This window comes from Ranitomeya imitator, chromosome 1, assembly GCF_032444005.1.
Source record: "Ranitomeya imitator isolate aRanImi1 chromosome 1, aRanImi1.pri, whole genome shotgun sequence".
Taxonomy (NCBI): Eukaryota; Metazoa; Chordata; class Amphibia; order Anura; family Dendrobatidae; genus Ranitomeya; species Ranitomeya imitator.
The window spans coordinates 690,118,264-690,259,425 of record NC_091282.1 but is presented as its reverse complement, the minus strand read 5'-3'; the positions used below and the strand labels follow the sequence as shown (position 1 = coordinate 690,259,425).

Here is a 141,162-nt window from a genome sequence, read left to right as displayed (position 1 = left end):
CGCTGTGTGCGGCTCCGTCTCCCGGGTCCTCTGCCTGTGATTTTCACAGTTCAGAGGGCGCGATGACGCGCTTAATGCGCGCCGCCCTCTGACTGAACAGTCACAGCCAGAGGACCCGGAAGAAGTGGCGTGCAGCGCTGGAACAGGGGACAGGTGAATATAGCAAGTGTCAGGGGCCTGAGCTAGCGGCAATACCGGCACCTGACCCCCACAGCGCGCCGGTGTCCCCGCCTGCTAAGGCCCCCCAGCACTCGGCGCCCAGCGACGATAGGTGAGTATGTTATATATATATCTATATCTCGCAGCAGCATACGGGGCATATAATACTATGGAGCATCTTATGGGGGTCATCAACAGTTATGGAGCAGTGTACGGGGCATATACTATGGAGCATGTTATGGGGGCCATGAACCATAATGGAGCAGTGTACCGGCCATATGCATGGGAGCAGCAAATTACAGAACGGTGGCGCAGGATGGGAGCACATGACAGAACGGGGGCGCAGGATGGGAGCAGCGCATGTCAGAATGGGGCTGCAGGATGGAGCAGCACATGACAGGATGGAGACCATATACCAATATAAATGCTCGCCACCTGGGCGTAGAACGGGTTCAATAGCTAGTAGTATATAACACGGCCTCCCCCATAGAATATAATATACCTCCCATAATATATATCAAAGCCCGCATATAATATAGCACAACTTGCATAGTATATAGCACAGCCCGCATAGTAGTATACAGCACAGCCCATGTAGTAGTATACAGCACAGCGTGGGTCGTAGTATATACAGCACAGCCCGCATAGTAGTATACAGCACAGCCCGCGTAGTAGTATACAGCACAGCCCGTGTAGTAGTATACAGCACAGTCCGGGTCGTAGTATATACAGCACAGCCCGCGTAGTAGTATACACAGCACAGCCCACACAGTGGTATATACACAGCACAGCCCACACAGTGGTATATACACAGCACAGCCCACACAGTGGTATATACACAGCACAGCCCACACAGTGGTATATACACAGCACAGCCCACACAGTGGTATATACACAGCACAGCCCACACAGTGGTATATACACAGCACAGCCCACACAGTGGTATATACAGCGCAACCCACATCTCATCCCCCCGATAATGGCTCCACACTCTCCTCACCTTTCCTCTTGCCTGCGCTGCTCCTGTCTCGGCGGCTGCAGTCTGCCCGGGACACAGCAGGTGTGCGATGCGCGCACCCGCAGTGTCAGAGGCAGAGCGGGGAATGATGGGAGAGGGAGCGTCAGCGGACGCTCTCTCCTCCATCATTGCATTGAACTATACCGGCGTCATAGACGCCGGTATAGTTGAATGCGGCGGCGGCACTGGCGGAAGGAGGGGGAAAGAGTGCAGCGGCCCACTACTAGCACCGGCCCTTCTGGCATTTGCCAGAAGTGCTCGATGGCCAGTTCGGCCCTGGTCACCACCCACACACTTCCCTCCTCCTGAACTGCAGCGTTTCTCAGACCCACATCCGCAGCAAAACTGCAGATATTTTTTACATCTCAATGAAAGTCTAAGGCCGGAGTCACACTACAGCGAGATACGGCCGAGTCTCGCAGGTTAAATCCAAGCTCTGGCACCGGCACTCCAGAGCGGAGCGTGCGGCTCCATTTATTGCTGTGCGGCTGCACGTTCCGCTCCAGAGTGCCGGTGCCAGAGCTTGGTTTTAACCTGCGAGACTCGGCCATATCTCGCTGTGTGTGATCCCGGCCTAAGGGTGCAGAAACGCTGCAGTTCGGCACAAAAGAAGTGACATGCTGCGGAGAAAAAAAAAGCTGCGTTTCGGTGCGGTCTTTTCCACAGCATGTGCACAACAAGTCTGCGGCTCCCATAGACTTACATTGGTTGTGCACTACACTGCGGATTTGCTGCAATTCTGTGCGGCAAAAAACACTGCGGATCTGCAATCAAATCCGCAACGTGTGCACACAGCCTTAGCATTTAGTGAGCCTAGCAAAAAGGCAAGCAAAAAACAAGTGTGGGATTGCACTTTTTTTGCAATTTCATCGCACTTTGAATTTTTTTCACATTTTCTGTTACACGACATGGTAAAACCAATGGTGTCGTTCAAAAGTAGAACTTGTCCCGCAAAAAATAAGCCCTCACATGGCCATATTGACGGAAACATTATGGCTCTGGAAACGAGGGGAGCGATAAACGAAAAAAGCTCCAGGGGTGAAGGGGTTTAGACACATGGATATGGACATATCTATGGAAATAGATATATAGATATATAGATCTATCTGTATGTATTTATCCCAAATCTATCTAATTCTATCTATCTGTCTGTGTCTATCCATCTATCCCATATCTATCTATTATCTGTCTGTCTATTATCTATCTATCCCACATCTATCTATCTATCTATCTATCTATTATCTATCTATCCCATATCTATCTATCTATTATCTATCTATCCCATATCTCTCTCTCTCTCTCTCTATCTAATATCTATCTATCTATCCCATATCTCTCTCTCTATCTAATATCTATCTATCTATCCCATATCGGTCTCTCTCTCTATCTAATATCTATCTATCTGTAATGGAGTGTGGGTTGGACAAATGTAAAATACGAGTTGGACAGAAATGACACCACAAATCTTTTTGAAGAGAGAGGAGGGAGGGGTTTGGGTGTGTTTTTGGAGTGGGTGTGTTAGGTTCGGGCTGAGTGGCAGTGCAAAGCATCATGGAACTTGTAGTATTAGGTCACAATAAGGAAGTTGTCGATTAACCCCATGAGAGCTGAATCCAGCACTGAAGATGTGCTGCTACAGCATGATAACAGCTAATATTGCTTAAATAAACACAGTAGATGTTTTCAGTGGCACATAATAGCAAGATTTATGAAGAAAAAAAAACTTTATAGTAGTGGATAACTTCTTTAAATAGAGAAGCCAACCAAAGGATAAGCCATGTCACCTGTGTAAGGAACCTCAGAAGCAGCAGCTCCACTGACAGCCACCAGAGGGAGCCCACGGACAGAACTCACCGAAGTACCATTCACGACCACAGGAGGGAGCTTGACAACAGAATTCACAACAGAGCAAGGACAAGCTCTTTTGAAGCTGTTAACACTAGGGTGCCAGCTCTTCTGCAGCTATAGAAACCTGAACCTCTTTGTGTTACCAAGCACATGGCACAGCAAGGCTATCAGGTATTGGAAAATGACTTATAAGAACAGAATAAAATATGTCTAAGATTAACCAAGCACGGTGTTCCGTTCCCCACATGCACATATTAGTTAGCCACCTGTAGCACTCTGGATTATGGAGTTATAAAGCATAGCTAGCAATAATTACATATGGTAGTCATATTTAGTCTCTATGCGCAGATAGAATCCAGTGGCGGTACAACCAACTCATTCAGAGCTTCAGGCGCAAAGATATGGGCCAGCCACAGTTCTAGGCAGAAAATCATATTCTCAGACATGGGAGGAGAGAGGCTGCACCACCCAGGGGTGGGAGCAGATGTGTGAGGTAGCAGCCTAGGAGATATAAAGCAGCCCCTCATTTTGGACGGTGTTTTTCTGATGGCCGGAGGTTACGTTTGCTGACGCAACTCGGAAAGCCTGTAACTAAGATTTGTAAACATAAGGATGAATGACCTCTGGGAGATCAAAACATCCAACACCGTGGAGACACCATCACTTGTTTCTCAACGCAGTGATCCAGAACACTGCCCCCATCCCTTATGGGAAATATGTGGGATATACGGGACATGGACCCGTAGAAGCGCTTTTGCGCGAAACGGCCGTCGTCTGTCTCGTCACTGCACCCTCCCGCACCGCCCTCCTCTCATGCCGTAGCCTGTTGTACACCAAGTTTGGAACTGTGTGCCATGCCTATTAAAGGAGTTTTTTGCATCTGAAGAATCTGGGTGAGTGCTGCTTTCTTTATCTCTTTGCTTCGCAGTATAAACAATTCAGTTTGAGCAAGCACCTCCCCACCTTCAGTATAAGCTGAAACCCGTCTAGCCTACCACTGGGACTTCTCCCCCCGCAGCTGTGCTGTCTCACAAGTAACCCCTTCAGTGCCGATCAGCTCTATTTCTTGGAAATATGCAAATGCATGTAGAGAAGCCGCGGAGACACCATCACGTGTTTCTCAACGCAAGCAATAAATAGCCAGGTCTTTCACCGGGAAGGAACAACCACGGGATGGTTCCATGTTTTGGCATAGGTGGTTTTCCTTTTTGGATGCTACCCTTCCCGTGGTTGTTCCTTCCCGGTGAAAGACCTGGCTATTTATTGCTTGCGTTGAGAAATAAGTGATGGTGTCTCCGCGGCTTTTCTACATGTAACAGATTTGGACCTGTGATCCATCAGCGCCTCCCTGTGGTCACATGCTACATAACACGGTAATTGCAACCTATCTATACCCTATCCTTGTACTACACGCCTGACTTAATTTTTGCTCCTGTATGTATAGCTGTATTTGGCGATTAAATATAAAATTAATATTGGGCTGCTCTTTTATCTTGATCCACGAATCCCCACATCCGCACGCTCAGTTGGTCATATTATACGCTACCCCAGGGTTGGTTCCTGACCCGAGATAAGCCTGCTGTCGAAAGGGGCTTATCTTAAATGAGGAACTGGTGGCAGAATACCATACTGTTTTAGGCCAGTCTCACACATCCAGATTTTTCCGGTACGTGAAGAAACGGTCCCGGAGTTATCCGTGTCAGTGTGGGCACGTAGACCATCCGTGTGCGGTCCGTGTCTTGAAACAATTTGTTTCAATTTTAACCCTATGACTTTGAAAAGCACACAGACAGCATCCGTGTGCGGTACGTGTTTACACGCACCCATTGACTTTAATGGGCCCGTGTGATCCGTGCGCTCACGAACACCGACATGTCTCCGTGTTTTGCACACGGACTCACGGTCCGTGAAAACATGCTGACATGTGCAGAGACACATTCATTTTAATGTGTCTACGTGTGTCAGTGTCTCCGGTACGTGAGAAAAACGTTACCACACGTACCGGAGCCACTGACGTGTGAGGAGCTCTGGCAGTGACAGCCGGGAGGTATAGATATGTATCCCCAGGCTGGACTGGTGATATATATTCTCTTTCACTGGGAGCGCCTCACTAACTCGTACCTATAAAGGAAGCCTTTCCGGTGACTATTTGCCCTCGGTGCAGTTCCCCGACTGACCTGAGGCAAGTGGTGGTGCCAGAGAGTCGACCCCTGCTGGGTCCTTCTCTCCCCACCCCCAAGGTGAGCGAAGTCAATGCCCCCCTTCCCCTGTGAGATCCTTTACAACAGGGGTGGCAAACTGCATTCCTCGAGGGCTGCAAACAGGTCATGTTTTCAGGATTTCCTTGTACTGCACAGGTGATAATTTAATCACCTACACAAATAATGAGTTGGTGATTCAATTATCACCTGTGCAGTACAAGGAAATCCTCCGGATGACTCTAAACACTTCCCCAGGGTTGGTGACTCTCCCTCGCCAAAAAGTCCAAACACTTCAACAAGAAGTCCACGCTATTTGTCACCCGTCCTCTCATTCGATTTGTTTTGCTATGAGAATTCTGGGAAAGATGGTGGCAGCAATGGAAGCGGTTCCCTTTGCACAGTTGCACCTCCGCCTTTTGCAACATGTCCTTCTGGTGGCCTGGGATGGGAATCCTTTCTCCCTCGACCACCGGTTCCCTCGGCAAGTCAGACACGCTCTGACATGGTGGACCCTGAGCTCTTCCCTGAACCAGGGGAAATCCTTCCTCCCGGTCCAATGGCTACTAGTAACCACCGACGCCAGTCACCTAGGCTGGGGAGCAGTTTTTCGTCAACACACTGCAACTCAGGAAGCCAAGCTCCCGTTCAACATTCTGGAGATATGGGCGATATGTCTAGCCCTGGAGCAGTTCCACTGTCTTCTTGCGGGGCACCCCATCCGAATACAGTTAGACAACGCCAGGCTGTGGGTGTACAATCAATCATCAAGGGGGTACCCGCTGCAGGGCAGCCATGGCCGAGGTCACCCACATTCTCCGCTGGACAGAGAGGAATCACTCAGCGATTTCAGCAGTTCATATACCAGGTGTGGACATCTGGGCTGCAGACTTCCTCAGCCGTCAGGGCCTGGCCTCGGGAGAGTAGGAACTCCATCTAGAGGTTTTCCAACTGATCTGCCTTCATTGGGGGACCCTGGATGTGGACCTGATAAGATCCAGACAGAATGCCAAAGTGCCGAACTTCATAGCTCGGTCACGAGATCCAAGAGCCATCGGAGTGGATCCCCTGGTTCTTCAGTGGTCCCATTTCAGTCTTCCTTACATTTTTCCTCCGCTCCCTCTTCTTCCAAGGGTCATCCATAAGATCAAGGCAGAGGTCCAGACTGAATGCCAAAGTGCCGAATTTCATAGCTCGGTCACGAGATCCAAGAGCCATCGGAGTGGATCCCCTTGTTCTTCAGTGGTCCCATTTCAGTCATCCTTACATTTTTCTTCCGCTCCCTCTTCTTCCAAGGGTCATCCATAAGATCAAGGCAGAGAGGATTCCGGTGATCCTAATCGCTCCGGACTGGCCGCGCAGAACGTGGTTCACAGAGTTGGTAAACCTCATAGCCGGCGTAAAAATAGCATGGCACATGCATGGTCCGTGTGCCGTGCAATTTTTTTTCTTGCACCTAGTGATGAGCAAACGTACTCTGATAATCTGTTATCCAAGCATCTGGTGGGTAGTGATCATATATTAATGAGTACGTGATGAGGCCGTTTAACCACCACAAATGATGCAGCTGCAGAGATTTGAACATAATATATGAGCACGCCCAGATGCTCGGATAACACCTCAGCATACCCATATAAGACGTTATCCGATCTCATCACTACTCGCACCCATTGACTTGCATTGGCGAGAGTCTCGTCTGATATTTGCGGCCACTTGCAGCATGCTGCAATTTTTCTCAGTCCGATTCAAGTGGAAAAAAAAAAATTTACAGATGAGCGCTGAATCATTTTATAACATTAGTCAGTGCAATCTGATTTTTTTTTATTGCCTTTCACTCGTTCATTTAATATGCAGAGGAGTATGAGCCAAAATCTGTGGCTAGACCTCAAAATAGAGGATGCTAGACGATCCAGGAATCGGAAGAATTGTCCCAAGAAAGAATGGATGAAAATCCCTCAACCAAAAATTGGAAAAATCTTGTCTGGTTACAAAGAGTTTACAAGCTGTGCTACTTCGCAACCATGCATGTTCACAAGCTTTTGCATAAGACCATTTTCCTTTTTGTAATTTTTAAAATCTAAAATATTATATTTTACTAAAATACAAAGGAAATGTGTTATCTGTAACTTTAGGCCTTTTAGATATAATTTCATCTTCAACTTTTGAATATATAGGCATCAGTCACAAAAGAAGCGCTAATCAGTACCCAACTATAGTGCATAGCACAATGCTGCCGGCTCAGAAAGCAAATCATGAGTGCACCAGGCAACGCTGCCTGCACTATAAACTATATTGGGCTCTTCTTTCATGACTGACTGCTGGCCTGTACATATCCATTTTCAGACAGCGTTCTATATAGCGGTCTGGCTGAACAGTACAGGCCACAAGTCAGTCAAAGAAGAAGCATTCACTATGTCCTTAGTGATAACGCACACAGACATAGAAGTGCTGTATGCCTCCCAAATGAGTAAGGCGAGTTTCTCTTTCTGGAATGTGATCAGCGCTGCTCACAATGGCTTACGCATGTTCCTTGGTCTCTATGCACACACAACTTATTCACGAGGAAAAAAAAAAAAAAAAAAAACATCTACGCATGCTCAACCAGGGAAGGAGAACCCAGCTACTGGATGTGCCATATATAGTTAACCTTAAAGAGGAAAAATTAATTTTTTAATTTTAACTTCAAAAGTTCATTTTCCAAGCTTTTTCCACAAAATGCAGATATTTTGGGAAAACCCCTTTAATCCTGATCAAATCCCGCAAATCCATTTGCTGAAATTCCACTCCAAGCTTGCAAGGAACCTCCACCATGCTTCACCTGTTGCCTGCCAACTGTCATTTTGACTAATCAGTCCAGAGTAATTGCTTCCATTTATCTGCAGCCTAGTTGCTGTGTTCTTGGGCACAGGTTATTCGCTTGCCTTTTTCCCCATTTTGATATTATGGCTTCTGGATGTAATTCTTCCATGAAGACTTCTGACCAGACTTCTCCCAACAGTAGTTGGGTCCCACTGGTTGCTGCCAATTCTGAACTGGATTGAGTGCCAGAGTGACTACTGTCATGATTCCAATGGCAGGGAATCACAAAAGGACAAGCACCAACGAGCTCTAGGGTGATGGAACCTGAGCTGACCGCGACCCTAAACCTGAACACACAAATAACAATAGCCGGGGAACGTGCCTAGGTTGATCCTAGACGTCTCGCACCAGCCGAAGATCTAACTTCCCCTATTAGAAGAAACACAGACCTCTCTTGCCTCCAGAGAAATACCCCACAGAAATAGCAGCCCCCCACATATAATGACGGTGAAATGAGAGGAAGGCACATACACAGTATGAAATCAGATTCAGCAAAATGAGGCCCGCTAAAACTAGATAGCAGAGGATACAAAAGTAAACTGCGCGGTCAGCAAAAAACCCTTCAAAAAACCATCCTGTAATTACTTGAACTCATGTTCCAACTCATGGAACATGAGGAGCAATTACAGCCCGCTAGAGCAACCAGCAGCAAAGAAACAATTATATGCAAGCTGGACAAGACAAAAATAAATCAAAACGTGGAACAAGAAAATCAAAAACTTAGCTTGTCCTGAAGATTACTGAAGCCAGAAGCTGAGGTAATAAAACACTCTGATAACCTTGATAGCCGGCGGGGAAATGACAAGAAAGCCCGGTTAAATAGGAAACTCCCAAATCCTAATAGAACAGGTGGACACCAGAGACAGCAGAACACAAATCACCCAGTACCATCAGTAACCACCAAAGGGAGCCCAAAAACAGAACTCACAACAGTACCCCCCCCCCTTGAGGAGGGGTCACCGAACCCTCACGAGAACCACCAGGGCGACCAGGATGAGCCCTATGAAAAGCGCGGACCAAATCATCAGCATGAACATCAGAGGCAACCACCCAAGAATTATCCTCCTGACCATAACCCTTCCACTTGACCAAATATTGGAGTTTCCGTCTGGAAACACGAGAATCCAAGATCTTCTCCACAACATACTCCAATTCTCCCTCCACCAGCACCGGAGCAGGAGGCTCAGGCGAAGGAACAACAGGTACCTCATACCTCCGCAACAACGACCGATGGAACACATTATGAATAGCAAACGATGCCGGGAGATCCAAACGAAACGACACAGGGTTAAGAATTTCCAAGATCCTATAAGGACCGATGAACCGAGGCTTGAACTTAGGAGAAGAGACCTTCATAGGAACAAAACGAGAAGACAACCACACCAAGTCCCCAACACGAAGTCGAGGACCCACGCGGCGACGGCGATTAGCAAACTGCTGAGCCTTCTCCTGGGACAACTTCAAATTGTCCACCACATGACTCCAAATCTGATGCAACCTATCCACCACCATGTCCACTCCAGGACAATCAGAAGGCTCCACCTGACCAGAGGAAAAACGAGGATGAAACCCCGAATTACAAAAGAAAGGAGAAACCAAGGTAGCAGAACTAGCCCGATTATTAAGGGCAAACTCGGCCAGCGGCAAAAAGGTAACCCAGTCATCCTGATCAGCAGAAACAAAACACCTCAAATAAGTTTCCAAGGTCTGATTAGTTCGCTCCATCTGGCCATTCGTCTGAGGGTGGAATGCTGACGAAAAGGACAAATCAATGCCCATCTTAGCACAGAACGTCCGCCAAAATCTAGACACAAACTGGGATCCCCTGTCAGAAACGATGTTCTCCGGAATCCCATGCAAACGAACCACGTTCTGGAAAAACAGAGGGACCAACTCAGAGGAGGAAGGCAACTTAGGCAAGGGTACAAGATGAACCATTTTAGAAAAGCGGTCACACACAACCCAGATGACGGACATTTTTTGAGAGACAGGGAGATCCGAAATAAAGTCCATGGAAATGTGCGTCCAAGGCCTCTTCGGGATAGGCAAAGGTGACAACAATCCACTGGCTCGAGAACAGCAAGGCTTAGCCCGAGCACAAACCTCACAAGACTGCACAAAAGAATGCACATCCCTAGACAAGGAAGGCCACCAAAAAGACCTGGCCACCAAGTCTCTAGTACCAAATATTCCAGGATGACCTGCCAACGCAGAAGAATGGACCTCAGAGATGACTACTGGTCCAGCTATCCGGAACAAACAGTCTCTCAGGCGGACAACGATCAGGTTTACCCGCCTGAAACTCCTGCAAAGCACGTCGCAAGTCTGGGAATACGGCCGACAAAATCACCCCATCCCTAAGGATACCAGTGGGCTCAGAATTTCCAGGGGAGTCAGGCACAAAACTCCTAGAAAGAGCATCCGCCTTCACATTCTTTGAACCTGGCAGGTATGAAACCACAAAATTGAAACGAGAGAAAAACAGTGACCAACGAGCCTGTCTAGGATTCAGACGCCTGGCAGACTCAAGGTAAATGAGATTTTTGTGATCAGTCAAGACCACCACACGATGTCTAGCACCCTCCAGCCAATGACGCCACTCCTCAAATGCCCACTTCATGGGAAAAATTTCCCGATTACCCACATCATAATTCCGCTCAGCGGGCGAAAATTTTCTAGAAAAGAACGCACATGGCTTCATCACCGAGCAATCGGAGCTTCTCTGTGACAAAACCGCCCCCGCTCCAATCTCGGAAGCATCAACCTCAACTTGGAAAGGAAGCGAAACATCAGGCTGATGCAACACAGGAGCAGAAGAAAACCAGCGTTTAAGTTCCTGAAAGGCCTCCACAGCCGCAGGAGACCAATCAGCAACATCAGCACCCTTCTTAGTCAAATCCGTCAAAGGCTTAACAACACTAGAAAAATTAGTTATAAAACGACGATAGAAATTAGCAAAGCCCAAGAACTTCTGCAAACTCTTAAGAGATGCAGGCTGCGTCCAGTCACAAATAGCCCGAACCTTGACGGGATCCATCTCAATAGTAGAAGGGGAAAAAATATACCCCAAGAAAGAAATCTTCTGGATTCCAAAGAGACACTTTGAGCCCTTTACAAACAAGGAATTAGCCCGCAGGACCTGAAACACCTTCCTGACCTGCTGAACATGAGACTCCCAGTCATCAGAAAAAACCAAAATATCATCCAAATACACAATCATAAATTTATCCAGATATTCACGGAAAATATCGTGCATAAAGGACTGGAAGACTGAAGGAGCATTAGAAAGTCCGAAAGGCATTACCAAATACTCAAAATGGCCCTCAGGCGTATTAAATGCGGTTTTCCACTCATCACCTTGCTTTATTCGTATAAGATTATACGCACCCCGGAGATTAATCTTAGTGAACCATTTAGCCCCCTTAATGCGAGCAAACAAATCAGTCAACAAAGGCAAAGGATACTGATATTTTACGGTAATCTTATTCAAAAGATGATAATCTATACAAGGTCTCAAGGACCCATCTTTCTTGGCCACGAAAAAAAAACCTGCTCCCAAAGGGGACGAAGATGGACGGATATGTCCCTTTTCCAAGGACTCCTTAACATAATCCCTCATAGCAGTATGCTCTGGCACTGACAGATTGAACAAACGACCTTTAGGAAATTTACTACCAGGAATTAAATCTATAGCACAATCGCAATCCCTGTGAGGAGGAAGCGAACTGAGCTTAGGCTCCTCAAAAACATCCCGATAATCCGACAAAAATACAGGAACCTCAGAAGGAGTAGATGAAGCGATAAAAATCGGAGGTGCATCATCATGAACCCCCTGACATCCCCAGCTTAACACAGACATTGTTTTCCAGTAAAGGACTGGATTATGAGTTTGTAACCATGGCAGACCAAGTACTAGAACATCATGTAAATTATACAACACCAGGAAGCGAATCACCTCCTGATGAACGGGAGTCATACGCATGGTCACTTGTGTCCAGTACTGAGGTTTATTCATAGCTAAAGGTGTAGAGTCAATTCCCTTCAAAGGAATAGGGACTTCCAGAGGCTCAAGACTAAACCCACATCGCTTGGCAAATGACCAATCCATAAGACTCAGGGCAGCGCCTGAATCTACATAGGCATCGACGGAAATGGATGATAATGAGCAAATCAGAGTCACAGACAGAATGAACTTAGACTGTAACGTACTAATGGCAACAGACTTATCAACCTTTTTTGTGCGTTTAGAGCATGCTGATATAACATGAGCTGAATCACCACAATAAAAGCACAACCCATTTTTCCGCCTATAGTTTTGCCGTTCACTTCTAGACTGAACTCTATCACATTGCATTGTCTCAAGTGCCTGTTCAGAAGACACCGCCAAATGGTGCACAGGTTTGCGCTCCCGTAAACGCCGATCAATCTGAATAGCCATAGTCATAGACTCATTCAGACCCGTAGGCGCAGGGAACCCCACCATAACATCTTTAATGGCCTCAGAAAGGCCATCTCTGAACTTTGCAGCCAGGGCGCACTCATTCCACTGAGTAAGCACTGACCATTTCCGAAATTTTTGACAATATATTTCTGCTTCATCTTGCCCCTGAGAGAGAGCTAATAAAGCTTTTTCAGCCTGAATCTCTTGGTTAGGTTCCTCATAGAGCAAACCCAATGCCAGAAAAAACGCATCCACATTAAGCAACGCAGGATCCCCTGGTGCCAATGCAAACGCCCAATTTTGAGGGTCACCCCGCAGGAAAGATGTAATAATCTTAACCTGCTGAGCAGGGTCTCCAGAAGAGCGAGATTTCAAAGAAAGGAACAGCTTGCAATTGTTCCTAAAATTCAGAAAACTAGATCTATCTCCAGCAAAGAACTCTGGAATAGGAATTCTAGGTTCAGACATAGGAGCATGTACAACAAAATCTTGTATATTTTGAACCTTAGCAGCAAGATTATTCAAGCTGGAAGCTAAACTCTGGACGTCCATGATAAACAGCTAAGGTCAGAGCCATTCAAGGATTAAGAGGAGGAAAAAAAAAAAAAAAAAATCAGCCAGGCTGCAATTAGGGCTAGGCAGCAACCTCAGAGGAGAGAAAAAAAAAAAAGAAAAAACTACCTCAGACTACTTTTCCTCCTACTTCAGCCCAAACGTTTTGTGGCCGGCTATACTGTCATGATTCCAATGGCAGGGAATCACAAAAGGACAAGCACCAACGAGCTCTAGGGTGATGGAACCTGAGCTGACCGCGACCCTAAACCTGAACACACAAATAATAATAGCCGGGGAACGTGCCTACATTGATCCTAGATGTCTCGCACCAGCCGAAGATCTAACTTCCCCTATTAGAAGAAACACAGACCTCTCTTGCCTCCAGAGAAATACCCCACAGAAATAGCAGCCCCCCACATATAATGACGGTGAAATGAGAGGAAGGCACATACACAGTATGAAATCAGATTCAGCAAAATGAGGCCCGCTAAAACTAGATAGCAGAGGATACAAAAGTAAACTGCGCGGTCAGCAAAAAACCCTTCAAAAAACCATCCTGTAATTACTTGAACTCATGTTCCAACTCATGGAACATGAGGAGCAATTACAGCCCGCTAGAGCAACCAGCAGCAAAGAAACAATTATATGCAAGCTGGACAAGACAAAAATAAATCAAAACGTGGAACAAGAAAATCAAAAACTTAGCTTGTCCTGAAGATTACTGAAGCCAGAAGCTGAGGTAACAAAACACTCTGATAACCTTGATAGCCGGCGGGGAAATGACAAGAAAGCCCGGTTAAATAGGAAACTCCCAAATCCTAATAGAACAGGTGGACACCAGAGACAGCAGAACACAAATCACCCAGTACCATCAGTAACCACCAGAGGGAGCCCAAAAACAGAACTCACAACAGACTACACAATCAACACTCTGTGCTCACCTCTGAGAATGTCGGCTGCTCCTGGAAGGAATAAAGTTTATTTTCTCCCAGTAGCTGTACTTTCAGCAAGGCACCTGGACACCATTGTAACGTTATTAACCTTACATCTGCAGTGTAACAGCATTTGGGGACATGACCGGTTCCTTCTACAGCTGCACTCGCCTTCCTCTGAACACTGTACATGTCTCAGGTTCAGTAGTACTTGTTTCCACTCTGGAGAGGGTGACAGAATTCAAACAAAACTTCAAATTTCAGCAACTCCTGTATATTCATAAAAATATCCTTTAATCGAGAATCCATTCAAGGGGGGGTTGTCCACTATTCGGAAAACCCCATTCTCCATCACTATGTTTCCACCACGTAAAATAACACTTAGGGCTGTTTCAGACTGTCGGATTACAATGCACTGGCCAGACATCTGACCAAAGCGTGACAGCTTTATATGTTTTTATGAGGCGGTCACGCTTGTGTCAGAAGATGCACGGCCAGTCTGTGCTTTGTGATATCGATCAGACGCCTGAAACAGCCCTAATACTCACCTCCAGTGGCGGCTGAGTTCCAGCAGTGTCGGCACTGGTGCTCCTGTGACATTATGTGATGCGATCCCAATCAGTCTCCTTTGTACAAATCAAGACATCCTGAGTAAATCAGATCTTCGGATCTCCTCTCACCTGCTCCTGATGTCTTGATTTGTCCGAATGAGGGGACAGTGAAGAGGCCGCTGACTGTAACGCGAGACCCGGGACTGCCAGTGAAGCCAAAAGAGAGTATAGGTATTATTTGGCTTGGTGAAAATTAGATGATTGAGAAGGGGTTGTCCAAGTAATATTTTACCCCTTTAAGGGCAATTGTTATGTACATCAAAACTGCGTACGACTTCTGCGTCCTTAATTCATCATCCATGGCTGGGCAGAGTTTGATGCAAGACCTCGACTGTCCCGCACAGAGTCCAGGCTTATTTCCAGGAAACTAATTCATGATGAAGCAAAATGAAGAATGGTGGCCTGACCCTTTTCTCAAACATCAATGTCTGACCTCACAAATGCTTTTCAAGATGAATGCGCAAAAATTCCCAGACATTTCCAAAAACTTTTAATTTTAGTTGCAATGGGTGGAGGAGCTTCATATTCATGCCTATTAATTTAGAATGGAATTTTCTAAAATCTCCTGTCGGTGAGATGTTTAGGTCTCCCTATCTTCTGATCTCAGTAGCTGGCACCCACACAGGAGGTTGCCGGCTGCTTCTGGAGTCAGAGAAACTCTGTAGTCGGGTTCCCACATGCCAACTTAACTGCATTTGGTTCACATTTCATTCATAATAAGGAATAATCATAAGGGTCTGTGTTCACACAGCTAATTTGTCTAAAAATGTCTATTATTGACCCCTTTCTACATACTTGGTTATAAATACACAATTACTTGTTGCAGAAAAAGCCCCATTTCCAATTAATGAATCTTACATCTATAAGACTAAGGAGGACATGATCCTGAAACAAATTAATTATTTAATTTAACTGCCCATGAATGAAGATGAAAGTAGAACAAAGAAAAAATGACAAATACTGCAGTCCATAACATGACAATATATACAGTAATATTTGTACTGTAATTTGTAACCAGCCCAACCAAAATATGACACAGGAAACTTGTTCGTAGCAAAATAATACAGGAAAAGACAAAACAAAAAACAGAACTAACATATAAATATAATACACGGCCAATCCTTTAGATTGGTAGCTTAGTCCCATATTTGTTGGCCATCTAAACTTTGAGGTTAGATGTCAACTAGTCAAAATGTTGAGTGCAAAAGTCTTAAGCCGAGGTCACACTTGCAAGTGCAATGCGAGAAACTCACGCAAGTCTCTCGCCTCAATACCTGGCACTGCTGCCGACACTCAGCACCGGAGCGTTCAGGTGCATAGAAATACATGCAGCTGCACACTCCGGTCCCCAGTGCCGGCAGCAGTGCCAGGTATTGAGGTGAGAGACTCACGCGGGTTTCTCACAATGCACTCACAAGTGTGACCCCAGCCTTACTCTGATTTTCTGCTGTGCTGTCTACAGCTCCTTACGGAGGCTTGTGTAAATCACAGGAATCATTTCTGCATATCAGCAGAGTTCCCACCACTGTGCTGGTCCATTCTGTACTGGTCCCAGCTCCTGCATTATTCTTGATGGTGAGGACTTTTTGTCCAGGCTCAGAAAACTGATGGACAATCATTAGGACACGCCATGAATGTCCCAAACTGTGAGACCCTCACAAATCAAATATTAATGGCCTGTGCTAAAGGATAGACCTTTAATATTGTCCTCCTGGAGAATTCCTTTAAGCGAATAATGAAAAATAAAAATCACATTTCATTATACTATACAAACTGTAAAAAGTAAGTATTGTGTGCTAGTTATTTACTGATAACTAAACAACTAAGGCCCCAATTACACTTCTCTAACAACTCCGCTTAAAGGGAATCTGTCAGCAGGTTTTGCTATGTAATATGAGAGCAGCATCATGTAGGGACAGAGACCCCGGATTCCAGCGATGTATCACATAGGGTATGTGCACATGTTAAAGGGTTGGTGCTAAACACAAAGTTTAATTCTAAATGCCCATTTAATTTCATAATCTAATATATTTTGTAATATACTTTAATTAAAAATTCCATACACTTCCCTAACTATACTAACAGACTGATTTTTTTTCTACTTACTTTTTGAAGACGCATCTTTTGTGAATCCCAGTGCTGCCGTCACAACTCAGTCTCTGTCCTCTACCTGAAACGAAGCATTATCAGTTACGTCCATTTCAAGAGATGGGCTAGTCCCTGCTCTACTGAGCATGGGTTGATTGTCAATTCCGACATGTTCAATAGATTCTTGTCACTGCAATAACAGTGCACTCTCTCGTTGGCTTTGATCAGAAGTAGAAAAAAAAAAAAGTCATAGCACACTGTTAGTTTGCGTTTTAAGATTACCCAGCATGCAGACTAGTGCCGCCTCACAAGTGACATCACTTGCAGGGGCGGAGTTTGTCTCTGCACGCCTGGTAATCCCTTTACAATTCGCACTGACTGTGCTCTCTGTTGCTGGCTTGTTACATTTGATCAAAGCCATCGAGAGGGCTCGGTCATTGCACACAACACAGTGACAAGAATCTACTGAGCATCTGTTGGAATTGACAACCAAAGCATGCTCAGTAGAGCAGGGACTAGCCCAGCCCCTGATACGAAGGGCACTGATAATGCTTCGCTTGAGCATCCCAGCATGCCCTGGGAATCTCAAACAAAATGTCAAAGAGGAAGTAGATACAATAGTGAGGAAACTACAGGAATGTTTTAATTAAAGTATATAAGAAAATAGATTAGGGCATTAGATAGATAGGGATTCAGAATGAAAATTAATTTGTGTGTTGTGCCCCCTTTAAGCATTTGCTGCATTATTTACGGCACAGTTTTGTTACAAAAACTGAAGGATTTCCTAGCACCAGTAAAGTGAATGAGATTCCTAAAGTCTCCCTCACACATTGCTTATTCTTTCCTTGTAGATTTGAAAGTTTACATCTGCAGCACGTCAATTCTTTCATCCTTTCTAATATCTGGTAAAAACAAAAAAAAAGTGAACTTTTTTATGCAGCATTTTTCCTTCCAAGAGACACGTTGATATGTTTGCAACAGATACTTAACACGTGAACATATCCTTAGCTTAATGGGTGTTGTCATTGTGATATTCACAGTTTTCTCTGCTGCAGATCTAGCAGAGCTCCAATGCTGATCTGTGTATAACCCTGATTTCGCTATCTATTAAGGGCAGTCCCACACGTCCAGATACTTCCGGTACCGGAAAAAGCGGTACCGGAATTATCTGTGTCCGTGCGTTTCTGTGGCATATCAGTGTGGCACACGTGTGCCGACTGGGTACCACACGCACCGTGCAGGAGACAGCTCTAGAGATAAGTGCTGTCCCCTGCATCTGGTGCTGAAGCTGCCATTCATATCTTCTCTGCAGCAGCGTTTGCTGTAGAGAAGATATGAATAATCCTTTTTTTTGTTTGTTTCTCGTGTTTAAAATAAAGATCCATGTCCCCACTCCCTCCCACCCCCTGTGCGCCCGCTGTTATTAAAATACTCACCCGGCTCCCTCGCTGGCGCTGCTTCCTGTCCTGGCCGCACCTTCTACTGTATGAGCGGTCACGTGGGGCCGTTCATTTACAGTAATGAATATGTGGCTCCAGCGCCAGCGAGGAAGCCGGGTGAGTATTTTAATAACAGCGGGCGGGCGCACAGGGGGTGGGAGGGGGGTGGGGACATGGATCTTTATTTTAAACGCGAGAAAAAGAAAAAAAAAAGGATTATTCATATCTTCTCTACAGCAAACGCTGCTGCAGAGAAGATATGAATGGCGGCTTCAGCACCACGTGGGGGGGACAGCGCTTACTGTAGCACTGTCTCCTGCACGGCACACGGACTGCACACGGACAACATCCGTGTGCGGTACGTGTTTTACACGGACCCATTGACTTTAATGGGTCCGTGTAATCCGTGCGCTCCCACGAACACTGACATGTCTCCGTGTTTTCCAAACGGACACACGGTCCGTGAAAACACGCTGACATGTGCAGAGACACATTGATTTCAATGTGTCTACGGGAGTCAGTGTCTCCGGTACGTGAGGAAACTATCACCTCACTTACCGGAGCCACTGACGTGTGAAACCGGCCTAACAGAAAGTTGCTAATCAGTCCCGGGGTGTGGTTGGACTAAAGGTACCGTCACACTGAACGATATCGCTAGCGATCCTTGACGTTGCAGCGTCCTGGCTAGCGATATCGTTCAGTTTGACACGCAGCAGGCCCCTGCTGTGATGTCGTTGGTCGCTGCAGAAAGTCCAGAACTTTATTTCGTCGCTGGACTCCCTGCAGACATCGCTGAATCGGCGTGTGTGACGCCGATTCAGCGATGTCTTCACTGGTAACCAGGATAAACATCGGGTTACTAAGCGCAGGGACGCGCTTAGTAACCCGATGTTTACCCTGGTTACCATCGTAAAAGTATAAAAACAAACACTACATACTTACCTTCAGCTGTCTGTCCTCCGGCGCTGTGCTTCTCTGCACTGTGAGCGCCGGCCAGCCGGAAAGCAGAGCGGTGACGTCACCGCTCTGCTTTCCGGCCGCTGTGCTCACAGTCAGTGCAGGAAAGCACAGCGCCGGAGGACAGACAGCTGAAGGTAAGTATGTAGTGTTTGTTTTTTTTACTTTTACGATGGTAACCAGGGTAAACATCGGGTTACTAAGCGCGGCCCTGCGCTTAGTAACCCGATGTTTATCCTGGTTACCGGCATCGTTGGTCGCTGGAGAGCTGTCTGTGCGACAGCTCTCCAGCGACGCTGCAGCGATCGACATCGTTGAACCTTCAGACCTTTAGATACATGAGGCCAGTTGTACAGTTTTGGTAATCTCCTGCCGATAACACACTGATTTAATTGAAACTGCATAACACAGCCTAGTATATGACATCACTGGAATCAGGGTATTTTCCTTTACATCATGCTGCTCTCAGTATGCACAGCAAAAATCCACTGCAATTCCATTTAAAACAGCGCTATGACCGCTTTGCCAAACCAATTTTCAATTTTAAAAAGTATAACAGCAAACCCCTTAATGAAATCAGTTAGGATTATGCTACTTTGGTGGACGAGAAGTGTGCTGCACGCTATAATGTTTCAGATTATATGAGCTGCATCTATGAAATATTAATATGGGCAAAATTCATACGGTTAATGACAAAATAGTCGGCAATGATAGGTTTAGGTTTTGATGAAATTTTAAATTGCATTAAAAAAAAATTTAGCCTTCGTATAATAAAAGTATCTGGCACAGCATCACTTATATGAAAATAGTTGCTCATGCCCTTTTTTGAATTAGTTAAAAAATATATTCCTTTTGTTTGGGCGATTATGGTCACTAAAACATTTATCTGCGATTTCATTCTCAGTAATAAAGTATATAAAAAGAAAAATGTTTGTACAACATTAAAAAAAAAAAAAAAAAAGGCTAAGCCAAATTAATGTCCAAAAAGAGATAGAAGTACCAAAGTTCCACCAAGTATGTTAGTTGGATAGTTTACAGAGAACGTGCACTTTACCAGAGAAGCCCTTGAACCCGGACCCACACAACATTTTGTGGTCAAGTGAAAATAGGAGAAAATTGCATGTTTCCATTGCAAGAAAAAAAGTAAGTACTTCAGAGGACGTTTACCACTCTGCCATCTGAATTGGAAGTGGCGTTAAGAGCTAACAGCAGCACGATGGAAGACTGCATCCCCCACACAACACATGGACACTATTCTTTATTGAGGGCGGCCTGTATGGCCTTGTCCAGGATTGTTCTGAACTCCTCATAGCTGTGATTCCCAGGAAGCTGCATGCTGTTGTTGCTTTTGTTTGCCGTGGGAAATATATTGTCATAATGGAACAACAGTGTTGGCAGAGGGTCAAATCCAGCTGGTGGAATGGAGTCTACACCTGTTGCAAAAGTCAAAATGTCTTCCAATGAAACCGCAGTATCTCCATCTGCAGAAAACAATGCAGAAGATTAGGAAGAACAAAGAAACAGAGCACAAAGAATATTAAATAAATTAAGCTTTTCTAAATTGCTTGTTCCGAACCATCAGATTTGTGAAATTCTGCTGGAAGATTTCCGTTAATTCACTCCACTTCATAAGCTATGCCCATTTAGCCCCGCTCAGCAGATACACTGTCAGACTATGTGATATCTGTCCAGATTTGACTACAACTGGTCCTGGCTGATACACCATCGACTTGTATGGGCAGGAAAGATGACAAAAAGGTTTTTTTTTTACCAAACATTTTGGCCATGATTTCCAAAGCAAAAGTATTCTTTGGGAATAAATATTGCATAGTATATATGTTTTCTTACAGTCAACTGAATCCATCTATATTACAGAGCTGCATAGGTTAGAGCAACGCATAATGAAAGTTTCCGATTGAAGACCCAAATTGTGTGTCAAGAACAGATCAGGATTTAGTGTTATGCACTGATACACACAGCTATAAGCAAGGAATGAGAACAGATGCAATACCAATAACAGGACTTCAGAAGTCACGCAGCTAATTAAAACGGGTTTACCTTTTTTACAAAAGTGGTCTCCAAACACTAGTACTATGCAAAATAAAATCTGATACTACCCTCCCCTGGTCCAGCTCAAGCTGTCTGCCACTGTACCTGCAGTTTGGCTGCTGTCTAATCACTAAGTTCAGTAGCTTTAAACAGAACAAGCTGCGGAGCTAAGTGATTGGCAGCAGTGGGGATGTACGTTGTTGATATACGCTCCAGCCAAAACACAGGGATATGAGCAACGGCAGACAGCCGTCAATGGTCCTGGGGATTTTGTTTTTAAATGGCTACTATGGTTTGGGAACCACGTTTGTAAAAGTTGAGTAATCCTTTAATCTAACCAACTAACCTTCGGTGTCTTCTAAATACTCTTCCCAAACATTGACAGCATTACACTTCTCAATGTGACTCAGGTTCCTATGGTAGGTGATGGTGAAGAGATCTGACAGCGCTTTCGAAGTTATCTTCTCCGGCTTCATGCACAGAACACTCCAGAAGGCAGTGGGGTAAGTTCGGATATTCTCAAGTACGCCTAGTGTCTGCAATCCTTCTTTGAACCTACAACACAAACACGACCACTGAAACATGTAATATAGTAAAACCAACTAACCAATCAGTCTAATGAAAAAAAAAAAAAAAGTTAATCTCTGCATTGTCTATATAGAATACTTTAAAAACAACCCATGAATAGTGATGAGCATCGGGGTTCTTGATTGAGTATCGAGCAGTGCCGAGTACCGTGCGATGCTCGAGTCCCCGTAAGCAGCTCATTTTTATCATCTGAGCCACGCGCCGCACTGAAGCAAAGAAGAATAAAAAAAAAACGCAAAAGCAGACTTTTTTTCTTAGCTGTAGTTCTTCATGTCAGCCTTATGTGGTGTGTACACCCTCTTATAATTGGGGGCTTGGTTGTGTTCAGAAGTAGCCACTCACAGCCACCATCATTTACAGTAATTCTGATTAACACATATAGCGTTTAGCTGTTCTACTTGGATTTTCCTGACATTTCCTTAGTTGCTTTTTACAGCCAAAGCGGTGGTCCAAAATAGGGATTTTTGTGTACTCACCGTAAAATCCTTTTCTCCGAGCCATTCATTGGGGGACACAGACCATGGGTGTATGCTGCTGCCACCAGGAGGCTGACACTAAGTAATACAAAGAAAGTTAGCTCCTCCCCTGCAGTATACACCCTCCTGCTGGCCCCCAGCTAACCAGTTCGGTGCAAAAGCAGTAGGAGATCAATTAGAACATTTAAGCGTATAGCATGTCACAATATATAGGAGAGTATAACATATCAAATGATAAAAACAAGTACAAACTAAAAATAGGGAGGGAGCTGTGTCCCCCCAATGAATGGCTTGGAGAAAAAGATTTTACGGTGAGTACACAAAAATCCCTATTTCTCCTTCGCCTCACTGGGGGACACAGACCATGGGACGTCCCAAAGCAGTCCCTGGGTGGGGACAACATCAGATCAGGCCGTGTAACCGCTACTGACAAGTGCGCCACCGCGGCCTGCAAAGTCCACCTGCCCAGACACACATCTGTGGAAGTATGTGAATTATAGTGCTGCAAGAATGCCTGCGGACTGGAGGAATTCGTAAGCTTGCGGTCGTGATTCAGACGTCTGGAGCCTAGAGCCCTCAGACAGGGAGAAAGGCTGTCATCTAGCACGGAAGGACTCCTGGATGGTGAAAAGAATCCACCAGGCTAACATGGCCGATGAAACGGTTAAACACTTCCTGTGACCGTCAGGAAGCCTACTTACCATCGAGAAGCCCAAGTAAAGTGTCCAACCTTCGGAAGGACGCCGTCCTCGATACGTACCCGCTCGGAGCACTTACTTCTTCCAGATTATGAAGAACCCCTTCCGTCTTGTGGACTGAAGCCGAAGGAGATGAGAGGACGATGCTCCTGCAACAGTGGGAATACAAAACCACCTTGGCAACGAGGGAAGGGGATGGCTTGAGGGCAACCTTGCTTTGATGGTAATAAGAAAAAGAGACAAAGAAAACAGAGCGGCGAGCTCTGAAGACTCATCCGGATGACAAGAACGCAGAGAAAAAAGGGGAGTGACCTTCCCTGATAGTAAAGTCTTTCTGGATCGAAAAAGGAGTCTACTGTAAGATCCCCAGGACCATTAAGGTCCCACAGATCTAAAGGTACGCGGTAGGGAAGAACTACAGGTGAAGGCTCCCTGCGAGAAAGACCATATTTCCAGTTTTGTCGAACTAAGACGGAAAAATACTAGCACCGCAAGTGAGAAAACCTGACATGGTCAGTGCGGATCTCCCGGGATCACTGGGGCCCTTTCTGCTTCCAAAAGGACCTTAGACGTAGTGAAGAGGGGTTATGGAAATTGGTACCATGGAAGAACCGAGCATGCACTGCGATGGTCTCTGATCTCGAGGTCAACCCATGAACTGGAGTACATTGGCGTTCAGCTTGGACGCCATCCGACCTACAACTGGACTACTCCAGTGAAGGCAGATCTGAAGGAAGACTTGAGTGAAGTTCCCACTCACTTGAGGAGAAACCCTGATGGCTGAATAGGTCAGCCGCCCAGTGTTCTACTCCAGGGATATGTACTGTTGAGATCATCGAATGATAGATCTCGGCCCATCAGAGAGTGCGAGGTACCTCGGCCATGGCGCTTGACTGTGGGTACCTGCTAGATGATTGACGTATGGTACAGCCGTGGCATTATCCAATTGAAGACGGATGTTTGATCCATCTAAAGACAGTGGACCTGCTGTAGGATTAGCCGTACCGTTCGGGTGTCCAGGGAATGATTGGGAGAAGAAGACTGGCATCGGTATTCCCTAATAACCATTGGACCAGGAGAAGGCTCTGGATGAGGATGGAGCTTAGAGACTAACTTTGAAAGCCTGATTCACTTGCTGAAAACGAGAGGAGCGAAAGATACTTCTTCCATTGTCGACTTTTTCCTCAGAACCCTCCTAGCGAATTGAATGAACCGAGGGAATGAGTGATCAAGTGCACAAGCTCCCTGTTGAAGGGCCACGACCTTGACTCGAGAGAGAATCAACATCCTTCTTGTGCAGGACCATCCTCAAAGAGGATCTGCTGGGCTGGGAATGAGGAAAAAACTTGTCTAAGTTTAGCTGCTAGCCCAAGTGAGAGGGTATTGCAAGTGATCTAGACGACTCAGCGTAGTCCTTGAAGAGCGGCTAGAAAGTCGACCAAGTAGGGCAGGACGACCATGCTTCTAGGATGCAAGAAGCACATGACCACCGCTATGACTCTTGCGACCACTCTGGTGCGGTAGCCAGGCCGAAGGGCAAGATCGTGACTTGAAAATGCTGTTCGCGAATGGAAAGGCGAAGAGATTATTGTAGAGGGGAAAAAATAGGCATGTGAGGGTAAGCATCCCGAATGTCGATGGCTGAGCGGAGGAACTCCATCTGAAAAAGGAGGACCCTGTGGAAGGTTGTTAGAAGTTTGAGGTCCAGGAATGGTCTTACTTTTTGTTGCTTCCTTTTTAAAACCAAGATTCCTTAGATCTAGACTGTCCTGGACAACGCTTCCACTGCTGGATGGGTCTGTAGAAAAGACACGATCCCTTGTTAGTCTCCCGCTCAGAAGATTTGATTTGAATCGAAGTAGTTAAGGTCTCTGACCAGGAGACTATTGGTCAGGCAACTCATGTGGTGGAGAGCGCTGAACCCGAAACCACAAGACGGAACGCACCAGATTTGCTATCTGACCGCCTGTGGTATTTTAATTGATGATACATCGGGCGGAGATACTGGTAGGTATACCACAAGAAATTCTACCCGATTAGTCTGCCAAGTGGCAAAAAGCGGGGCTGCAACCAGCAGGTCTCTTGCCAACGTCGTGCAGAGTAGAAAATTAGGAACCCTCGATCCATCATCCTCTTAACAGGGACGTGGAGAGGGATCGTCCGCTTTCTTGCATCATCCGCTAAATAGTGGTGATACAAAGGGGGGTGCTCGGATGCCAAAAATATGTGCCTCTGTACATCCCCAGAGTTGAGGTCCCCGGGTGGACAGGGCTGGTTGTCTGGCGTTAGGCCTGGATGCAGAAGAGGATACATGGAGGCGACACTGCATGTGTTCGTGTGTTGAAGATGTGGGGGGGCGAATCGGTGCCTTTTAAAGGACCCGTCGCCCATAAAAAACAGACCAGGTATGGCAACCTACTTAGAGGCTTCTGTCCAGTGAATCACTCGTCAAATTGTTGATGGTATAAATAGGAGAGTCCCTCTTTTGCTGAAGCTCTGGCAATCCAAGGCAATATGCGATCCATATTCAGCGTTGTTCTCAACAAATCATAGGGGAGAGATCAGGAAGTGAAAACTTCCGTTTTCTAGACGCCTGTACGATTTCCTAGAACACTTGCGGCCCCTGCTAGCCGACGGCTCCCATGTAGGAGAGGGACCATGTATATCGGTCCTGCGAGCACTCCGAGCCACAGAGGGTTCACAGATGGATTCCATCTCTTGTCAGAGAAACCATGGGTTGCGGTTAGGGGATGAGCGGCGGAAGGCTCCAGAGCTCAGTTAGGGTGACCAGCCTAGGATTGATGATGTGCTCTTGAGACCAGTAAATACTGGTCATGCGCCTTTAAGACTAGGTAATACTGGTCGTATGCCTTTAAGACCAGGGAATACTGGTCATGTGCCTTTAAGAACCAGGGCCTACTGGTGATGTGCCTTTAAGAACCAAGACATACTTGTCATGTACCTTTAAATCGAGGACATACTGGTCATGTGCCTTTAAAACCAGGGCATACTGGTCATGTGCCTTTAAGACCAAGCCATACTGGTCATGTGCCTTTAAGAACCAGGGCCTACTGGTGATGTGCCTTTAAGAACCAAGACATACTTGTCATGTACCTTTAAATCGAGGACATACTGGTCATGTGCCTTTAAAACCAGGGCATACTGGTCATGTGCCTTTAAGACCAAGCCATACTGGTCATGTGCCTTTAAGACCAGGGCATACTGGTCATGTGCCTTTGAGACCAGGACATACTGGTCATGTGCCTTTAAGACCAGGGCCTACTGGTCACGTGCTTTTACGACCAGGGCATACTGGTCATGTGCCTTTAAGACCAGGCCATACTGGTCATGTGCTTTTACGACCAGGGCATACTGGTCATGTGCCTTTAAGACCAGGCCATACTGGTCATGTGCTTTTACGACCAGGGCATACTGGTCATGTGCCTTTGAGACCAGGACATACTGGTCATGTGCCTTTAAGACCAGGCCATACTGGTCATGTGCTTTTACGACTAGGGCATACTGGTCATGTGCCTTTGAGACCAGGACACACTGGTCATGTGCCTTTAAGACCAGGTAATACTGGACATGTGCCTTTAAGACCAGGAATACTGGTCACATGCCTTTAAGACCAGGAATACTGGTCATGTGCCTTTGAGACCAAGGAATACTGGTCATGCGCCTTTAAGACCAGGGAATACTGGTCACGTGCCTTTAAGACCAGGAATACTGGTCACATGCCTTTAAGACCAGGAATACTGGTCATGTGCCTTTAAGACCGGGGCATTTTTCAAAGATTATGCCAGAGGTGAAGCCCCTTGAGGGGAACCAGGTACTCTGGGAAGAGCCGGGATCGGCGGCGGCGGAGGGCTCCTGAGCTCATTTGAACTAAGTACTCTGTGGAAGGTGACCGGCTCCTGGCTGGTCATGACTTAAAGAGCAGAGAATGCTGGTAATGTGCCCCTTTTTAAAAACTAGGGAACCTTTAAGGCCAGGGGATGCTGGTCATGTGTTAAAGCCAGGGAAAGCTGGACATGTACCTATAAGGGGCATGTACCTATAAGGGGCATGTGTCTTCAAGGCCAGGGAATGCGGTCATGTACCCTTAAGACCTGTGCCTTTAAGACCAGAGGCTGCTGGAGAGATTGCAGGTGTTAAGTATTAAAAAAGAGGGAACGCTAGTCCCTTTATGCTGCCGGGGTGCGTGCGGGGGAGGGGTGCGGAGGGAGGATTCTCCTCAGTGAGATTCTGAGTCCCCCGTCTGGAATAGCGCTGTGTTCAGAGCCGAGTACCGCCGGTGCGATGCAGCAGCCACTTCCGGATGAGCTCGTGTCCGGAAATGGCAGGAGGATGAAGATGGCCGCCGAGAATAGAGCTCTCGTCCTGAATGAGAGGCGCCTGAATAGGGGGTGGGGTGTGGGGGGGGGGGGTGGGGGGCGGAGCCTAAAGAGTTCCGGGTTGCGGCCTACACAAACCCGAAGCCGGGGGCTAAATTTTTGAAGCCAGCCGGAGCCGAACGAGGGAATAAACCGCCAGATGCGCAGAGCCCTCCAAACCGCTCGAGTCCCAGCACTTACCCCAGTATGCAGCTTTGTTCAGCAGGTCAGAGGTTGAGAAAAGATCCTGTGCTGTTGCTGCTGTTTGGACGGTGCAGGGATAAGAAAAGTCCTCAATCCATCGTTCCTTTAGCAGGGAGGTGGAGAGGAACCGTCCGCCTCCGTGTACCATCCGCTCTTAATAGTGGGGGTGCAGTGGGGGCTGCTCGGACGCCACGCTGAAAAGTGTCTCTGTACAGCCGAGGGTAAAACCTGGTGGGCAGGGCTGCATGTCCGGCAATAGGCCTGGCTGCAGAAGAGGATACTGAAGGTGAAACTCTAGTGCTCGTCTGATAAGGGAGGGGGGAGATCGGTGCCCTAGAAGGGGCCCGTCGCCCCTAAAATCAGCTCAGGCAGTGGCTTCCCACGTCGCAGGAGAGGATACGGAGAGGTGAAACTCCCGTGCTCGCCTGTTGTTGGTTCGGGGGAGATCGGAACATGAAAGAATCCGTCGCCCCCTTCGTCCGTTGTAAAAGGTTAAAGTGAAAAGAGTTCTTTGGGTCTGAATAGCAGACCCGTCCTTGTGCCTCCTACGGACACTAAGCAAGAACTGGTTAGCTGGGGGCCAGCAGGAGGGTGTATACTGCAGGGGAGGAGCTAACTTTCTTTGTATTACTTAGTGTCAGCCTCCTGGTGGCAGCAGCATACACCCATGGTCTGTGTCCCCCAATGAGGTGAAGGAGAAAACAGCTTACAAAACAGCAAAGGGATTTAATTGTTTAAATTTATCACTTAGGAGAACGGTAAAAAAATAATAATAATTTCAAACCATTAGATATACCATGGAAAACTGTGAAGACGTCATCAAGAAGTGGCTTAATTTTGACAATAGTGGCATTACCTAAAACTGGATGTTCTTCAAAAATGTCTGAAAACCGGAATAAAATTGGTCCTGAGGCCTACAGCAACATTAAAGGATCTTCAAGAATTTTTGGCAAGTACTGGTTGTGTGCTTCATGCAGCAACAACTTTCAGTATTCTTTGTATGTCTGTCCTGTGTGGTGGGGTGTCAAGACAGAAGCATTTTCTTACAAAGAAAAACATATAAGTTAGGCTATGTTCTGTCAAAACCTACATAGTGTGCCATAGGCATGTGGGTAAATGTGTTATGGTCTGATGAGACCAAGGTTGAACTTTTTAGCCATAATTCCAAAAGGTACATTCAGTGCAAATCCAATACTTCACAGCAGCAAAATTTCAGGGTTTTTTTCTATTGAATTATACACATTCTGGGCGACATTATAGGTGGAAAAGATCTGAAATGATTCTCCTTGGTATGTTTTATTAACATGACAAAAACCTGTAATTTTAAACAGGTGGGCACACATTTTGTATCAACTATATACTTATAAACCTAAACAGATACTTCACCTGACCAGTTGTCAAAATTCACATCACAATGAGCACCATTTTTTGATATATTACCCTGCAGATTCTGGGTTAGATTATCTGCAGTCAGTCCGACCTTACACACAACGATGACGGCTTTTAAAGAGGATCTATCACCAGATTTAGCATGATTAATCAGGCCACAGCATGGAATAGAGGCTGCAGAGCTGAATAAAACGTTGTTTTTAATGTCTCCTTTGTTGCAGAAGGATCATCTTGTGAAGTTTTATGTTATAAATTATGTTAAGCTTAAAGAGTTTTTCCCATGAACAAAGTACCGTATATACTCGAGTATAAGCCGACCCGAGTATAAGCCGAGGCACCTAATTTTGCCGTGAAAAACTGGGAAAACTTATTGACTCGAGTATAAGCCAGGTATGCATTGTCCCCTCATCCTTGTCTGCATGGCTCCTCATCCCCATCCTTGTAATAGTACACAGCCCCTGCTGTGTACTGTGTAATGGCTGTTTCTGCTGGTGTAGGAACATGATCTGATCACACCACATCTCCTGAGAAGGGGGAAAATGCAATAGACCTTTCAGCACAGAATATTTTTTTAAACACATCCAGTTGTGGAACTTATTATTATTCTAAGATCTATTAACAATAATGTTGAATAAAATGAAATTTTATTGGTGGGAAAACCCCTTTAATGGGGTACTAGAGATTTTTTTCAGGCAGCATGTACTCCTGCATGAGGCTGACCGACCAATCAAAACAGGCAGCAACATACGTATTAAGAAAGAGAAAAACAAAAAATAAAACCACATGCCCCATGGTAGTTTCAAGCAGAACTTCTCCTGTATGAGACATGTAACAACAGACCGTCTGCCTGATGTGGCCAGTTTAAGGCTAGGTTCACATTTGCGGTTGAGTCCGCAGCATATCTTTCGCAACTGCAAACGCATGCAAAAATACATGCAAACACATGATAACGCAGCGTTTTTTATCCGCATCAGCTTACACATGACGGAAAAACAGGATTTTTGGTTGCTTACCGTAAAATCTGTTTCTCGGAGCCTTCATTGGGGGACACAGGAACCATGGGTGTATGCTGCTGCCACTAGGAGGCTGACACTATGCACAAAAAGTTAGCTCCTCCTCTGCAGTGTACACCCCACCGACTGGCATTTAGAAATTCAGTTAGCGAGAAAGCAGTAGGAGAAAACAATAAGGTCGAAAGAACACAACCACAGAAAACAGAACTGTAAACATGGAATGTAGAAAACAAAAACCAAAGAACACAAAGGAACTGTTCAACATGGGAGGGCGCTGTGTCCCCCCCAATGAAGGCTCAGAGAAAAAGATTTTACGGTAAGCAACCAAAAATCCTATTTTCTCTATTGCTTCATTCGGGGACACAGGAACCATGGGACGTCCCAAAGCAGTCCCCCTGGAGAGGGAAAAGCAGACTTCCGTCAGGTCGGAGAACTCAACATTGCCGCCTGCAAGATCCTTCTGCCTAAGCTGGCGTCTGCTAAAGCATAGGTATGGACCTTGTAAAATTTGGCTAACGTGTGAACAGAAGACCAGGTTGCTGCTTTGCAAAGCTGTAGGGCGGAGGCCCTGTGATGCACCACCCAGGAGGCGCCGACTGTCCGGGTAGAGTGAGCCTTAACCCCAGGATAGGGCACGCTGTTCTTGACCCAGTAAGCCTTCAAAATTGCCGTTCTGATTCAGCGAGCAATAGTCGTCTTGGAAGCCGGCAGGCCTCTATGCATGCCATCTGGAATGCCGAAAAGAGAATCCGTCTTCCGAAACGAAGCCGTTCTAGCCAGATAGACCCTCACCAACCTGACGAGGTCTAGCTTGTTCAAAGAACGCTGCAGAAGATGAGATTGAGCAGGACAAAAAGAAGGTAGAACGATGTCCTCATTGAGGTGGAAGGCGGATACCACCTTAGGAAGGAAGGCGGAGGTCTGAGGACCACCTTATCCTGGTGAATAACCAAGGAGGTCGACAAGAAAGGACCGCCAATTCCGAAACACGCCGGATGGAGGTGATGGCCACAAGAAAGGCCACCTTCCAAGAAAGAAAAGACAGGGAAACCTCCCTGAGAGGCTCAAAGTGGGAACCCTCCAGGACAAGATTGAAATCCCATGGATCCACGGGAGCCCGGTACGGAGGAGCTGCATGCGCTTCTCCCTGAAGGAAGGTCCTGACCTGCGGTCGGGATAACATCTTCTGGAAAAGGATGGAAAGCGCTGAAACCTGACCCTTTAGGGAACTAAGGGCAAGACCCGCGTTCAGTCCTGCCTGGAGAAAAGCCAAAATAGAAGGGAGAGAAAAGAATATAGGCGGGATGTGATTAGACTCACACCAGCTGAAATAGGCCCTCCAGGTTCGATAGTAGATCCTGGAGGACGACGGCTTCCTAGCCTGGATCATGGTGTGGATCTCACCCGATTCGAAAAACCAGACGCTTTCAGAACCGCGGTTTCAACAGCCACGCCGTCAAACTGAGTGACTGAGAATTTGGGTGACAGATCGGACCCTGAGACAGCAGACCGGGTCTGTCTGGAAGCCGTCAGGGAGCGTCTGCGAGAAGGTTGACAATCTCCGCGAACCAAGATCTTCTGGGCCAATCCGATGCAATCAGAATGACTGGCACCCCTTCCGCCTGGATCTTTTTCAACAGCTTGGGAAGAAGGGGAGGAAATGGATAAGGGAAACTGAACTGCAACCAAGGAATGGCCAGAGCATCGGTGCCCACTGCGAGGGGATCGCGGGACCTGGAGAGGAACCGAGGGACCTTCCTGATCAGACGGGACGCCAAGAGATCCACATCCGGAGTCCCCCATCGAAGGCAAATCTGATGGAAGACCTCCTGATGCAGGGACCATTCCCCTGCCGCGAGGCACTTGCGGCTGAGAAAATCTGCGGCCCAATTGTCCACGCCGGAGATATGCACCACAGATATCACCGGAACCGTCGCCTCTGCCCAAAGGAGGATTTTGGATACCTCGGCCAAGGAACTCAGAGTCCCCCACTGGTGGTTGACATATGCTACTGCTGTGGCATTGTCCGACTGAATTCGGATTGGCAGACCCCAGAGAATCTTTTTCCAGTGAAGAAGGGACAGAAAGATGGCCCGTATCTCGAGGACGTTGATCGGCAGGGAGGACTCCTGCACCGACCAATGACCCTGAACAGTCAGGTGACAAAACACCGCACCCCAGCCGAGCAGGCTGGCATCCGTCGTCACCACCTGCCAGTGAACTGGAAGGAAGGACCTGCCCTGGGAGATGAGGGGTGACGTCAGCCACCAATTGAGGGACCGTATGACACGGGTAGAAAGCCAAATCGGACGATACAGAGAAAAGACAGACTTGTCCCACTGTGAAAGAATTGCCTGCTGAAGAGGTCTTGAATGAAATTGGGCAAATGGAATCGCTTCCAATGTGGCAACCATCCTTCCCAGAACCTTCATGGCCGATCGGAAGGAAGGAAGCCGAGGGCCCTGGAGTAAGCGAACTTCCCGACGTAGAATAGTTCTCTTCGGGAAGGAAGACTCTTGTCTGACGGGTGTCGAAAAGCATGCCTAGAAATGCGAGGCACTGAGAAGGAACAAGGTAGGACTTCTTCCTGTTGACAAGCCACCCGAATCAGGATAGGGTGTCGAGGACCATGGTCAGACTTTCGTGAGCCTGAGAAAAGGACAGAGCCTTGATGAGAATGTCATTGAAGTACGGAAAGAGCACCAGGCCTCTGATCCTCAAAATGGCTATCAACGCTGCCATGATCTTTGTGAAAACCCTGTAAGCGGTTGCGAGACCGAACGGCAGAGCGACAAACTGGAAATGCTCCTGAAGTACTGCAAAACGCAGAAATCTGTGATGTCCTGGGAAAATAGGGACATGGAGGTAGGCGTCCTGGATGTCTATGGAGCACAGAAATTTCTGTGCCTCCATGGAAGCGATTACTGAACGAAGGGATTCCATCCTGAAATGTCTCAGACGAACCCTTTTGTTCAGTAACTTGAGGTCCAGAATGGGACGAACCTTGCCGTCTTTTTTCGGCACCACAAACAGATTTGAATAGAAACCTGTGAAGCGTTCTCTCTTTCTGGAATGGAAACGATTTCCCCTGAATTGAGGATGAAGGCGAATGATGCAAAGAAACCCGGAAAAAGAGTGGGGTCTCTTTGAGGGCGGGATTCGAAGAAACGATACCGGGGCCCAGAAATGAATTTTATTTTGTAACCTGAGGATACAACTTCCCTGACCCAGGTGTCCTCCACCGAGGTGATCCAAACATCTCTGAAGAAAAGGAGACAGCCGACCCAGCTTGGGAGAGGTGCTGGGGTCTCGTCGCGAGTCATACAGAGGTAGACCTTCCAGGTCTAGACCTGGTGGATCTACCATGGGAGTAACAGGAACACCAGGAATGAGTGGGTCTAAAGCAGCGTTTCTCAACTCCAATCCTCAAAACCCACCAACAGGTCATGTTTTCAGGATTTTTTTAGTATTGCCCAGGTGATGGAATTAACGCTTGAGCAGGTAATTAAATTATCACCTGTGCAATACTAAGGAAATCCTGAAAACATGACCTGTTGGTGGGTCTTGAGGACCAGAGTTGAGAAACACTGGTCTAAAGGATACCTTCTTCCTGTCTTGATGTGTCTGCGGCTTCTGCTGTTGGGAAAAGGAATCTGTCGCCACGAAAAGACGAAAGGGCTGAAAGGACCGAAACTGCCGCCTAGGAAGAGGCCTGGACTGGGGGAACAGGGAACTTGTGCCCCCGGTGGCGTCCTGAATAATTTGGTCCAGCTTGGAACCGAAAAGACGTAATCCCTGAAAAGGCAGGCTGGTAAGGGACTTTTCTGATGACAAGTCTGCCTGCCAGGCCTTGAGCCAAGCGGTCTGACGGATGGCAACAACATTACTGCACGCCTGAGCAGCACAAGACGCGGCATCCAAGGAAGCAGAAACCAAATATTCCCCGGCGTGAGAAATCTGGGTGGCAAACTCCGCCAGCTGTTCTGGTGGAGCCCCGATCAGAATTCCCTGACGGAGTTGTTTGGCCCATTTGGCTATAGACTTTGAAACCCAAGTGGAAGCAAAGGCCGGGCACAGAGTAGATGCGGCCGCTTCGAAGGCTGACTTCGCAAAGGATTCTATGATTCTATCATTAGAATCTTTCAGAGATGCTCCACCAGACAGCGGGAGGACCGTGTTGGTGGAGAGTCTAGAAACTGGCGGATCCACAGAGGGGGAAGAAGTCCAGTTGGCTGTGAGTACCGGAGAAAAAGGATATAACACGCCAAGGCGCTTTCCTCTTTGAAGCGTCTGGTCGGATTCTCTTTTTCTCTGGCCAGAAGTTCTTCAAATTCAGGATAAGGAGCGAAAACCTTGGAAGGTGGTTTAGACAGTCTAAACGAAACCGCCTGATCTGCGGGTTCCGAAGAGGAATCTTTGATGCCACAGGTCTGATTGATCACTCCAATGAGGCTCTGAACCATACCCCTTCATGCTAGCGATTTGGTTCGAATCCAGCTCCAAAATATCCTCCGACAATGTATCTGAGAACACCTCGCCTGACTCAAGGGAGGAAAACCGGGAAGAAACAGACCGCAGAGACGGACCGTGGCCAAGATGGAGCGGGAAGAGGACTCAGACTGGCGTTGCGGTCTGAATCTTTTGCGGCCTAGATTGGTAGGTTCGGACGGAGCATCCTGCGACCCGCTTGCTACTGCGGGAGTCTGCAGGGGCAAACTATCAAGTACGGACACCAGGGTCTGAGATAGCCTGGTGAGATCCGCCACAGATTGTGACAGAGATTAAGCCCACCCTGGGGTAGAGGCCTCACTCTCGAGCGGAGCAGTAGGGGATCCTGGGTGGTGGACGCAGCGGGATTGCTGCAGACCTGACAGAGAGGAGATGACTGACCTGAGGGAAGCCTGCAGTTACAGGACAAACACACAAAGTGTTTAATCAAGGCAGAGGAAGAAGAAGAGGAAGCAGGAGGAGTTGGCGGAGCTAACCGCACGGTCTGGGAGGACAAAGATGGCGCCGGTGGGCGGAGATCGCCGCAGTGCAGGAAGAGGTGATAGATGGGCGGGAGAAAAGCCCGCCTGAGGGAGAGAGGAAGTGTGAGGAGCCGCGGTACTTGACTAGGCCCCGGCAGGCCTTAATTAGACCGGCCGGTAAGAGAAGGAGCAGTGCGGATGCCAAAAAATACTCCCCGCTGACAGCAGTTACCCCCACCCTGAAAATAGAATTATTCTTACCGTTAATTCGGTTTCTAGGAACCTTCCACGACGGCATATGGAGGTTGTCTCTTTGCCCTAATGGGGAACAGGAAACACAGAGAGGTTAAAAGCACCTCCCATTCGCCAGTGACTTAACTGAAACCATAGCACCGGTTTACCTTCTGAATCCCAGAAACAATCCAGGAATATAGAGGGTGGGAAATTAGCGCCATCGTGGAAGGTTCCTAGAAACCGAATTAACGGTAAGAATAATTCTATTTTCTCTAGTCACCTTCCACGACGGCATATGGAGGAATACCAACTAATTGGCACTAGGGAGGGACAACGGCCTGAAGAACCTTGTGGCCGAAGACTAAATCTCTATCGGATAATACGTCCAATCTATAATGTTTGGGGAAGGTATGGAGTGAAGACCACGTAGCTGCCCTGCAGATCTGCTCCGGAGATGCACCTGCTCTTTCTGCCCAGGAGACCGACGTAGATCTAGTTGAATGGGTCTTGGTCCATACCGGAGGTAGTTTATTTTGAGCAAGGTAAGCTTCTGTTATGGCTTTTTAATCCATGTAGCAATGGTACTCTTGGCTACCTTCCTTCCCTTATTTTGTCCTGAGGAGTGGACAAAAAGGTTATGATCAACTCTAAGAGCACGGGTTTGATCCAAGTAATGTAGCAGAATACGCCGAACATCGAGAGTATTAAATTTTCTTTCTTCAGAGTTTGCAGGATTATTGCAAAAGGTTGGTAGCACTATTTCTTGAGAACGATGAAATTCAGAGACCACTTTTGGAAGGAAAGAGGGATCAAGTCGGAGTATTATTGAGTCTCCTCTAACCAGTAGATAAGGTTCTCTTATTGATAAGGCCTGTAATTCACCCACTCTTCTAGCTGAAGTTATAGCTACCAAGAAAACAGTCTTGTAAGCAAGATTTTGTGGGGAACAGGTAACATAGTAACATAGTTAGTAAGGCCGAAAAAAGACATTTGTCCATCCAGTTCAGCCTATATTCCATCATAATAAATCCCCAGATCTACGTCCTTTTACAGAACCTAATAATTGTATGATACAATGTTGTTCTGCTCCAGGAAGACATCCAGGCCTCTCTTGAACCCCTCGACTGAGTTCGCCATCACCACCTCCTCAGGCAAGCAATTCCAGATTCTCACTGCCCTAACAGTAAAGAATCCTCTTCTATGTTGGTGGAAAAACCTTCTCTCCTCCAGACAGACAGAGGTTCAAATGGTGGACCTGTAAGGCCTTGAAGCACAATATTGAGATCCCATGGAGGAACTATAACTTGCTTCCTAGTGTTTATTCTGTTTGCTGAGGTCATGAACCTTTTAATCCAACGATGTCCTGCTAGATCTTGATCAAAGATAGAACTGAGCGCAGAGACCTGGACCTTCAGAGTACTGGGTTTCAGACCAATTTCCAGGCCTCTTTGTAAAAAATCTAATATCTTAGGTATATCTGGCCTGAGAGGGTCTGGAGGGTTAGGCAGACAAAAAGATGAAAATTTTTTCCAGATTTTATTATAAATAGCGTTTGTTACCGGTTTTCTGGATTTTTGTAGAGTAGCTATAACAGGGCTTGATAACCCTTTTGCTCTCAACACATTGGCTTCAGAAATCATGCCGCTAAATTCCATTTCTGAGGGTCTGAGTGAAGAACTGGCCCCTGAGAAAGGAGATTGACTTTCATCGGTAACATTACCGGTCCGTCCACCTGTAGTTGGATAATCAGGTTGAACCAACTTCTCTTGGGCCAAAATGGAGCAACCAAAATAGTTGGGGTCTTTTCTATCCGAATTTTCCGTAGCACCCTTGCAAGAATCGGGATGGGCGGAAATGCGTAAGCCAGATGAAAGTGCCAATCTTGAACTAAGGCATCTACTGCTCTGGGATTTCCTCTTGGATCCAGGTAAAAAAATGTTTCTACTTTCGCATTTTGGTGAGAGGCAAAGAGGTCGACCTCCGGGAGACCCCATCTGTTTACCAGTAGGTTGAATGTTTGCCGATCCAGACTCCATTCGCCTGGGTGAATATCCTGTCGGCTCAGATAATCTGCCTGAAAATTGGCAGTACCTTTTAGGTGAGTTGCCGTCAGGGACAGTAAGTGTTTCTCGGCTCAGGCAAAAATTCGGGCAGAGATCTTTTTTAGACTGGTGAATTTTGTACTGCCCTGATGTCTGATATGAGCCACCGTGGTCATGTTGTCCGAGTATATCTGGACATGTTGTCCAGAGAGCTGACGATTTGCTGCTAGGAGAGCTTCTTCCACAGCTTTGAGTTCTCGGAAGTTTGATGATCTCTCTCTGATTGACTGGTCCCAAAGACCCTGATAAGGAACATGATTTATCATGGCTCCCCAGCCCCTCTTGCTGGCATCTGATTTGATCGTGGTTAACGGGAATTGAATCCAACTCACACCCCTGCGAAGGTTTTCGAATTTCATCCACCATGTTAAGGATGCTTTCACCTGACCTGGAGTGTGAATCCTTTTGTTTAAAGAGCCGGGACGACCATCCCAATTGTCTAGCACATGGGTCTGGAGAATTCTTGAGTGGGCTTGAGCCCAAGCCACCGACTGAATGCAGGCTGTCATGGAGCCTAATAGCGACATTCCTTCCCGGAGTGTAGGAGATCTCTTTGTATTTCTTGATCTTTACTACTAATGGTAGTCTGTGATCGTCTGGAAGGAAGGACATTTGTTTTTCCGAGTCCAGAATTACTCCCAAAAACTTTCTGGTTTTTGAGGGTTGAAGCTGAGATTTCTTTATGCTCGGTATCCAACCCAGAGACTTCAATATCTCTAATGTGGTTGACACATGAGATACCAGGGTCATTTTGGTGGGAGCCGCTATCAGCAGATCGTCCAGATAGGGCACTATACAAACCCCTTGTTTCCGGATGAATGACACTGCTTCCGCCATTATTTTGGAGAATACCCTCGGAGCTGATGAGATGCCGAAGGGAAGGACTCCAAACTGATAGTGCTCCACCTGATGATTCCCCTGAATCGCAAACCTGAGATATTTTTTGTGTCTCGGGTGAATAGGGATATGAAAATATGCATCCTTTAGGTCGATTGTCGCCATAAAGGATTGTTGATCTATTAAGGGAATGGCTGATTTTACAGACTCCATCTTGAATCTTCGATATTTCACATACTGATTCAGACCTTTTAGATTTATGATGATATGTACTTCCCCTGATGATTTGGGTACCAGGAATAAACGGGAATAATGTCCCAGACCCCATTCTGATTGTGGAACTGGGGAGATCACGTTTGATCTTAGAAGATCTCTGAGACCCAATGTTAACAATTTGTGATCCCTCATTGAGGGGGTAGTAATCTTTAGACCCTGAGGGGGGGGGGAGAAGTTAACTCGATCAATAGGCCCTCTTTGATAACATTGAGGACCCAGTGGGAGCTGGTGATGTTTTCCCACTGATCCACATATTTTGAGAGTCTTCCCCCCACCGGGTCGGAGTCATTGTTTATCTTGTTGGAATGACTGCTGCTGCTGTTGTTGTTGTTGAGAGACGAAGATATTTTTCCCTCTGCCTTTAGCATAGCTCCACCTGCCGATTTTGCCTTTACCCCTCGGCTGAGAGGGCTGAGACAGTGGGGCACGAAAAAACTGTTTCCTCGGTTGTTTTTGCTCCGGAAGCGCCTTTCTCTTGTCGGTAGCCTTATCCAAAATGTAGTCTAAAGCTGGACCAAACACATAGTCTCCCTTAAAGGGGATGGCGCATAACTTGGCCTTAGAAGTGATGTCACCACTCCATAGTTTAAGCCAGAGAGCTCTTCTGGCAGAGTTAGAGAGCACTAAAGATCTGGCGGCAATTCTAACGGATTCCAGAGAAGCGTCCGCCAGAAACCCAGTAGCCTTATGTAAGATAGGGAGTGAATCCAACATCTCACTTCTAGAGGTACCCTGAGAAATGTGAGATTCTAATTTCTCCAGCCAGCAGGAAAGGGTCCTCACTACACAGGTAGAAGCGATATTAGCCTTGAGGACAGAAGAAGTAGTTTCCCATGACTTCTTCAGGAGACTCTCAATCTTCCTGTCCATAGGATCTTTTAATTGCGACGCATCCTCAAAGGGGAGTGCAGTTCTTTTGGCGACTCTGGCCACCTGCACATCCACCTTGGGAATGTCAAGTTTGACAAGATCACCTTCTAGAGGAAATCTATGTTTCATCTCAGAAGACATACAAAGGCGCTTTTCAGGGAGTTCCCATTCTTGCTCAATCATACTAATAACATTAGCGTGAACAGGAAATCCTGCCTTTTTCTCCGATCTGAGCCCACCAAACATATGATCCTGTATGGACTGTGGTACAGGGTCCTCTTCAAGCCCCATAGTGTTACGAACAGCAGACACCAGGTCCTCAATATAATCCGAGGAGAAGAGGTATTTCCTGACCTCAGCCTTAGGGGATGCTGGATCTTCCCAGCCAGCAGATAAGAAAAGGAGTGGTCTGAATCCGAATCAGATTCTACGACCTGAATCTTCCTCTTCTTAGCTGGGGAATGTGGTGGCGGAGGCGGGGCTGGAGGTGTAAAAGCTGCTAAGGAAGATTGTACCTCCTGTTTAACAAGAGAGCGTATCTCATCTAGAAGGGATGGTTGCTCAGCTTTAACTATCCTGTCAGTACATGGCTGGCAGAGTTTTTTATCTCAGGTAGGAGGGAGCTTTGTAGAACAGACCGGACACTTCTTCCTAATAGTAGCTCTAGGGGCAAACTTTTCACCCTGAAACAGAAAGGGAGAGAAGAATGAGGAGCTAACCCCTAAGGAAACTACCTCCCGGATCCAGTCCCTGCATACTCACAGTAGCAGGGGCAGCGCTGGGCTCTGCAGACGCAGGGCATAAAGAACCGCCCATGCTGAAGAGATTTTAGTCTTACCTTCAGTGGTGATTCAGCAGGCTTTTATGGAGCACCGCTCCTAGCACCTGCCTCCAGCGATAGGATTCCCCCTCCTCCTCCTCCGGGATCCACGTGTGGGACGCCATTGCTCCGACAACGCCGCCGGCGAAACCCGGAAGTACCGGCTTCAGGGAGATACAAAAACCGGAAGTGAGGCGCGCGCGACCGCTGACGTCACTTCCGGAACGCCGACCGAGCAGCATGGAGGGGAGGAAGCCGGGAAGCTCAGAGAGGATCCCGGCTGGGGATCCCGGCCTGCTTTACCCTCATGGAGGCGCAGGAAGGCCGGGAAGAGTCCCGACGTACCTGACAAGCAGGACGACGGGAGCAGCTCACGGAGAGGCACGGGGCGACACCAGCTGCCCGGCTTAAAACAGGTAATAATGACTGTAGCCGGCCACTACAGCGTATGGAAACCTCTCCCTGTCCCATGGGGAACAGGAAAGACACTGACGAATGGGAGGTGGGAGGTGCTTTTAACCTCTCTGTTTCCTGTTCCCCATTAGGGCAAAGAAACAACCTCCATATGCCATCGTGGAAGGTGACTAGAGAAAAACAAACCACAGAATAAAGAATAGTGCCAGGCACGAGGGGAGAAGACCCTGGAGAGAGAAACAACCAGGCCTGGACCCGTGTCCACCTCCTTCTGACACTAAGCTAAACTGAATTTCTGAATGCCAGTCGGTGGGGTGTACACTGCAGAGGAGGAGCTAACTTTTTTGTGCATAGTGTCAGCCTCCTAGTGGCAGCAGCATACTCCCATGGTTCCTGTGTCCGACAATGAAGCGATAGAGAAAAAAACGCTGCGTTTGCGCTTTTTATGCACATGCGTTCAATATTTCCAGGAGGGCATTTCTCAATAGGCATGTCTAAATCCGTTCCTGGACATGCGCAGTCCGAAGTACGCAAGCACATCGAATGCATGCGTTCCCATAGACAGTAATGCGTTTTTAACTTATTCTGCATGCCCGTACATATTTGATGGAAATTTGCTGCCTCAAAAATTGCAACATGGTGCGTTATCCGCGTCCCACTGTGAAAAGACGCATGCGTACGCAAATGCGGGCGAACGCATGCACCTGCATCTACAATGCTAAAGATAGGAAAATCAAGACGCATGCGGATGTATGCGTCAGAAACGCTGCAGACACAACCGCAAATGTGAAACCGGCCTAACATGGTCAAGCTGGTGAGAGATCCTGTTTGAAAGGAATCTCAGTAGGATGAGCCCTCCTAAGCCGTCTATATGGGAATGTAGGCCATAGGAACTTATGTTATCTTGATATCTTTAATTCGGATGTCTTATTCCGGAAAAATCCCCATTTTTCTTAAATGTAAATGAGCTGTTAAGATTTATGGGCCGGACATAGATCTCCTGAGAAGCTGTCTCCAGAGATTGTTTTATATGAAAGGGGATGTTACCTGTGTGTTCTGTAATGGCTTTGCTCTCATAATCACACATAGTTTTGCTGTGAAATCAGAACTATCAAAGTGCCGCTACGCCAAGACACAGTGCCGCAGAAGTGAAGTTTGTATCATTACAAAAACATTTGCAGCTATAGTTCTCTCATTGCTTCAGCTTCCATCTCACAGGCAGCCAGTGTCAGAGGCAGTACAGCAGAGATGACTGCTCTTGTCCTGTATAAGCTGAGAACAAAGACTGTTTTGCACAGAATGATTACACGGATAATTTTTGGGCACATAGATGTGAATTCGGCATGTCTAGACGGGCTAGTAACCTACGGACCACAGATGCAGATACAGTTATTTTATAGATAAATGATCCTGGCCATTAAGGTGTGGGAAGATTATTTCCTTTATCGACTTGACAAAATTTTCACCTTTCAAGTGGTTCCTGCACACGGCGAATGACGTGATACGAAAGAATATTTTTGACCAAGATCTTTTTGTCACCAATACTATTTATAAGTCGCAAGGTACCAGTGTTCTGCAGGTAGTCAAAATAGTGAGCAATGACGGCATTCAGCTCACCAATCCTCTGACAAGACTGTATCTGAGAAAAACAGAAAAGAATACAAGTCACAAAACAACAAGCTGAAACATTTTTGATGATAAAACTATGAAACGTATACTACAGTAAACGGCGGGATTAGGTCTCTGAGTGTAAAGGCAAACCTACAAGTTAGTTGCATGAATATATGAACCACACTAAGGCCATGTTCACACATTCAGTATTCGGTCAGTATTTTACATCAGTATCTGTAAGACGTGTTTCTACCACACTTTTCCTCGGATTGCTCCTTTCCCGGTTTTGGCTTACAAATACTGATGTAAAATACTGACCAAATACTCAACGTGTGAACTTGGCCTTAGGGTGCAACCAGCCTCAACGTAATACAATTGCATCAATATTTCAGAATTCTGACACAATTTGTGCTTAAGAGAAAAAAAACAAAAACACAAAACATAACTGTCCTTAATGACTTGCACCATATGTATCATGTATTTTATACGCTTTCTGTGCCTTGTCGGACACTGACATTTCTTGCACAAAATAAGTCAACTAAACGGTGGTGTAAACTAAGATTAGACAGTCTAAAGACATGCCAGAGTCATGGAACAGTGTAAATCACCGAAAGAACTGGGCTTCTTTACCCTCTCCAAGTTCAGTGCAGGGTTTGTTTTGCTGCAACGGAGACATATCAACATTGCTGTGACCACTCAGCTTAGCAATTGACAACAGCGCTGTGGATGTGACGTCACTGCTGCAGCCCAAACATAATCTGGCCCATCGATGAGAGACAGCGCTGGTATCACTAATCTAAGTAACCTGACCCTAGCATTATACTCACCATCATCTTTAGCTATTCCCGGCGCCGCTCCGGTCTCTCGTCATCTTATGACCAACTTCTGAATGACCGGTAGTCAGAGGTAATAGTCACACGCTCTCAATGTAAGTCTATAAGACCCTCGTTCTGGCTGTCATAGACTTACATTGAGCTATGACTTCCAGCATTGTAGTAATCAAGCAGGTCACAACTGGCAAAAGACCGATCGAAGCGGTGCTGAGAACACAGATGATGACGGGCGGCCAGTTAAGTACGAAACTAGGGGCAGGGAACTTAGATTAGTGGCACCACTCCAGCTGAAAAATAAAAAACCACTGGAGTGGTGCTGCAAGGTTGTCCAATACTTACTTTTCCCATTTCCGGCATGGGACTTTCCATCTAATGATGCATCACATAAGTTAATTAAATAGAATTTCTGTAAGTAAAAATGGTAAATCTGTTCTGCAAAAGTTTATCAGCAGTGAGACTGCTGATAAATAAGTTCTCTTCTATTTAGTTATAAATCTAAAGAAAGAAAGAAAAAAATCACATTACTTAAAGCACCACTCCATTGTTTTTTTCTTATTACACCAGTGGAGAAATGCCTTAAATGTATTTCCTCTGGCCCCAACCCTTATACTCATCTGCCGTCACCTTTATCGTTTTCCAACGTTGTTCCGGTCGCTCCCCAGCGAAAAGGGACCTGCCAGCAGCTCTATTGTTTCATGGAGCACGCCGGTGGTTACTTTTCAGTACAAGTCTATGCGAGCCTTGTCGACTTGCATTGAAAGCTTGTGACGTAGCTTCTGACTTCCAGCCAGTCAAAAGTTACAAGAACAAGATGGCACCGCAGGACCGGTGCAGCCTCAAAAATGGTGAAGATACTGGAGAGAGAGAGTATATGACTGGGGGGAAGGAGATTTACATTTAAAGCTTCACTCCAGCACTGAAAAACAAAATGCTGGAGTGGTGTTTTAAGGGGACCATAATCCATGATATCAGGAAAACAAAACTTGTAGATTTTGTATTATTTACCTTCGATATTGCCTGCAAGACACTGGGATCTGCTACATCCTCTAACAATGGTTGCACGTGGTGGGGATCATAAATAAGGCAGTAGAAGAGAGTCGGTGAAAAAAAGCCCGGTGCTGGTCCCCCATGAACCAACGCAATTGCCACCATTCTGCCAGCTTGATAGTACAGGTCATCGGCTAGTGCTGTGGAATGAGAAAACACTGAACATTATCTGGTGAATGAATTAGCATAGTAGTAGATGGATATCTAAGTTATATCATAATTGTATCCAGTAAGAAGTTACTGCTAACATAAAAATGGACTGGGACTGTCTGAGGACAACCACTGATGATGTGCGCTATCGGGGCATACAGATCGCATAAAAGGCTGTGTACGGAGAGATTCTTTTATGCAAGCGGTTTTTATACTAGTGCCCTCATGAACGTCCATTCATCTGAAACGCCACCATGTAGGGGTCTTCTCTCTACAGTGTGACGGGTGCAGTTCTTCATTTTCTTCTTAGGGTACCGTCACACTATACGATTTACCAACGATCACGACCAGCGAAACGACCTGGCCGTGATCGTTGGCAAGTCGTAGTGTGGTCGCTGGAGAGCTGTCACAAAGACAGCTCTCCAGCGACCAACGATGCCGAGGTCCCCGGGTAACCAGGGTAAACATCGGGTTACTAAGCGCAGGGCCGCGCTTAGTAACCCGATGTTTATCCTGGTTACCAGCGTAAATGTAAAAAAAAAAAAACAGTACATACTTACATTCCGGTGGCTGTCCCTTGCCGTCTGCTTCCCGCACTCACTGACTCAGGTCACCGCTGTGCTCTGCTTTCACTTTACGGCCGGCAGTCAGTGAGTGCGGGAAGCAGACGGCAAGGGACCTGACGGACACCGGAATGTAAGTATGTACTGTTTTTTTTTTTTTTACATTCACGCTGGTAACCAGGATAAACATCGGGTTACTAAGCGCGGCCCTGCGCTTAGTAACCCGATGTTTACCCTGGTTACAAGCGAACGATCTAGCGATGACAGCGGGAGATCCAGCGACGAAAGAATGTTCCAAACGATCTGCTACGACATACGATTCTCAGCAGGATCCCTGATCGCTGCTGCGTGTCAGACACAGCGATATCGTATGGATATCGCCGGAACGTCACGAATCGTACCGTCGTAGCAACAAAAGTGCCACTGTGTGACGGTACCCTTAGGGGAAGCTCTTTATCTTTTGGATTGCAAAGTGTTTTTCCTGACAAGAGACAAGTTTTTATTGTAGATGTCTGCTGCAAATACTTAACACGTGCACAAACCTTTAGTGCGCAGTCTGACAGATGTACAACGCAGACAACGATCGCATCCCCATGACCCAAGAAATGCATGCTGTCACGCTCGGGTCAGGAGCGGTGCCGGCCAGTATGAGTAGCGCGATGCGATAGTCGTCCGTTACATGGCCGTCTGACTGTGCCCTTACACTGTAGAAAAATCTGGTAATATAGGATGCAGACCGTATACCCAACACTAGCTGTATACACAGGCACCCATCGCTGAATCACGCTGGAAATATTATACTCACCATTTATATTTAAAGAAAGATTTTTATGCTCAGGTCCTTCAAACAAATTGGAATTCTGGATGGCATCAAGTAGCAGATGAAAGTAAGAGGTCAAAGACATTTCTTCTAATCTGCCTTTATTACCGAACTTGATCTGTAGAGTGTTGTAAGGAGAAAAACATTTCCTGCGGAAACAACTGAGGGAACTGTTCCAGAGGGATTTGCTTTCCACTTTTATAGTGAATGTGGAGCTTTTTATCTGAGACTTCAGCTCATTCATTATACCAGAAATGTATCTCGGAGCCTGCCTGGTAAAAAACAAAAAACAAAAACAAAAACGAACAAGCTGGGTAATCATACAAGGCACAAAAATGCGTGTAATTCAATAATAATGAAAACTGCTGTATTACATGCTGCAGAAACTGAGGCCGCAAACTACACCTGGGGATGTGTCCTGGAATTTACCTTAAAAGAGAACCTGTCAGGAGGATTTTGTAATGTAAAGTTAAGACCTGGCTGTAATGGCGTTGTAATACTGATTACATTTGATACCTTTGGTGAAGAATTCCACTTTGTGGTTCTCCTTTAATCAGCATTTGACGTTTTCTGTTAATTAGATTTCGGGGCACAGGGGCCGGACTGTTCACAGGTTCATCTTCTCCCTGTGATACCCCGCAAAGCTCCACCCACCCTGTGCCTGCGATTCTCCGGCTCCTCCCGTCTGCGATTTCCCGTCTTCCCGGCCCCCTTCCATCTGTGATTTCCCGGCTCCTTCCGTCTGCGAATCCCTGGCCCCTTCGCCTGCCTCCCGTCTGGCTATTCCCCGGCTCCTCCGCCTGCATCCTGTCTGGCTATTCCCTGGCCCTTCGACCTGCCTCCAGTCTAGTTATTCCCCAGCCCATCGACCTGCCTTCCTCTAGTTATTCCCCAGCCCCTCGGCCTGCCTTCCGTCTAGTTATTCCCCGGCTCCTCCGCCTGCATCCCGTCTAGTTATTCTCCGGCTCCTCCGCCTGCCTCCCGCCTAGTTATTCCTTGGCTCCTCCGCATGCCTCCCGTCTAGTTATTCCCCGGCCCCTCGACCTGCCTTCCGTCTAGTTATTCTCCGGCTCCTCCGCCTGCCTCCCGCCTAGTTATTCCTTGGCTCCTCCGCCTGCATCCCGTCTAGTTATTCTCCGGCTCCTCCGCATGCCTCCCGCCTAGTTATTCCTTGGCTCCTCCGCATGCCTCCCGTCTAGTTATTCCCCGGCCCCTCGACCTGCCTTCCGTCTAGTTATTCCCCGGCCCCTCGACCTGCCTTCGTCTAGTTATTCCCCGGCCCCTCGACATGCCTTCCGTCTAGTTATTCCCCGGCCCCTCGACCTGCCTTCGTCTAGTTATTCCCCGGCCCCTCGACCTGCCTTCGTCTAGTTATTCCCCGGCCCCTTGACCTGCCTTCCGTCTAGTTATTCCCCGGCCCCTCCGCATGCCTCCCGTCTAGTTATTCCCCGGCCCCTCGACCTGCCTTCGTCTAGTTATTCCCCGGCCCCTCGACCTGCCTTCGTCTAGTTATTCCCCGGCCCCTCAACCTGCCTCCCGTCTATTAATTCCCCAGCCCCGCCGCCTGCCTCCCGTCTAGTTATTTCCTGACCCCGCAGCCTTTACTGGGTCTTTGACTGACAGACCACTGCGTTTCAGTGATCTGCCTCCTCCTTTTGAAATCTGGTGGCGGTGTGTGCATCAACTAAGTTTCTGGCTGGTCTTCAATAAAATGGCAGTTTCATGGCCTTGGGAGGCGCATGCACAGATTGCATTCTCAGCTCAAAGACGTCTTTCAGATACTACTGCATTTGGCCAGCCCACAGCAATGACAGTGCCATTTTACTAAGGACCAGCCATGAACTCAGTCTGCATATGAGCCACCCACAGCAATGCAGATGCGAGATTTCAAACAGAGGATGCAGGTCACTGAAAAAGAAGTGATCCGTCATTGAAAGACTAGAGGTAGGCAGAGGGGGCGGGTAATCACACACCAGAGGTAGGCGGAGGGGGCGGGTAGTCACACCAGAGGTAGGCGGAGGGGGCGGGTAATCACACCAGAGGTAGGCGGAGGGGGCGGGTAATCACACACCAGAGGTAGGCGGAGGGGGCGGGTAGTCACACCAGAGGTAGGCGGAGGGGGCGGGTAGTCACACCAGAGGTAGGCGGAGGGGGCGGGTAGTCACACCAGAGGTAGGCGGAGGGGGCGGGGTAATCACACACCAGAGGTAGGCGGAGGGGGCGGGTAATCACACACCAGAGGTAGGCGGAGGGGGCGGGTAATCACACACCAGAGGTAGGCGGAGGGGGCGGGGTAATCACACCAAAAGTATGCGGAAATGACGATGAATCACAGACAGGGAGAAGAAGACCCCATGAACAGTACAACTGTGCACCGAAATCTAATTATCAGAAAACATAAAATGCTGATTACAGAAGAATCACAAAGCAGATTTCTTAACCAAAGGTATCAATGTAATCTGAATTACAGCACCATTACAGCCAGGTCTTTATTTAACATTACAAAATTCTGCTGACAGGTTCTCTTTTTTTAATTTTTCAGGAAGAATAGTTTTAAAACAACATAATAAAAGGTATACTCTCCTTACAGCAATCCCAATGATCCAGCGCAGGCCACCCCAGAAGTTTGCGCCGGATGCCGAAGCGGTATCTAATCTGGTGGAAAATCAGCAGGACTATGACAGCTGCAACCTATGATTGGCTGCAGCAGTCAGGTGACTGAAGAGTGTCAGAAAAACATCTGAAGAAAAGTGTTAAATGCACCACGTTTAGCAAGCAAGACTCTCGATAAACTCAGCACCCTTGGCTGACAAGACACCAGAAAAATCTGCCCCTGCTGTGAACTAGAAAAGTAGGCTCAAGGACAACACAAATCACTGCAAGATAGTATTATGAAAATATTTAAAGAGACACCCAAGACACGCAAAATTATTGACCAGCAGTTTAGGAGGTGGAGGGGGACAGTCTCCATGATAACTACTGTAACCAAAAAAATCTTGGAATCAAACATTCCACCACAGCAGTAGTACACACAGGTACAGCAATTAACAGTGACCCTGTATTGGTACTTACTTTAAGAGAACTTGCCTTGATGCTTTAGAGTACCTTCTACATTTTGGAGATTGCTGTTCAGCACCAAACCCTGAATTATCAAAGGTTTTCGAACCATTAAGAGAAGCAGGGCGTGATCTTTTTACTGTTATGAAAAAATAGGAAAAGAATAAAAATACTTCAGATCACAGTAGTTACAGATAATAAGCAGAAGAAAAAAAAAATCTCTACTTTATGCAAAATATACATCCTTGAATGCAATTACATGTCATTTCCAGGTACAAAGATCAAAAAAAGCAACTTATGTATTTTAAAAAGGAATTGTTGCGTTCCCGTGCGGTCGGCGAGAGCGTCAAAACAACGCATCTGCATGTCCTCTGTACCCAATTTTAAAGATAGGTACGTAGGACGCATGCAGAAGTAGTGGAGGCTTAGCGGAGGACGTAGCGGAGGCTATCCACAAAGCCCCGGAAAGCTAATGTGAACTTAGCCTTATCTGCCCATATGCCTTTTAATCCAACCACGCCCCCAGAACTGATTAGCAGCTTAGTGTCAATATACAGTGCACACAGAAAGCTGCTAATCAGTGGGATGGGAGGGTAAAGGTACCGTCACACTTAGCGACGCTGCAGCGATACCGCCAACGATCCGGATCGCTGCAGCGTCGCTGTTTGGTCGCTGGAGAGCTGTCACACAGACCGCTCTCCAGCGACCAACGATGCCGGTAACCAGGGTAAACATCGGGTAACTAAGCGCAGGGCCGCGCTTAGTAACCCGATGTTTACCCTGGTTACCATCCTAAAAGTAAAAAAAACAAACACTACATACTTACCTACCGCTGTCTGTCCCCGGCGCTCTGCTTCTCTGCACTCCTCCTGTACTGGCTGTGAGCACAGCGGCCGGAAAGCAGAGCGGTGACGTCACCGCTCTGCTTTCCGGCTGACCGACGCTCACAGCCAGTACAGGAGGAGTGCAGAGCACAGCGCCGGAGGACAGACGGCTGTAGGTAAGTATGTAGTGTTTGTTTTTTTTTTACTTTAACGATGGTAACCAGGGTAAACATCGGGTTACTAAGCGCGGCCCTGCGCTTAGTTACCCGATGTTTACCCTGGTTACCAGCGAAGACATCGCTGAATCGGTGTCACACACGCCGATTCAGCGATGTCTACGGGGAGTCCAGCGACCAAATAAAGTTATGGACTTTCTTCCCCGACCAGCGACAGCACAGCAGGGGCCTGATCGCTGCTGCCTGTCACACTGGACGATATCGCTAGCGAGGACGCTGCAACGTCACGGATCGCTAGCGATATCGTCTAGTGTGACGGTACCTTTAGCTTTCTGAGCTCAGAATGAGCACTATCTTTTAATTGTCTGGACAATCCGCTTTGAATTATCTGAAATAAAGATCAGAATTGTTTTTATCAAAAATAGCCATTATGGATCTTTTTTCTTCATTTTTTCCAGTGAATAATTGGGTATATATGTACACACAGAAAAAGTCCTGAATGGCTTCAATTTAAAGGGAACCTGTTACTTGATTCATGCTTCCCAAAGCACAGGCGGCATGAATTGCAGCCTGGCTGTGTACTGTATATTTCCATAGTATTGTACTATACAATTATGCTATACTAGGTGTATATTTGTGTAAGTGTATCTCCATTATGGAATAGATTTTCACAATGTCTTCCATATTAGCTAAAAACTAATCACAAAAAAAAATCTACAGAACATAACACAGAAGATAATGCTTTAAAAAATAAATAACTTTATGATGGTTTGTCACCAAGTGATAGGAAAGTTATTTATATAAAAAAAAAAAAAAAAAAAAAAAAAACACCAAGTATTGTGGAGTTACCTGGAGAGCAGCTGATACTTCGACACTCGGCACATTCCCAGGTCTGGTTCACCAATTCCACTGAGGAGCAAGCAATGTGAGTGCCACTGGATCCACAGCACTGGCAGCGCACCACTTCCCACTTACTGTTAGGGAACAGATACAAATACAAAATTAAGTCTCTATGCAAAATGAAACAATCTCCCACTATTACCTGTGCAATGTATGCATAAAGGTTGCTCTTGATAGAAGCTTAAAAGGGGGTTGTCCACCCCTCAATCTGTCTTAGTAGCCGCACACCAGTGTGTTTGTAATTATATTTTCTCCATCACTTCATTGGGGTACACAGGAGCCATGGGTGTATGCTGCTGCCACTAAGAGGAGGACACTATGCACAACAAAAGTTAGCTCCTCCTCTGCAGTGTACACCCCACCGACTGGCACTAGGTTAATCAGTTTAGCTTAGTGTCAGTAGGAGGTGGACACAGGTTTTTCATTAGACCCATATCTAACTCAGTATGCGTCGTTTCCTTTTTTATCTGGAGGGATACAGTGTGAATAGTCACTGCTGTACTCCCACGAAGAGACCGAGTACGGCGTGTACTGCCACCCCGTATCCTCATAAGTCTAGCCGGCAGGACACCAACCCCTAACACAGAAGCGTGTTTAGGAGATCCGATTGTCGGTCCTGCCTCAGTCCCATATCCACTCACCAGAGCCTGTCGGTTTGAGGAGACGCGGACGCACTTTTCTCTCCCCCCCTCCCCAAGTGCTGGCGAAGACCCAAGTACAAAATTAAGATAAGAAGATCAAAGAGGATAAAAAAAAAAAAAAAAAAAAAAGATTTTTCTTTTATTTTAATAGAGGGCATTAGGGGTCTTTTCCCTTTAATTCCGATTGATTGGGCATACCTTTTGCGGCATTCTAGGAACATCCGCGCCACTCCTCCATGCTCCGGCGGTCACCAGCAGTAACCTGGGTCCTGGCTTCTCTCAGGCCTAGTTGCAGCGTTTGCTCTGAGCCCAACTTCCCCCCCATCCTCTCAGCTCTTCTCCCGACCATCGCTCCCCTCTTCCTGCATCCGGGGGTTAGCTCCGCCCACTCCTCACAGTCTGACTACGATCGTCACCATCTTTCTCCCCCCAAACCCGGCAACTAGCCCCGCGTCTCTTCCGGCCCGAGAGAGGAGGACCTTTTGAAGCGTGTGCTTTTAACTGCTGGTCCACTGCATCTTTGTTGCGGTCACCATTTTCCGGCTTGTGGATCCGGACAGCATTTTCTCCCGGCAGGACCTGCTCTGCCCATCATTGCAGCATCTACAGCCTGGAAAAAGACTACAGGACACTGCACTTACTGTGAGTAGCTCTCCTCTGCAGACTGACACTCTTCTCTGCAATCTTTCCTGTCCCCTAACCTTCTGGCATCAGTTAGTGAGTCTGTTCATCATGCCTAACCCTAAAGGAGAGCGCTCTCATCCTCCTACCTCCTCCTCTTCTTCCTCTGCTCTTGTCAGTCACTGTTTGCTCTTCGTGTAAATACAAGCTCCCTTCAGGTCAGTCCTCTGCCCTCTGTCAGGACTACAGCAACCCCATTGTACCCACCCCACAGGAGTCCCTTTCTGCCCCAGGTGAGAGCGAGGCCCCTATTCCAGTGTGGACTTCCTCTCTGTCACAGTCCGTGGCGGACCTCACTAAGGTTGTCTCAGACCCTGGTGTCCGTGCTAGACAGGTTGCCCCTGGTTTCGTTTAGACAGCCAAAACCAACATCCAAGGTTTTTGCTCCAAATAGAGAATTTGAGAAGGTACTTGCCAGGGAAAGAGATAAGCTGACCACATGCTTTCAAAGAGGGAAGCGCCTCGGCATCCTATATCCTTCTCTCCTGAGCTCACCGCTAACTGGCCAGCTTCTCCGGCTGTGGACCCACCAGTTTGCAGACTGTCCATCCACACGGTCCTCTCGCTTTCTACTGGAGCATCCCTCAAGGATTCCATTGACAGGAGTATAGAATCGCTGGCATAGTCAGCCTTTGAAGCGGCTGCTTCTTCATTATGCCCGACTTTGGGCCAAGCAACTTCGTCAGGGCATCCTTGCTGGAGCTCATCTGGAGGAGTTGGCCAATCTCACCGACTAGACCACTCATGCAGGGAAGTATCTGTCTCTCTGGATGCAGTATCTTGTGCAGCTCAGGTGTCCAGCAATATTGTGGCCATCTGCTGGACTATTTGGCTTAAGGCCTGGCAGGCGGACTTGTCAAAGAAGTCCCTTACCAGCCTGCCATTGCAGGGGTCCTGTCTGATTGGCTCCATGTTGGACCAAATTATTAAGGAGGCCACCGGGGGCACAAGTTCCCTCCTTCCCAAGTCCAAACCTTGCCGGCCTCCTCTGAAGCGGCAGTTTAGGTCCTTTCGTCCCTTTTCTCGGCAATGGATGATGTTTCCCACCAGTAGAGGCTGCAGGCTCGCCAGGATAGGAAAAGTGCTTCCTTCAAACCCACCCCTTCCCGTAACACCCACGGTAGATCCACCAGGACTAGACCTGGCAGATCCTCCTCGGCAATGACTCATGTCAAGAACCAAGCGTATCTCCCTAGCTGGGCAGTCGTCTCCTTTTTTTCAGGGACGTTTGGCTCGCCTTGGTGGAGGACGAATGGGTCATGGAGGTTGTATCCTCAGGATACAAAATGTAGTTTGCTTCGCGGCCCCGAGATAGATTCTTCGAATCCCGTCCTCCAAGAGATCCTTCTTTGGTTCCGAGTTTCTTTGCATCCATCACCTCCCTTCTCATTTCGGGGGTAATCGTCCACGTCCCAGAATGGGTACGCTTCACATGTTTCTATTCAAACCGGTTTGTGGTGCCGAAGAAAGGTGGCGCGGTTCGGCCCATCCCAGATCTGAAGTTACTGAACAAAAGGGTCCGCCTGCGACATTTCAGGATGGAGTCCCTTCGATCAGTGATTGCTTCCATGGAGGCGCGGGAATTCCTGTGCTCCATAGACATCCAAGACACCTATCTCCATGTCCTAATTTGCCCAGGACATCAGAGATTCTTGCATTTCGTGGTACAGCAGGACCATTTCCAGTTTGTTGCCCTGCCGTTTGGACTTGCTACAGCTCCGAAGGTTTTCACAAATCATGGCAGCGTTGATGGCCATTTTGAGAATCAGAGGCCTAGTGCTCATCCCGTACCTCGACGACATCCTCATCAAGGCTCTGTCCTTTTTTCCAGGCCCAGGAGAGTCTGTCCATCGTCCTAGACACCCTGTTCCTGCCTTGTTCCGACTCAGCACCTCATTTTTAGTGGGCATGCTGTTCAACACCAGTCAGATGAGGCTTTTTCTTCCTGAAGAGAAGAAAGCAACCCTCCAGCAGGGGTTCGCTATCTACAGGGCCCTCGGCCTCCTTCCGCTCAGCAATGAAGGTCCTTAGGAAGATGGTGGCAGTGTCGGAAGCGATCCCTTTTGCACAATTCCATCCAAGACCACTTTAACTGGCCATCCTTTCGCAGTGGGACAGGTCTGTCCTGTCCCTGGATCGTCCGATTAGACTCTCTTCACGAGTCAAACGGTCTCTTAATTGGTTGCTGTCATCCCCTCTCATCCTAAAGGGCCGATCCTTCCTTCCCGTTCACTGGCAAGTGGTGATGACGGACACCAGCCTTCTCGGTTGGGGTGCGGTATTTCGCCATCTGACGGTTCAGGAACGTTGGTCGGCACAGGAATCCTCTCTGCCGATCAATATCCTCGAGATAAAGGCCATTCTTCTGTCTCTCCATCACTGGGAAAGCCTTCTCAGGGGTCTGCCAATCCGAGTTTAGACGGACAATGCCACGGCGGTAGCATATGTCAATCACCAGGGAGGAACTCTGAGTACCTTGGCGATGGCCAAGGTATTCAAGATTCTCCTCTGGGTAGAGTTCTCGGTCTCTCAATTTAAAGGCGTGGCTGTTGATTGAAACCATGGGGCTGAGAGCGTCCGGTTTTTCATATCGGGTGATTCACGCCATGATCCAGGCTAGGAAGCAGTCCTCCTCCAGGGTCTATATTCGGACCTGGAAAGCCTATTTCAGCTAGTGTGAGTCTAATCACATCCTGCCCATGTCCTTTTCTCTTCCTTCCATCTTGGCATTTCTCCAAGCAGGTCTTGACTCTGGTCTTGCCCTGAAGGGCCATGTGTCAGCACTTTCATTTCTTTTTCAGAAGAATTTATCCTCTCGTTTTCAGGTCAGAACTTTTCTTCAGGGAATTGTGCATGCGGCTCCCCCGTACTGGACACCTGTGGACCCCTGGGACCTCAATCTAGTTTTGGAGGCCCTGAGGAGTTCTCCCTTTGAACCGCTCCGAGTTGTTGCCCTGTCCTTTATGTCTTGGAAGGTGGTGTTTCTTTGGCAAAAACCTTCATTAGGTGCGTTTGAGTTGTTGGCCCTTTCCTGTCGCCCTCCTCTCTTGGTCATCATCAAGATCAGGTGGTTGTGCGGCCTCCGCCTTCCTTCCTTCCCAAAGTGGTGTCTGCCTTTCACCTAAATGAGGATATTGTCCTCCTTTCCTTTTGTCCTGCTCCGCCTGGTCAGGGCAGAGAGGGTCTATCTGGGTAGGACTGCCCTCTTTAGGAAGACACTCTCTTTTCATCATTCCAGATGGTGCATGAACAGGCCTGCCAGCCTCCAAGGCTACGATTGCTGGATCAGAAAGGCAATTTCGGAGGCTTACCGGGTCAGGAACAGAGTGCTTCACCCTGGGATTAAGGCTCATCTACCCGGGCAGTGGGCGCCTCCTGAGCAGTGCACCATAGGGCATCCACCCTACAACTTTGCAAAGCGGCAACTTGGTCTTCCATCCACACGTTTGCCAAATTTTATAAGGTCCATACCTATGCCTCGGCGGACGCCAGACTGGGCAGAAGGATCTTGCAGGCGGCAGTGGTGAGTCCTCTGACCTGATGGAAGTCTGTTTTTCCCACCCAGGGACTGCTTTGGGAGGTCCCATGGTTCCTGTCCCCCCCAATGAAGCGATATAGAAAACAGGATTTTTGGTTGCTTACCGTAAAAGCTGTTTCTCAGAGCCTTCATTGGGGGACACAGCACCCTCCCATATTTATCAGCTGTGTGTATGTTTGTTTTCTCTTCATCATGTTGTTTCTCCTACTGCTTTCTCACTAACTGATTAACCTAGTGCCAGTTGGAGGGGTGTACACTGTAGAGAAGGAGTTAAGTTTTGTTGCGTAAAGTGTCAGCCTCCTAGTGGCAGCAGCATACACCCATGGTTCTTGTGTCCCCCAATGAAGGCTCCGAGAAACAGATTTTATGGTAAGCAACCAAAAATCCTGTTTTACTACATTATATACATCTAAGTCAGTGTCACACTTGCAGTCACGTGAGCGAGTGTGTATCTATTTTTTTTCCATCCGATACTCTACTCTTTCGGCCTCAATAGTGTGTGAATGGGTTGGCGGCCATCTGTCTCAATCTAGATCTAGGAAGGGGACAGATAGGAAAAAATGCCACCAAAAAAAAAAAGTTTAAAAATAAATGAAACACGACTGTCAGCGAAATGCCGGCTTGGAAGCATGTAATGTACAAAAAAGCAATGTCTGCAGCAGTGAGGACACATGGGGAGGGGCCCACTCTATATAGAAACTCACCTTTCAGGCATATTATAATCCCGACCATTCCGGCAAAGGCACTTTTCAACATCACATCGTTGGTGTCGCACCAGAAGCTCCTGGAAAGCATTTTCTTCTAGCTCCCACGATGCATCTCTGCATGCAAGAGGAAAAAACGTGAATGAGAGCTGCATTAATAGTCAGTAGCTGCTGCACCATCCGTCACTGCATGGTCAGCCAGGGTCTTGAGATACACAACATATAAGGCTTTTGTTTCCAGCTTGTTGGCTTGGAAATTGATCACCGCTGCTAGGCAGCAGAACACGTGCAGCGCTCACAAGCTCTTTTTCTACTGAGCTTGTAAGAGTGGTTTTGAAGTTGGTCAGGATCTCTGGAGCGCGCTGTTGCCTCCTAAACCTGGCAAGCTTCATTGCAGTCCTTACAAGCTAGACAGCAGCGGCGGTCAGTTTCTTTGGCAATGAGCTGTAAAACAAAAAAAACTGACATCTTAAAGGGAACACGTCACTCCACCCAGGGCGTTTTTAAGTAAAAGAGCCACCTTCAGCAGCACTAAGGCTGCATTCTGTGAAGGTGGATCTTATGTTTATTAGCCCTAAGAACGCTGAAATAATGACTTATTAATTTCCCGCCATACCTCTATTGTGTCCCGGAGGTATGTTTTCTTCCACTGTGTCACCCGCCTCAGAGCCGTCCATCATCTCCCTCTCGCGTCTGTGCGCCGCCTCCTGGGTTCCTGTTACATGCCCCGGCGCTCTGCAATCAGTTATCGGGCATGCGCTGTGCGCGCTGCCAGTGAACTTACATCAGGTGCATGCATGTAGCGGAGGCCCCAGATCCCGCCCTGCAGTGTGTTATGATGTATTCACACTACAGGGCTGGGAATCTGGCACCTGTGCAGTGGAGCGGATTACCGTGCTCCTTCGACAGAAGTGCCGAAGTCTTGCGAGACTTAAATCTCGTAAAGACATCGGCACTATCTTCAATGGAGCACGGTATTCCGCTCCACTGCGCAGGCGCCAGATTCCCAGCCCCGTAGTGTGAATACATCATACTACACTGCGGGGCGGGATCTGGGGCCTCCGCTACACGCAGGCACCTGATGTAAGTTAACAGGCAGCGCGCACAGCGCATGCCTGAGAACTGTTTGCAGAGCGCAGTCACCAGTGACGTCACAGGAAAGAGAGGAGATGGCGCATGGAGGCTAGAGGGAGATGATTGACGGCTCTGAGGCAGGTGACACCAGGGCAGAAAACATACATGTGGGACGCAATGGAGGTATGGCGGGAAATTTATCAAAGTCATTATTTCAGCGTTCCTAAGGATAATAAACATAAAAACCACCTTCACAGAATGCAGCCTTAGTGCTGCTGAAGGTGGCGCTTTTACTTAAAAAAAAATGTCCCGGGGGTGACAGCTTCCTTCGTCCGGCTGAGTAGGTACAATTGTAACTATTCCGTTTTAAAATTGCAATAACTTTTTTTTTCAGAAAAGCCGTAGAGGGCTGAAATTTCGTGACATCTCTGTAGTTTTGGTCCAGAATATATTGGCCAAATTTCAATAAAATATATATGAAGGTACAATTGTACCTCTGCAGCCTGTTAACGTTGTAAAATTATGCAGCCTGACGAAGGTTAAGAACAGTAGCAAATAAGCAGTAAATTGCTAAAGTAATTTTTGTTTTTTAGTTTTTTTGTTTTTTTTTTAGACAGAAGACATGTCCTACTGCCTCCTATACTGTTTCATTGTTATAACAGTTTTGTGCATAAAACTGTTTTAAAAAGTCACAAACTCATGTTAAGGCGCAGATGAGTTAATGAATCTTCCATTTTCATGTGTTAAATTAATTAAAACTTTATATTAATTTTTCGCTCTGATTTTCCTATGTTTTTGGAACTCATCAGGAGCTACAATATTCTTTAAAAGGGGTATTTAAGTTATTAATTTGCTTTAATTCGTTAGAAAAAGCAAGTCAATTTGTTAACTTGCTTATCATGCTATCTATCTGCTGTAATTCTCCTGCAATAGTAGCTTATGTCTTTGATAGTGTAAACAGCTGGTTTCCATGGAGCTGCTTCCTTTCCCCTCCCTCTCAGCTCCTCATGAGCTGCAGTTATAAATCTGCAAAATCACCATCTACCAGAGCAGATTTCCTAATCACGGCTCGGCTCTTGTCTTTTGCTATGCAAAGATGTGTGCTTGTTCAAATGCCCTATTATCTCTCTAAATATAAAAGATAACAGTGTAGGCTTCACAATAAACCAAAGATAGCTAAATGTGTAATGTTATAGCAGAACTTGTGCTGGGCTTAATAGTTCTACTAATGATACAGCTCTGCTCCTTACCAGATCTGTCACTCAAGGAGTAGAGCCCAACCTGCCAGATACCAGGAAGTGAGGAGACTGGAGTGCTGTGGGCTGCGTAAGAGCCAAACTGAGAATAAACTTTTAGGCTATGTGCACACGTTCAGGAATTCATGCAGAAAATTCCTGTGGAAATCCGGACATTTCTGCCAGATTTCCGCATGAAATCCGCATGCGTTTTTTGCGCGTTTTTTGCACAAGTAATTTCACGTCCATAATGTTATGATTTGGGAGACAAAATCTCCCAAAATCTATGGACATGAAATTACTTGTGTTGAAAGGTAGCTTCAAATCCCAGAGAGACAGAAGAGTCTGGGAATTTAAACTGATGACAACCTTTGACACTCACACTGCAGGAATGAATGTGTCGCATGGATTTATGTTTTTTTACATCAACTAAGGAACTTGCCCCTCAGACCATGTGGGGTCATCACAACAGAGACCCTAATCACAGGACAATAAAACAATCCTTATCTAAGAATTGGCCCAATATTTATGGACGTAACTGTTTATCACCCATGGTAATTCTGCTTCATGTCACCTGTCTTATCCATGGTTTTTCCCCCCTTTTTTTTTCTATGCCATGTTGTGCATAAATATGTGATTCTTCAGAATTTGTTTTAGTCTTTGCCTGATGAAGAGACCTGAGTAGTCTTGAAAGCTTGCAATTTGTTACCATCTTTTCAGTTAGCCATTAAAAGGTATCAACCACTGAGGACTCTCAATTCTAAATATTTTTCTATCTACTGGCTAACATGGTACCAAGATATATTTCTTTCCTGTAAAAAAAGAGAAACATTTTCAAAACATCTATATTATTCAGTGTCCAGAACGAGCACCACATGCAGAAATCCCCGCACTTACACACCTCGGCTGCCATCAGTGAGGTTATTAATGGTATTCTGAGGAATGCTCTGCCATACTAAAATTCACTTGGGCAAATAATCCAAATCTGCTGGCAGCTTCTTGCGCAATTGCCTACCAATGAGGTCTCAGAGGTGTGCAGTTGGAGACAAGTCCAGAGACGCTGCAAGCCATAGTAGCACTTTTAGGCCCCACAGGCTGCTCACAGTAGCACAAGCAATCCAGCATTGTTGTGCTGAAAAATTGCTCCTGGGACACTTTGCCTTAGAACCAGTGGTATGGCCACTTTTCCAGAGTCAATCCAACATTGAGCTGTTAGTGCACATGGAATGAAAATTAAAGAAAATTAAAGAGTCCTGATATCGTACATTATGCCACCCCACAATATAATCTCTTCGAGGTGTTGCTAATGTGGTCTACAGACCAAACTCAGATCAGACTGCATTGGCAGACACACTGAATAGCAGCTCTTCTGCTGTTATGTATAATGGGTGTAATTCTCACCATCTCATCTAACTATGTATGTCTTAAAAAAATGTGATTTTAATTTAAGTGTGTGATTGTTATTAAGTGGCCTAACAAATGGTCTTAAAAATTTCAGTTCATCCATGATATTTGGTTCAATAATCCAGAAATTTTTTTTTTTTTAAATTACCTTGGCAACTGTGTCATTGACTTACTTCTGAGATGGGCACTCACGCATGCATCTTCACATGAGCATTTTTGCAGGAAAAATACGTCACCAACCAAGTCACAAATGTTCTTTTTATAGGAGGTATATAAATGATTTGTTCATCTGGATGAAAATAAATCACAGTAAAAAATAAAATAAAAAATATGACATGGGATCCCCTGAAATTTTATTAACTATAAGGGGTAAAGCGGACATGTTGTGACCGATCAGCATGTCAGGCAGCCAAGACAGTGAGCTGCGTGCTTCCGCAGCTCAGTGCCACGCGTTTGTGGGAAAAAACAGGTTTTTTTGTGTGCTCACTGTAAAATCCTTTTCTCCGGGCCACTCATTGGGGGACACAGGACCATGGGTGTATGCTGCTGCCACTAGGAGGCTGACACTAAGTGAATATAAAAATAATCCTCTGCAGTATACACCCACACACTGGTTCCAGCCGAACCAGTTCAGTGACAAAGCAGTAGGAGATCATAGACATCAAAAAGGGTAGAACACATCAAACCAAATAACATACTCAAGCCTTCAGGCAAAACAGGGTGGGTGCTGGGTCCAATTAGTGGCTCAGAGAAAAAATTTTTTACGGTGAGTACACAAAAATCCCTGTTTCTCCTCCACCTCATTGGGGGACACAGGACCATGGGACGTCTCAAAGCAGTCCCTGGGTGGGGAAAAGACAAACTGAATGAACCCCAAGCGCCAGCTGCCTAGAGGTGCGCTACCGCTGCCTGCGAGATCCTTCTTCCCAGGCCTGCATCCGCCCGAGTGTGAATGTTATAGTGTTTCCAGAAGGTCTGCAGACCAGGTAGAAGCCCTGCAAACCTGTTCCTCCAACGCCTGGTTCCGAACGGCCCTGGATGCGTCCACCGACCGAGTGGAGTGTGCCTCTGACACAGTAGGACTTCTGAATAGCCGAAAATACCCACCTGGCTATTGTGGACTTTGAAACGGCCAAACTCTTCCCGAGACCCTCAGGAAGAACGAATAAAGCGTCAGTCTTTCAGAAGGACGCCGTGCAGGAGATGTACCTCCTTCACTAGACCCAGAGTGTGGAGCACCCTTTCAAAAACAATGAACCGGTGCCGAACAAAACAAGGGTAGGAAAATTGTTCTCGTTATGGTGGAAGGGAGAGAACACCTTGGGCAAGAAGGAAGGACGGAGAACCACCTTGTCCTAGTGAAAGATTAGAAAAGGAACTCGACAGGAAAGGGAGGCTTGCTCCGAAACCGGCCTGATCGAGGTCACCGCAACCAGGAAGATGACCTTCCATGAAGGGCGAGCCCGAGAGCATTCTGCAGCGGCTCAGATGGAGACTCCTGTAGGAGCCCCCAGGACTAAGTTTAGGTCCCAAGGTTCCAACAGCCTTCTATAGGGGGAGCCCTGTGGGAGATCCCCTGAATGAAAGTCTTCACCTGTGGCTTAGAAGCAATCCAGCACTGGAACAAAACTGATAAGGCAGACCTTTGAGAGAACTAAGCACTAGATCTGTCTAAAGAAACTCCAAAAAGGTCGAGATAGAAGCCAATAGGGTTCCATGCACCATATGAAAAAAGCTTTCCAGGTGCGATGATGGATGTGCACCGATGCAAGTTTCCGATAGCTAATCAGAGGAAATGAGAGGACCCAGCTTGAGTTAGGATTCAATGGTCAGGCTGTTAAACACAGGGCTTCTGAGTTCTGGTGGCAAATCGGCCTTGGGAAAGAAGATCTGGTCTGTCCAGTAGTCGCCAAAGAACAACGGCGATGAGCTGCACCAACTGCACGTACCACGCCCAGCGGGGCCAGTCCAGATTAACTAGGATAATCGGATCCCCTTCCATTTTCATCTTCTTGACCCTCGGAAGTAATGGAATTGGAGGGAACACATAAGGCAGACGAAAGTGACGCCACGAAAGAATTAGTGCATCTACCCCGATGGCCTCTGGATCACGGGACCGAGCTATGACCTCGGACACCCTGGCATTTACCCATGATGCCATGAGGCCCACATCCGGAGTCTCTTGGCAATGACAAATCTGTTGGAAGACCTCCGGATGAAGAGACCACTTCCGAGGCGAGACCCTGACGGCTGAGGAAGTCTACCGCCCAGTTTTTTTATGCCTGGGATGTGAAATCGCCGAGATGATAGACTGGTTCGTCTCGGCCCAGCTGAGAATGTGTTCCACCTCATGCATTGCCGTCCTGCTGCGCGTGCCCCCCTGATGGTTGATGTACGCTACAGCTGTGGCGTTATCTGACTGACTTCGGATGGGGTGACCTGCTAGACAGGTGATGGAACTGCCGCCGGGACAACTGGATGACCAGTATTTCCAGGACATTAATTGGAAAAAGCGACTCCCGAGGCGACCAGCGCCTCTAGATGGTTTGATAATCGGAAGACTGCCTCCCAGCCGAGAAGACTGGCATCGGTGGAGACCTCCAGCCCTTGCAGGGAGAAATTAATTCCCCTGAGTTAGGAAGGATCGTAGCGACCACCACCTAAGCGCCCGCTTGATCTGCGGAGACAGGCGACACAGACGATTGAGAGAGAAGGGATTCCTGTCCCAGGCCGACAGAAGCGGAATCTGCAGATGACGGAAGTGTAGCAGGACAAAGGTAACCGCTTCCATCGCTTGCACCATCCTGCCTCCCAAACCGGAACGAAAGAGGAAATGGGCAACAAAGTGCCCAGGCTCATTGTTGAAGGGCTATGACCTTTCCACGAGGGCGAGGTACCAACTCTCGTGAGGTGTTCAAGTTCATCCCTAAAAGGGATATCTGCTCAGCCGGGACTGGGGAAGACTTGAAGTCTATCAGCCAACCCAGACGAGAAAGTGTATCCAAGGTTATACGGACGCACTCTGCGCAGTCCTGAGAGGAAAACCCTTTGATCAAAAGGTCATCCAGGTATGGAAGGACAACCAAGCCCCGAGAGTGCAGAATGGCCATGACGGCCGCCATGACCTTGTGGACACTCTGGGAGTAGTGGCGAAGCGGAAGGGCCATAAAATTGGAAATGTACCTCACCAAAGGCGAAAAGTAGGAACCTTTGGAGTTACTTCAGGTCCAGGTTGGGCCTACTGTTTCGTGCCAGAGGTAGGGAAGAAAACTAACTTGTATCTGGAAGACACCAGGTCCCTGACCCATTCTTTGTGAACGATGGTCAGTTATGACGAAATAAAAGTAGACGTCCACCTACCCTGCTAGAGTCGACTGGTTAAGACACAGTCATTTGGCCAAAATCTGTGGGACTTGAGTCAAGATTGGTTGGTTTTAAGAGAGACCTGGGTACTCCTGTCCCCACGAGGAGAGCGCCCCGAGCCGGATGAGATGCCTAGTCCTTCACTGGGGAAAGAATTTACATTTTCCTCCTGTAGCGATGGATAAGCTGATCCAAATGCTCACCAAATAAACGCCGGCTCTGGTAGAGCAGAGACGTCAAGGACCTTTTGGACACAGAGTCCGCTTGCCATTCCCTGATCTACAGTGCCCATCGGATGGTGATTGCATTTGCAGCTGAAAGCGCAGCACAGTTAGCAGAGTCTAGAGATGCGTGCAACAAATATTCCCAGTCCAAGGAGATCTTATTTGCTAGTTCTGCTGCTCTGCTTCCGGAGGACGGTCACTGTCCCGTATGGTCCTACTCAGGGTATCCGGATTCTGTCCATTCCTTCCTCAACACAGGGGAAAGGAGGGGTATCCTGCCTCTATAGTCTGCTGATCTGCAAAGCGTTTTTCCGGTAGCTCTCTGTGCTAACAAACTATGTACTGGAACTCGGTGTGGTTGGAGATAACCATATGAGGTGTTTTGTCCCTGTAAAGAGCACCGTGTGATCCGAGACAGAACTAGGGTCCTGTTCACCGTCACCTGTTCAACCTGTCTAGTCCATAAGCCAGGAGCTTAACCGCTCAGCCATTGGCTCAAATGGCATATCTGGCGAGTCTAGTTCAAGGTGCAAGTCAAATTCTGGGGCAGAATCGTGAATGCTAGAGTCCTGAGGTCAGACGAGGGGGAGAAGGACCGTCCGCCTTCCAGCCATCGCCGCTGTTCATCAGGGGCGATGGGGAGGAGGGCCGCACGGACACAGTAAATGCCTCTGGACATCCAAAAGATTAATTCCTCGAGGATGGGTCAAGGCTGTTGGTGGGGCGCAGGATAAAAGCGTGGGATGGGCCTGTGTGGTTCCAGTCTGTTGCTGGTGTGGGGAGAGCGGTACCCTGAAGGGATCTGTCGCCCTGGAACATCATAGATATGCCCATAACACAAAAACTGGTTCAGGAGGGGGTATGTGGAGGTGACACTCCGCATTTGGATCAGTGGCACCTGTGTAATCTGTGGATTTTTCGCTTCAGGTTGACCTCTGCTGACCGAAAAGTCCTCCGAGGCAGGCTGGCGAAGATCCCGGCTGATAGAGGTGACATAACACCACAGTATGCCACCTGACTCCTTATGCGCAAATATTCACTGCTGGGAAACACCAATGGGGCTGATGTGTTTGCTGCAGGGTCAGAGTACTTACCCAGGTCCGTTGTGTCCCCTTTTACAGTAAATGCCGCTGGGATCTGCACAGTGTTGCACCAGCATGTGAGAACAGCATCCGGGTGGATAAAGATGGCCCCCCGAAGTTGCAGAATTGGCATGCGGAAGACTCGCAGTGAGAAAGAAGTACCAGATCAGGGGGCGGGGCTACAGGAGCGGTATCGTCCAGGGGTGGAGCCTCAGATTGCTCCTAGAATGGGCCGAAACCGGGTCTTATTTTTTTACGCCAGCCGTAACGCGGTTGAGAGGAAAGGGATCGTCTGTGCTTTAAGGAGCCATCTGCCTGCAACTTACCCGCAGTGTGCTGTGAAGAAAACTGCTGGAGAACACAGAGCCCGGCTGCTGTGCCTGCAGGTTAGCTCTGCAGTGTGGACGGTGCAGAGGGACCGTCCATCCACCATCCCCTTAGTTATGTAGGTGGAGAGGGAATGTCCGCCTACTTCCATCACCGCTGTTCTATCAGTGGTGATGCAGTGGGGTCTCACGGACGCTACAGAAGCCTCTGTACAATCTAGAGGTTAACTCCCCCAAGATGGGTCAGGGCTGTTGGTCCGGCCATAAGCCTTGCTGCAGAAGGGGGTATATGGAGGCGGCACTCCACGTTCCCATCTTTTGATGGTGTGGGGAGAGCGGAGACCCTAAAATAGAGCTCAGGCATACCTTACAACAGTGCAGGAGGGGTACATGGAGGTGACACACCACGTTCCCACCTGTTGGTTTGGGAAGATTGGAACCCTGAAGAGATCAGTCTCCCCTGTAATCCTTGAAAAAGATAGTAAAAAGTAAATATAGAAATAAAATTAAAAAAATGTGGTCTGAAGACCAGACCCATGTGCCTCCTACGGACACAAAGCATGAACTGGTTCGGCTGTAGCCAGTGTGTGGATGTATACTGCAGGAGGAGTTAATCTTTTTTGGTACTCACTTAGTGTCAGCCTCCTAGTTGCAGCAGCATACACCCATGGTCCTGTGTCCCCCAATGAGGCGAAGGAGAAAGGTGAGCATTTCATATCCAATGGAATCCGTTCGCCCTACTGACATCATTGTGAGCACTTTCTCACGGTGCATGCGCTGACGTCAATATTGGTTTTTAAGGAGATGGGTGCATAAAAATTGGACAGCACTTGCATGGTCCGAGGGCCATGCGATTTTTTTTTTTTTTTTTTTTTATTGCACTCAATGGCAAGTTTCATCCTATATATGAGGACTAATCATGCTGCGATTTTTATCTCAGTCCGATCAGAAAACAAAATGCACATAAGCACTCAGATTAACATTGGTCAGAGTGCAATTAAATTTTTATTGGATTAGGCTATGTGCACACGTTCAGGATTTCTTGCAGAAAATTCCTGAGAAAAACCTGAAATTTTCTGCAACTAATTTGCAAGAAATCTGCATGCGTTTTTTGCTGCATTTTTGGTACTTTTTTTCTGGACATTTCCCAATGCATTTTATAGTGGGAAATCCGCAAAAAACCCGCAAAATTAATGAACATGCTGCGTTTTTTAACGAGATGCGTTTTTTGCGCGGAAAAAAACGCATCATGTGCACAAAATATGCAGAATTCATTCAAAATGATGGGATGCATATTGTATGCTTTTTTTTGTGGTTTTATAGCATTTTTATCACGAAAAAACAGCAACGTGTGCACACAGCCTTACTCTAGTTTTTCTCGCAAATGAGTATGAGCCGTTAAAAGGAAGCGTTTCTCAAACCCCAGTCCTCATAGTCCCCAGCACATTATATTTCCAGGATTTCCTTAGTACTGCACAGGTGTGAGAACTTGCGGCAATTTCTGATGCCTTAATAATACTTCCATCGCCTGTGCAATAGTGAGGAAATCCAGAAAACATGATCTCTTGGAGGCTGTGAGGACTGGAGTTTAGGAAACCCTGATTATAGGGAACCTGTCAATAAGATTGACCATTCTAAGCCATCTATATGGGCGTGTAGAAAGCTAAATAAAATGATATCTTGATATCTGCGATCCAACGTTTTATTCCACAGATATCCACATTTTTCTTTATATATACAGTGGGGCAAAAAAGTATTTAGTCAGTCAGCAATAGTGCAAGTTCCACCACTTAAAAAGATGAGAGGCGTCTGTAATTTACATCATAGGTAGACCTCAACTATGGGAGACAAACTAAGAAATAAAAATCCAGAAAATCACATTGTCTGTTTTTTTAACAATTTATTTGCATATTATGGTGGAAAATAAGTATTTGGTCAGAAACAAACAATCAAGATTTCTGGCTCTCACAGACCTGTAATTTCTTCTTTAAGAGTCTCCTCTTTCCTCCACTCATTACCTGTAGTAATGGCACCTGTTTAAACTTGTTATCAGTATAAAAAGACACCTGTGCACACCCTCAAACAGTCTGACTCCAAACTCCACTATGGTGAAGACCAAAGAGCTGTCAAAGGACACCAGAAACAAAATTGTAGCCCTGCACCAGGCTGGGAAGACTGAATCTGCAATAGCCAACCAGCTTGGAGTGAAGAAATCAACAGTGGGAGCAATAATTAGAAAATGGAAGACATACAAGACCACTGATAATCTCCCTCGATCTGGGGCTCCACGCAAAATCCCACCCCGTGGGGTCAGAATGATCACAAGAACGGTCAGCAAAAATCCCAGAACCACGCGGGGGGACCTATTGAATGAACTGCAGAGAGCTGGGACCAATGTAACAAGGCCTACCATAAGTAACACACTACGCCACCATGGACTCAGATCCTGCAGTGCCAGACGTGTCCCAATGCTTAAGCCAGTACATGTCCGGGCCCGTCTGAAGTTTGCTAGAGAGCATTTGGATGATCCAGAGGAGTTTTGGGAGAATGTCCTATGGTCTGATGAAACCAAACTGGAACTGTTTGGTAGAAACACAACTTGTCGTGTTTGGAGGAAAAAGAATACTGAGTTGCATCCATCAAACACCATACCTACTGTAAAGCAAGGTGGTGGAAACATCATGCTTTGGGGCTGTTTCTCTGCAAAGGGGCCAGGACGACTGATCCGGGTACATGAAAGAATGAATGGGGCCATGTATCGTGAGATTTTGAGTGCAAACCTCCTTCCATCAGCAAGGGCATTGAAGATGAAACGTGGCTGGGTCTTTCAACATGACAATGATCCAAAGCACACCGCCAGGGCAACGAAGGAGTGGCTTCGTAAGAAGCATTTCAAGGTCCTGGAGTGGCCTAGCCAGTCTCCAGATCTCAACCCTATAGAAAACCTTTGGAGGGAGTTGAAAGTCCGTGTTGCCAAGCGAAAAGCCAAAAACATCACTGCTCTAGAGGAGATCTGCATGGAGGAATGGGCCAACATACCAACAACAGTGTGTGGCAACCTAGTGAAGACTTACAGAAAACGTTTGACCTCTGTCATTGCCAACAAAGGATATATTACAAAGTATTGAGATGAAATTTTGTTTCTGACCAAATACTTATTTTCCACCATAATATGCAAATAAAATGTTAAAAAAACAGACAATGTGATTTTCTGGATTTTTTTTTCTCAGTTTGTCTCCCATAGTTGAGGTCTACCTATGATGTAAATTACAGACACCTCTCATCTTTTTAAGTGGTGGAACTTGCACTATTGCTAACTGACTAAATACTTTTTTGCCCCACTGTAAATGAACTGTTAAGATCTATGGGCTGGACACTGATCTCCCAGAAAATCAGCCTCCAAAAATTTTTAGTAAACGGTATTGTTACCAGAGTGAGACATAATGACTGACAATCCGTTCTCCTAATCCAAATATCCCATGATGGGAATGAGCCCTTTTATTAAAAAATAATCTCTGGAGGCAGATTCTCCGGGAGATCTGCAGTGGGGAAAACAAGTATTTGATACACTGCCAATTATGCAAGTTTTCCCACCTACATAGAATGGAGAGATCTGTAATTATTATTGTTTGTAAACTTCAACTGTGAGACAGAATCTAAAAATAAAAACAAGAAAATCACATTGTATGATTTTTACATAATTCACCTTTTTTGCATGAAATAAGTATTTGATACAATAGAAAAACAGAACTTAATATTTGGTACAGAAATCTTTATTTGCAATTAAAGAAGTCATACATCTCCTGTAGTTCTTGACCAAGTCTGCACACACTAGGGATTTTGGCCCACTCCTCCATACAGGTCTGCTCCAGAACTTTCAGGTTTCAGGGCTGTCACTCGGCAACATTTCAGCTTCCTCCAAAGATTTTCTATTGGGTCCAGGTCTGGAGAATGGCTAGGCTACTCCAGGACTTGAAATGCTTCTTACAAAAATCTTGCGATACACGACCCATCCATCCTCCCTTCAATAGTGTACTGTCGTCCTGTCCCCTTTACAGAAATGCACTCCCAAAGTATGCGGTGTCCCCAACCATGCTTCACGGAAAGTGTTCTTGGGGTCGAACAACACAGACTGAGGGGAAAAAAAGCAAATTGGACACAATTTCACACAAAACCCCCAAAATGAGCTGGACAGAATTATTGGCACCCTCGCCTTAATATTTGGTTGAATAGCCATTGGAATGAATAACTAATCAATCGCTTCCTATAATCATCAACAAGGTTCTTACACCTCTCATGTGGAATTTTGGACCATTCTTTTGCAAACTTCTCCAGGTCTCTCATATTTGAAGGGTGCCTTCTCCTAACAAAAATGTTGAGAAATGTCCACAGGTGATCAATAGGATTTAGATGTGGACTCATTGTTGCCACTTCTGAGCTCTCCAGAGCTTTGTTTTCATTCATTTCTGGGTGCTTCTTTAAGTATGTTTGGAGTCATTGTCCTGTTGCAAGACCCATGACGTAGGATATAAACCCAGCTTCCTGACATTGGGCACTACATTGTGACTCAAAATCCTTGGGTAATCTTCAGATTTCATGGTGCCTTGCAAACAGTCAAGGTACAGAGTGCCAGAGGCAGCAAAGCAACCCCAGAACATCTTTGAACCTCCACAATATTTGACTATACTGTGCTCTTTTCTTTGTAGGCCTCATTCAGTTTTCGGTAAACAGTAGAATGATGTGCTTTACCAAAAAGCTCTATCTTCGTCTCATGTGTCCACAAAATGCTTTCTCAGAATGATGGATACAGAAACATCAAGATCTCTGGAGATGGGACTTGTAATCTTGAGATTGTAGGTATTTTTCAACAATTTTGCTTCTCAAGTCCTCAGACAGTTCTCATATCCTCTCTGTTTCCCATGCTTAGTGTGGCACATACAATACAAAAATTGAGACAACCTCTCCTCTTTTTAGATGGTTACAGGTGTAATTTTCATATTATCCAAACCTATTTCTTGCCACAGCTGAGTTTGAACGAGCATCACATGCTTGAAACAGTTATTTACCCACAATTTTGGAAAGATGCCAACAATTTTGTCCAGCCCATTAGAGTTGAGAGAAATTACCGTATATACTTGAGCATAAGCTGACATGAGAATAAGCCAAGGAACCTAATTTTACCACAAACACTTGCAAACCTTATTGACTCGCGTATAACCCATGGCCCCCCTCCCTCATCCCCATCTGCACGCTTACCCCCTCCCCTCATCCCCATCCGTGTCTGCACGGCCCCAAAAGGAAACCATTAGAAAAATAAAAATAAAACCATCCTACTTACCGTCCCTCACAGCATCTTGTTCCAATGCCAGTGGCTGAGCTAACACTTGTGAGAATACTACTTAAGGGAATTAATATTCCCTGCCCTCCACGACTATGGAGTGGAGAGAAGTGAATATTAATTTCTCTCAAGTAGCGGCACACGAGATCTCCCGGCAGCTGCTGGAAGCTGGCGGTTGGCACTGTGCGCACTAATTACAGAAAAATGAATATTCACTGCCAGCACAGTGAATATTCATTTCTCCTAAGCCGCGCACACAGGATTTAGCCGCAGCAGCTGTCTCCTGCGACCCGCTGCTGCTCCCCCTCTGTCTTCTGGGACCCTCACTCGAGTATAAGCTATGGGGGGCTTTTTCAGCACAAAACAAAATGTGATGGAAAAGTCGACTTATACTCGAGTATATACGGTATGTCCAATCTTTTTCAGTTTTTCTTTGTTCCAATACACAAAAAGGAAATAAACGTGCATTAAAAAAAAATGTGTAATTGCAACCTTTTTCTAGGAGAAATACTTCATTATCTGGAACAATCAAGGGTGCCAACACTTTTGGCTGTAACTGTACATACACACTATGATATATTTCAAATGAAGTTATCTGCAATGTCCCCCTCCCTCATCCGCGTCTGTAGTAATCTAGACATGGTTTAATTATCCAGGTCCCATTATTGCCCACTTGTTATAATTGAACCTGGTTGTACATACCATCCTGCATTCCCATCAAATTTTAATTTATTTATTTTAACTCAAAGATATTGGAACAAAATGCATGAAAATGGAAAATCGATTAACTCCTCTGCAATCCAATGTCATCAACAGTAACCGGCGTCTGTGCCATAACGTGGACTCTTTAGTACTAGGTTTTATATACAAAGACGGTCATATCTGTGTGGATATTTCTTACTCCTGATTTTATTTTATACAGTGGGTACGGAAACTATTCAGACCCCTTTAAACTTTCATTCTTTGTTTCATTGCAGCCAACTGGTAAATTCAAAAAAGTTCATTTTTCTATAAAGTAGTTTTTATCATATAAAAGCGACAAAACATAAAAAAATCTAAATGAGGCATCGCTGTAATCGTACTGCCCCGAAGAATAAAATGGCTTTATCCATTTTACCAAACGCGGAACGGTATAAACGCCCCCACCCCAAAAGAAATTCATGAATAGCTGGTTTTTGGTCACACTGCCTCACAAAAGTCAGAATAAAAAGCGATCAAAAAAATGTCACGTGCCCGAAAATGTTACCAATAAAAACAACAACTCGTCCCGCAAAAAACAAGACCTCACATGACTCTGTGGACCAAAATATGGAAAAATTATAGCTCTCAAAATGCCCCTTAGTTAGGGAAAAATAAAAAAAATTAAATGTACGAGTATAAGCCGAGATTTTCAGCCCAAAATTTTGGGCTGAAAGTGCCCCTCTCGGCTTATACTCGAGTCACGGTAGCGGTGGGGTCAGCGGGTGAGGGGGAGAGGGCGCTAAGGCATACTTACCTAGTCCTGACGCTCCCTCTGCCCATCCCACGGTCTTCGGTGCTGCAGCTCTTCCTGTCAGCGGTCACGTGGGACCGCTCATTAGAGAAATGAATACGCGGCTCCACCTCCCATAGGGGTGGAGCCACATATTCATTTCTCTAATCAGTGGTGTCAGTGACCGCTGATAGAGGAAGAGGCTGCGGCACCGAAGACCGTGGGACGGGCAGAGGGAGCCGGACGTCGGGACCAGGTAAGTATGTAATATTCACCTGTCCCCGTTCCAGCCGCCGGGCGCCGCTCCATCTTCCCGGCGTTGCTCCGCTCTGACTGTTCAGGTCAGAGGGCGCGATGATGCATATAGTGTGCGCGGCGCCCTCTGCCTGATCAGTCAGTGCGCAGAGACGCCGGGACCGGACGCTGGGAGCTGCAAGCAAGAGAGGTGAGTATGGCATTTTTTTTTATTGCAGCAGCAGCAATGGCACAGCTTTCTATGGCACAGCTATGGGGCAATACTGAACGGCGCAGAGCACTATATGGCAGCTATGGGGCAATACTGAACGGCGCAGAGCACTATATGGCAGCTATGGGGCAATACTGAACGGCGCAGAACACTATATGGCAGCTATGGGGCAATACTGAACGGCGCAGAGCACTATATGGCAGCTATGGGGCAATACTGAACGGCGCAGAGCACTATATGGCAGCTATGGGGAAATACTGAACGGCGCAGAGCACTATATGGCAGCTATGGGGCAATACTGAACGGCGCAGAGCACTATATGGCAGCTATGGGGCAATACTGAACGGCGCAGAGCACTATATGGCAGCTATGGGGCAATACTGAACGGCGCAGAGCACTATATGGCACATCTATGGGGCAATAAAGAACGGCACAGAGCACTATATGGCACAGCTATGGGACAGTAATGAACGGTGCAGAGCACTATATGGCACAGCTTTATATGGCACATCTATGGGGCAATGATGAACGGTGCAGAGCACTATATGGCACAGCTTTCTATGGCACATCTATGGGGCAATAATGAACAGTATGGAGCATTATTTATGGCACAGCTTTATATGGAGCATCTTATGGGGCAATAATGAACGGTGCAGAGCATTATATATGGCACAGCTTTATATGGAGCATCTATGGGGCCATAATGAACGGTATGGAGCATCTATTTTTATTTTTGAAATTCACCGGTAGCTGCTGCATTTCCTACCCTAGGCTTATACTCGAGTCAATAAGTTTTCCCAGTTTTTTGTGGCAAAATTAGGGAAGGGGGGGGGGGGGGGTCAGCTTATACTCGAGTATATACGGTATTTATTTCCATTTTCCCATTAGGGTTAGGGCTAGGTTTAGGGCTGGTGCTAGGGTTACATTTAAGATTGGGATTAGGGGTGTGTCAGGGTTAGGGGTGTGGTTGGGATTAGGGTCAGGGGTGTGCTGGAGTTAGGGGTGTGGTTAGGGTTGGGGGTGTGGTTGGGATTAGGGGTGTGTTTGGGTTTGGGTTTCAGTTAGAATTGGGGGTTTCCACTGTTTAGGCACATCAGGGCTGTCCAAACGCAACATGGCGTCCGATCTCAATTCCAGCCAATTCTGCATTGAAAAAGTAAAACAGTGCTCCTTCCCTTCCGAGCTCTCCCGTGCGCCCAAACAGGGGTTTAAATCAGCGCACTCAGGACAAATTGGACAACAACTTCTGGGGTCCAATTTCTCTTGTTACCCTTGGAAAAATAAAAATTTGGGGGGCTAAAAAAAATTTTTGTGGGACAAAAATGATTTTTTTTATTTTTACGGCTTTGCGTTATAAACTGTAGTGAAATACTTGGGGGTTCAAAGTTCTCACAACATATCTAGATAAGTTCCTTGAGGGGTCTAGTTTCCAATATGGGGTCACTTGTGGGGGGTTCTCTACTGTTTAGATACATTAGGGGCTCTGCAAACGCAATGTGACGCCTGCAGACAATTCCATCTGAGTCTGCATTCCAAATGGCGCTCTGAGCTTCCCTTCCGAGCTCTGCCATGAGCCCAAACGTTACCCTTCCCCCCCCCCCCCCACATATGGGGTATCAGCTTACTCAGGGCAAATTGGACAACAACTTTTGGGGTCCAATTTCTCCTTTTACCCTTGGGAAAAAATACAAAACTGGGGGCTAAAAAATAATTTGTGTGGAAAAAAAAAAAAATTTCCTGTGAAACACCTGAGGGGTTAATAAACTTCTTGAATGTGGTTTTGAGCACCTTGAGGGGTGCAGTCTTTAGAATGGTGTCACACTTGGGTATTTTCTATCATATAGACCCCTCAAAATGACTTCAAATGTGACGTGGTCCCTAAAAAAAAATGGTGTTGTAAAAATGAGAAATTGCTGGTCATCTTTTAACCCTTATAACTCCCTAACAAAAAAAATGTGTTTCCAAAATTGTGCTGACGTAAAGTAGACATGTGGGAAATGTTACCCATTAAGTGTTTTGTGTTATATATCTCTGTGAGTTAAGGGTATAAAAATTCAAAGTTGGAAAATTGAGAAATTTTCAAAATTTTCGCCAAATTTCCGTTTTTTCTCACAAATAAACACAGGTAATATCAAAGAAATTTTACCACTATCATGAAGTACAATATGTCACGAGAAAACAATGTCAGAATCACTGGGATCCACTGAAGCATTCCAGAGTTATAACCTCATAAAGGGACAGTGGTCAGAATTGTAAAAATTGGCCCAGTCATTAACGTGCAAACCACCCTCGGGGCTTAAGGGGTTAATAAAACACAGCTGGACTCCAATGAAGGAGTAGAACCATCTCAAGGAGGATCATAAGGAAATGGACAGCATGTGACAAATATGAGTGTCTGAACAAAGGGTCTGAATACCTATTACCATGTGATATTTCAGTTTTTTTTTTTTAATAAATTTGCAAAAATATCTACATTTCTGGGTTTTTTTTCAGTCAAGATGGGGTGCAGAGTGTACATTAATGAGAAAAAAAATGAACTTTTGAATTTACCAAATGGCTGCAATGAAACAAAATGAAAAATTTAAAGGGGTCTGAACACTTTCCGTACCCACTGTAAATTATGCATATAGAGTTATCTGCAAATGTTGATCTTTGATGCAATGGAATATTTTAAAAAAGCCTGATAAATATCTCTGGAAATGTTTAAAGGGACTCTGTCACCTGAATTTGGATGGAACAATTTTCAGCCATAGGGACGGGGTTTTCGGGTGTTTGATTCACCCTTTCCTTACCCGCTGGCTGCATGCTGGCTGCAATATTGGATTGAAGTTCATTCTCTGTCCTCCGTAGTACATGCCTGCACAAGGCAATCTTGCACAGCGCAGGCGTGTACTATGGACGACAGAGAATGAACTTCAATCCAATATTGCAGCAAGATGCAGCCAGCAGGTAAGGAAAGGGTGAATCAAACACCCGAAAACCCCGCCCCTATGACTGAAAATTGTTCCCTCCAAATTCAGGTGACAGAGTCCCTTTAACATTTAAGTACTTGTTTTAAATCGGATCATTTTTTTATTGTGAAAAATAAAAAGATATATTCACATTTTGATTTTGTTAAACAATCAAATCTAAATGGAACAAAAACACACAAATAAAAAAGAAAAAACGTCATTACAAACCAAATACAAAACATTTCACATTAACATTCATTCATAGGTATCATTTGCTTACTACTGTTTACATACAGGCTTACAAGTACACTTCTCAAAAAAATGAAGGGAACGCTCAAATAACACATCCTAGATCCGAATTAATTAAATATTCTTATTGAATACTTTGTTCTGCACAAAGATGAATGCGCTGACAACAAAATCACACAAAAATCATCAATGGAAATCAAAATGTATTAACCAAAATTATGCTCAATAGTGTGTGTGTGGCCTCTACGTGCCTGTATGACCTCCCTACAATGCCTGGGCATTCTCTTGATGAGGCAGCGGATGGTCTCCTGAGAGATCTCCTCCCAGACCTGGACTAAAACATCCGCCAACTCCTGGACAGTCTGTGGTGCAACGTGACGTTGGTGGATGGTGCGAGACATGATGTCCCAGATGTGTTCAATTGGATTCAGGTCTGGGAAACAGGCGGGCCAGTCCACAGCTTCAATGCCTTCATCTTGCAGGAACTGCTGACACACTCCAGCCACATGAGGCCTGGCATTGTCCTGCATTAGGAGGAACCCAGGGCCAACTGCACCAGCATATGGTCTCACAAGGGGTCTGGGGATCTCATCTCGGTACCTAATGGCAGTCAGGCTACCTCTGGTGAGCACATGGAGGGCTGTGCAGCCCTCCAAAGAAATGCCACCCCACACCATTACTGACCCACTGCCAAACCGGTCATGCTGAAGGATGTTGCAGGCAGCAGATCGCTCACCATGGTGTCTCCAGACTCTGTCATGTCTGTCACATGTGCTCAGTGTGAACCTACTTTCATCTGTGAAGAGCACAGGAGCGCCAGTGGCGAATTTGCCAATCCTGGCGTTCTGTGGCAAATGCCAAGCATCCTGCCCGGGGTTGGGCTGTGAGCACAACTTCCATCTGACCGTTTGTGCAGACAGATGCACATTTGTGGCCTGCGGGAGGTCATTTTGCAGGGCTCTGGCAGTGCTCTTGCTGTTCCTCCTTGCACAAAGGCTAAGGTAGCGGTCCTGCTGCTGGGTTTTTGCCCTCCTACGGCCACCTCCACGTCTCCTGGTGTACTGGCCTGTCTCCTAGTAGCGCCTCCAGCCTCTGGACACTACGCTGACAGACACAGCAAACCTTCTTGCCACAGCTCGCATTGATGTGCCATCCTTAACCCCTTTACCCCCAAGGGTGGTTTGCACGTTAATGACCGGGCCAATTTTTACAATTCTGACCACTGTCCCTTTGTGAGGTTATAACTCTGGAACGCTTCAACGGATCCCAGTGATTCTGACATTGTTTTCTCGTGACATATTGTACTTCATGACAATGGTAAAAATTCTTTGATAGTACCTGCGTTTATTTGTGAAAAAAACGGAAATTTGGCGAAAATTATGAAAATTTCGCAATTTTCCAACTTTGAATTTTTATGCAATTAAATCACAGAGATATGTCACACAGAATACTTAATAAGTAACATTTCCCACATGTCTACTTTACATCAGCACAATTTTGGAACCCAAATTTTTTTTTGTTAGGGAGTTATAAGGGTTAAAAGTTGACCAGCAATTTCTCATTTCTACAACACCATTTTTTTTTAGGGACCACATCTCATTTGAAGTCATTTTGAGGGGTCTATATGATAGAAAATACCCAAGTGTGACACCATTCTAAAAACTACACCCCTCAAGGTGCTCAAAACCATATTCAAGAAGTTTATTAACCCTTCTGGTGCTTAACAGGAATTTGTTGAATGTTTAAATAAAAATGAACATTTAACTTTTTTTCACAAAAAATTTAATTCAGCTCCAATTTGTTTAATTTTACCAAGGGTAACAGGAGAAAATAGACCCCAAACATTGTTGTACAATTTGTCCTCAGTACGACAATACCCCACATGTGGGGGTAAACCACTGTTTGGGCGCATGGCAGAGCTCGGAAGCGAAGGAGCGCCATTTGACTTTTCAATGCAAAATTGACTGGAATTGAGATGGGACGCCATGTTTCGTTTGGAGAGCCACTGATGTGCCTAAACATTGAAACCCCCCACAAGTGACACCATTTTGGAAAGTATACCCCCTAAGGAACTTATCTAGAGGTGTGGTGAGCACTTTGACCCACCAAGTGCTTCACAGAAGTTTATAATGCAGAGCCGTAAAAATAAAACAAAACAGGATTTTTGGTTGCTTACCGTAAAATCTGTTTCTTGGAGCCTCCATTGGGGGACACAGGAACCATGGGTGTATGCTGCTGCCACTAGGAGGCTGACACTATGCAAATAAAAAAATTAGCTCCTCCTCTGCAGTGTACACCCCACCGACTGGCATTAAACTCTTCAGTTAGTGAGAAAGCAGTAGGAGAAAGAACAAGGTTGAAAAACCATAACCACAAACTTGAGAACTGTAAACGTGAGAACAGTCAGAGAACATATAACAAAAACATTGGGAGGGTGCTGTGTCCCCCAATGGAGGCTCCAAGAAACAGATTTTACGGTAAGCAACCAAAAATCCTGTTTTCTTTATCGCCTCTCATTGGGGGACACAGGAACCATGGGACGTCCCAAAGCAGTCCCAAGGGCGGGAAAACAGACTTCCATCAGGTCAGAGGACTCACCACTGCCGCCTGCAGGATCCTTCTGCCTAGGCTGGCGTCCGCCGATGCGTAGGTATGGACCTTGTAAAATTTGGCGAACGTGTGGATGGAAGACCAAGTTGCCGCTTTGCAAAGCTGTAGGGCGGAAGCCCTGTGGTGCACCGCCCAGGAGGCGCCGACTGCCCGGGTAGAGTGAGCCTTAATCCCAGGAGGGGGCACTCTGTTCTTGACCCGGTAAGCCTCCAAAATTGCCGTTCTGATCCAGCGAGCAATAGTCGCTTTAGAAGCCGGCTGGCCTCTGCGCGTGCCATCAGGAATGACGAAAAATGAATCCGTCTTCCGGAAAGAGGATGTTCTATCCAGATAAATCCTCACTGCCCTGACTAGGTCCAGCTTGTTCAACGATCGCTCCAGAGGATGAGTCGGAGCTGGACAAAAGGAAGGTAGAACGATGTCCTCGTTGAGGTGGAAGGTGGAAACCACCTTAGGAAGAAAAGAAGGTGGAGGTCGGAAGACCACCTTGTCCTGGTGAATGACCAAAAACGGAGGGCGGCAAGACAGTGCCGCCAGCTCGGAAACGCGGCGAATGGACGTGATGGCCACAAGAAAGGCCACCTTCCAAGATAAAACTGATAGAGGAATCTCCCTAAGAGGTTCAAAGGGAGAAACCTTCAAAACGTCCAGTACCAGGTTTAGGTCCCATGCCTCCACAGGGGCCCTGTACGGCGGGACGGCGTGGGCTACCCCCTGAAAGAAGGTCTTAACCTGTGGCCGAGAGGCCAAGGTCTTCTGAAAGAGGATGGAAAGCGCAGAGACCTGACCCTTCAGGGAACTAAGAGCCAGGCCCGAATCCAGTCCTGCCTGAAGGAAGGCCAAAAGAGAAGGCAGGGAAAAAACCATAGGCGGCACGCGGTTGGACTCGCACCAACGGAAGTAGGCCTTCCAGGTGCGGTAGTAGATCCTGGAAGACGAAGGCTTCCGAGCCTGAATCATGGTGTGAATGACCCGGTCCGAAAGGCCGGACGCTCTTAGAACCGCGGTCTCAACAGCCACGCCGTTAAACTGAGCGACCGAGAATTCGGGTGGCAGATAGGACCCTGGGACAGCAGATCGGGCCTGTCTGGAAGGCGCCAGGGAGCGTCCGCGAGAAGGTTGACGAGCTCCGCGAACCAAGCTCTCCTGGGCCAATCCGGGGCGATCAGGATGACCGGCACCCCTTCCGCTTTGATCTTCTTCAACAGTTTGGGAAGTAATGGAAGGGGTGGGAACAGATAGGGCATCTCGAACTGTGACCAAGGAATGGCCAGAGCATCGACGCCCACTGCGAGAGGATCGCGTGACCTGGAGACGAATTGTGGAACCTTCCTGTTGATCCGAGACGCCGTGAGATCCACATCCGGAGTTCCCCATCGAAGACAAATCTGATGGAAGACCTCCGGATGCAGGGACCATTCCCCCGCCGCGAGACCCTCGCGGCTGAGGAAGTCGGCGGCCCAGTTTTCTACGCCGGGGATATGCACCGCGGATATCACCGGAACCGTTGCCTCTGCCCAAAGGAGGATCTTGGACACCTCGGCAAGGGCCAAGGAGCTCCGAGTCCCCCCCTGATGGTTGACATATGCCACAGCCGTGGCATTGTCCGTCTGGATCCGGACTGGAAGGCCCCTGAGAATCCTTTCCCAATGGCGGAGGGACAGAAAGATGGCCCGAATTTCGAGGACGTTGATCGGCAGCGCGGACTCCTGTAGCGACCAACGGCCCTGAACCGTCAGGTGGCGAAAAACCGCACCCCAGCCGATCAGGCTGGCATCCGTTGTCACCACCTGCCAGTGAACCGGAAGGAAGGACCTGCCCTGGGAGATGAGAGGAGACGTCAGCCACCAGTTGAGAGACCGCTTGACCCGAAAGGAGAGTCTGATCGGCCGATCCAGGGAGAAGACCGACCTGTCCCACTGAGACAGAATGGCTTGCTGAAGGGGTCGAGAATGGAATTGGGCGAAGGGAATCGCTTCCAAGGTAGCTACCATCCTCCCCAGAACCTTCATGGCCGATCGGAGGGAGGGAGGCCGAGGACCCTGGAGCAAGAGAATGTCCCGACAAAGGGTGGATCTCTTGTCCTTGGGAAGGAAGACTCTGGACTGACGAGTGTCGAAGAGCATGCCCAGAAAGATGATGCGCTGAGAAGGAATAAGGCAGGACTTCTTCCGGTTGACCAGCCATCCGAAACGGGATAAGGTGTCGAGAACAATGGACAAGCTTTCGTGGGCCTGAGCAAAGGACGGAGCCTTGATGAGGATGTCGTCGAGGTATGGAAACAGAACCAAGCCTCTGACTCTCAAAATGGCCATCAGCGCCGCCATGATTTTCGTGAACACCCTTGGCGCGGTTGCGAGACCGAACGGCAGGGCGACAAACTGAAAATGATCTTGTTGCACTGCGAAGCGCAGGAAACGGTGATGTCCGGGAAATATTGGAACATGTAGGTAGGCGTCCTGGATATCTATAGAGCATAGAAATTCCTGAGCCTCCATGGAAGCAATTACTGAACGAAGGGATTCCATCCTGAAGTGTCTCACGCGAACCCTCCTGTTCAACAATTTGAGGTCCAGAATGGGACGAACCTTGCCGTCTTTTTTCGGTACCACAAAGAGGTTCGAGTAGAAACCCGTGTACCGTTCCTTTTCTGGGACGGGAACGATTACCCCGGATTTGAGCAGAGAAGCGATGGCTGCGAAGAAGCCCGGAACCAAAGCGGGATCTTTTGGAGGACGAGATTGGAAGAAACGATCTCTGGGTCGGGAGGCGAACTCTATTTTGTATCCCGAAGACACAACTTCCCTGACCCATGCATCCTCTACTGCGGAAATCCAGACGTCCCTGAAACGGAGAAGACGGCCCCCCAACCTGGGAGTTGGGCTGGAGTCTTGCCGAGAGTCATGCGGAAGTGGATCTTCCAGTCCTGGGCCTGGACGATCTACCCTGGGAATAGCGAGGACGCCAGGACGGAGTGGGCCTGAAGGACACCGCCTTCTTCTCTTGACGTGCCTGTGGCCTCTGTTGCTGCTGGGAAAAGGAGTTTGACGCAGCGAAGCGACGAAAAGGCCGGAACGAGCGAAACTGCCGTCTAGGAGGAGGGCGACGAGGTTTAGCCTGGGGGAGAAGGGAACTTGTGCCCCCAGTGGCGTCCTTAATGATCTGGTCCAGCTGGGAACCAAAGAGACGAGAGCCCTGGAAGGGCAGACTAGTGAGGGACTTTTTGGAGGACAAGTCCGCCTGCCAGGCCTTGAGCCAAACGGTCCGGCGGATGGCAACGGCATTGCTGGAAGCCTGAGCCGCACAAGACGCGACATCCAGGGAGGCGGAAACCAGGTATTCACCAGCGTGGGAAATCTGGTTGGCAAGTTCCGCTAATTGCGCGGGAGGAGCCCCGTCCAGGATACCTCGCCGCAGATCCTTGGCCCATTTTGAGATGGATTTTGAGGCCCAAGTGGAAGCAAAGGCCGGGCATAGCGCTGCTGAAGCCGCTTCGAAGGCAGATTTTGCGAAGGATTCTATAACTCTGTCGTTAGAGTCCTTCAGAGACGCTCCGCCGGACAGTGGGAGCACCGTGTTGGTGGACAGCCTGGACACAGGTGGATCCACCGAGGGAGAGACCGTCCAATTGGCGGTAAGATCTGGTGAAAAAGGATATAACACCCCCAGGCGTTTTCCCCTCTGAAAACGTCTGGTCGGATTCTCTCTCTCTCTGGTCAGGATTTCCTCGAATTCAGGATGAGGGGCAAAAAATCTTGAAGGTGGTTTGGCCCGTCTAAACGAAACCGCCTGATCTGCGGGTTCCGTAGAGGGATCCTTAATGCCGCAGGTTTGGTTTATAGCCCGAATGAGGTTCTGGACCGACTCACTCATGGTGGCGATTTGGCTAGGATCCAACTCCGACATCTCCTCTGAGGGCGCATCAGATAAAGCCTCGCCTGACTCAGGGGAGGAGGAACGGTGCGACACCAACCGCGGGGGAGGGCCGTGCGGCGAGATGGAACGCGAAGAGGACTCAGACCGACGTTGCTGTCTGGACCTTTTGTGGCTAATCAAGGAGGGCTCGGGCGGCGGTTCCTGCGACCCGCTGGCCACTGCAGGGGTCTGCAGGGGTAACCGATCCAGCGCGGACACCAGGGTTTGAGACACCCGTGTTAAATCGGCCACCGATTGTGACAGAGAAGCGGCCCAGCCTGGGATGGGGGGATCACTCTCGGGCGGAACAGCCGGGGGATCCTGGGCGGTGGGAACAATCGGGTTGCTGCAGGACTGACACAGCGGGGAGGACTGACCTGAGGGAAGTTTGCTGTTACAGGACGAACATGCAAAGTACGTGACTAAGGCAGAAGATGAAGAGGTAGGGGGACGAGAGCGGCCCCCTTTAGAGGTAGACATTTTTAGGGACCCTGAAGATGCCAGTGGGTTAGGGGACAGTGGGCAGAGGGGGGTGTCAGTCTGCAGTGCAGCTACTCACGGACCCGGTCCTGGAAGATGTCCCACTTGTCCTCGGCGGAGAACTTCCCTGAGGTGCTGATTCTGCGATGCTGAGCCACAGAAGATGCGAGTGCTGCTGCTGTGAGAAGCGGTGCACACCGGCCGAGGGACCCACGAGGAAGGGGGTGGAGCCAGACGCAGAGGCGCCGGTGGGCAGGGCGCAGTATGTCGGGCGGGAAAGAAGCCCGCCCGCAGAACCGGAAGTGAGGAGCCGAGAAACCGGAAGTAGGCCCCGGCGTAAGCCGGGACCTAAATTAGAGACCGGCGCCGCCGGAGAAGGGAACCGCGGCGCCGGAGCAGCGCGCCGCAGAGTCCGAGAAGAGCGACAGTCCGCCAAGGCTGCCCGAACGGAACCGGCGGGGCCGCGGCGCCAGAGGCAGGCCCCGGCAGAAGCCGGGATCCAAACTAGAGGCCGGCGCCGCCGGAAAATCGCGGCGCCGGAGAATCGCGGCGCCGGAGCGTCGCCAGAGGATCGCGGCGCCGGAGCGCCGCCTGAGAATAGCGGCGCCGGAGCGCCGCTGGAGAGTGGCGGCGTCGGAGCGCCGCAGAAAGCAAGCGGCACGGCACCCTGCCAAGGACGCCGTGCAGACACAGGACACACCGCGGCCGCCGAGAAGCGAGACCGCAAGGGGGAGCGGCGCGGCAGCCCGCCAGGCCGAGACTCCACAAGGGAGACACCGTGGCTGTGCGGCCGCCAATGAAGGAGAGCCCCGGAGGAAAATGAGCCACAGCCCCCGTGGCTGTCCCTGGGATCCCCCCAAAACAAACGCCATGAGGGAGGACCGGGGGACATCTGGAGAAAAGATCCCGGGGGAATGGAGAGCCCGCCAGGGGGAAATACTCACCTAAACATCCCACGCCGTTACTAACCTGAGGGGAATGAGACGTCCACGGAGCTGTGATGGACGTCCTCGTCTCCTCCGACCGACAGGCTCTGGTAGGCGAGTGGGTGGGGGACGGAGCCAGGACCGGACTTCTGAGCACGCTTCTGTGCTAGGATCTTGGTCCTGGAGAGGGATCTATGAGGATACGGGGTGGCAGTACACGCCGTACTCATAGTCCGTATTGTGGGACTACAGGCGTGACTGCTCACCCTGTATCCCTCTGGAAGAAAACCTGAAAAGAAACGACGCACATTGAGGTAGATAAGGGTCTAATGAAAGACCCGTGTCCACCTCCTACTGACACTAAGCTAAACTGAAGAGTTTAATGCCAGTCGGTGGGGTGTACACTGCAGAGGAGGAGCTAATTTTTTTATTTGCATAGTGTCAGCCTCCTAGTGGCAGCAGCATACACCCATGGTTCCTGTGTCCCCCAATGAGAGGCGATAAAGAAAACATTTTTCCCACAAAAATTATTTTTTTAGCCCCCAGTTTTGTATTTTCCCGAAGGTAAGAGGAGAAATTTGACCCCAAAAGTTGTTGTACAATTTGTCCTGAGTACGCTGATACCACATATGTTGGGGGGAACCACTGTTTGGGCGCATGGGAGGGCTCGGAAGGGAAGGAGTGCCATTTGGAATGCAGACTTAGATGGAATGGTCTGCAGGCGTCACATTGCGTTTGCAGAACCCCTAATGTACCTAAACAGTAGAAATCCCCCACAAGTGACCCCATATTGGAAACTAGACCCCCATGGAACTTATCTAGATGTGTTGTGAGAACTTTGAACCCCCAAGTGTTTCACTACAGTTTATAACGCAGAGCCGTGAAAATAAAAAATCTTTTTTTTTTCCCCCCCCCAAAATTATTTTTTAGCCCCCAGTTTTGTATTTTCCCAAGGGTAACGGGAGAAATTGGACCCCAAAAGTTGTTGTCCTATTTGTCCTGAGTACACTGATACTACATATGTTGGGGTAAACCCCTGTTTGGGCACACGGGAGAGCTCGGAAGGGAAGAAGCACTGTTTTACTTTTTCAACGCAGAATTGGCTGGAATTGAGATCGGACGCCATGTCGCGTTTGGAGAGCCCCTGATGTGCCTAAACAGTGGAAACCCCCCAATTATAACTGAAACCCTAATCCAAACACACCCCTAACCCTAATCCCAACAGTAACCCTAACCACACCTCTAACCCTGACACACCCCTAACCCTAATCCCAACCCTATTCCAAACTGTAAATGTAATCTAAACCCTAACTTTAGCCCCAACCCTAACTGTAGCCTTAACCCTAGCCCTAACCCTAGCCCAAACCCTAGCCCAAACCCTAGCCCAAACCCTAGCCCAAACCCTAGCCCAAACCCTAGCCCAAACCCTAGCCCAAACCCTAGCCCAAACCCTAGCCCAAACCCTAGCCCAAACCCTAGCCCAAACCCTAGCCCAAACCCTAGCCCAAACCCTAGCCCAAACCCTAGCCCAAACCCTAGCCCAAACCCTAGCCCAAACCCTAGCCCAAACCCTAGCCCAAACCCTAGCCCAAACCCTAGCCCAAACCCTAGCCCAAACGGAAATAAATACATTTTTTTAATTTTTCCCTAACTAAGGGGGTGATGAAGGGGGGTTTGATTTACTTTTATAGCGGGTTTTTTAGCGGATTTTTATGATTGGCAGCCGTCACACACTGAAAGACGCTTTTTATTGCAAAAAATATTTTTTGCGTTACCACATTTTGAGAGCTATAATTTTTCCATATTTTGGTTCACAGAGTCATGTGAGGTCTTGTTTTTTGCGGGACGAGTTGACGTTTTTATTGGTAACATTTTCGGGCACGTTACATTTTTTGATCGCTTTTTATTCCGATTTTTGTGAGGCAGAATTACCAAAAACCAGCTATTCATGAATTTCTTTTGGGGGAGGCGTTTATACCGTTCCGAGTTTGGTAAAATTGATAAATCAGTTTTATTCTTCGGGTCAGTACGATTACAGCGACACCTCATTTATATCATTTTTTTATGTTTTGGCGCTTTTATACGATAAAAACTATTTTATAGAAAAAATAATTATTTTTGCATCGCTTTATTCTCAGGACTATAACTTTTTTTTTTTGCTGATGATGCTGTATGGTGGCTCGTTTTTTGCGGGACAAGACGCTTTCAGCGGTATCATGGTTATTTATATCTGTCTTTTTGATCGCGTGTTATTCCACTTTTTGTTCGGCGGTATGATAAAGCGTTGTTTTTTGCCTCTTTTTTTTCTTTCTTACGGTGTTTACTGAAGGGGTTAACTAGTGGGCCAGTTTTATAGGTCGGGCCGTTACGGACGCGGCGATACTAAATATGTGTACTTTTATTGTTTTTTTTTTATTTAGATAAAGAAATGTATTTAGGGGAATAATATTTTTTTTTTTTTGTTCATTATTTAGGAATATTTTTTTTTTTTTTTTTACACATTTTTTAAAAATTTTTTTTACTTTTTTACATTGTCCCAGGGGGGGACATCACAGATCAGTGATCTGACAGTGTGCACAGCACTCTGTCAGATCACCGATCTGAGAGCAATGCAGGCTGCTTCACAGTGCCTGCTTTGAGCAGGCTCTGTGAAGCCACCTCCCCTCCCTGCAGGACCCGGATCCGCGGCCATCTTGGATCCGGGCCTGGAACAAGCAGGGAGGGAGGTAAGACCCTCGCAGCAACGCGACCACATCGCGTTGCTGCGGGGGGCTCAGGGAAGCCCGCAGGGAGCCCCCTCCCTGCGGGAAGCTTCCCTATACCGCCGGCACATCGCGATCATCTTTGATCGCGGTGTGCCAGGGGTTAATGTGACGGGAGCGGTCCGTGACCGCTCCTGGCACATAGTGCCGGATGTCAGCTGCGATAAACAGCTGACACCCGACCGCGATCGGCGGCGCTCCCCCCGTGAGCGCCGCCGATCGCGCTGGACGTACTATCCCGTCCGTGGTCATGGGGGCCCACCCCACCTCGACGGGATAGTACGTCCGATGTCAGAAAGGGGTTAATGAGCTGCACTACCTGAGCCACTTGTGTGGGTTGTAGAGTCCGTCTCATGCTACCACAAGTGTGAAAGCACAACCAACATTCAAAAGTGACCAAAACATCAGCCAGAAAGCATTGGTACTGAGATGTGGTCTGTGGTCCCCACCTGCACAACCACTCCTTTATTGAGTGTGCCTTGATAGTTGCCAATAATTTCCATCTGTTGTCTATTCCATTTGCACAACAGCATGTGAAATTGATTGTCAGACAGTGTTGCTTCCTAAGTGGACAGTTTGATTTCACAAAAGTTTAATTTACTTGGGAGTTACATTCTGTTTAAGTGTTCCTTTTATTTTTTTGAGTAGTGTATAAATGAATACCATGTGACTGCTAACATTTCAGTACTTTTACTACTAATGACACGATTTAGTGGGACACCATCAGCATAAAATGACCTACTTTTAAAATCAGGTTTCAGTGCCAATTGTTTTTTCCCCACATACAATATTAAAATAACATTTTTTAGTATTCGCATTAAAAACATCTTACAATTTTTCACGTTGGCCACTGGGGCTTTTTAGAGACTAACTTTCTGTTTCAGGAAACAATACATGTATAGCCACAATGGTCAGATCCCAACCCTATTTTTCGTACTGAAGTATCCAATGAACATGTGCAAAGATCATTAGGAACGGAGGGGGCACAGGATGAGCTCTGACATCACCTATTGTGATCGGTGGATCCTGTGTATAGAGACGTTACCGGTCATTGTCATCCTGCCTCTACTACGAAAGCTGAACATTTTTCCCATATTGACAAGAAATATATATGAACCTCACAATTCACAATTGCCACAGTGAAAATTATCAGATGACTAAATTGTGTTTTGCTTGTTTTTCTTTTTTAATTAAGATTGTGATATGGAGAGGAAAGAAGGCAAACATTATTCTAAAATAAACTGAACACAAAAATCCTGATTTAAAGAGTAGGTCCTTTCTTCATGATGGCTTCCCTTTAAAGGGAATCTGTCAGCAGGTTATTGCTACCTCATCCGAGAGCAACATGATGTAGGAAAAGAGACCCTGATTCCAGCGATATATCACTTGGTTTAACTGGGTGCAGCAGTTGTAACAGAGTTTCAAGATTTAGCAATGCAGCAGAGCTGAGAAAGCTAACCCAGAGAGCGGGTCTCTCATTGCGGGCATCGGGCAGGTTCAGAAGGCCATCAGACTGCAGATTAATCCCATATCTGCAGGTTAATAGAGTTTTTTTTTTTTCTTTTTCACATGACTGGTTCCCTTTAACTATCTGAATTTGGAATGCTTTATCATGGGTTCAAAAGTATCGGAGACTCTTCCTCTGGTTTGCAATTGTCTCACCACTTCATCACGCACAGCCTTTCGTGTATGTTTATACTGGGTGTATAAAAAGGTCTGGATGCAATGAAATCAAGTAATCTAAAACAAAGTATCACCACATACCGTTCTGGAATATGGATTCCCATGCAGAGCATCTCCTTCTGGAACTTCTCTTTATTATTGCATACTGTACACCGGAAGAAAAATAATCCAGCGCTCAGAGCTTGATGCTGAAATAGGAATAAAGGTGGAGGAGGAGGAAGAGAGGAGCTTTTAACGCTGGCACTACATAAACTGGATGGGGGAATAATGTGGGGTAAATCTCTAGGAGTTTAAATAAGACAGTTGTGATTTAGGAGGGATATTTTGGATAAGAACATTAAAATACCTGTAGGCAGTCTCTATGATACCAAGATGTCTTGCAACAAGGTCCTCGTATTACGTGGTAAGAAGGGACATGGTCAACATTCTCCAGGCAAATTGTGCATGGAGAAGACCCGTTACTTTGTCTGGAGAGGGCTTTCTGTACTGGTCGATGTTCCCAACAGTAGGACCTTTAAGATTAAAATCAGTGATGGCAAATATATCTTCACAGAAAACAAAAAGAATAGAGCCAGGGATAAGAGATCCACACTAATAAGAATTCATGCCAGGAAAATGCCAGGGTTCGGCGTGCTGCACTGCCCCTATGTGTATATATTGGATAGAGGTTTACTACAGACACTTCCAGAATAAGTAGCACTTTGCTTTATAAACGAAAAGGCGACTAGTGATGAGTTAACGTGTTTGGATAAGGTGTTATCCGAGCATGCTCGGGTACTAACCAAGTGTTTTCGGCGTGCTAGAATAATATGTCCATGCATGTAGAAAAGCCGCGGAGACACCATCACGTGTTTCTCAACGCAAGCAATAAATAGCCAGGTCTTTAACCGGGAAGGGCAGCATCCAAAAAGGAAAACCACCTATGCCAAAACATGGTATCCATCCACAGACAGCTGTTTCGGGGTATTTGCCCCTCATCAGTGTGGAGTAGGAAACTGGCTATTAGGAGCAGTGCCTAGTAAAAGGACTATAAACATGCAAATGCATGTAGAAAAGCCGCAGAGACACCATCTGTGGATGGATACCATGTTTTGGCATAGGTATTTTTCCTTTTTGGATGCTGCCCTTCCCGTGGTTGTTCCTTCCCGGTGAAAGACCTGGCTATTTATTGCTTGCGTTGAGAAACACGTGATGGTGTCTCCGCAGCTTTTCTACATGCCTTTGCATATTTCCCATAAGGGATGGGAGCAGTGTTCTGGATCACTGCCTTGAGAAACACGTGATGGTGTCTCCGCGGTGTTGGATGTTTTGATCTCCCCAAGGTCATTCATCCTTATGTTTATAGAATAATATGTCCGACACCCCGCACCTGTAAGTCTTGCGGCTGAAGTAGTAACATGAAACGCGCGTCGGGGTGAGGGACTCAGGACAGGATGGCACTACTCTCCATTGGATTAACTTTTTGTTAATTAGGTAAGTATACACACTATATGCCCACTACCAAATGCATATCTAGGATAACTATTGTATAATGGGGTAATATGTCTATTGCTAAAGTTATTAATTCTACCTTTTGTGGACATATGGACTGTTTAAGTCCTTGTTCTGTGTCCCGCTCTGTTGAGGTATCTTATTTTATTTATACTCTAATGAAATTATACATTCTTACCATCTTATGTGTGGTAGTCAGTCACTCTATATATCCAATCAGTGAATTTTTGGCTGTGATAATGGTTGATCTGTATTTATTCTGAAAGTGCCGATAGTAGTCATCTATCCAATATACAGGTTGGAGCAGCACAGCAGGCCTAGACCTGGCATTTTCTTGCCACGAACTCCTATTGACCAGATGAACGATTGCCCTATGAAGCACTTTCCCCATTCAGGACTTGTAGATCCCCACATTTCTGACAGGCACTCAAGTGACAGAAATAGACATAAGTTAATGATGGAACAAATAGAAAACATTGATAAGCTTTTTATTATTGGCTAGTGAAGCCCCATGTACAAATGATAAAGATGGGAATAATCAGATAGTCAGGTGGGAAGAGAGGTTCAAGAAACCAGATTTGTGATGACCACAACAACAGTATCTTTATAAAAAAAAACAAAAAAAAACAAAAACACATAATCCAGTAAGGCTACTTTCACACATCAGGTTTTCAGTGTCAGGCTAAATCCGGCGAATGTTGGAAAAACTGGCTCCGGCGCAGATTGTGAAAAACTGATGCGACGAATCCGTTTCTTTGACGGATCCGGCTAGCCTATCTAGATTATTGGATAAAAAAAAATTTTGGAGCATGCTCAGTTTAAAAAACCGGATCAGGCCGCCGGATCTGCCTTTTTCCAGATCCGGCACCTTCCGGCTCCCATTCTAGCAAACAGGCTTCAGGCTTTTTCGCCGGAGACAAAAAACGTTGCAGTGGACGTTTTTTCAAGAAACCGGAAGCGGCAGATTTGCTGGATCCGGCGAAAACCGGACGAAACGCAATGTCATCCGATGTAATCCAGCACTAATACAATTCTATGGGAAAAAAACCTGATCCGGCGGCAACATTCGCCTGATCCGGTTTTTTGAAATTTAGCCGGATTTAGCCTCACGACAAACACCTGATGTGTGAAAGTAGCCTTAAGGGTACACCGCCCCATGACTTATCATACAGCGGAGATGTTTTGTGCTGCTTAGCACAGCAGGACATCTATATTGATGGATCTTTTTACCATCAACTAGTGGTAATAAAGAAGGGGCAGCCTGAACAGAGTGGCCAGACACACAATTGAAATCTGAGCCAATTAATGGACCCGTGACGTGATTCATGCTGCCCAAGCTATAGGCAGCATCAATCGGAGCCTGCACGATGGCGGCCAGGTGTTTTGCTCACCAAATCTCCGGCTCCATTTGTGCACATTGGGGGAGACTTGTCAATGAAAGCAAGCGATGTTGTGAGAAGAGAGCCAGGGTTGGACTTGTTTCGTCTATTTCTATGCTCCCCATCTGGATCTGAAACTCTGGAGCGTTTCAATTAAAAACCATACCTGGATGCAATCGTGCAGACGACCTCTGATCATGCTGCTCACGGTGTGGAGTAAGCGCAGAGGAACGGATGTAAAAGGCGGCTGAGAGAGGCTGGGGAAGGGGATCAAATATTCTTCACCTATCTGGTAGTGGCATGACAAATATCTGATATGGAAAACCCTTAGATCTTACTAATACTCCAAACCATTTTGTTTAGCAATATTAATAAAATTAATTTTCCAGTGAAAGGATATGGGATATGGCACAAGATGTTATGCTGAGCAATGCTCTTATGCTGGCAATGTCAAATTTACATGACAGATTGTTAGTCCAGGGGATGATACGTCTCGTAAGCTTGCCAATTAATCTTAAGAAATAAATGTAAGAAGCAAGAAATTACCTGAACGTGTCCATGAATTGGAAAATGCACTGCTTTTCTATCCCACAAGGAAAATGATAACCACGTTTGCAACGAGGAAACACACAGCCGATGGATGCGCCGTTTCTTTTACAAACATGGCATTTCTAGGAAAAAAGAAAAATGGTAATCACAGAGAAATTAACAGTGCCATTTAACTGACAACCGGCAGACAATGTGAATGCTACACAATGACCCGTGAACACTGATAGGTAAGGTCTGAGGAGTTCAGCGAGCCCCTCTGGCTATACTTCGATAGATTTCATAATAATAATAATTATTATTATTTATATAATGCCAACATATTCCGCAGCACTTTACAGTTTAACAGTTTCAAACACAATAGTCATAAGTAACAATGTTAACAATATAATAATTAAAGCAAAATAAGACGACCCTGCTCGTGAGAGCTTACAATCTACAATGAGGTGGGGGAGATACAAAGTGCAGGTGTGTATTTACAATGATTTATTTACAATGATGGTCCAGCCATCTTCAGGGGGTGGGGGATAGATAAAGAAAGAGAATGAGTTACACACACACACACACACACACACACAAACATAACATGACTGATTAGTGAACGTGATAGGCCGCTCTGAACAAATGTGTTTTGAGCGAGCGTCTAAAACTATGCAAATTGTGGATGGTCCTAATATCTTGGGGTAGAGCATTCCAGAGGATTGGTGCAGCACGGGAGAAGTCTTGGAGTCGGGAGTGGGAGGTACGGATTAGTGCAGAGGTTAGTCGAAAGTCATTTGCAGAGCGCAGCGGTCGGTTAGGCCGATAGACAGAAATGAGGGAGGTGATGTAAGGGGGTGCCGCACTGTGGAGAGCTTTGTGGGTGAGAACAAGTACTTTGAATTGGATTCTATAATGAATGGGCAGCCAGTCTAACGACTGGCGAAGAGCGGACGCGTCCGAATACCGATTAGCCAGGTAGATGACCCTGGCTGCTGCAATAAGGATGGACTGTAGAGGGGAAAGTCGAGTGAGGGGGGGGGGGGGGGGGCAATTAGTAGAGCATTGCAGTAGTCCAGGCGGGAGTGGATCAGGGCGACAGTGAGGGTTTTTGTTGTTTCCATGGTGAGAAAAGGGCCAATTCTAGAAATGTTCTTTAGGTGTAAGCGGCACGAGCGGGCAAGAGATTGTATATGGGAGGTGAAGGAGAGATCGGAGTCAAACATAACACCCAGACAGCGCGCCTACTGCCGGGGTGTTATTATGGTGCCACCATCCAATTTCCCAGTTCTAGTTTATTGTAATAACCGTATAAAAATAGGTGCACCCTCTCTGATTTCAAAACATTAGTTAGCAAAAATTGCCAGGCGTGACAATACCCTAGAAAAAATACAGGGTACTCAAAAAACTTAATAAAAATTAAATTTATAAATGATTTAATATAATGAAAAATTGAAAATTTTAAAAATACCAAGAAAAATACTAGAAAAAGGAGGGATATGGGACTCAAAAATGAATGGCTGCTACATTGTAAAGGTAGGACCTTGTCCACACTAGTGATGTACTCCACTAGATTCTGAAAATTATCACTTGTATAATACAAAATGTATAACCAAAGCATATATGCAATACTAATTAATCAGTGGCCTTATTTTTGCTGCAGCTAATCAATATTCCGACATGGGTGACGTCGCTCTGACGCAATATTTGAGGCTGAAGCTGATGTAGCAGCTCATTGGCTGCAGCCTGCTTGTGAAAACAAGTCATGTCATTCTCCAGGAACAGCAGCACCAAAATCACCGCAACTACGCCACTGCGGAAGAAGAGTGTCCAATGCTTTTACATTAATTACGGTAGTAAACAATATTTACCCTATTAATATGATATGGCATAACTTTTTGAGTATAACTGCTGGGATATCGAGTATTGGGTTGAGATCGAGCATGAGCATCTGTGCTTCATTCATTGTCTACAGAGTTGATCGATATATATCCTAAGGAACCCCAGACTGGTAAGGGTCTCAAGTCAGAAAGAGTACAGCACTTCACATAGACCATCCATACTAGCAATAAGCCTACAGACCCGCACTAGTGCCAACTTGTGAGAAGCATCTTTAGTAATAAAAAAAAACAAAAGTGAAACATGCATGTATAACATTTAATCTACACTTACCAATTTCCTGGCTCTGTTTACTTCTCTCTTAATGTCATCAATAAGGAATCCATATATACCCTCATCTTCCTCACCCCTTTGCCAGATACCGCTGGAAAGCAGCTAGAAGAACAATTATTCATCTTAAGTTCATTCATTTCAGCAGTGCTCCACAAGTTTTTTCAGATATGTGCTTAATGCATTATCATGTTTTCTCGGCTACCACATATTTCATTGGAAGACATTCGGATTTGCCGTAAATGTTTGAGAGCGGAGACCCCTCTTTATCTGAAGGGTAGCTGAGACACGAGGTTAGCCAACGCGGACAAAACAAAGGGGAGCTGGACATTCCCCAGCATTACTAAAGGTACTTTCACACTCAGCAACTTTGCAACGAGAACGGCAACGATCCGTGACGTTGCAGCGTCCTGGATAGCGATCTCGTTGTGTTTGACACGCAGCAGCGATCTGGATCCCGCTGGTCGGAGCTAGAAGTCCAGAACTTTATTTGGTCGTCAGGTCGGCGTATATCGTCATGTTTGACATCAAAAGCAACGATGCCAGCAATGTTTTACATGGAGCTAACAACCAGCGAGAACGATAAGTGAGTCGCCGTTACGTCACTGGATCGCTCCTGCATCGTTCTGGAGCTGCTGTGTTTGACGTCTCTACAGCGACCTAAACAGCGACGCTGCAGCAATCAGCTCGTTGTCTATATCGCTGCGGCGTCGCTGAGTGTGACGGTACCTTAAGTCTGTGCATCTATCATTGACAACAATAGACACCATGACCAGATCTCCACCTTTATTGCAGTCTTCAAGAGATAGTTATCTTGGTACACAACAAGGCTCCCGTTACTGAGAATAGGCCCAAAGGGAGCGAGGGGCAGATTTATCTAAACAGGACCCTTATACCAGACTCAAAAGGGATATTCCCATCTCCAAGATACTATCCCAATATGTAGTAGGAGTAATCTACTATATAATTGTCTAAGGGTCATTTCCGTCATTCTGTCTGTCCTTCTGTCACGGATATTCATTGGTCGTGCCTCCGTCATGGAATCCAAGCCGCTGATTGGTCTCGCCAGCTGCCTGTCATGGCTGCCGCGACCAATCAGCAACGGCCACAGTCCGATTAGTCCCTCCCTACTCCCCTGCAGTCAGTGCCCGGCGCCCGCTCCATACTCCCCTCCAGTCACCGCTCACACAGGGTTAATGCCAGCGGTAACGGACCGCGTTATGCCACGGGTAACTCACTCCGTTACCACCGCTATTAACCCTGTGTGATCAAGTTTTTACTATTTTTAATGCTGCCTATGCAGCATCAATAGTAAAAAGATCTAATGTTAAAAATAATAATAAAAAAAACACACCTGCTATTCTCACCTTCCGTAGTCCGACGATGCGCTCCCGCCAGCTTCCGGTCCCAGAGATGCATTGCGAAATTACCAAAAGACTTAGCGAGACCGCTAAGTGATCTGGGTAATTTCGCAATGCATCCTGGGAACGCAAGATGGCGGCAACCACGCGCATCGTCAGAGGTTCGCTGGATCCCGCCGGGTGAGTATATAAATATTTTTTATTTTTTATTTTTTTTTAACAGGGATATGGTGCCCACACTGCCAAATACTACGTGGGCTGTGTTAGATACTGCGTGGCTGCTATATACTACCTGGCCAGTGTTAGATACTATGTGGGCTGTGTTCTATACTGCGTGGGCTGCGTTATATACTACGTGGCTGCTATATACTACGTGGGCAGTGTTATATACTACGTGGCTGTGTTCTATACTGCGTGCTATATACTACGTGGCCACTGTTAGATACTATGTGGGCTGTGCCATATATTACGTGGGCTGTGTTACATACTACGTGGGCTGTGTTATATACTGCATGGCTGCTAGATACTGTGTGGGCTGTGTTATTTACTGCGTAGCCTACATTAACGCATCGGGTATACTACAATATGTATGTATATATATAGCAGCCACATGGTATATACCACAGGCACTCCTGTGCTATATACTATGTGGCTGCTATATACATACATACATACATACTCTATAATACCCGATGTGTTTGAATCGGGCCACCATCTAGTAATAATAATAAAATTAGAAAATACTTCTAAATAGAAATGTAGTATAGGTTTTCTGAATCGCTAGGTCTTTCCTCATGTGCAGTCATTGAGAGACCTTAGGTAACCATGGTTACGAACGACCACTGATATAGCCATAGTAAGGTTCTAGAGGTTGTAACCATGGATACCCAAGGTCCTGCAATGCCTGCTCATAGGGAAAAGACCTAGTGAATTAGAAAAACTATACTACATTTCTAATTGGAGGTATTTGCTAATAATATTATTATTATACCTACTACATAATGAGATAGTATCTTGGGAGATGGGAATACCCCTTTAAAAGTCCACTTCACTAAAAGGCACACAACTCTTAAACGGAGGCTGTTAGACTCAAAATGCTAACTAAACCACTTATAAAAAGGTACCTGTAGTATAGATTTTAGTTATTTAGCTGCCAGAAAAATGAAAATTAATTCCATATGCAAATGAGGTGGCAATGAACAGTTTGTAGTACTTTGACAGCCCTCTAGTGGGCATTGCCAGAACTCAATCAGTGGCTCTGCACCTCCGGACGGACACAGCAGAAGCCCTGCCGCAGGTACACATTGCTAATGCAGGTTCCCATTGTTGCCTCCTGTCTACAGCACCGAGGGGAGGATGCAGACAGGAGTGCTGGCAATGGCACTATGTGAGCATGGCTGGGCTCATCCAGGAGGTGCAGAGCTGCTGATCCTGTGCTGTCAATCAAGATGTGACAAAATGGTCAGTATACAAAGTAATGAGGGGCGAAGCGATGCACTGAACCCTTGGCCACGCAAAGAGTGCACTGAAGGCCCCTTATCTGCATACAAAAAAAACTTTTTTTCTGACAGCTAACCCCTTAGTGACAGAGCCAATTTTGACAATTCTGACCACTGTCACTATGAGGTTATAACTCTGGAATGCTTCAACGCATCTCGCTGATCCTGAGATTGTTTTTTCGTGACATTGTACTTTAGGTCAGTGGTAAAATTTATTTGATGTGACTTGAGTTCATTAAAAAAAAAAAAAAAAAAACCAACAACAACAACAACAACAACAACAACAACAACAACATTTGGCAAAAATTTTGAAAATTTTACATTTTTAAATTTTTTTTAAAGGGAACCTGTCACCCCCCAAAATCAAAGATGAGGTAAGCCCACCAGCATCAGGGGCTTATCTACAGCATTGCATTCTGTAACCCGATGTATCCTGAAAGATGAGAAAAAGAGGTTAGATTATTTATACTCACCCAGGGGCGGTCCCGCTGCAATGGGCGCCGCAGTCCGGGGCCTCCCATCTTCTTACGATGACATACTCTTCTTGTAGCGGCTCTGGCGCAGGCGTACTTTGTCTGGCCTGCTGAGGGCAGAGCAAAGTACTGCAGTGCGCAGGCGCCGGGAAAGGTCAGAGGCCTGGCACCTGCGCACTGCAGTACTTTGCTCTGCCCTCATCAGGGCAGACAAAGTACGCCTACACCGGAGCCACGGCAGGAAGACAAGAAGAGAACGTCATCGTAAGAAGATGGGAGGCCCCGGACTGCGGCGCCCATTGCAGCGGGACCGCCCCTGGGTGAGTGTAATCTAACCTCTTTTTCAGGATACATCGGGGGCTTACCTACAGCATTCCAGAATGCTGTAGATAAGCCCCTGATGCCGGTGGGCTTAGCTCATCTTCGATTTTGGGGGTGACAGGTTCCCTTTAATTTCTGTGCCCTTAAATCAGCGGTGTCACACAAAACGGTTAATAAACAACATTTCTCACACGTCTAGTTTACATCAGCATAATTTTGGAAACAATTTTTTTTAATTCTATTAGGACATAGGGGTTAAAAGTTCACCAGCGATTTCTAATTTTTCCAACAAAATTTACAATCCCATTTCTTAGGGACCACCTCACATTTGAAGTGAGTTTGGAGGTCAATATGACAGAAAATACCCAAAAGTGACACCATTCTAAAAACTGCACCCCTCAGCAAAGACATTCAAGAAGTTTATTAACCCTTCATTTGCTTCACTGGAACTAAAGCAATGTGGTAGGAAAAAAAATGAACATTTTACTTTTGTCACAAAAAAATTACTTTGGACCCAAGCTTTTATTTTCACAAGGTTAACAGGAGAAAATGGGCCCTTAAATTTGTTGTGCAATTTCTCCTGAGTACGCCGATACCCTGTATGTGGGAGAAAGCCACTGTTTGGGCACATGGCAGGGCGCACCGTTTGTCTTTTTGAACGCAAGATTGGCTGGAATCAATGGTATGAGCCATGTCGTGTTTGGAGACCCCCTGATGTGCCTAAACAGTGGAAACCCCCCAATTCTATACCCAACCTTAGATTCAGCCCCAACCATATCCCCATCAGCAAATAATGGAAAAAAATGTATTTTATTTTGACCTAACTAAGGGGGTAACAGAGGGGTTTGATTTACTATTTTTTTTTATTTTGATCACTGTGATTGGGTCTATCACAATGATCAAAATGAACCAATAGGAAAAAAAAATCTATTGTTGCCAGGTACCATCTGTAAGATCTCGGTGGGCGCACCGTGTATGCGCCTGCCATTTTCTTCCATAAAGAAGAGGCGGAGGGCCAGGGAATGGAGCAGGAGGGTCTGGGGATGGCAGAGGTAGCGCGTGGCCCATTTCTCTCTCCTCTGGCATGCTAGATCATGTCAGAGGAGAGAGAAATCAGACTTTTTTTTTTTTTGCAATCGCAGTTATTCAATAAATAATGGCGATCACAAGACTGGGGACGGGAAAAACCGACCTGAATTATGTTCTCTGGGGTCTCAGCTACTCCTGGTAGCCGAGACCCTGAAGATTTTCCCCGACGCTGGGGGGGGGGGGCGCGATACCCTCATTTCTCAGCGCCGTTAAAAAGGCTTAAGGGCGCTGAGGAATAACGCCCCTTGACTGCTGCTGTTAAAAAGGTGTATCAACGGTCGTTAAGGGGCTAAACCACGAAGTTGTATTGCAGGTGTAATTTTATATAGAGGCCGAAACCATACATAAGTGTGTAAGTGGGCAATTTGTCATTTTGGGGGTGTAAGACTCCCTTTATTGAAACTGCTGCATGTTTACGCACCACAATCTGGCGTAGATTTCTGCTACTATAGATACCACTTTCCCTGGTGGGCAGTCACTGACTTTACATCCTTCATTAAAAAAATAAATTATGTGGTGTGACCCTTACAAAACAAAGAAAAAAGTCAACTTTAAGAGAAGAATTTGTACTATTGTTATTATTATATTTATTTATTTATTATTATAGTTATTATTATATTTAGGTCCAATTATGAATGGACCTAAATGTATGATGTAACAATGACCTGGAGGAGTCCGGCTACAATATGTGTATACAGAAACAAAAGAAAGAAAATATGTTGAAGAAATTATAACTTGTGGTTTCCGTCGTGTTGCATCTGGAGGCTCTGAGCACTCACCAGGCAGTAATAGTGCAGGGTCAACTTGTGCTCTACGTAGGTTTTCTTCTCCCCGTATTTCTCGGTGCAGTCGTCTCGACGTCCACAGAGGATGCAGGCTGTAAGGGTCATACAAGGATCCAAGGTATAAATGGGATAATTTTTTACATCAGAAATTACGTATACAGGCGTTACTGTGACTTCTGTGTGTACAAGTATATACGCACTATGCCCAAATGTAAGCGACATAGGAAACTAAACTGTCCTTTGCTCTCAGCCCATATTTAGTCCAGATATGGACTCTGGAAACAGCAACGCTCTTCCGCCTGCTACATATATTGTATAGCGACAGATGTCTACATATCTCATGTCAAAAACCCGAGACAAAGCAAAAGTGATTCTTTGCACAAATAAGAAGTAAATGACCTTTTTTTTTTTTTTACAAAGAATAAATTGACTTTGTACTCACGTAGGCTGTTTGTGGCCGAAGGGCTCAAGGTGCTTCTACGGACACTTTTAGCTTTTGGACTCCTGCAAATAAATATAATGAATATTAATGTGTACAGGCACTCTAGCTGCTAAGTTATGGCAATGTTTACTAAGTGCAGTTAAGGGGCTTGTCCAGCGACAAAGTAGAGACAGAGACCCTGATTCCAGTGATGGGTTGCAGCCATCAGCTATGAGTTTTGCCTGGCTGGTTACACAGGAGAACCCAGACCTTTCCCCCTTCCCCCCATTATTTAGAGCGTAGGAGCTGGCTGACAAATACACCCATCAGCCACGCCAGCTCTCGCCGATATTAGCGGCAGCAGGCTGATGGGAGCAGTAGTCCCATCAGCTGACACCAGTGACTGAAGGTAAACTTTATACCTCAGATTAAATCTGCAGGCTGACGCTGTCATTTGACAGAATGGGAACCGTGGCTGTTTGACTGGCGGTAATGATTTTGTCACCTATCAGAAGCAGTGTTTGCAGCGTTGTCATGCATATGACAGCGCAACACCCAATGTTTGAGCAGCCAAACCCTAACTTCCTGGTGAAGTCCGTGCCCGAACATTAGGTGTTCAGTACGGATGCCAAACTTTACTGTTTGGGTTGGCCCATCTCTATTCATGAGTTCTGTATAACCCCACCCCCAGCTCTTATTGGTAGCTTTCTGTCTATGTGCAGTGTACACGGCTGCCAATCAGGGGTGTGGGTGGGGTTAAACTGGGCTCAGCATTCTGAGAACTGCTAGATTTGTAGCAGATAAGAGGGATTTTTATCAAATCTACAGCAAGCACTCCAGTAAGTGACATCACTAGAATCAGGTTCTCTTTCTCTATATTATGCTGCAATCAGATGGAATAGCCAAAACCTGGCAACAGGTTCCTTTTCAACTCCATTCTATGTTTACATTTGGCTTTTGCCAGAGCTGGCAACAGCTCAACAGATAAGGCCCCGTCACACATAGTAGCGATCAGGCCCCTGCTGTGAGATCGCTGGTCGCTGGGCCATTTTTTGATCATTGAGGTCCCGCTGACATCGCTGAATCGGCGTGTGTGACGCCGATTCAGCGATGTCTTCGCTGGTAACCAGGGTAAACATCGGGTTACTAAGCGCAGGGCCGCGCTTAGTAACCCGATGTTTACCGTGGTTACCATCGTTAAAGTAAAAAAACAAACGCTACATACTTACCTACCGCTGTCTGTCTCCGGCGCTGGGCTTCTCTGCTCTGGCTGTGAGCGGCGGGCAGCCGGAAAGCAGAGCACAGCGGTGACGTCACCGCTCTGCTTTCCGGCCGCTGTGCTCACAGCCAGAGCAGAGAAGCCCAGCGCCAGGGACAGACAGCGGTAGGTAAGTACGTAGCGTTTGCTTTTTTTACTTTAACGATGGTAACCAGGGTAAACATCGGGTTACTAAGCGCGGCCCTGCGCTTAGTAACCCGATGTTTACCCTGGTTACCCGGGGACTTCGGCATCGTTGAAGACAGTTTCAACGATGCCGAAGTCTTTCCCCTGATCGTTGGTCGCTGGAGAGCTGTCTGTGTGACAGCTCTCCAGTGACCAAACAGCGACGCTGCAGCGATCCGGATCGTTGTCGGTATCGCTGCAGCGTCGCTAAGTGTGACGGTACCTTAAGGCTAAGGTCTCATGCAATGTTTTTGCAACATTTTTGCAGTCAAAACCTGCTCTCTTGGCAGTAACAATGCAGCATTTTCGATTACATTTGTGCTTTATCTACAGTACATGTTTAATAAAGTTATTATTTACCAAAATGCCATGAAAAAAAAACATTTGCTGAGTTTTCTCACTTTCTCATTGCTTTCTATGGGTCAAAAACACTGCAAAAACGATGAAAGCATTAAAACACCGCAGTTCTCAAATTCAATCAGGAAAATAAAAACAAGCATCCTCTGAAAAACACAGCTGAAATGCTGCATGTAAACATTGCCAAAGCTTGTTATCCCACCCCCACTGACAACAATTTTATATGCCGAAACAACTCCTACTATATCAATATATAGTCTGTTATATCAACAATATATTTTTACATTAAAAAAAGAAAAACCACATTTCTGCTCCATTCAGTGATGGTCAGCCATGTACAGCGCTCGACAATCCCTTAAAGGGAATCGGTCACCTTATTTTTCGCATTTAAGCTGCAGCCACCGCCATTAGGATCTTATCTACAGCATTCTGGAAAGATGAGAAACACCAAGGTTACTTACTGGTAGCCGGTTTTTCCGGAGCCCATGACAGCACACCTGAGAGAGGGGATCCGCCCAGTCAGGACAGGAAACCTACTGAAATAAAAGGGCGGTACCTCTCCCTCGCTTCAGTTGGTTTTCAGAGCATGAGAGGCCTCCTTGGTTAGTTCACATGGTAATCTACCACCACATTATAATAATAACAAAAAACACCCAACTAAAAGTGCGCACCAAAGGGTGAAAAAAGAAGGGAGGGAATATACAGGTGCTGTCATGGTCTCCGGAAAAACCGGCTACCAGTAAGTAACCTTGGTGTTTTCCCGTCTCCCATGACAGCACACCTGAGAGATTTTTGGAGAAAGGAACACCTTAGGGAGGGACCACCACTTGCAGCACCCTTCTACCAAAGGTAAGGTTAGTAGAGGAAGATAAATTCAGTGGTAGTGTTTAAAGAAGGTAGACAGTGAGGACCAGGTAGCGGCCTTACATATCTGATCAATCGATACCTCTGCTTTTTCAGCCCAGGAAGTAGCCACGGCCCTGGTGGAGTGAGCCTTGATGCCTTCAGGGATTGGAACGCCACATGCAGCATAGGATAAGCTAATGGCCTCCCTAATCCATCTGGCAATAGTACTTTTGGACACCCCATGACCTTTCCTGCTACCCTGGAAAGCTACAAATAGAGACTGATCTTTCCTCCACTGACTAGTTAAGAATATGTACTGTAACATAGATCTTCTTACATCAAGAGTGTGAAACCTCTCCTCGCCTGGATTTTTAGGATTAACACAAAATGAGGGTAAAACAATCTCCTGACTTCTATGAAATTTAAGAACTACTTTAGGTAGATAAGCCGGATCTGGTTTTAGAACCACCCTGTCATCATATATCTGAGTGTATGGAGGACAAACGGACAGGGCTTGTAAGTCGCTCACTCTACGTGCGGACGACAAAGCTAACAATAGCACTGTTTTTAGAGTGAGAAATTTTATCGATAACACTTGCAAAGGCTCAAAGGGACTTTTAGTTAGAGCATCTAAAACCAGACTTAAATCCCAGGGAGAAATTTTCTGAATTACTACAGGTCTAGACCTACTACATGATTTAATGAAATGGGCTACCCACTTGTTGGAGGCTAGATTACAATGATATAAAGCTCCTAATGCTGAAACCTGAACTTTAAGCGTATTGGTAGCCAATCCTAGTTGTAAGCCTGCTTGTAGAAACTCTAAAATAGCACCCACAGGAGCCTCATCCGACAAAGGTTGTCCTAAAAACTCTAGAAACCTCTTCCATGTCCTACCATAAATTCTCGATATAATCGGCTTCCTACTTCTCAACAGGGTGGAGATTAGCCCTGACGAGAATCCCTGTCGGCTTAGTAATGTCCTCTCAAATTCCAGGCTGCCAGATGGAAGCCCTTCACTTGAGAGTGGCATACTGGACCCTGGGTAAGCAGGTCCGGAACCTCCGGTAGGATCCATGGATCGGTTACCGACATTTGCCTTAGGATAGAAAACTATGGTCTCTTCGGCCAAAATGGAGCAATCAGAATCACTCTTGCTTGCTCCATCCTGATCTTCCTTACCACTACCAGAATTAATGCTATTGGTGGAAACACGTAAGCGAGGCTGAATTCCCACGGTATTCGGAGGGCATCTACTGCAACCGGGTTCCCCCTCGGGTCTAACGAGCAGAACCTCTCCACCTTCCTGTTGTGAAGCGTGGTAAACAAGTCTATTACCGGTTCGCCCCAGGCCTGCACTATTTGTTGGAACACCCTGGGATTCAGCGACCATTCTCCCTGTCTTAGCTTTTTGCGACTTAAGTAGTCCGCCTTCGTGTTTTCGACCCCCTTTATGTGCAAAGCTGAAGAAGCACCGATGCTGCCCTCATGAGTGAAAGGGACCTTGTTCCCCCCTGATGATTGATATAGGCTACTACCGTGTAATTGTCGGACATCACTCTGGTATGAGGACCCTGAAGGATTGGAAGGAAATGTCTTACTGCCCTTTCTACAGCCCATAACTCTTTTATATTGGATGCCTGATGTTTTTCTGTATGGGACCAGGATCACTGTATGGAAAGCGTCCCTAGATGTGCACCCCATCCTGTACCACTCGCGTCCGTTGTGATCACGTCTTCTATCGGAGTTAGCCACTGAACCCCTGAGCTCAAGTGATCCCTTACTGACCACCAGACTAGGGAATCTCTGACGCGTATCGAGAGGTGAATTTTTCCCTCCAAATGCCCTTCTAAGGCTACGTTCACATTTGCGGCTTTGGACGCAGCGGCGTCGCCGCAAAACAACGCACGCGTCATGCTTCCCTATCTTTAACATTGGGGACGCATGTGCGTTCGTTTTCATGCGTTTCGGTGCGTTTTGCGACACATGCGTCCTTTCGACGCACCTGGCAGTGCGTTGCAAACGCAACATGTTGCATTTTTTCTGCATCCAAAATTTTTAAAAAACGCTTGCGTCGCACTTGCGTTGTATTTGCGTCGTCGAAACTTCAAAACCTCCATTGAAGTGTATTGGCAACGCAGAAGACGCAAGTACTTGCGTTGTTGTGCGTTGTAGGACGCATGCGTTCTTTACTTTAAAAATAGAGACACTGAAAAGACCCTATAGATTAAAAAAGGGTTGAACGCATGCGTCAAAATGCATGCGTTCTACTTGCGTCTTTCGTGCGTTGCGTCCACGACGCTGCGTCCAAAGCCGCAAATGTGAACGTAGCCTAACAACCTTTGTGTTGACAGGACCTCCCACTGTAATTGCCTCAGGTGAAACTATGCCCATTTTACAGCGGGAATACAGGATGTTAGTGACCCTAGCAGGGACATCGCCTTTCTTAGTGTCATCACAGGCTGATGTATCGCCATTTCCACAAGACTTTGTATTTTGGATATTTTGCTCTCCGGCAGGAGACAGTTGCCGCGTGGAGTCCAGAACCAACCCCAGGAAGGACTGAACTTTCTCTGGTGTTAGCCTCGACTTGGCGACATTTATTTCCCAACCTAACACTGCTAGGGTCGTAGTCACTTCCTCTATTTGTGCAAGACAGTGATCCACTGATCTGCCTATTACAAGGAAGTCGTCTAGGTACGGAACGATGACTATGTTCCGGGAACGGAGGAAGGACATGACCTCTGACATTAATTTTGTAAATATTCTTGGCGCTATCGATAGACCAAATGGAAGGGCAGCGTACTGGTAGTGTTTGAGTTGCCCTTGGACAAACACTGCTACTCTCAGAAATTTTTGATAGTCCCGATGAATTGGGACATGGTAGTAAGCGTCTTTTAAGTCTATAGCTGCCATGAAGCAGTCCGGGAACAGCATCTTTATCGCTGAGCTTACCGACTCCATTTTGAAGGAGTAATTTATTACTGATCGATTGAGTTTTCTTAAGTTGACAATAGTCCTTAGTGAGCCATCTGGTTTTCGTATCAAAAAGAGAGGGGAATAAAACCCTTCTCCCTTTTCTTCCCTTGGAACCTCTACTAGGACCTTTTTTAGAACTAGCCCCAATACCTCCGTTTCCAGAGCTAGCTGTTCCTCTGGAAGTTTTCTGCGTGGTGTCAACACAAAAGTCTGTCGAGATGGATGAATACCGGTTTTTACGTACCGGTAATAGGATTTTACGGAGCCAAGACAGCACCCCTACGAGAGAGGGGATCCGCCCACCTTCCGGACAGGAACCTACAGGGTTTAAAGGGGCGGTCCCCCTCACCACTCCAGTTTGTGTTTCAAAGTATAAGGGACACCGCCATTGAGTTAGTACATAAACATATATACTTAAACATTACTAAATACCATCACCTTCTAAAGAGTGATTTTTTAACAAGCACACTTTCCCCAAAGGGTGCAGAAACCAGTGAATAACTACGGGGGGGGGGGGGGGGGGGGGGGAATGTGCGGGTGCTGTCGTGGCTCCGTAAAATCCTATTACCGGTACGTAAAAACCGGTTTTCTTATCGCCACGACAGCACCCCTACGAGAGATTTTCAAAGATCAATCACCTGGGAGGGACTACAGCACTAAGTACTGTACGGCCAAAAGCTAAATTGGCCTCTGAAGATAAGTCAAGACGATAATGTCTATAAAAGGTGGAAGGAGATGACCACGTTGCCGCCTTACATATTACGTCTATGGAGACGTCCGCTCTTTCCGCCCAGGATGAGGCCATGGCTCGAGTGGAGTGGGCCCTGATGCCATCTGGTGGTGTCTGGCCTTTAGCAGTATAAGCAAGATATATGGCATCTCTTATCCATCTGGCGATAGACGCTTTTGTTACACTCGCCCCTTTCCTTGGATTCTAACATGTGATATTTCTGCTCGTCAGCTGAATTCGGATTGTCACAGAAAGATGGTAAAATTATTTCCTGACTTCTATGAAATTTGGAAGCTACTTTTGGTAGGTATGCTGGATCAGGTATTAACACTACCCTGTCCTGAAAGACCATTAAATAAGGAGGATCTATCGATAAAGCTTGTAAGTCACTCACTCTCCTAGCAGAGGTCAGGGCTACTAGGAAGGCTGTTTTTAAAGTTAAATTTTTTATGGAGACAGAATCTTATGGCTCAAATGGGGGTTCTGTTAAGGCGTCTAAAACCAAATTTAAATCCCATGGTGGTAATCTAGGAATATACACTGGGTTACTACGTTCAGTAGCCCTGACAAATCGGGAAACCCATCTATTTCCCGCCACATCGCTGTTATATAACGCTCCCAAAGCTGATACTTGGACTCTAAGGGTATTTACCGCCAAGCCCAATTCTCGGCCTTTCTGTAAAAACTCAAGAATAGCCGGAATTGGGACCTTGCCAGAAACGGGATTTTGGTAGAAGGCAAGGAACTTTTTCCAAGTTTTAGCATAGATTTTAGTGGTAACTTATTTCCGGCTATTTAAAAGGGTAGATATGAGAGCCTCTGAAAACCCTCTTCGCCTCAATAACTCCCTCTCAAATTCCACGCTGTCAGATGCAGGGATTCCACATTGGGGTAACGGAATGGACCCTGAGAAGGAAGCTCCGGGCTGGTTGGCAGTACCCAGGGGTCGGACACAGACATTGCCCTGAGTAACGAGAACCATGCCCTCCTGGGCCAAAAGGGGGCAATCACGATCACTCTCGCTCTCTCCTCCCTGATCTTCCTGAGGACTAAAGGGATCAGACACATTGGGCGGGGGGGGGGGGGGAACGCATAAGCCAGAGAGAAATCCCAGTGTATTTGAAGGGAGTCTATTATACAGGGCTTGTCTGCCACCTGAAGAGAAGCGAACTTCCTGGTCTGTCTGTTCTCTCTCGTTGCAAATAGATCGATAACGGGCAACCCCCATAGGTCTACTATCTGATTGAACACCCGTCGATTTAGAACCCATTCTCCCTGACGTAGAGAATGACAGCTGAGGTAATCTGCTTCTGCGTTGAGCTCTCCCCGAATGTGAACAGCTGATAGAGAGCAAAAGTGGGCTTCGGCTACTTTGAGTATGTCTGTGGCGGTGTTCATTAGGGATCTTGACCTTGTACTCCCTTGATGGTTGAGATACGCCACTACTGTTGTGTTGTCTGTCTGGACTCTTACATGTGAATCCTGCAGAGATGGAAGCAACCTGAGTAAGGCCTTCTTTACTGCTGTGAGCTCTTTCCAATTTGAGGACTCTTGAGCCTCTAAGAGAGACCATTGCCCTTGAGTCCAAACATCTCCTATATGAGCTCCCCAACCTATTGGACTGGCATCGGTTGTGACCGTGTTGTCTGGTACTACACTCCAGCGTACTCCTTTTTCTAAATGTCTCCTGTTTAACCACCATCTTAGACTGTGTAGAGTGGCGGTGGACAGCCTGAGTCTTCCGCCTAATTGCCCTTGAAGACTCCTCTCTGCATCCAAGACTTGGGCCTGCAACACCCGAGTGTGGAATTGAGCCCACTGGACGGCTGGTATGCAAGACGTTTGGGATCCCAGAAGGGACATAGCGTCTCTTAAAGTCAGATCTGGCTTCCTTGTTACCGTACTGACTTTGTGCACAATCCTCTGCTTTTTGTCTTCCGGAAGGAAACATTGTTGCTCTTCCGAATTTAGCAGAATACCCAGGAAAGTCTGAGTTGTTGAAGGTTCCAATCTCGATTTTTCCATATTGACTATCCACCCCAAGTCCTGTAAGGAAGATATTACATGATTTAGGCGAGTACTACACTGAAAAAACGAATTTCCCACTACCAGGAAGTCATCCAAGTAGGGTACAATTAATGTATCCTGTTCTCTGACATGGGCCATTACTTCCGCCATGACTTTAGTAAACACCCTCGGTGCCATAGATAGACCAAATGGCATTGCAGTAAACTGAAAGTGTCTGACCTGGTCGTTTAAGCGCACCGCCATTCTGAGGAATTGTTGATGATCCTGGTGAATGGGCAGATGGTAATACGCATCTTTTAAATCCAGGACTGTCATATAACATCTGGGAAAAAGAAGTTTAGTCGCCGTTTTAATAGATTCCATCTTAAAGGCATGATACTCTAGATGTTTATTCAATCTCCTTAAATTTATGATGGTTCGAAAGGATCCATCTGGCTTGGAGATTAAAAATAAAGGGGAATAGAACCCTTTCCCCTGCTGATGTTTTGGAACCTCCACTATAACTTCCTTCCATCTTAACATATGGACTTCTTTTTCAAGGGCCTTTTGTTGGTCTAAGGAATCAGGGGCAGTTAAGGTATAAAAATCAGAAGGTTTTTCCCGAAACTCTAATTTTAACCCTGAATCAATTATACCTAAAACCCAATTACTCGCAGTTATTTTAGCCCACTGCGCATAGAAATATTTTAACCTGCCCCCTACTGGAAGATCTTTACTAGCGATAATTTCTTCTTCTTCTTGAGGAAGATGATGAGGCATTAAAGTCCGAACCTTTCTTTTTCGGGTCTGTTGGTTCCCAGTCTCGGTTGTGGTAAGGTCTTCGGTATTGGAAGCGTCTCCTGAAGGTATTCCTAAAGGTAGGATTGAAAGCTTTAGGAAAACCTTTCTTCCTATCTTCCGCCTTAGCTAGGATATCATCCAATACCGGGCCAAACAGGTACTCACCCCTACACGGTATTGTACACAGTTTAGCTCTCGTCTGGGCATCTCCTTTCCAGGTCTTAAGCCATAAGGCTCGGCGAGCAGCGTTTGAGAGGCCTGCTGATCTTGCCGCTACTTTTAAAGAATCCACTGATGCATCCGCTAAATACGCCACCCCTTCCCGTATTTGCGAAAGGAAGTTCAGCATCTTGTCTCTGGGCACTTTAGATTTTAGCTGTTCCTCCAGCTGAGATATCCACACCATGACGGATCTAGCCGTACACGTGCTAGAGATGGCAGGTTTGAACGCCCCTGCAGTTGATTCCCATACTTTTTTCAAATACATATCCGCCTTCCTATCTGACGGATCTTTCAGAAGGCCCACGTCCTCCAGCGGCAAAGCACCGGCTTTAGACGTAGAAGCCACCGCTGCATCCACTTTTGGAACTTTCATCCATTCCGCCAGATCATTGTCGTCAAAGGGATATCTTCTCTTGGCTGATGACGGCAGGAAACCTTTAGGGTATGTTCACACGTTCAGGATTTCCATCCTTTTTTTTTCAGGACAGTTTTTTTTAAAAAACTGCAGCTCTTGGCAGAAAACGCAGGTCCTTTTTTTGGTCCTTTTTTTGTCCTTTTTTGATGCGTTTTTTTATCCTTTTTTTATGCAGTTTTCTATGCAGAGACTGTGTGTTTCCTAGGAAGCTTTTTAGGGCTAAAATGGCTGAAAATACCCTAACCCTACCCCTATTCTAACCTTAGTAAAAAAAAAAAAAAAAAAATTCTTAATTTTTTTATTGTCCCTACCAATGGGGGTGACAAAGTGGGGGGGGTGTCATTTACTATTTTTTTATTTTGATCACTGAGATATAACCTATCTCAGTGATCAAAATGCACTTTGGAGCGAATCTGCCGGCCGGCAGATTCGGCGGGCGCACTGCGCATGCGCCCGCCATTTTGCAAGATGGCGGCGCCCAGGGAGAAGACGGCCGGACGGACACCGGGACGCCGGGTAAGTATAAGGGGGGGAGATTAGGGCACGGGGGGGGGGGGGGGGGGGGCATCGGAGCACTGGGGGGGGGGCATCGGAGCACGGGGGGGGGGCATCGGAGCACGGGGGGCGGGATCGGAGCACGGGGGCAGCCACACTCCGCCCACGCACTTCCGCCCGCTCCCCCGCACTTCCTGCTGCAGCGGTTCTGCACATCAAATCGCAGTAAAACCCGCAGATATATTTTTGATCTGCGGGTTTTACTGCGATTTTGACCTCACAATGGAGGTCTATGGGTGCAGAACCGCTGCGGTTCAGGAAAAAGAAGTGACATGCTCCTTCTTTTTTGCCGCAGCTATTCTGCGCGGCTTTTTAAACGAAATTACGGACCATGTGCACAGCAGTGACTGTTTTCCATAGGGTTACATTGTTATGTACCCTGCATGGAAAACTGCTGCGGAACCGCAGCGGCAATACCGCTGCGGTTCCGCAGTAAAAAACGCACTGTGTGAACATGGCCTGATTCTGCTTATCCCATTCCCGCTTTATAAGGGACTTATCTGTATCCACAACCGGGAATGCCTTACGACTCCTCTGGCACAAGCCCGCAAACATTATGTCCTGTGCGGACCTTGGTTCCTTGCTCTCTGCAACACCCATGGTTGCTCGGACTCCTTTAACTAACATTTCCATGTTTTCCACCGAGAAACAAGGCCTTCCCTCTTCATCTGAGGAGGATGGAGATGAGGAGCGGGAACATTCCCCTTCTTGCAGGGACAGACTAGATCCTGGAGATAAGTCCCTGCCCGACCTTTCCTGGCGGCTGCCTCTAAGGGAATAACTTATTTCCTCCCTGATGACCGCTCTAAGGTCTGATGACCGAAGGGGAGCTTCCTCTTCTAAGGTCTGACAGATGTAAGCCTGACAAAGCCTCTTGGTATAACTGTCAGGCATTGGAGTCATGCATAGAGCACATTGCTTGTGCTTAGATTTAGTTGTTTTTTTCCCCTAAAACAAAGCACAAATAACAGACCATATCAGCACCATGTGTTTAGTTAACACTCACCATTAAGGCTGACTCTGTGAATACCGGTTCTGGAGGAGTGGGATCCAAATGTGACGCTGGGGCGCTCGCACGCTGCTGCCCCCGTACCACGCTGCTGCTGCTTCTCCTTGAGCGGCCGCTACCGCTCTTACTGCCTCTCCATGAGGGTGCTCGGCGTCCCCTACTGAGGACATGGCTGCACAGTCTCATTCCATAGGCGCCGCTCTTTTACAGCGCTGCAGCGCTCCTCCCCCGGCTTACCCCGGAAGTGTACTAACTATTTCCGGGTTCACCAGCGCCGGTGTGGACGCTGCACACCGCGCTCAACTGCGGACCAGGACGGCACTGCCCGACTCCTGGGACGCGCTCCACATGGCCAGACGAGGGGGGGGGGGGGGGGGGGTCTGCGCGCAGGACACCCCCGACGCTGCTTCCGAGCCCCCGATTCTGCCGTTCTTTGAAGATACCGCGCAGAGGCATGGAGGCCCGGGTAATACTGCTGCTGCAGGCTCCCGCCGTCCGGACAGGAACCCAAACTGGAGTGGTGAGGGGGACCGCCCCTTTAAATCCTGTAGGTTCCTGTCCGGAAGGTGGGCGGATCCCCTCTCTCGTAGGGGTGCTGTCGTGGCGATAGGAAAAAATTTTATTTTTAGTCCTTCGCTGACAACATTTAACGCCCAATGACTGGTGGAAATACTTAACCAGGCGTGAAGAAAGAAGGAGAGCCTTCCCCCTACTTCTGGCTTGGCGTCATTGGGAGGGCTTTTTTGTGGATGTGGAGGGGCCCTTAAACATGTACCCAGATCCTTTTCTATCTCTATAGTCCCAGTTCCTTCTATCTCCCGGAGGTCGACCTCTATTGAATCTTCCTCTCCGAAAATAAGGCCTTCTGATATCCACTGGAAAGCGAGGAAAACCTTTTTTCTTGTCGCCTGCTTTTTCTAAAACATCCTCCAGCTTCTGACCAAAGAAGAATTTACCGTCGCACGGAATGGAACAGAGTCTATTTTTTGAGGGTAAGTCCCCTGGGCACCCCTTTAACCACAAGGCACGTCTTGCCGCGTTAGACAATCCCGCTGCCCTAGCTGCTAGTCTTACAGAGACTGCTGAGGAATCTGCTATAAAGGCTGCTGCCCCTTGTGCCATTGCCATATTGGCTAGGACCTCTTCTCTCGGCACTCTAGATTTCAGCTGATCCTCTATTTGTTGCAGCCAGACAATAAGGGAGCGGGCAACACATGTTCCAGCTATCGCCGGTTTTAGACCTCCTGCGGCTGCTTCCCAGGTATGTTTTAAAAAAGCATCCGCTTTTTTATCTAAAGGGTCTCTTAGGACGCCTGAATCTTCCAAGGGTAGGAATGACCTTTTAGATGACCTAGCCACCGCACCATCAATATTAGGGGCTTTATCCCATACTTCTGAATCCTTTTCCTCAAAAGGATATCGTCTCTTAGAAGCTGAGGGAAGACTACCAGACTTCTCAGGCTTCTTCCACTCTTTTTCTATAAGGGTTTTAACTTTAATATTTACTGGGAAGGTACGCTTCCTCTTCTCCTCCAAACCGCCAAACATAACGTCCTCTACCGATCTGGACTCATTCTCATCCTTAAGGCCCATTGTAGCCCTAACTGATTTTACCAGTTTATCTGTATTTTCAGTTAGGAAGCATGGTCGGCCCCCAACATCGCTATCTGAAGAGGAGCCAGAGAACACAGAAGGATGAACATGGAGATAGAGGTCCCTCTTGATATTCCTCGTCAGACTGAGGGGTACCAGAATCCGAAATAGTCTCTAGGATCTTGCTACTTCTCTTTTTAAGAACTGATTTTAAAGACCCTTTAACCTCTGCCCTAATCATGGCCCTGAGGCTAGCGGCAAAGTCAGGGGATTCAGCCTGAATAGTTTTTTGGATGCAGTCCGCACAGAGGCTTTTCTGCTATCGGACTGCTAGCGGGGCTTTGCAGAGGGCACATTCTTTGTTCTTGGACTTGGCACTAGCCTTCCTCGGCGCCTGACAAGCAAGCAGAGAAATGTAGCCCATTACCACCAATGTGACATTCACGAAGATCACTCACCACCCGCTGACACTCAAGGGTACCGGATTTTGAGGCTGATCTGGAGTACGGATAACATCCCTCCTAGAAGCTGAGGAGTCCTGCGACTTTCAATCCGGACGACTGCCGCTTCTCCTCCTAGTATGCTGGTGAGCAGACATGGCACCTGGTAAGATCTCTTGCTGCTGCTGCGGTGATGACTGATGTGAGCGCTGCTCCATACAATCCTCCATAGCGGAGCTCTGTAGATTGAGCGCTTTTTTCCTGTGGACTCACCCCCTTTTCAAGGGTGATCCACTCTGCTCACCGCCTCATCCGGTATAAAAAACTGCTCCTCCCCTACCTCTGCGCCCACCAGGAGACCGCCGGAAGGTCCCTGTGAATCGGCAGCGTTTGCCTATGGGCGCCGCCATCTTGGATCCGGCGCGCAGGAGTGATGTCACGCGGGCACAGCCATTCCCAGCGTGCCCTGCGCGCAACACCTGCCACGCACCCGGAAGCTAGGCCAGGGCCAAAGGCAGCAGCAGAGTGGGCAGAGAGCGGCGTGGCAGCCGCAGAAGAGCCACAGGACTCCGGACTGCGCTGCCTAACGCCCGCACGTGCGCAAAGGCCCCAGGACCTGCAAACGGCGCTTCCACAACATGAAGGCCAGCATACAGGCATCCTGCCTGTTCTTCAAGTGCCGGGACAGGAGTGGGTGAGTGTTCAAAAAAACGCTGTGATTCCAGAACTAGGGCTCCCATCAGGACAGGAAACCCAACTGAAGCGAGGGAGAGGTACCGCCCTTTTATTTCAGTAGGTTTCCTGTCCTGACTGGGCGGATCCCCTCTCTCAGGTGTGCTGTCATGGGAGACGGGAAAAAAAAAGAGGTTAGATTATACTCACCCAGGGGTGGTCCCGCTGCGGTCCGGTCCGATGGGCGTCGCATTCCGGCGCCTCCCATCTCCATACGATGACGTCCTCTTCTTGTGTTCCGGTGCAGACGTACTTCTCTTCCCTGTTGAGGGCAGAGCAAAGTACTGCAGTGCACAGGCGCCGGGAAAGGTCAGAGGCCCGGTGCCTGCGCACTGCAGTACTTTGCTCTGCCCTCAACAGTGTAGACAAAGTACGCCTGCGCCGGAGCCACGACAGAAGCAAGGAGGATAACAACAACGTAAGAAGATGGGAGGCCCCGGGCTGGACCGTGAAGGCCATTGGACAGGACCGCAGCAGGACCGCCCCTTGGTGAGTATAATGTAACCTCTTTTTTTCATCTTTCAGGATACATCTGGGGCTTATCTACAGCATTACAGAATGCTGTAGATAAGCCCCTGATGACGGTGGCCACAGCTTATATACGAAAAATGAGGTGACAGATTCCCTTTAAAGGAATTATTCAGGACTTTTAGGGTCTCACCACACCATTGGAGCTCCAAAGCTGAGACTTTCTCTGACCCTTTAACTTTTTGTGGGGGCTAAAAACCAATAGGAAGGCAGTTGCCAACAAGCTCCCTATTCTGTCCAAAGCCACCGAGTGGTCACAGATCGCTGCTGCTTCTGCTGAAGTGGCGTCAGACGAGCAGCACTTCTCTTAAGCTCTGCTCTATTGACAGGGTATCACTGCCGATGTCATGCTGATTAACTGCCGCCTCCTTGCTGCCTAACTTCAGGGAGCTGGCTGTCAATCAGCATGACATCTGGAGTGATGACTCATCCACAGAGCAGAAGAGGAAGAGCTGCTCTGTTATGAGTGATGGAGAGAAACAACAGAATTGCTGGGTGAGCAGCACAGATCATCTCCGTGCAGAACAGGCAGGCAGCAACTATTTGTATTGTTCAATAAAATACTAGTGATGTGCTGGGATAAGGTGTTATCTGAGCATGCTCAGGTGCTAACCAAGTGTGTTCGAAAAATATGTTCGAGATCCCGCGGCTCCATATTTCGCCGATGTTGGATAGCTGCAACACATACAGGGATTTTCTAAGGCTGGTTTCACATTTGCGTTTAAATCCGCAGCGTTTTAAACGCATCCGCAAGTGGTGGAAAAAACGCATGTAAACGCGTACAAACGCTGCGTTTTTTAGACGCATGCGTTGTCGCATGCGATTAAAAAAACGCCGCGTTTGTACGCGTTTACATGCGTTTTTTCCTGTGTTTGCGCTTTTGGTATGCATGATGACAAATTTCACAAGCTGGTTTTTGTTCATTCTGCTTCACAAAAATCGGAATAAAAAGCGATCAAAAATGTCACGTGCCCGAAAATGTTACTAATAGAAATGTCAACTCGTCCCTCAAAAAGACCTCACATGACTGTGGACCAAAATATGGAAAAATTGTAGCTCTCAAAATGTGGTAAGGCAAAAAATATTTTTGGGAATAAAAAGCGTCTTTCAGTGTGTGACGGCTGCCAATCATAAAAATCCACTAGAAAACCCCTTATAAATAGAAATCAAACCCCCCTTCATCAACTCCTTAGTTACGGAAAAATTAAAAAAATGTATTTATTTCCATTTTTCCATTAGGGCTAGGGTTAGGATCCCTTTATCACCTTCATGGTGGCTTAGGGTTAGTGCTAGGGTTAGGATCCCTTTATCACCTTGATGGTGGGGGGTGGCTTATCAGTGTCTAGTCTTGTTTTTCTCTATTGAAACGCATGCGTTCAAAAACGCAACCAAACGCATGTGCTTAAAAACGCATGCGTTTACATAGACAGCAATGCTTTTTTTTTGGACGCAAACCGTGCGCAATCGAACGCATGCGTTTCCTTGCGGCAAATAGACGCCTTTAAAATTACTACATGTTGCATTTCCGCGCCAAGCCGCAAGCGACAAAAAGACGCATGCGTCGTCAAACGTGAACAAAAAGAAAACGCATGCGTTTTTAATGTTAAATATAGGAAAACACAACGCATGCGTTTATATGCGCTACAGACGCAGCGGCAAAAAAATGCAAATGTGAAACCAGCCTAAACAGACAATCCCTCCATATGTTGCAGTTGCCTAACAGCCACGAAACATGCAGGCGCAGAGACTCAAACATATTATTCAAGCACACCGAAGACACTCTGATAGCATCCGAGCATGCTCAGATAACACCTTATCCCAAGACATTCGCTCATCACTATAAATACCATACAGAGAAAATCCAAACAGCAGCACTCCCCCACTGCCCGTGTGACAGAAGTGGTGACATCAGTCGTCTGCTGCCATTTAGCTCGGCGATTGTCTGCAGCGGTCATAAGACGCTGATATGACGGCACTGCCTTAGCAGAATCGATGAACACTGGAACAGCGGTGGTGAGCCATCATTATTTTTATGCACAGAAAACCATTAGATTTAGGACAAATAAATGACGCCGGTCTGTGCACGGTCACACTGACGGTCAGTCAGCTCTACATTGTGCAGCAGTGACAGCAGGCAGAGCTACTGAGGAAAGCCGCACACAAGTGTAGAATCATACCGCGATTGTTCTGCTTCTGACTGACACAACATGCGCCCATAGTAAAGCCTCAGTGCAGACAGCACACCACTGCCCAGCTGGCAGAACTACGTACCCAGAGCGGCGCTCCATGGCCCGGGACGTCACCTACTCCGCTTTCTCTTTCTCTCCCGTCAAAGTTGGAAGTTGAACTGCCACCGAAATTCAAACCCTAACATCCGGCTCCATCCCGGAAACCGCTCAATCCAGGAGGGAGGGGGCGGAGCTTGCGACTCACGCCTCGCTTTCACTGGACGGGTCCATTGTGTGACAGGGGGAGTAATATGGGGCGTGCAACGCATGCTACGGTGAGCAATGGTTTCCTCACTTTATCAGATTTTTTTTGTGGGGGTAAATATAACAAATTACGCTATCCATTTCTTATCTTTACAAAACATTACTCATGTTCGTACTTTTTTTTAGTTCCGCTCTACTGCGCATGCTCAAGTACGTGACACCGTGCGCTCAAGTTATAAGTGGTAGGATGTGATGTGACCTGTAGGGTTGTATACTGGACACTAGATGGCGCAGTAACACGAAAAAAAAAAATGAAAGGACGCTAAGCTGAAAACGGTTGAAGTTCAGCCTGTGCGGCTGCCGAATACCCCAGACAGACAGCTAGAGCTTTTTTTAATCATTGCGCTTTATTATTATTATCATTATTATTATTAATATTATTCCATGGCGCTTTACATTCTGTTTTTTCACGATTCTCCAGGTTAGTACAATTGCAACTCCTACCAAACGTAGGTTTTTACTATTATTTTAGTGGCTTAAAAAAAAAGGAATTTTCTTTAAACAAAAAAAAATGGTGTCGCCATTTCCCATGACTTTTTATTATTTTTCCATGGATGGCGCTGTGTGAGTCTTCTTTGTAGCTGGAATGGTGCTAGTTTGGGGCACATACAATGATCTGATTGTTTTTTATTGGATTTTTTTTTTGTCGGAGAAAAACATTTTTTTACTCTCTAAAGTGTCTAATAAGAGGTCAGACAATTTTATATTTTCACAGATTGGACTTTTACGGACACAGCGATCCCTGATATGCTTATTATTTTTTTATTATTATTTCTTTCTTTATTTCGGGAAAAGGGGGCATTCAAAATTTTTAAAAACTTTTTAAAGTTTTTTTTAATAAAAAGAGGAAAATTGACCTCCTGTTTTTACACGGAGCTTAGAAGGATTCAGCTAGTCAGTTTATAATCACTTGATGTCAGAGACCTAATGGAAACGAGAAGAATTCGCTGAGTAGAAAGGCAAAATGAGCAATTGTAGGTACACAGTGCTATATAATAGGATGACTGCATTATATTAAGAGGATGAAAAGTTTGATGGGATGAGGAGGAGTGCTTCTTTAAAGGGGTTGTCTGGCCCTAACCTTCAAGTCTGTATGTGGCTGTAGACTTGTGAATCCGCATTCCACGCTGTGAGGATTCTCTGGCGCTGGAGATCACGTGACTCAGGCCCGTATTTAGAGTTTCTGCTGCCCTAGGCACTTTTCGTGCTGCCTCCCCCATTGGTGAGTATGACTTAGGCCGGGGTCACACTAGACCGTAATACGGACGAGTGCAATGCGCTAAAAAATCGCATAGCACTCGTCCCAATGTTAATCAATGGGGCAGCTCCCATCATCTGATATTTTCTCGGCCGTATTCAGGATCCGAGTGAAATCGCAGCATGCTGCGATTGTCAGCGTTTCTCGGCCGAGAATCGCCAATGAAAGTCTATGGAAGCCCCAAAAATACGGATTACACACGGACCAGCAGTGTGACTTGCGAGGAATACGCAGCGCTGTTAGAGAGAAAAGCCGGTAATTCAGTGCTGGCGTTTTCTAGATCGTGGGAACTTTCCTAGAAAGCTCCCAGGCTCCAGATCATAAGAGGGCGCCCTCTGCTGGTTGTCCTCATATGAACTCGAGCCTGGGAGCTTTCTAGGAAAGTTCCCACGATCTAGGAACAGCCAGCAGAGGGCGCCTCACCGCAAATGCAGGTAAATATAGGTCATTGACCTACTTTACCTACATTCCCCGGGGTTTTGCAGACATGAGCTCCTGCATTAGCAAAGCTCGTGTCTGCAAAATATTTTAACCCCTTCAGATGGATTTACATCGTTGGACTTTACAGATCTGCGGAAGGTAAGAATATTGTTGGTTTATTATGTTTTTTTTGTTACAGATCGAGGGTCTTCAGTGAGTGGATTGGGCGTTCAATAAAATATTACAACAACCTTTGTTTTTATTTCATTAAAATAATTTTTAATAATGTGTTTGTGTTTTTTTTTAACCCTCTCCTAGTATTGGATTAATAATGGATAGGTGTCATAATTGACGCCTCTCCATTATTAATTTGGCTTAATGTCACCTTACAATAGCAAGGTGGCATTAACCCTTCATTACCCCATATCCCACCGCTACACGGGAATGGGAAGAGAGTGGCCAAGTGCCAGAATAGGCGCATCTTCCAGATGTGCCTTTTCTGGGGTGGCTGGGGGCAGGTGTTTTTAGCCAGGGGGGGGCAATAACCATGGATCCTCTCCAGGCTATTAATATCTGCCCTCAGTCACTGGCTTTACCACTCTGGCGGAGAAAATTGTGCGGGAGCCCACGCCAATTTTTTCCGCCATTTAACCCTTTATTTTAATAGCTAGAACGGCCAAATTTTGCATAGACACACTACTGACATTAGTAGTGTGGAATATGCAAAAAAAAATGGTGATATGAGATGGTTTACTGTATGTAAACCATGTCACATATCATGTCGGGTTTTAGGAAGGAGAAAGCAAAAGCCGGTAATTGAATTACCGGCTGTCTGCTATATCGCGCTGGATGAAATATTAATATATATACATATATGTGTCTACTGACATATATATATATATATATATATATATATATAGACAGTATATATGTTTTTATTTTTTGTCACATGGATCCCTTGTATAGCCGTATGTCGGTTTTGCAAGCCTGCAATAAAAACACGCAGTACGGATGCCATACGGATGTCACACGGATGTCACACGGATCATTTGATGCGAGGAAATCGCATCCTCGCACTGCACACGGATCAATGTTTTGGTAACATTTGTGCGATTCTCGTCCGTCAAAAACGGTCCGTTTTTTATACGTTGTGTGTGTCCCCGGCCTAATGCAGAGACTGTCGGCAGTGACTTAGGCTACTTTCACATCAGCGATTTTTGACATTTGCGGCAGATCCGGCAGTTTTTCCGCATCCATAATGGATCACTTATGGCAACACTGTGTTTGGCCTCATTCATTCCCTATGGGACTTGCGGCACTTGCGGTTTTGCTGCGATCCGGCAAATGCGGTACTTGCAGCAACAGGAAAAAAAATGCTGCTGTGTTTTTTTTTTGTCTCACCTCAAGTGCTGCACATGTCCGCAAGTCCCATAGGGAATGAATGAGGCCGAACGCAGAGTTGCCGGCCTGTAAGTGATATGTTACACGACAGAGATGGAAAAACTGCAGTATCTGCTGCGAACGGAGAAAATCGCTGATGTGAGAGTAGCCTTAGCAAACCTTTCCATTAGTTGTCATGTGAGAATCTGGTGGATCTCATACACAGTACATGGTCAGTTGATTCTGCCACGGTTGCAAGGTTTGGCTGACAGGTTTTTAAGGGGAACCTGTCAGTCGATTCATACTACCAAAACAACGGGCAGCATCACTCAGACTGCAAACAGGGAAGTTTATCTCTGCAATGCTGGGACGTTTCAGAGAGAATAGTTTGAAGAGCTGGATGGGTAATTTAGTGAGAGAACGGACTAATCTGTTGCTATCGTCTGTGGGCTTCTCACTCCATGTCTCTAGATCAGGGGTGGGCAATTTATTTTCCCGAGGGGCCAGATGAAAGACCATGACTGTTGTGGAGGCCGAACCAATAGCATGAAAATAATTCTACTCAATATTAATTAATATTAATTGTATCACTTAATATTGAGCAGAATTAAGTATGTTGACACCCCCTATATATCTTTAAACCCCCCACAGCCCCTTAAATACAGCATGAGCCCCACACAGCCTCCCCATATACAGCATGAGACCAGCCTCTCATCTCTCCTCAGCAGCCTCCCCTCTCCTCACCAGCCTCTCACATGCTCCCATCACCAGCCTCCCCTCTCCTCTCCTCAGCAGCATCCCCTCACCAGCCTCTCATCTCCTCTCCTCAGCAGCCTCCCCTCACCAGCCTCTCATCGCCTCTCCTCAGCAGCCTCCCATGTCCTCTCCTCAGCAGCCTCCCCTCACCAGCCTCTCATGTCCTCTCCTCAGCAGCCTCCCCTCACCATCCTCTCATCGCCTCTCCTCAGCAGCCTCCCATGTCCTCTCCTCAGCAGCCTCCCCTCACCAGCCTCTCATGTCCTCTCCTCAGCAGCCTCCCCTCACCAGCCTCTCATGTCCTCTCCTCAACAGCCTCCCCTCACCAGCCTCTCATGTCCTCTCCTCAGCAGCCTCCCCTCACCAGCCTCTCATCTCCTCTCCTCAGCAGCCTCCCCTCACCAGCCTCTCATCGCCTCTCCTCAGCAGCCTCCCATGTCCTCTCCTCAGCAGCCTCCCCTCACCAGCCTCTCATGTCCTCTCCTCAGCAGCCTCCCCTCACCAGCCTCTCATGTCCTCTCCTCAGCAGCCTCCCCTCACCAGCCTCTCATGTCCTCTCCTCAGCAGCCTCCCCTCACCAGCCTCTCATCTCCTCTCAGCAGCCTCCCCTCACCAGCCTCTCATCTCCTCTCCATTCCAGCCTCTCCTCTCCTTTCCAGCCTCTCCTCTCCTGCCTCTCCTCTCCAGCCTCTCCTCTCCAGCCTCTCCTCTCCAGCCTCTCCTCTCCAGCCTCTCCTCTCCTTTCCAGCCTCTCCTCTCCAGCCTCTCCTCTCCTTTCCAGCCTCTCCTCTCCAGCCTCTCCTCTCCAGCCTCTCCTCTCCTTTCCAGCCTCTCCTCTCCTTTCCAGCCTCTCCTCTCCAGCTTCTCCTCTCCAGCCTCTCCTCTCCAGCCTCTCCTCTCCTTTCCAGCTTCTCCTCTCCAGCCTCTCCTCTCCTTTCCAGCCTCTCCTCTCCTTTCCAGCCTCTCCTCTCCAGCCTCTCATCTCCTCTCCTTTCCAGCCTCTGATCTCCTCTCCTTACCAGCCTCTCATCTCCTCTCCTTACCAACCTCTCCTCTCCAGCCTCTCCTCTCCTTTCCAGCCTCTCCTCTCCTTTCCAGCCTCTCCTCTCCTTTCCAGTCTCTCCTCTCCTGCCTCTCATTTCCTCTCCTTACCAGCCTCTCATCTCCTCTCCTTTCCAGCCTCTCACCTCCTTTCCAGCCTCTCCTCTCCTGCCTCTCATCTCCTTACCAGCCTCTCATCTCCTCTCCTTACCAGCCTCTGATCTCCTCTCCTTTCCAGCCTCTCCTCTCCTGCCTCTCATCTCCTTTCCAGCCTCTCCTCTCCTTACCAGCCTCTCATCTACTCTCCTTTCCAGCCTCTCCTCTCCTGCCTCTCATCTCCTTTCCAGCCTCTCCTCTCCTTACCAGCCTCTCATCTCCTCTCCTTTCCAGCCTCTCCTCTCCTTTCCAGCCTCTCCTCTCCTGCCTCTCATCTCCTTTCCAGCCTCTCCTCTCCAGCCTCTCATCTCCTCTCCAGCCTCTCCTCTCCTGCCTCTCATCTCCTTTCCAGCCTCTCCTCTCCTTACCAGCCTCTCCTTTCCAGCCTCTCCTCTCCTTTCCAGCCTCTCCTCTCCAGCCTCTCATCTCCTTTCCAGCCTCTCCTCTCCTTACCAGCCTCTCATCTCCTTTCCAGCCTCTCCTCTCCTTACCAGCCTCTCATCTCCTCTCCTTTCCAGCCTCTCATCTCCTCTCCTTTCCAGCCTCTCATCTCCTTTCCAGCCTCTCCTCTCCTTTCCAGCCTCTCCTCTCCTTACCAGCCTCTCATCTCCTCTCCTTTCCAGCCTCTCCTCTCCTGCCTCTCATCTCCTGCCTCTCATCTCCTTTCCAGCCTCTCCTCTCCTTACCAGCCTCTCCTTTCCTGCCTCTCATCTCCTTTCCAGCCTCCCCTTTCCTTACCAGCCTCTCATCTCCTCTCCTTTCCAGCCTCTCATCTCCTTTCCAGCCTCTCCTCTCCTGCCTCTCATCTCCTTTCCAGCCTCTCCTCTCCTTACCAGCCTCTCCTCTCCTTTCCAGCCTCTCCTCTCCTGCCTCTCATCTCCTTTCCAGCCTCTCCTCTCCTTACCAGCCTCTCCTCTCCTTACCAGCCTCTCCTCTCCTGCCTCTCATCTCCTTTCCAGCCTCTCCTCTCCTGCCTCTCATCTCCTTTCCAGCCTCTCCTCACCTTACCAGCCTCTCCTCTCCTTTCCAGCCTCTCCTCTCCTGCCTCTCCTCTCCTTTCCAGCCTCTCCTCTCCTTTCCAGCCTCTCCTCTCCTTTCCAGCCTCTCCTCTCCTGCCTCTCATCTCCTTTCCAGCCTCTCCTCTCCTTACCAGCCTCTCATCCCCTCCCCTTAGCAGCCTCCCCTCTCCTCACTCACTCACATCAGCAGACTCCCGTCTCCTCTCTCACCTCACTCCTCTCTGCAGCTTCCTCTCCTCTGAGTCCTCACACACTGCCCGCCTCCTCCTCTCCCTGCTCACCGCCGACTTCAGTATCTTCTCCCACAAACATTACCTGCTTCTCTGCAGTCTGCTCCAGTGCTCTACAGTAAGAAGAGCGCGCAGCCTGTCACATGACCGGCGTCAGGAGGAACATGATGCACTTGGGCTGCTGCTGCTTAAAGGTACAGCACCCATTTCTGCCCCATACAGTAGTCAGAGCAGCAATGCCCTGATGGCGGCCTTGCGCCCGAGACCCCCTCCACCCGCAGCAGCTGGGACTGAGGTGGGAGGGCGGGGACACCCCCCCACCCCCCCTCCCCCCCGGACTTAAAAAAAAAATATATATTTTTTTAAACTTGCTCAGGTGCCGCCCCCTGCATTGTCCCCGCCCTAGGCACGTGCCCTCAAGTGCCTAGTGGCAAATACGGCCCTGACGTGACTGCAAATCACATGCCTGCATTCTCCTGGCCACATTCCAACTAGACTGTTTTCAGCCTCGCTCAATACAGTTGCATTGAACAAGACTGCGCCCATCTAGTCGGCATGTGACTGCATGTATGCAAATCACATACGTGCAGTCACGCGCCCACTGCTCTTAGCGCCAGCACCAGAGAATCCTACAAATGCCCACACCTGCTACATGATGTATTAATAGGTCAAGTAGCAGTAAGAAGCTAAGATTATGTGATTCTGCAGGGAGACTGAAAGCAAACTGCATTGTCACAAGGCTGCTGCAGTTAAAAGCTGCGGTATAACTGCTGCATGTGAACACACGGCCTTAAGGATTATTCTCGTATTCATAAACGTAACTTGTTGTCCCCTTTTTGTATATAAAAGACACTGCCACATGTGATCAGTTTTCCAAAATGAGTTGTTTATCTGCCATGACTCCGCCCACACTCATATATGCAAATAGCCTCTTTATAAACGAAAAGGGCACGATCTTTAGCTCCACCTATTGGCTGTAGCAATCTTTAAGGTCAATATCACCCATGAACTAGCCCTGCCACATGACTTAAGGTACCTTCACACTGAACGATATCGCTAGCGATCCGTGACGTTGCAGCGTCCTGGCTAGCGATATCGTTGAGTTTGACACGCAGCAGCAATCAGGATCCTGCTGTGACATCGTTGGTCGGAGCAGAAAGTCCAGAACTTTATTGCATCGCTTGATCTCCCGCAGACATCGCTTAATCGGCATGTGTGACGCCGATTCAGCGATGTCTTCACTGGTAACCAGGGTAAACATCAAGTTACTAAGCGCAGGGCCGCGCTTAGTAACCCGATGTTTACCCTGGTTACCAGCGTAAACGTAAAAAAAAAAACACTACATACTTACATTCCGGTGTCTGTCCCCCGGCGCTGTGCTTCTCTGCACTGTGTAAGCGCCGGCCGGAAAGCAGAGCACAGCGGTGACGTCACCGCTGTGCTTTCCGGCTGGCGCTCACAGTCAGTGCAGAGAAGCACAGCGCCGGGGGACAGACACCGGAATGTAAGTATGTAGTGTTTTTTTTGTTTTACGTTTACGCTGGTAACCAGGGTAAACATCGGGTTACTAAGCGCGGCCCTGCGCTTAGTAACCCGATGTTTACCCTGGTTACCAGGGGACTTCGCATAGTTGGCCACTGGAGAGCTGTCTGTGTGACAGCTCTCCAGCGACCACACAGCGACCCTGCAGCGATCGGGATCGTTGTCTAGATCGCTGCAGCGTCGCTAAATGTGACGATACCTTTAGGATAAGAAGCCAAACCAGATACTATATTTACAGACACATGTTTCAGGGTGCTTGCTCCTCATCAGTGCAAAGCCGCAGGTCTGATTTGATTGATCAGTTTTCTTGCTTTGCACTGATGAGGGGCAGACACCCTAAATCACGTGTCTGTAAACAGAGTATCTAGTTTTGGCTTCTTATACTATCTCGTGTTGCAAAAGAATTTTGCTCAATTTTTGCAACATTTTCTGAAATATTAGACTTTTTGTGCTAAAAATTGTGTTTTTCTCCCATGGGTCTTGAGGGTCAGACCACCCTCTGATTCCTTCTTGCTCATTCCATATATAAGGTGTTAACACCTGCAAAGGCTTCCTAAGCGTTCAAAAGGGTTCCTTAGCCTATTTCACAATCATGGGGAAGACTGCTGACTTGACAGATGTCCAGAAAACAGCCACTGACACACTCCACAAGGAGGGTAAGCCACAAAAGATCATTCCTGAAGAAGCCGGCTGTTCACAGAGTGCTGTATCCAAGCATATTAATGGAAATTTGAGTGGAAGGAATAAGTGTGGTCGAAAAAGTCACACAAGCAACCGGGATAACCACAGCCTTTAAAGGATAGTTAAGAAAAGGTCATTCAAAAAGTTCGGGAGATTCACAAGGAGTGGATTGCTGCTGGAGTCAGTGCTTCAAGAGAGGTATCCAGGACATGGGTGTTGTAGCTGTTTTTCATTCTGACCCAAATGTCAGCTTACAGATCACCAGTGAGACCAAATTGTGGAGTTACGCCCGTCATTTTACAAGCGCGCTTGGAGACAAAAAGACACCTCACACATATCCTGTGAGCAAGTCACTTTTATCTGAAGTAATACAGCAAGAAGCAATATTTTATACCATTTACAACAAATGTAATTCTCAATGCAATTCATGTAGCCCCCACCATCACCCAGGGTCATACTGACCTTTATTCTCTCACGTACCCGGAGCATGTTGTGACTGACTATTGGGAACATACATGATAAGAAGTATGGTCTCCTTGAAGCGGAGACACTAAGACTACTGCATCAACAGATTCTAGTAATTCTAACAATTAAAGGCAAGAGGCACTTAAAGGCAAACTATTAACCCTTCTATATCAATTTCCCCCTTTTGTAAATGGTATAACCTCTGCTACGCGGTCAGCTGATGTCCACAAAGGAGCTCCTGTCTCATGGGTCTAGTACCCACAAGGGGACTTCCTACCTGCTTCACCCATCCACCCTCAGTGTGGACGCTCACCTCCCCCGTCAACAGTGGCCATACGGGGCCTATGATATACTACAGAAGGTTCAGCCTTAGATTTTTTTCTACACCTACATTATTCCATAGCTTAGGTAATACATATATTAACGCTTTTACGGCTACATAAAAGGATAAGCAAAGCAACAAAATGTGCATACAAGTCTGTAAAACACCAAAAATAATCCATCCCGCTAGGCCGCTAAGCCAATTGGCTGGATTTAAAAAGGAGTCTCTATATTGTATTAGTCTCATTAAGAGCCTTAAGGAACCTCGAAAATCTGAGTCCAAGTCTCACTTGTGCATGCAGTGTGGTGTTAATACCTTCCTTGGGTCCTGGGGTAAGGCTAAGTACAGCATAGTCCTTGCAGATACTGGGCTGTGTGCACAGATCCAACAGTCCAGCAGTTTTTGTCCTTCCGCGTCTTTTATAAGAAAAGCAAGATGTTGAATAAGTTTGTTAATCCAGTGTCTCTGTAAGGTGCAAACATCCTACCACTGCCAGCACGGTGATTAGGACAACAGCCATTCTGCTGGTGAAAAGATCTTTTTGCAGTGACTGGCATGGATCCAGGTGGGCTTTCCCTCAAGTTTCCGAGGTGAATGTGGTCAGCTGGACTTTAAAACGGGCCGTCAAACCGTGGATCTAGGCTCCTTCTCACGTGTCTGTGTATGACCACCAATCACCTGGATTCAGCTGATGTACGTCTGCACTGGCATTAGGATCTGGAATGGATGAAAACACATGTTTATGCACCACATTAAGTCTTTTCTGTAAGGCCTGGACATGGGCTGTCATAGCACCGTGTTGCTTTTGTAGCACCTGTGGGAAATACAGACCAGCCTCTGGCAAACTACTAAACAGGACTTCAAAAGGACACAAGACTGTATTTCTATTTGGAGTGTGTGTGACTGAAAAGAGTGCAAGAGACAAGCACTCTACCCCGCTCTTTCCTTTGTCTGCCATGGCCTTTGATTTTCCAGTTTAAGTGTCCCGTTTAGTCTCATCACTTTCCCACTACTTTGTGGTCTATATGGTGCATGATATGCTTGCTGTACTCCCAGGACCTGCATGACTTCCCTCATTATTTATCCCGTGAAGTGTGTGTCCCTATCGCTGTCTATGGTTTCTAGGACACCCTACCTGCAGATCAGTTTTTTTCATCAGGTTGTCTGCAGTCGCTTTAGTATTTGCACATTTTACCAAATAGGCTTCCAGCCAACCAGAGAAGAGATCTACACATACTAGGATATTTTTCACACACTCCTACCTTGGGTAGCTGTATGTAGCCAGTCTGCAGTCTCTGAAATGGGTAGAGAGGCCTGGGTGTCGCTTTCTTAGGGATTTTTACTGTTTTACCTGGGTTGTGCTGTGCACAGATGAGGCATGACTGTACGAGCTTTGCAGCTGCGTAACTGAAACCAGGAGCGATCCAGAAGGCATCTTGTGTTGCTTGCGCCATGATTGGGAGCAGGGATCTTGGTATATACGATTTATCCTGATTCTCCCATATTCTTTCTGAGTTCAGCTCAGCTCCCATTCTCCCAGTGTTCCTTCTCTGTTTGGGCAGCTGGAGGGATTTCAGGACATCTAGGCTCAGTGTGGCTGGAATACGCTGACTCCCCGCCACCGTCCACTGCTCCCTAGGCCGCCTTGCTGCTACTTTAGCAGCCTCGTCTGTCCTTCTGTTGCCCTTTTCCTCCACAGAGTCACCGTCCGTGTGTGCTTTTTACCTTGACGATGCCAACCTGGACTGATAACGTCAATGCCTCCACTAATTGTTTCACCAGCTCTACGTTTTTAATGGGCTTACCGGCTGATGTAAGAAACGCTCTGCTTCTCCAGATAGGGCAATATTCATGGGATATTCCCCATGCACAATTCGAATCTGTGTAACTGTTAGCGACTTTACCTGCAGCAGCTCTACACGCCTCAGTGAGTGCCTTCAACTCTGCCTCCTGCACTGACATGTGAGGAGGGAGTGGTTCAGCTCGGATTACCTCATGTGAGGATACTACTGCATATCCAATGTAGAGTCGCTCATTCTGGTGGTATCTGGAGCCATCTACAAAAATAAAAAACCTCAAAATATGCATTAGGAACAGGTTTTTTTTTCTTCCCACGAACATATGTAAAACCCACTGTCTCCTGACTCATCAGTTCCTATGCAGTCATGTTCGTGCGTCATGTCAACGTCATGTCATGTTCTCTTTCCCACCTGCCAATGCTGTCACCAATTCCCCCTTTTCTGAATCCACAGGCAAATGAGTGGCTGGATTCAGAACATTATGTCTTTTGAGGGTGACATATTCAGGAATTAGTATTAGAGCACATTCAAGTCTGATCTGTCTATCCATAGACAGGTGTTTTGGTTGAACTTGTACGAGTATGGCATTAATGTCACGTGGGGAACAAATTGTCAAAAAGAAAAAGTCAGTGTGATTTCACATGCCTTTCAGTAATACAGCAGCTCCTACAAGTTCAACCAAAACACCTGTCTATGGATAGACAGATCAGACTTGAATGTGCTCTAATACTAATTCCTGAATATGTCACCCTCAAAAGACATAATGTTCTGAATCCAGCCACTCATCTGCCTGTGGATTCAGAAAAGGGGGAATTGGTGACAGCATTGGCAGGTGGGAAAGAGAACATGACATGACGTTGACATGACGCACGAACATGACTGCATAGGAACTGATGAGTCAGGAGACAGTGGGTCATGTCAACGTCATGTCATGTTCTCTTTCCCACCTGCCAATGCTGTCACCAATAATTTGCTCAGGTGCCGCCCCCCTGCATTGTCCCCGCCCTAGGCACGTGCCCTCAAGTGCCTAGTGGCAAATACGGCCCTGACGTGACTGCAAATCACATGCCTGCATTCTCCTGGCCACATTCCAACTAGACTGTTTTCAGCCTCGCTCAATACAGTTGCATTGAACAAGGCTGCGCCCATCTAGTCGGCATGTGACTGCATGTGTTGTAGCTGTTTTTCATTCTGACAGATGTCCAGAAAACAGCCACTGACACACTCCACAAGGAGGGTAAGCCACAAAAGATCATTGCTGAAGAAGCCGGCTGTTCACAGAGTGCTGTATCCAAGCATATTAATGGAAATTTGAGTGGAAGGAATAAGTGTGGTTGAAAAAGTCACACAAGCAACCGGGATAACCACAGCCTTTAAAGGATAGTTAAGAAAAGGTCATTCAAAAAGTTCGAGAGATTCACAAGGAGTGGATTGCTGCTGGAGTCAGTGCTTCAAGAGAGGTATCCAGGACATGGGTGTTGTAGCTGTTTTTCATTCTGACCCAAATGTCAGCTTACAGATCACCAGTGAGACCAAATTGTGGAGTTACGCCCGTCATTTTACAAGCGCGCTTGGAGACAAAAAGACACCTCACACATATCCTGTGAGCAAGTCACTTTTATCTGAAGTAATACAGCAAGAAGCAATATTTTATACCATTTACAACAAATGTAATTCTCAATGCAATTCATGTAGCCCCCACCATCACCCAGGGTCATACTGACCTTTATTCTCTCACGTACCCGGAGCATGTTGTGACTGACTATTGGGAACATACATGATAAGAAGTATGGTCTCCTTGAAGCGGAGACACTAAGACTACTGCATCAACAGATTCTAGTAATTCTAACAATTAAAGGCAAGAGGCACTTAAAGGCAAACTATTAACCCTTCTATATCATGGGCTACAAGTGTTGCATTCCTTGTGTTAAGCCACTCATGACCAATAGACAACACCAGAAGCGTCTTATCTGGGCCAAGGAGAAAAAGAACTGGACTGTTGCTCAGTGGTCAAAGGTGTTGTTTTCAGAGGAAAGTAAATTTTGCATTTCATTTGGAAATCATGGTCCCAGAGTCTGGAGGAAGAGTGGAGAGGCCACAATCCAAGCTGCTTGAGGTCTACTGTGAAGTTTCCACAATCAATGATGGTTTGGGGAGCCATGTCATCTGCTGGTGTAGATACACTGTATTATCAAGACCAAAGTCAGCACAGCCATCTACCAGGAAATTTTAGAGCACTTCATGCTTCCCTCTGTCAACGTGCCTTTTTAGATACAGAATTTCATTCTCCTCCAGGACTTGGCACCAGACAACACTGCCAAAAGTACCAATACCTGGTTTAAAAACAAAAGTATCACTGTGATTGATTGGCCAGCAAACTCGCCTTACAATTAACTCCATAGTGAATCTATGGGGTATTGTCAAGAGGAAGATGAGAGACACCAGACCCAACAATGCAGGTGAGCTGAAGGCTGCTATCAAAGCAACCTGGGCTTCCATAACATTTCAGCAGTGCCACAGGCTGATCGCCTCCATGCCACGCCGCCTTGATGCAGTATGTTCTGTCCTCACTAGCTGAGGCAGGCTCATACGTAGCTATACAGTCAGCTAAACCGCTATACCGGGGTCCAATAAGGAGACTGTGGTTGAGTCTGTGCTTTATTAAACGTAGTGGTATATTGATGCGGTGAAACTGTGAACAATGATATAAATAGAATCAGTGCATGGTATAGAACAGATACATACTACACATGAGGTACATTATGCATAACATTTAGGAAGCTAGTAACTGAACTGGGAGTACAACTGGCTAGGCTAGGCTAATATGGAGCAGAAATATCTATAGGAAGCATAAAGACATACCGGCAATGCAATCGCAAGGGGGATGAAGTGAAGCGTCTTTCCTTGAAGGCAGACTGAGGAAAGTGAAAGGAAAAATGGAGGGAAATGGAGGCTGAGCTACCATAATGCATTGCAAAGGAGGAGGAGAATCAGACATGGATAATACAAAAACAAGATTGAACTGCCAACATAACTCTGACCGCTAGAGGGAGCCAAAGCATCACAGATGAATAAAGGCATGAATATATCAATACTGTATACTGAGGAAACTGCAATTATGCAAGCAAATAATCAGGGTAACAATATTAGATGGCGGAGACAGAACACAGTAATTGATGCAAAAGGAGACACAACCAAGTATTGAGTGCATTTACCGAACATACATTTCAGTAGGCCAACATTTTAGATTTTAAAATCATTTTTCAAGCTGGTGTTATAAAATATTCTAATTTACTAAGATAATGACTTTTGCGCTTTCATTGGCTGTAATCCATAATAATCAACATTAACAGAAATAAACACTTGAAGTAGATCACTCTGTTTGTAATGACTCTATATATTATAGGTGTTTCACCATTTGTGTTGAAGAACTGAAATAAATTAACTTTTTGATAATACTCTAATTTAATGAGAAGCACATGTATCCATAAGATTGCTTTATTAGGTTTGTAAACTACCGTATATACTCGAGTATAAGCCAAGATTTTCAGCCCACTTTTTTTTTCCCGTAGAGGTGGAGCCGCATATTCATTACTGTAATGAGTGGTAACGGTGACCGCTCAGTACAGGATGAAGCGGCGTCGGGGAAGCCAGGGACCTGCACAGCGCCAGGAGCAGGTGAGTATATCGAGGAGGGGAGCGCAGAGATGCGCGATAGTCACCTTTCCTCATTCCAGCCACCACTCTGTCTTCAGCAGTGACGCTCAGGTCAGAGGGCGCGGTAACGTGGTTAGTGCGCGCCCTCTGCTGAACATCAGTGCTGAACATGAAGTTGCGCCGGAACGAGGAGCAGGTGACTATTGAAAGCGCCGGTGGCCTGAGCGACGCAGAGGTGAGTATGTGATTTTTTTATCGCAGCAAATGGGGCAAGTGTCTGTATGGAGCATCTATGGGGCCATAACGTTTGTGCAGCACTATATGGGGCAAGTGTTTTGTATGGAGCATCTATGGGGCCATAACGTTTGTGCAGCACTATATGGGGCCATAACGTTTGTGCAGCATTATATGGGGCCATAATGTTTGTGCAGTACTGTATGGGGCCATAACGTTTGTGCAGCATTATATGGGGCAAGTGTTTTGTATGGAGCATCTATGGGGCCATAACATTTGTGCAGCACTATATGGGGCAAATATCTTTATAGAGCATCTTATGGGGCCATAATCATTTGTGCAGCATTATATTGGGCAAATGTGTCTATGGAGCATCTTATGGGGCCTTTATTAACCTTTATGCAGGATTATATGGGGCATATTTTAATATGGAACATCTTATGGGGCCATCATAAACTGTATGGAGCATTATATGGGGCTCCTGATTCAATATGAATATTCAAAAACACTTAACCTACTGATGTCTCAGTTAATTTTACTTTTATTGGTATCTATTTTTACTTTTGACATTTACCGGTAGCGGTTGCATTTCCCACCCTAGGCTTATACTTGAGTCATTACGTTTTCCCAGTTTTTTTGTGGCAAAATTAGGGGGGGTCGGCTTATACTCGGGTCGGCTTATACTCGAGTACAGTACAGACCAAAAGTTTGGACACACCTTCTCATTTAAAGATTTTTCCGTATTTTCATGACTATGAAAATTGTACATTCACACTGAAGGCATCAAAACTATGAATTAACACTTGTGGAATTATATATTTAACAAAAAAGTGTGAAACAACTGAAATTATGTGTTATATTCTAGGTTCTTCAAAGTAGCCACCTTTTGCTTTGATGACTGCTTTGCACACTCTTGGCATTCTCTTGATGAGCTTCAAGAGGTAGTCAACGGAAATGGTTTTCACTTCACAGGTGTGCCCTGTCAGGTTTAATAAGTGGGATTTCTTGCCTTATAAATGGTGTTGGGACCACCAGTTGTGTTGAGCAGAAGTCTGGTGGATACACAGCTGATAGTCCTTCTGAATAGACTGTTAGAATTTGTTTTATGGCAAGAAAAAAACAGCTAAGTAAAGAAAAACGAGTGGCCATCATTACTCTAAGAAATGAAAGTCAGTCAGTCCAAAAAATTGGGAAAACTTTGAAAGTGTCCCCAAGTGCAGTTGCAAAAACCATCAAGCGCTACAAAGAACCTGGCTCACACATGAGGACCGCCCCAGGAAAGGAAGACCAAGAGTCACCTCTGCTTCTGAGGATAAGTTTATCCGAGTCACCACCCTCAGAAATCGCAGGTTAAAAGCAGCTGAGATTAGAGACCAGGTCAATGCCACACAGAGTTCTAGCAGCAGACACATCTCTACAACAACTGTTAAGAGGAGACTTTGTGCAGCAGGCCTTCATGGTTAAATATCTGCTAGGAAACCACTGCTAAGGACAGACAACAAGCAGAAGAGACTTGTTTGGGCTAAAGAACACAATGAATGGACAATAGACCAGTGAAAATCTGTGCTTTAGTCGGATGAGTCCAAATTTGAGATCTTTGGTTCCAACCACCGTGTCTTTGTGCGACGCAGAAAAGGTGAACGGATGGACTCTACATGGCTGGTTCCCATCGTGAAGCATGGAGGAGGAGGTGTGATGGTGGATGGTGTGGGCCTGCTTTGCTGGTGACACTGTTGGGGATTTATTCAAAATTGAAGGCATACTGAACCAGCATGGCTACCACAGCAACTTGCAGCAGCATGCTATTCCATCCGGTTTGCGTTTAGTTGGACCATCATTTATTTTTCAACAGGACAATGACCCCAAACACAACTCCAGGCTGTGTAAGGGCTATTTGACCAAGAAGGAGAGTGATGGGGTGCTACGCCAGATGACCTGATGGTTTGGGGTGAGCTGGACCGCAGAGTGAAGGCAAAAGGGCCAACAAGTGCTAAGCATCTCTGGGAACTCCTTCAAGATTGTTGGAAGACCATTTCCGGTGACTACCTCTTGAAGCTCATCAAGAGAATGCCAAGATTGTGCAAAGCAGTCATCAAAGCAAAAGGTGGCTACTTTGATGAACCTAGGATATAAGACATATTTTCAGTTGTTTCACACTTTTTTGTTAAGTATATAATTCCACATGTGTTAATTCATAGTTTTGATGCCTTCAGTGTGAATTTACAATTTTCATAGTCATGAAAATACAGAAAAATCTTTAAATGAGAAGGTGTGTCCAAACTTTTGGTCTGTACATACGGTAGCTTTATTAAATTAAACAGAATTACTGTATGTAAAAGATGATATTAGAAACGCATTGCATGCAGATTGCATACGCATGTCATACGGATGCTAGGTGAGGAAAAAAATCTCACATTCACATAGCACTTGCATGACATAAGTTGAACCATATGGATTCCACTCTACTTGTCTAACTTTTCAGCAGCAACATTGGAGCTACTCTTTATACGCTATTGTGAGCGAGTCCTAGTAGTGTATTCCAGTTTATAACAACACTGAGAAGAGGATCCCTTAGAAGGTGATGATGTATATCTATATTAACACATGTACATATGCTGTACATAGATTTTGTAAAAAGAAACTTGATAGAATTTCTTCTATAAATAAATAAGGTTTTAGGTGAGAAGAGTAATAACTCTAACCTAAGAGAAAACAGCTTTTCTTGCTAAGACCTCATTCATACATCCATTTTTTTTTTTGTGGGGGGGGGGGGGGGGGGGTAGGATTTGTGGTATACAAAAAATGGATTGTTTATCATCAGTGTGCTGGATGAGATTTTTGACATTTTTTGGTTCATATGTCTATTTTCGCCATCAGTACGTCCATTTTTCTCCTGTGCATATTTTCTGCTATGCAAAAGAAAAAAAAATCCAGGCTTCTCTTACCCATTAGACAGTAAAAAATGGATAATACATGGATGGCATCAGCTCCATTTTTTTTCTATTGATTTAATGGGCAAGTTTGATTTGTGGCTTGTATCAAAAAACAGGTATGCATGTCTGCTTTTCTTTTTCTTTTGTTTTTTCAGACACTATGTCCACCACAAAACACGAAAAGACACGTGAGCAGCAAAATAGCCTATGACGGGTACGCGTTCTTTTTGCGAAAAACCACTAATAGAAAATATAAGTGAAAAACAGACTTGTGAATGAGGCCAAAGAGATGCAATGCAATAAGGAGCAGGTTACAATATTGCATGATGAAGACGTCTGAAGTGACAGCAAAGTCAGTGAGTTTGTTACTCATCTGAGCATCAGCTGAAGTCTTCCTCTCCCATGAAAGCTTGCAGCTATGTGAATTGTTGCAGCTCTTTGGAAAAAAAACACTACCTACGTTCCTGTTAGGTAATTTAACATTTTAACACCACTAGCTCCCCTTATTCTTAGGGTATTGTTTCCCTTTAAACTAATACACCTCCTCCTGAGACTATTTCGCTCATGCTGAGTTTGGTAAATCAAGTAATATAAGTATCAGCTTGAAGTTTTTTTGCTGACTTGACGTGTTCATCTTGCTAAAAAAACAGCATGAGCCATTCATTAATGCATTGCAATGCATTCAGTCCAACATTGTCCTATTACGAGTATTGCATAGACCTGGAATTAATTATTTCCTAATTAGCTCACATTTGGGACCAGGGGCAAAAATATGCACATGTGGTAATTGGTACTGTGAGATGGGGCATGTCTGTGGAGCTGTAACCATCCTCACTTCATTCCAAACAGATGGTATCTTTCTAATATTGCATTTGTCTCCCGCTAAGTGAAAATAGCAAATGAAACAAACAAAATAATTTTGTAACCTGCAATGGCAGAGAACAGAAATAACATCCTACCATTTAGTTTGCTGATTCAACTTTTTTTTACTCCAGCTGATAACGACATACAGATAACATATAATCACATTCTGCAGGTTCTTGTTGTTGTTCCAGATGAAAAACATCTCCTACAATACACTCCAAAACTTCAGCTAAATTTAGTTTTATGGAAACTCCACCACACCGCAGAACCCATTGTGGTTCCCCCAGGGGTGGATTAAGGGTAGCCAGGGCCCCGGGCTGTTCAGACACTGTGGGCCCCCCCCCCGGTCATGTGACTGGGGTCATGATATACCCGAACCAGATTATTCCAGAAAAATGGCCGGGCCTTACTCTACTGTAACCTATTAAATATTTGTTAAAATCTGCAATACAATTTAGGTATATTTTGACCAATAATATCACATACAAGGAACAAATACCACCGCACCATGACCACACCACAAATTACAATTACAGTGATCTAATAATATCACATACAAGAAACAAATACCACTGCACCATGTCAAGACCACATATTACCACCACTTGGTGACCAAATAGCACATACAAGGGACAAATACCGCAACACCATTTCCAGACCACATATTACCACCACATAGTGACTGAATACTACAATACTGATCAGTAATAAAAAACAAAACACAATACTATCACCATAAGTGCCAGTATTCACAGGAGATCTGTACTTAGTATGCAGTGTCTGTGTAGATGTAATAGAGAGATCACTGGTGGTATTATACACAGGAGCTCTGTATATAATGTATAGGTAATACAGTGATCACTGGTGACATTGTACACAGGACATCTGTATATAGTATACAGTGTATAGTGTCAGTGTATAGGTAACACTGACTTACCAGTGACGTCTCTAGGTGAATTCCTTCATCTTTCATCCAGCACAGACCGCCATCATTTCTTCCAACCAGGACTCGTTTATGCAGGAAATAACACAGTTATCTTGAGCTCCGCTTGCAGAATACATTACTTAATTTTTCACAACTTCTACATTACATGACATGAAGAAAAAAAGGCGATATAGTGTCACTCTGCACAGTAACAGGACCGCCCCCCCATTTAAAACAGTATACTCAAAAAATAAAATAAATACATCACTGCAATAATAATATCCCTTAATTAGCCCCTATGGTAATAATATTCCCCACCCTGGCCCCGTGTGTCTCATTCCTGGCTCCAGCCATATGTTCTCCCATCCTGCCCTCATGAGTATCCATTCTACCCCATATGATCTCCCCATCGTGCCCCATCTGTCTCCATCGTATCCATCCTGCCCCATGATCCAATCCTGCCCCATGTCTTTCATTCTGCTCCGTGTCTCCAATCATGCCCCGTGTCTACATTCTGCCCATGCCTCCAGTCCTGCCCCCAGAGTGTCCAGCAATCTGCCCCAGTGTGTCCAGCATATTACCCCCAGTGTGCCCAGCATATTACCCCCAGTGTGTCCAGAAATCTGCCCCAGTATGTCCAGCATATTGCCCCAGTGTCCAGCAATCTGCCCCAGTGTATCCAGCATTGCCCCCAGACAGTGTCTCCAGCATATTGCCCCCAGTGTGTCCAGCAATCTGCCCCAGTGTGTCCAGCATTGCCCCCAGACAGTGTGTCCAGCAATCTGCCCCAGTGTGTCCAGCATTGCCCCCAGACAGTGTATCCAGCAATCTGCCCCAGTGTGTCCAGCATATTACCCCCAGTGTGTCCAACAATCTGCCCCAGTATGTCCAGCATATTGCCCCAGTGTGTCCACCATTGCCCCAGACAATATGTCCAGCAATCTGCCCCAGTGTGTCCAGCATTGCCGCCAGTGTGTCCAGCAATCTGCCCCAGTGTGTCCAGCATATTACCACCAGTGTGTCCAGCAATCTGCCCCAGTATGTCCAATTGTCCAGCATTGCCCACAGTGTGTCCAGCAATCTGTCCCAGTGTGTCCAGCATTGCCCCAGTGTCTCCAGCACTCTGCCCCAGTGTCTCCAGCATTGCCCCAGTGTCTCCAGCATTGCCCCAGTGTCTCCAGCAATCTGCCCCAGTGTCTCCAGCAGTCTGCCCCAGTGTGTCCTCCAGCATTGCCCCAGTGTGTCCATCAATCTGCCCCAGTGTCTCCAGCATTGCCCCAGTGTCTCCAGCATGGCCCCAGTGTCTCCAGCAATCTGCCCCAGTGTCTCCAGCAATCTGCCCCAGTGTCTCCAGCAATCTGCCCCAGTGTGTCCTCCAGCATTGCCCCAGTGTGTCCATCAATCTGCCCCAGTGTCTCCAGCATTGCCCAGTGTCTCCAGCAATCATCTGCCCCAGTGTGTCCTCCAGCATTGTCCCCAATGTGTCCACCGTTATAAAAAAAAAAAAAAAAAAAACAAGTCTCCTCACCTGACCTGTGCGCTCCAGCGGCGAGCTCCCTCCAGCAGCACACACTCGCCGGCGACTGACAATGACGTCAGACGCCGGCGACGTGTGCGCTGCGGCCGACCTCAGCTGCCAGCCTCCAATTGGCAGGCGGCTGTTAACTATTGACGTGCGGCCGTGCAGCGCCGGAAGGGGCCCAGTGAGCGCCGATGCGGGCCCCCTCTCTCTGTCCACCGGGTCCGAGGGCACATAAATGCCGGCGGGCAGTCACACTCGGGCGGATTAGCAGAGGGTCAATCTGTGCGGTAGCCCAGGGCCCCCCCACACCACTGGGCCCTGGGTTACCGCCCATATTGACCCTCTGATATTCCACCCCTGGGTTCCCCATCTTCAGTATGGGGGACCATACTGTAAGGAGATGGACATATTGCCCACGTTCCCCCTTGAAGAACGAGTGTTTTATTATATGGTGTCATGTGAACTGTGATTTGTTAATAATGTTGGTATTGTGTGTTGTCCGACTGTAAGGAGAGTTAGAGTTAATGGTTGGGACTAGTCCAGAGTGGTAGGGGCTAAGGTGAAGGGACAGAGACAGTTTCCTTTCAGAACGTCAGATAGGGCCTAGTTTGCGTAAAAAGCAGATGTAAGGTCTGATGTGACCAGTGCCGCTTGAAGTGGGTGTTCTTAACGTAAAAGGAGACAGACGATAGCAAGATCCTAGCAGAAAGAAGCCGAAGTGATCAAATGAAGATGGATCCAGGAAGAGGACGCCTAGCAGTACGACCCAGAGTTTATAACTCTGAGGTGCAACGGGCCAAGATGGGACAGAATATGTGATATATAGGGAGAGTACCCCAGGTGGGAGTTCAAGAGTGTCAGGGACAAAGATGATAAATACCGGCCATACAGGCAATATAGTTCACTAGAGTGGAAAAAAGACGCAGAATCGCCGCTGAAGAAAAGGGCTCTTGGTATCTGGACTCTGGTACCGACCTGAGTTGTGGTGAGGTAGTGAGGAACGATGAAGATAGAGGACAATCGAGTAAAGAACAAGGGATTGAATCTGTGTGTGGAAAGTGCTCCATATTGTGGAGGAAAGTTGTGTGCCGCTATCTACTTTACATAATCCTTGCCAAATTATCGTTTAGTAAAAAGTATATTTTTGACTGATGGTTTCTCTCATTGAACTGTCAAACATCTGATCTTGGCCAACCAAAGTCATCAACATCATCTGCAAGGGCATAGCGCCACCATAGTAAAAGTCTGCACACCCAGCTGGGACTCCCACTTTCATGTAATGTGCGAGGGCGTAAGAGACAAGTACCTCCCCCATGGCTAATGCGCCGCACCACGTTACAGTAGAGAAGTCGATTTTAAGACCATACTGCATATATAACAATAAGCAAGTAGAGCAAAGTTGTGCTGAATTTTTTTATTGCAAAATCACAGATGCCTGACATCTCATGCCTGCTTGTGCCCCCACAAACTTACATTACAGATGATATAACATTGCTTGTTAACATAAATGTGCTTATTGTAAGTCATATGCATCACTCCAGGGTGTTTTAAAGGATTATTACAATCTTCATAAAAAGATAGTGCTTATAAAACCAAGCACTTTTGCAATTTGATACTTGTTAAAATTTCTATCCGTTCTTGAGATATTAGCACTGTTCTTTATAGCGCCTTGTTTTGGAGACTGACCACTGCTGCTGTTTATTTTGTAAGCATTGCGTTCAAGCTAGCCACGATTAGTAGGTAACATCGTGCTCCAGAGATCCAGACTAGCTTCAAAACTGTGATTAAAAAAATCAATAGAAAAGAGATAAAACTTAGACATTGATCATACAGGATAAAAAACTTGGGAGAATGCGTACATATTAAAAAATAGTAATTATGCCTTACGGGTAGAGAAACCCACTGAAATTGACACTTTTTCTATTTTTTGTCAGAAAGGTGCTTGTAAGCACTGCACATGTTCTGCTGTCTAGAAGCAGTGGTCGGTGTCCAAGGAAGCAAGCTGTAAACCAAAGTGTTAATATCTCAAGGACGGCTGAAACTTTTAATAAGAAATAAATTGCAAAATTGCTTACAAGCACTATCCGACAATGCTTATTTTTGCAGATGCACATAACCTTTTACCGTGTACTAGTGGTGTTAGACAAGGTCTAAAAACAATTCTTTTCTATTAAATTTTGAGCTGTGCAATTCTTACTGGTTATGAAAACATAATAAAATGGCTACTTTTCATGACATGTGAACTATATTAGAAAGCTGTAGAACTGCTAATAATGCAGAGATTAAAGGAAAGCTGTCAGGACAATTTTTCTAATAAAACTAATAGTGTAATGGAAGAACAATAGAAATGATACCTGTTCTGTAGTAATATATTTGTAGCGGGATATAATCCAAAAAAATAGTATATATGAAGCAATTGGACTAAAAATTAACTTTTAATTAAATATGCTTAAAAAAGACAAACCAACGTGATATCGTCACAAAGTGAAGTACAAACAAGGGAAAATTAAAAAAGAGGAACTTGCGGTCACTCTTAAAGACACAAGAGGGTATAAGGGAATAACTAACACACTCGTGCTGGTCCGTTAGAACTCATAGACCCAGCACGTCTGTTAGTAGTTACTCACAGAGGAATACGTCAGTGTATCAACAAGTGCTGACAAGGCGAGAGTGGTATAATGTACTAAGAATTATGCTGTATCTACTAGAGATGCATAGGGTCATATATTCATAGTTACCCTACTTGTATGTATACATTCAGAATACCCTCTCAAACCACATAATCAGTCTTTTCACTTTGCCAAACTGACAACGTATCCATAACTCAAAGAGTAAACATATATAATTTACCTGATATCCCTGTCATTCCCCTGATGAGTCCTAGTTAGGACGAAACGCGTCGGGAGACGCTATCTGACATGAATGAGGCCAGAAACATTTCTCACATAAAGACATATGGGTGAGATTGTACCATGCTATTTGTGCCACTAGGCATTAAAGCTTTTATGGCTAAGACAGTTTACACCTGTCAATTTTGATTGGAGCATAATATTATTTAAGTACACGTGGAAACCCTGTTTATGAAAGGGAGTTTACATTTTCCTGGCATATGTGTATGAGATTTGATGGGCTCCATTATGACGGTGTTCTCACGGCCTCTATGCTGCTGAAATTATATATGTTTACTCTTTGAGTTATGGATACGTTGTCAGTTTGGCAAAGTGAAAAGACTGATTATGTGGTTTGAGAGGGTATTCTGAATGTATACATACAAGTAGGGTAACTATGAATATATGACCCTATGCATCTCTAGTAGATACAGCATAATTCTTAGTACATTATACCACTCTCGCCTTGTCAGCACTTGTTGATACACTGACGTATTCCTCTGTGAGTAACTACTAACAGACGTGCTGGGTAGTGTTGAGCATTCCGATACCGCAAGTATCGGGTATCGGCCGATACTTGCGGTATCGGAATTCCGATACCGAGATCCGATACTTTTGTGGTATCGGGTATCGGTATCGGATCCATAGGGATGTGTAAAATAAAGAATTAAAATAAAAAATATCGATATATTCACCTCTCCGGCGGCCCCTGGACATCACGCTGGTAACCGGCCGGCTTCTTTGTTTAAAATGAGCGCCTTTAGGACCTGAGAATGACGTCGCGGCTTCTGATTGGTCGCGTGCCACCCATGTGAACGCCACGCGACCAATCAGAAGCCGCGACGTCATTCTCATTCACTAAACTCCTAATTCTAGGAATTG

The 141,162-nt window shown here is 46.6% G+C and overlaps 1 protein-coding gene across 1 annotated transcript; it reads right to left on the bottom strand.

The window, feature by feature from the left end:
• Positions 1-19,824: 19,824 nt before the first annotated feature.
• On the bottom strand, positions 19,825-116,101 carry G2E3 (G2/M-phase specific E3 ubiquitin protein ligase). Its single transcript, XM_069730251.1, has 15 exons — positions 115,968-116,101; positions 99,060-99,121; positions 98,612-98,709; positions 93,093-93,194; positions 90,942-91,066; positions 87,872-88,037; positions 87,607-87,713; positions 55,967-56,083; positions 50,352-50,476; positions 48,518-48,641; positions 45,431-45,717; positions 43,871-44,052; positions 41,888-42,060; positions 21,501-21,709; positions 19,825-20,586 (listed from the first exon to the last, which is right to left on the bottom strand). The coding sequence occupies exons 1-15, from the start codon at positions 115,982-115,984 to the stop codon at positions 20,357-20,359; spliced, it is 2,124 nt and encodes a 707-aa protein (XP_069586352.1). The 5' UTR covers positions 115,985-116,101; the 3' UTR covers positions 19,825-20,356.
• Between the last annotated feature and the right edge of the window lie 25,061 nt (positions 116,102-141,162).

Excerpts from the sequence above, each read along its gene's own strand:
- G2E3 (XM_069730251.1), bottom strand. Across the intron at positions 50,477-55,966 it reads GATTATAATATGCCTGAAAG|TAAGTGGGAAGTGGTGCGCT; the intron begins GTGAGTTTCTAT and ends GTTCCCTAACAG. Across the intron at positions 48,642-50,351 it reads AAGTATCAGCTGCTCTCCAG|TAAAAAGATCACGCCCTGCT; the intron begins GTAACTCCACAA and ends TTTTCATAACAG.